This window comes from Leucoraja erinacea, chromosome 10 (assembly GCF_028641065.1).
Source record: "Leucoraja erinacea ecotype New England chromosome 10, Leri_hhj_1, whole genome shotgun sequence".
In the NCBI taxonomy this organism is placed as follows: Eukaryota; Metazoa; Chordata; class Chondrichthyes; order Rajiformes; family Rajidae; genus Leucoraja; species Leucoraja erinaceus.
The window spans coordinates 55,510,121-55,617,577 of NC_073386.1; the positions used below are offsets into that span (position 1 = coordinate 55,510,121).

General features: G+C 42.4%; 4 protein-coding genes and 1 pseudogene across 5 annotated transcripts; 2 read left to right on the top strand and 3 right to left on the bottom strand.

Moving 5' to 3' along the window:
• Positions 1 to 2,357: 2,357 nt before the first annotated feature.
• Positions 2,358 to 28,060, bottom strand: LOC129701244 (hippocampus abundant transcript 1 protein). The gene is made up of 12 exons (XM_055642378.1): positions 27,903 to 28,060; positions 27,052 to 27,147; positions 22,985 to 23,047; positions 21,266 to 21,393; positions 18,782 to 18,896; positions 17,637 to 17,855; positions 13,962 to 14,075; positions 11,344 to 11,415; positions 10,784 to 10,896; positions 9,189 to 9,286; positions 4,822 to 4,985; positions 2,358 to 3,776 (listed from the first exon to the last, which is right to left on the bottom strand). The coding sequence occupies exons 1-12, from the start codon at positions 27,984 to 27,986 to the stop codon at positions 3,570 to 3,572; spliced, it is 1,473 nt and encodes a 490-aa protein (XP_055498353.1). The 5' UTR covers positions 27,987 to 28,060; the 3' UTR covers positions 2,358 to 3,569.
• LOC129701245 (U5 small nuclear ribonucleoprotein 40 kDa protein-like) lies at positions 14,624 to 16,595 on the bottom strand (annotated as a pseudogene).
• Positions 28,061 to 29,144: 1,084 nt separating the features above from the next.
• LOC129701248 (E3 SUMO-protein ligase KIAA1586-like) lies at positions 29,145 to 31,682 on the top strand. The gene is made up of 2 exons (XM_055642379.1): positions 29,145 to 29,985; positions 30,199 to 31,682. Exon 2 carries the CDS (start codon positions 30,718 to 30,720, stop codon positions 31,435 to 31,437), a length of 720 nt encoding a protein of 239 aa, XP_055498354.1. The 5' UTR covers positions 29,145 to 29,985; positions 30,199 to 30,717; the 3' UTR covers positions 31,438 to 31,682.
• Positions 31,683 to 43,111: 11,429 nt separating this feature from the next.
• Positions 43,112 to 70,119, bottom strand: slc35a3a (solute carrier family 35 member A3a). 2 transcript variants are annotated; one of them, XM_055642381.1, is made up of 8 exons: positions 69,948 to 70,119; positions 65,775 to 65,979; positions 65,169 to 65,323; positions 63,089 to 63,211; positions 56,426 to 56,597; positions 52,449 to 52,567; positions 48,982 to 49,115; positions 43,112 to 44,857 (listed from the first exon to the last, which is right to left on the bottom strand). In XM_055642381.1, the coding sequence occupies exons 2-8, from the start codon at positions 65,959 to 65,961 to the stop codon at positions 44,767 to 44,769; spliced, it is 981 nt and encodes a 326-aa protein (XP_055498356.1). In that variant the 5' UTR covers positions 65,962 to 65,979; positions 69,948 to 70,119; the 3' UTR covers positions 43,112 to 44,766. The 2 variants fall into 2 exon arrangements, with proteins under 2 accessions (XP_055498356.1, XP_055498355.1); XM_055642380.1 differs by having other exon boundaries at positions 69,953 to 70,118.
• Positions 70,120 to 79,692: 9,573 nt separating this feature from the next.
• On the top strand, positions 79,693 to 98,519 carry prpf38b (pre-mRNA processing factor 38B). Its single transcript, XM_055642383.1, has 6 exons — positions 79,693 to 80,185; positions 86,599 to 86,667; positions 88,555 to 88,706; positions 89,692 to 89,752; positions 96,970 to 97,196; positions 97,285 to 98,519. Exons 1-6 carry the CDS (start codon positions 79,931 to 79,933, stop codon positions 98,180 to 98,182), a joined length of 1,662 nt encoding a protein of 553 aa, XP_055498358.1. The 5' UTR covers positions 79,693 to 79,930; the 3' UTR covers positions 98,183 to 98,519.
• Positions 98,520 to 107,457: the final 8,938 nt, after the last annotated feature.

The following is a 107,457-nucleotide window of genomic DNA, read 5'->3' on the forward strand; positions in this document are numbered from 1 at the left end:
GGAAGAGACAGTGACTTTAAGACTTTTGCCTCCATCACAATGAGGAGGTGCCTGGTGAACTCACTGTGGTGGATGTTAATTTGTGTTTATTGTGTGTTTTGTTGTTTATTATTATATGTATGACTGCAGGCAACGACATTTCGTTCAGATCGAAAGGTCTGAATGACAAATAAAGGAATCTAATCTAATCTAAAAAGAAGTTTAATTTGACACCTAATTCATTTTCATATCTTCAGTATTAAAAAAACTATGGCCATTTTCATACTCTGAAATTAGCATCTTGTTCCCTATTGCTTTTCCATTGACTTAACACAAAAGCTGTGATTGAGGACAGTCAAAAGTCCATAACTTTCTTAAAAATTAAGAGAACTGAAAGACATTTTCAGTTATTTTAGATTGAAGCATTCTGAAACAAAAATGAAACAATCTTACTTGGATGACCTGAAATTAAAGCATATAATTAGTTAGTTACCCAATTGTAGCTAATTACAAAATTCAATTACTAGATCTAAACGTCTATCCATTTCTTAAAGGTTAACATTTTTAAATAGCCTAAGGGTCCAAATAACATTCACAAGAATTCACAATATAACATGATTTTTAAATGTCATTGTCATGAATTTATAGGCCAAATGGAAGGAATTTAATGTTTAATTCCCGTAAATTAATGGGCATTTTAATCATCTTGCGAGTCGGTTTTTGTGGAACGCGATCGATTGGAACGTTGCGGTTGCAGCGAATTTGAACTCCATATCAGCAGGAAAAACACTTGCCGGTTCGTCTGGGGCCAAAATCACATTTTCGCCAATGAAACTTGGATTAAAGTCATCCTAAGAAGCAAGTTTATATGTAAAATAAATGACTTACCTTACGTTTTGTCCCCTACGTGAGATCCGTCCCGTTGTGGGCGTTGACGGCGTTAGAAGTAGCTTTTTATTTTACAGGGATTAAGCGTTAGAAGTAGCTTTTTATTTTAATCCAGGGATTAAATTGTCCCGCGATTTTTTTTAAACTTCCGAGAACGGAAGTCGGAATGATTTTTCTGCAGCAGCTGAACAGCCTGAGAAAGTTCGACTCCGCAGGCAGGAGAAAATGGCATTTTAATCTCCCTTCTCAAAGGCACCAAAGTCACGCACATGGCCATTGGCAGAACTGCAGCGTCGCTGAAGATGAGTATTGTAACATCGCTATTCTGTGGCAAAGAATTCCACAGATTCGCCACCCTCTAAAGAAATTCCTCATCTTCTTAAAGAAACATCCTTTAATTCTGAGGCTATGACTTCTTGTCTTTGACTCCCACTAATGGAAACATCCTCTCCGCATCCACGCTATCCAATCTTTTCACTATTCGGCACGTTTCAATGAGGTCCCCTCTTTTTCTCTGGAAATGTAATGCCACAATGCTGAAAGCTATATTCTGCACTCTGCTATTTTTCACTTTGTTCCACCTGTTGTATTTGATTATGACTTGATTGTATTCATGTCTTGGATTTGTGTAATTGGACAGCACACAAATCAAAGACTTTCACTGTATCTCTGTACACGTGACAATAATAAACCCATATCAAATACCAAGTAAAGTGGTTGTCGGGTTGTGAACAGAATGCACTGTCCCTTTGTAATGTTATCTGGGAGGAAAAGTTATTTGGTAGTAAAATCAAATCCAGCAGATTCTGGAAAATCTCAGACAAGTCAGGGAGCACCCATTGCTCTTTGAAAAATTACTATGGAATCTGATTTTACCTTAGTTATACAATCCTTTTAGTGTGTGGCAGAGTTGAGGAGTAGAACATTATCATTATTCCGTATTTGTTCTTTTGCAGTTTACTTTAAACATATGACCTTTGGATATTGACTCATTTGCCTGAGAAAATAGTTTCCCCTGCCTGCTTTGGTAAAATTTCTCATTTTCAGTGCTCTGTTTACTCTTTGCAAGTCCAAGGCCAACCCTCCCAATCCCTTCACAAAATCCAAGTTTCTCAACCCTGATATTACTGTGATAAACACTCCAAGGCTCTGGGCAAAACCTTCAAGGCTTTGACATCCTTCAGCTGAGATTTGACCCAATTATTTGTATTCAGCGTTGCTTTCTTATTTTGTATTTGGTGCCCCTTTTCTTTCCGTCGCTATGGCTCTTTCATCTTCCCATCTGTACCCCAGAGTTATCTATTGGGTTATGTACACTGCAATTGTTTATCAGTTGGCACTTCCTTATTTAATAATGATCACAATGAATGATTATTTCACTGCATGACAATTCATTGATTTAGTTTCCTGTAAAGTACTATAATTAATATTCAAATATAAACACGTTTTTTTGAAATTGGGTTCAAGTGATAAGACACTGGAGAATGAAATGTTTTCAGAAATTATTTTTGATGTATTGCTTCATTTAAAACATCGAACAATGTATTTTATTCAAAGAACAGGCAATGTAGCAAATTTGACATAGTGATTAATTCTATTTACCACAAAATGGATCATATTGCTAAAAAGGCCACTATAATGGAACAGTAATATACAAAATATAATTCTCAAGGCTGCAGGTCTGAAGGTTATGTTTTGTACCTGTTTGGAGTCAAATAGCACTCATTACAACAGCAATAAAAGCACAGAAAATAAAGGCAGGGAAACTGTGGCATTAAAAATATTAATTTAAATGGCAAAATCTGTCACATTAACAATACCCCAAGTAAACACACAAGCATTTAAGGCAAACTGTCTTTTAAGATAGCTTGCTGAAGCAAACTGAAGCGCACATTTCACTCAGTCCACAATGCAGGGAGTTCCAGCACTAATTCCAGGCTGAAAGATTCTCATGAACGTGATACTGATATGTAGCTGAATTAATTAGTTAAACTAAACGTTAATTTAAAAGTCTGCTAGATGTGAAATTTTCTGGGTATGTACAGGAATAAAAACGGATAAGACAGCAGGCAGTGCATTAATTTCCAAATAGCATGCTGCCTTGAATACTTGCAGATACATTGTCACAACCAGATTTTACTTTGTATTCAAGTGCTTCTACAACATTTAAGGCTCAAATATCTAACCACTCTTGCGCCCAAATTAAAATGAAGTACAAATTCATCCTGGATCAGTCTCATTGCGACATAAGCGTTAAGGTTAGATCCAAATCCAGCAGAGCACCTGAAGCGTTGGGGTATACGCTGACTACAATTTTAAGTCCAACGCAGTCATTAATATTCATCACATTTTGAAATAATACAGACCCACACTAACACATTGTGTTTAATGATTTTCTTTCACATGGCACAATTTACACTTCAGCCATGTCACGGGGAACTGGAGCAGCATCAGGTCAATATCCCCCAATAAAAGAAGCCTCCCAGGAAAATATGTCACCTGGCGGCTTTTAAAATATAACTGCATTCCTACAACACACTTGTCGTCTTGAAGGGATCAATACAATCCTGAGTTGCAATGCCCTAAAAAACTGTATTCAGAAAATACTGCATTGTTTCAGGTCCACAATAGTTTCTTAAAATATGTACTCAGTATATTTTCAGTGTTCATCTGAAGTAGCTAGGTATTGCAATAAACTAATGTCATACACTAGTATCCTGAAGTAGAGGTTCTTTAGCTTCAGAAGGGAGTTGTGGATTGTGTGCATGGCCATGGCTACCAGCATGTTTCTTCCAGCTGCTGGATCTTGCAGACACGTTTCTGTGCTCTGGGATGAAGAAGGCAACAAGTAAAGCCAGCAATACTGAGCATGCTCCAAATAAGAACGGTGGTCCAGGAATTATTGTATTCTGTTTAAAACAAAAATACTTTAGAATAGAAATTTCTATCAAAATCAATATAAACATCTCTACATAAATGCTACACAAACTATTGCAATGTTTTGTTTCCGTCCAACACTCAGGGAACATCTCGTGCAAACTTAACAAGGATAAAATCTAATTTTTCCGCAATTCTGCTTAGTGCACAACCTCATCATCAAATAACAAAATAGCGGCAGTTTCCCATTTTTCAGTTCTTAAAACATGTGATTGGTGTTCATGCAACAGCATGCAGAATTCATACCTACAGCAAAGCATAAAGGGAGGAGGGGGCAAAATAATCAAATTCCCTTTCATTTTCTTTTCTCATTCACCCAGTTTACCTTCTCACCAGATTGTCAAAGACTCAAAATCAATTTCATGGGCCCTCTTCAAATATTTGGCTCTCCTAACCTAAACTAGGCAACACAAAACCTCTGTAATATTCTAATTATTTAAAAAATATATAGAGGTAGCAGTCAGAAAACAACAATTAGGTAAGTACAGAAGTTGGATGTCTTCAGGAACCCAGTCATTAATGCTGAGTTCAAAAACTTTAAACATGAATTTGCCTACAGATTATCACTTTGCAACTGGAAATAATCAAGAAATACATGGCTTTCATTAACTGCAGACAAGAAGAGGATACTTCCATCAGCTGATCTTTGATACAGAATATAGAATGATTTGGCTTGTGGGAAAATGGGAGCCCCCTGTTTTGGGTAAGTAAACTTATCAGCAGCGGCGGGGAGAGTGAGATTGCCCATTCATTCTCAAGATGCTGCCAGTCCCGCTGAGTTACTCCAGCATTTTGTGTCTACCTTTGAGGTCTAAAAGAATATGTATCTCCTAACACAAAACATATTCCCCACAGTATATTAAAATAGTATTTGTGCATTGACTGTTTTATATAAAAATGACAATGGCTGACTGTAAACCATTAATAGATTATTAATCAAGGAAATCAAAGAGTGCAGATGATCATTATGTACATTAGCAATATAGATATTTGTCAAGTACATAATTGATACCTTACCTGCTGAGAATGAATTTCAGTTTTCTTATGGTCAGGTGAACCAGCGTCATTATCCAGTGATTCGTCTAGTTCAACGTGAAAAATATAGAATATAAATCCATAAAGTGCAGGCCCTAGGCCATTACACAAACCTCGAATCCCTGTGATCATTCCTTGAACGACTCCTGTAAACAATTGCAATGAAGGTGGATAAATCTCCGAGGTCAGATCAGACACATCTGAGGACGTGGGAAGCTAGAGAAGAAATTACAGGCTGAGATATATGAATCATCATTAGGTATGTTGCCAGAAAACAGGCTAATGCGCTTCAATTTAAGAAGGGTTGCAAGGAAAAGCCGAGAAACTATAGACCATAGGACCTAACGTCTGTGGTGGGCACATTACTGGAGGGTATTCTGAGGGATAAGATGCATTTGGATAGACGGGCTAATTAGGGAGAGTCGCCGCAGTTTTGTACGTGGGAGTTCGTGTCTCACAAATCTGAGTTTTTTGAATAGGTAACTAAAAAGGTTGATGAGGGCAAAGCCATAGACGTCGTCTATATTGACTTTAGCAAGACATTTGTTATGATTACGCATGGTAGGCTGCTCTGGAAGATTAGATAGCATGATATCCAGAGAGAGTTAGTCAACAGGATAGAAAATTGGCCAATGGAAAGAATCAGAAGATGATGGTGGAATATTATTTTTCAGGCTGGAGGCCTGTGACTAACGGTGTACCTCGGGGATCAATGCTGGGCTCATTGCTGTTCATGGTTTATGTCAACGGTTTGGATGAGAATGTACAAGGCATGATTAGTAAGTTTGCAGATGACATTTATGTGGGTGGCATCGTACCTAGTGAAGGTTATCAAAAATGCAGCAGGATCTTGATCAGTTGGCAGGTGGCTGAGGAAAGGTTAATGGAGCTTAATACAGATAAGCGCAAGGTGGTGTATTTTGGGAAGTCAAACCAGGGCAGGACCTTTATAGTGAATGGCAGGGCTCCGAGTAGAGTTGTAGTGCATACGGGTATAGGAGTAAAGGTACATAGTTCCTTGAAGGGGCATCACAGGTAGATAGGGTGGTCAAGAACGAGTTCAGCACATTTGTCTTCATCAGTCAGAGTATTGTTTAGTTTATTGTCACGTGTGCCGAGGCACAGAAAAAGCTTTTGTTGTGTGCTAATCAGTCAGCGGAAAGACTATACATGATTATAATCAAGCCATCCACAGTGTACAGATACATGATAAGGGGAATAACATTTAGTGCAAGATAAAGTCCAGTAAAGTCCACTTAAAGATAGCCCGAGGGTCTCCAATGAGGTAGATAGTAGCTAAGGACCACTCTCTAGTTGGTCATAGGATGGTTCAGTATTGAGTATAGAAGTTGGGAAGTTATGTTAGGGACATCTATTACAAACCCACCGACTCCCACAAATATCTCGACTACACTTGCTTCCTACAAGAACTTACTCCCAATTCCTCCGTCTACGCCGCATCTGCGCTGAAGATGACGTGTTCCATACCAGGACAACCGAGATGTCCTCATTCTTTAGGGATCAGATGTTCTCCTCTCCCATCATAGATGAGGCCCTCACATGTGTATCCTCTGTACCACGCAGCTCCGCCCTTGTTCCCCCTCAACCTAGTTGCATCAAGGACAAAGTCCTTACCTTTCACCCGATCAGCTGTCGCATACCACACATAATCCTCCGACATTTTCCTCCACCTCCAACGGGATCCCACCGCTAGACACATCTTCCCATCTCCACCCCTTTCCGCCTTCTGCAGAGACCATTCGCTCCGCAACTCTCTGGTGAACTTGTCCCTTCCCACCCACTCCCCAGGTACCTTTCCCTGCAACCGCAGAAGACGCAATGCCTGTCCCTATAACTCCTCCCTCGACTCTGTCCAGGGAACCCGACAGTCCTTTCAGGTTAGGCAGAGGTTCACTTGCACCTCCTCCAACCTCATCTACTTCTTCTTCTTCTTCTTGCTTATGGCGTGCACAGCCTAAAGTTGTAGGACAACTTGTTCTATTTGACCTCATCCACTGTATCCATTGTTCAAGATGTGGATTCTTATACATTAGCGAGAAAAAATGTAGACTGGGCGATCGTTTCAATAAACATCTTCGCTCAGTCCACCTGGACCTACCTGCTCTCCCGGTTGCCAATCACTTTAATTCCCCTTCCCACACTGACCTTTCTGTCCTCTGCCTCCTCTATTGTCAGTGAGGCTAAACCCAAATGGAGGAACACCTCATATTTCGCTAACTTCAAGTAACCCCTGCATACCCTCTCTCTCCACCCAAGTCGCAACAGCTTCTCGTTCTCACCTAGCAAACAGTTAACAGTGGCCCGTTTCCTTTATCATCATTACTTTTTTGCATATCTTCCATTCATTTGTTCCATATCTCTCTACATCACTGTCTATATCTCCTGTTTCCCTTTCCCCCGACTCCATTCTGAAGAAGGGTCTTGACCCGAAACGTCACCAATTCCTTCTCTCCAGGGATGCTGCCTGTCCCACTGAGTTACTCCAGCATTTTGTGTCTATCTTCAGTTTAAACCAGCATCTGCAGTTCCTTCCAGCAGGTTATACACAGTTGTACAAGACGTTGATGAGGCCACATTTGGAGTTATAGCAAATATGTTGTAAATCTAGAAAGGGTGGCAGGGAAGAGTTACGAGGATGTTGCCGGGACTGAAGGCCAGAGCTATAGGGAGAGGTTGAGCAGGCTAGGACTTCATTCCTTGAAGTGCAAGGGGGTAAGAGATGATCTTATATATAATATTATGATGGGATTAGATAGGTGACTACATAGAGCCTTTACCCAGAATAGTGGAATCAAGAACCAGAGCCCATTGATGTAATGTGAGGGTGTAAAGATTTAGTAAGAACCCAAGGAGCAACTTTTTTTTTTAAACACAAAGTGTGGCAGATATATGGAACAACTTTTTTCAGCGTGGGCAAGATAGACCTATGAACCTGGTTCCACATATGACTGTTTTCACTTTATGACTTTATGACTCTATAACTCTGAGTCAGGGTTCAAATTTGGTCGCTCAAAAGGAGATCTTGGTTTTAATTACATTTGACCAATTCCTACAACAGGAATCAATTACGCCTCAGCATTATTATTTTATAGCCAAGCTGTTCTCTGGAAGTGGATGAATACAAATATTTGAAATCCAATACATGCATTAATTGGAAATCATTAAAATACAATTCAGCACAAAGTGCTGGAGTGCTGAAACTCACTGGGCCGGTCAGCATTTTTGGAGGGAATGAGAAAGTGATGTTTCAGGTCGGGACCCTTGCTTTCCTTTTAAATGGTAAAATTAATAGTTTTAAGAAAAAGGCAGGTAACAAAATGGGTTCAAGTGAAAACAGCCTTTTCCAACCAAACTAAGGATCTGATAAAATATTCCTGATTTTTGCATGGCTTTTGAAACCAATTCAACAGTAAAGTTCTTGTTAAAAAGATTTTAGTTTTGCTTCTTCTTGGCATTGTGACAATCTATTGCTCAAGGTGTTTCAGTTTAAATGCGTTTTTCTTTATCTTCTCTTGATAGGAGCAGTTTGCATCAGCTATAAATTTTATCAAGCTATTTATAAAGCATTTACAATTCAGAATGTCAGCTTGTGTGCACAAAAAATACAATTTGAGTTTACAAGGGGAATTGATCTGATGAAGGGTATCGACCATCAGCATTGGCTGCCTTTCCTTATGGATGTTACCTTTTTTGTTTGGCAATTCCTTTTGATTGGATATATAACTGCACTTTCTAGGTTGATTTGAGAATAACGTTCATTTTCTCTAAACCAGAAAATGCGGAAGAAACAGGCAACTGTTTCAATGTAAAAAGTGGTCAAAATTTCATGCAAGTTAAATAATTATCATCGACTTGGGCACAAAATAAATAACTGGTCGTTACATGCATCTTTTGAGAATGACTGCATATTGTGAATTGGTAGCAAAATAAGATTCCTGTCACTGTGGCACCTACAAACTGCTGGGACAAAGTGAGGAAGCAGGAAGTCCTCTGACAAAAAGTATTTGGAAACAGAAACTGCAGAAAATTTGAAATTAAAAATAAGAGAAAATGGAAAATACTTGGTTGGCCAGGCAACATTTGAAGAGAAACAATCAATGCTTAAGGTTCATGCAAACACATTAGAACAGTTCCCAAAGGCAAACTCAATTTTAGATTTTTGTGCACTTTGAAAACTGGCATTCTAAATTTCAAAACATCTTATGAATGCTAGATGAATGGACTGTATAAGTTACTCAAGGAAAGATTCTTTAAAAACCTATATTAAAGTGAAACATCTAACACAAAGATTACCACAGTGTCTATTCCTACAGACAAAGAATCTTTACCTTGTTGATCTGACTCAGCATTCCGTGAAACCAATGCACTCACTGCTGGAAAAGTGATGCTGGACATTGCTGCCACTGCTCCTGCTGCCCACATCATCCTACAGTCAACACACAATGATGTTATACAGTTAAGCTCTGTAATAATAAATGAAAATGGATAAAAGAATACAGAAAAATAAATAGCATATGGGATTAGGACCATTCCTAATGGAGGATAAACATGGGCCTGATTAAAAATTCAATTTTTACGCTATACATTTTCTTTTGTTAAAAAATATACAATCCATTTCCAAGCAATTGTACAGTACAACATCTTACCATCTTAAACAATGTGTATTTTATGTTTATTTCCTCAGGACCAGACTGACTAAAAATGACAACGAAGTCTGAACAATGGTACAGGACATGGCAGAAAGAAAATACAATTTGCATTGGCACAAGTGAAAATAAATTACATATAAAAAAACGTTTGAAGCTCCAATAATCAATAAACAACCAATTTCCTTTGTGCAAAGTGTGCCTTGAGCCATTGAAATATTTTCCCCATGATGCCCATTGTCTAGTTTTATCAGAGCTCCTTGATGTCCCACACTGCCATATGCCACTTTATTGTCAAACATACTGTAGTCACTCTAACCCTACCTTTGGACCACGGTTGAACTGAGATCTAGAGCCAAGTGGTTCTGGTGAAACTCAAACATTGGTGTACAAGTAAATGGTGAGACGGGACTGCAGGATAGAATTATCACATTGCTGATCACCGAGAAAAGGTTAGGCAATAATTAACTGGTTTGCTGTCATTTTTATTAACACAATAGGGTTTTTCGGAGCCCCGCGCGATGTCGGGACCAGCTCCGCACAATTCCATACGGCGCCGGCGATCGAAGTGGGACCGGCCCCGCGAGGCCGTATGGCTCAAGCGACCACATTAGGTCGCGCTTGCCGCATGCAGTCGCATGCTCGTGGGACAGGCCCTTAACTTTCCACAATATTTAATTAAGGTACTGGAATTGCTTGGATAGAAGCAGTGAGCACGTTGGGGGTATTGCCTGGGCCCAGAGCCTTTGTCAATGCCAGTGCTCTCAGCCCTTTCTTGAATTAATGCGGAGTGAATTGAATTGACTTCTGTAGCTTCTGTGATGGTAGGAAACTCAGAATGAAGCCAAGATAGATCATCCACTGGACACTTCTGCCAAAGTATGGCTGCGAATGGTTCTGCAATGTCTGGCAATCACACACTGAGCCTGCCTTTACTGAAGGATAGGAATAAACTTGGCACTAATTGTCCTATCAGCTGTTTTTATCTACTACCACAGTAGTCACTGTGATGTAGTCACAGTATTGCAGAGTTTTGCTCTGATCCATTGGTGGAATTGTTTAATCCTTGACTATTGCATTTTTGTTTAGCACGTATGTAAACCAATGTTGTAGCTTAAACAGGTTGGCATGTAATTTTTTAGATATACTTGTGCTTTTCCCAACTGCAACATATTTCAAATTACAATTGTGATGCGAGAATAATGAGATATTCCAAACACTATTGAGAATCTTTTTAAATGTAACATTTTGGAAGAGAAAAGATTCAATTTACGTACCATGGTTCCGAGCCAAAGCCATACCAAGCCAACTGCAACATCTGGAATACTAACCCAAGCAGAATAGTGTTTTTGTTTCCAATAGATCTCATCAGCAAACTCAGAACTGCTGTCTGAAAAAAGTCAACAGTTTCAGCAAATGTTATTTCTTGAGTGCTCATAATATAAGAAATACAATTCAGAAGAAAGCATTGAAGGAAAATATTGAGAACTTCAGATTTCTAGGAATAAATATCATCACCAATTTGTCCTAGACCAAACACATTGAACCTGTGGCCCAAGAAAGCACACTAACATCTCCACTTCCTCAGGAGGATGATAAAGTTCGGCATGTCTCCAAATTCTACAATTGCACCATAGAAAGCATTCAATCAGAATGTATCGCAACTTTTTTGGAATGCACAAAGATGACTTTAAATCATGGGAGCCATGGCGTGCGCACATACTTTGCTTAATGTTATCTTCTTTTCATTGATATGGAGGCAAATTATATCAATTCTCGTAAGAAATTCTTAAAAGAGAGTAAGGGATGGGGAAAAAATTCTTAATTGGACACTCACTTGTGCGATAATGGAAAGGATTCCAAGGACAGCTATAAACACAGTGACATTTTCTGCTGAAAATCGCATGACCTAACAGAACAAGAAAATATTAATGTACTATTGAAATAAACACTATACGTTTCAATTTGATAACATTAAATGCTATTTTATTGTTTCATACAACTAAAAATGTTTAATATATCTTACAATTGAATAAAATCATTAATTAGTGGAATTGTGCAAAATGACCAAACATAAATAGATCTGATAACAAACTGAATGCAACAGACCAACAACAACCACCAACACTATGTGAAGATTACTCAAGTTTTATTTTAAAAGCAAGACATCGTGAATGCTGGAAATGTTTTAATAACATCTGTGGAGAGAAAGGGTTAGTGTTTAAAGTTGATGAACAAAGTTATGTAAAGACTCAATGTACAATACAGAGAAGGACAGAAACATTGGAACTAACAAAGAATATCCGAGGGCATATCACAGGAAAGATTAATTGACATAGGACATAACAGGGTGAGGGTTAATGAGGATGGTAAAGATAACTAAATGGTTTAGGCAGCATCTCTGGAGAAAAGGAATAGGTGACATTTCAGATAGAGACCCTTCTTCAGACTGAGAGTCAGGGGAGAGGGAAACGAGAAATATGAAAAGGTACATAGCAAAAATGAATGAAAAATATGCAAAAGGACAAATCAAAGCCAATAACGATGATCAAGCAAAAGTAGAGCTCACAATGGTCCATTGTCAGCTGTGGAGAAGAGATACAATCAGGGAAACTCAGCAGGATGACAGTGAAACTAGTACGATGACTAGGGTGGGAGAGAGACAGAGCGAGAGGGGATGCAAGGGTTACTTGATGGTAGAGAAATCAATATTCATACCGCTGGGTTACAAGCTGCCAAAACAAAATAGAAGGTGCTGTTCCTCCAATTTGCGTTTGGCCTCACTCTGACTTTGGAGGCGGCCCAGAACAGAAAGGTCAGCATGGAAATGGGAAGGTGAGTTAAAGTGGTTGGCAACCGGGAGATTGTGTAGACCAAGGAGGACTGAGCGAGGGTGCTTAGCGAAACGATCGCCCAATCAGCGCATGGTCCCACTGATATATAGGAGCCCACACCTAGAACAGCGGATGAGGTTGGAGGTGCAAGTGAACCTCTGCCTCACCTGAAAGGACTGTTGGGGTCCCTGGACAGAGTCGAGGAAGGAGGTATAGGGACAGGTGTTGCAGGGGAAAGTGCCTGGGGAGGTGGTGGTTTGGGTGGGAAGGGATTAGTTAACCCGGAGTTGCGGAGGGAACAGTCTCTGCAGAAAGGGGTGGAAATGGGAAGATATGACTAGTGGTGGGATCCCGTTGGAGGTAGTGAAAATGTTGGAGGATTATGTGCCATATGCGACGGCTGATGAGGTGAAAGGCGAGGACTAGGGGTCTCTGTCGCTAGAATTGTGAAATAAAGATTGAAACAACTCATTATCTGAAATTGAAGAAGACTATAAGGTGCCACACTGGAGGGAAAAGTGATGATCCTTCAACCTATGTTGAACTTCATTGCAAAAAAGATTAAAGACAGGGCTCAGTGTTGGATTGGGTTGCCAAATTAAGATGACAAGAGAAGTATTTTTGTCCAAATTTTGTCCCCGTGGCCTGCGTGCAGAGTAGTGTTAATGTGCAGGGATCGCTGGTCAATGCGGACTCAGTGGGCCGAAGGGCCTGTTTCCCCCACTATATCTCTAAACTTGGGACTGAACAGAAATGCTCCACAAAGTAGTCATCCAATGTGTCTGTGTGCTTTTCTGCAAGGGGGACACTCAAAAGCGATCAGTGAACGCGTCATGCTGCATTCTAGTTCATTGTAAAATACAATATGTTACATGCAACAAATGGCATTTAAGGAATCAATTGTTTTAAAAACTTAGCAGCAAGTTAGTACTTTGGTTAGGCCGCATTTGCCGTTCTGATCACTTCATTAGAGGAAGGATGTGGAGGCTGTGAAGAGGGTGCAGAAGAGGTTTACCGGAATGCTGCCTGGATTTGGAGGATATTAGTTGTAAGGAGAGGTTGGACTAACTTGGATTGTTTTCTCTGGAATGTCATATGCTAAGGGGAGACCTGATGGTAGTATATAAAATTATGAGAGGCATAGATTGGATAGACAGAATTTTCCCTCAGGGTAGACATATCAAAGACTATGGGAATATTGAATGGAGATGTTCGGGGTAATTTTTGTTTTCCAGGGCGATAGGTGCTTGGGACGCACTATCAGGGTTGGTGGTAGAAGCAGGTACTATAGTATCATTTAAGAAGCTTTTGAATAGGCACATGGATATGCAGGAAATGGAGGGATGTGGATCACGCGTGGGCAGAGATTAATTTAACTTTGCATCATGTTCAGCATGGACATTGTGGGCCACAGAGCCTGTTCCTGTGTTCTAAATTGTCTATATGACCAATTTGTTGGGAGTGAATTAGTTCTTTCTCATTGTATTGCAAGGTCCCAATGGACAGGAATTTGTGAAATACATAACAATGTTCAGAATAGCTTTAAAACATTATTATTAATGATCAGCAATTATTTCTGGAGTGTCTGCAGGCTACAATATTTCCAAAATATTATTCATACCTGTCTGAGGTAAAGAAAAAAACTGGAATACTGCCCCGCTTCTGGCAGATAGGAGAGGAAAACTGTAATGCAGATAAGAAGAACTGTTGAATCTTGGCCGACCTTCTTGAGCGACTAGTGTAAAAAAAAAAAATCACAGGCATTAGCTTCACCTTCACTGCAAAGCAGTTTTTTTAAAAATATGGGGGGGGGGGGTGTGGAGAGGGGGTGGGAGGGGAGGAGTGGGGGAGGAGGAGAGGGGGGGAGAGGGGGAGGGGGGGGGGAGGGGGGGAGGGGGGAGTGGGAGGGGGGCGGGGGAGGGGGGGGGAGGAGGAGGGGGGGAGAGCGACGGAAGAGAGGGGGGGAGGGGAGGGAGAGGGGGAGGGGGGGGAGGGGGGGGGGGGGGAAGAGGAGGAGGGGGGGAAGGGGAGGGGGGGGGGCCCCCCCCTCCAGCCCCCCTTCCTCTCTGCCCCCCTTCCTCACTGCCCCCCCCTACCCTTCTAGGGAGTGATGAATATTGGGACCTATGGGTGAGCGGTGGAGTATTGAGTTCAGGAACCAGCCCTCCCCTGTAACGCTGCCCACCCCGGCGCAGCGCTACAGGTTCTAAATAGAGCGCTACCGGCCGCAGCGCTATAGGCTTTAAATATAGAGCTACTGGCCACAGCACCATGGGGTCTAAATATAGAGCTACTGGCCACAGCACCATGGGCTTTAAATATAGCGCTACCGGCCGCTGCGCTATGGGCTTTAAATATAGCGCTAACGGCAGCAGCTCTATGGGTTCTAAATATAGCTCTACTGGCCACAGCACCATGGGCTTTAAATATAGCGCTACCGGCCGCAGCGTTATTGGTTCCAAATATAGCGCTACCGGCCCCAGCACTATGGATTTAAATATAGTGCTAACGGCCGCAGCTCTATGGGCTTTAAACATAGCGCGATGGCCACAGCACTATGGGCCACAGACTGTTTGGGAAAAAATCCCCTAAAACATTCCACCCCTCAAACAGTTACCCTCACATCCGGCCCGCTAGGCGGTATCTCATTGTATTCAGCTCACAGGGTGTAGTAAAGTCCACCCGGTCGTGATGCCAATCCGCACATACAACATCGTAATATTATGACCAACAAGATTGTTCCAATGTTCAGTCCCCAGTGCACCACTGTTGTCCACCAGCCTCCAAACATCCCGAAAGGCCACCATCCTCCCGAGGGATTGTAGTCGTGGTACTGTTCTCCGTCCCTTCGAATCTTCTCTATGGCTTCCTGGATGTGGTCAGCGAGGTTGGTGATGTTCTCTTTTACCCCACTCAGGGTCAAACCAGTCACCGAGTCTGTATGACCACGCATGGTACAAATTAACTTGTTTTGTCGGAGGTCTCAAACCTTAATGCCGTCATCAATACCACCAGAGATAATCTGATCGCTTATGTCATTAAACGTTGCTGCCAGTACTTGGTACGTGTTTTGAAACTTATGGATTACAGCCTTCTTCTGAATGTCCCATAGGTTCACTGTTTCTTAGTCGCTTCCTATACAGATTAACTGTGGTCCTCGTCGGGCTGGATAATATGCATTCACATTGTGTGACCTTTAAGCCTCTTGATCCTTTCACCCGTTTCACTGCCCCACACTGCTATAGTTTTGTCCCTTAATGCTGTAAAAAGCATGTTGCCATCTGTGTTATAATGTAATTCCACCACTGCTCCACTGTGACCTTCCAATGTAGCATAATTATCGCAGTCGCCATATACATTCCAAAACAATACGAGTCGATCAAATCCTGCAGATGTCAGTGTTGATCCATTCAAGTGAAATTTACAACAATAAACTTCTCTCTCGTGACCCATTAAAAGCATTAGAGGAGCTTGAAGACTCGAGCTTCTTGGCCCCATCTGCCCCACGGCCTGTTGCAGGCTCCCCTGCACCAAGGGCAGCAGCTCATTGCGAGGGCGCTTGGCCTGCACCAGCACCATCTCGTTTGCAATTTCTTTTTACCAAGCATTTTTTATTCTATTTGTCAGATCTTGCTGACTACGCCAATTGTTTCAAGGGGACAGGTTCAAGGATCTGACTAGCAGAACAGAAAAAGGCTCACTCGCCTTTTTCTCACTCAGTTTTATTGGCAAGAGAGAACGGAGGCAGAGAGGTGTGCTGTTGTGAAATGGACTCCGTACATACCAAGACAAGTATTGCTTTTGTTCTAGAACACATTTTCCATGTCCTATGTTCTAGAACAAAAATAATACTTGTCTTGGTATGTACGGGGTCCGTTTTACAACCTGCCTCCATCCTCAGCGCAGATTGCGAATCAGCCTGTTGGTGAACTCCTCTCGTACATGAACACATCAGATTTATTGGCAAGAGAGAGAACAAAAATAATACTTGTCTTGGTATGCGCAGGGTCCGATTTATAGCAGCACACCTCTCTCTCTCCCTCTCTCTCAGCCTCCGCCCGCGGCGCTGATCGCGACAGCACATCAGTGAACCCCTCTCGTACATGAACTAACTTATGGCTTACTGGCGCCTGCCTTTACACAGGTAAGAAATCAGCTGTTGATATAACCGCCGGTAGGTCGTGGCAAGTAGCGCTGGTTCAAAATTGAAACTATAACCAATGGCAAGGGACTGCATCCCAGCCAGCCTCCCCCCCCCCCCCCCCCCCCCCCCCCCCCCCCACCCCCCCCAAAACTGTTGTCACCGTAAAGTGTCGTCAACCGCAATAGACTGGCGTGGAAAGCAATATACAGCGCTACAGACTTGGTACGTAAAGGTACCAAGCTGTCGGCTTAGTGTGTGGGAATTTAAACAAAGTACTGCCGGCTGTACAAATGTAGTGCTACCAGCAATAGCACTATGGGCTTTAAATATAGCACTATGGGTTTTAAACATAGCGCTATGGGTCACAGACTATTCGAGCAAAATTCTCATTTAACAGCATGTCCGTGAGGATTCTCTCATACCTCTACAGATGCACTATAGAAAGTATTTTGACGGACGGATCTGGTATGGCAACTGCTTTGCACATGACCAATTGAATCTGCAGAGAAAGATAAGCACAGCCAAGTCTATTGCAGGCTCATCATTTCCTTACATCCAGTCCATCTTCATAGGGTGCTGCATCAGGAATGCTCCACGTATCATCAAGGATGCCACGCCATTCCCTTGTCTCTCTTCTACATTTTGGGAGAAGATGCAGGAGCTCGAAAACCAGGATATCACAACTTAAAAAAGCTTCTTCGCCACTGATATCAGACTCCTGAATCAATCACCTCTTCAACACCCCCTTCCCAGAGATTCTACTACATACTTACTCTTAATTTAACCTCATTTGGTTATTCCATTAATGTACCTTAATATTCTTTAGCCCTATTTAGATTTTGCATTACAATCTCGCAGGTCAACATGGAATTACATTGCTCCCTGGTGTGAATGACAGTAAACTATTTTAATCATTTATCAAATTAATACATTTTGATTGGATGTTCATCACTCGAGTCAGAATAGTATAAAAATATACAAATGATTCAATATGCAAATTGAAGTGGTTGAAAGTTGAATTTCAAACGGGATGAAATCAGAGAACCTATTAAGATTTTAAATTTGGGCAAGTTAAACTCTCAACATAAATGGTTTTTTCAAAATGTCTTTTGCAATTCTAACACCTGATACGAAGCATACTGTCCCACTTACCGCAAATGGATCAGCTTGCTCCCAGGAGATCGGTGCTCCCCAAGATGAAGGGCGCATTTTTTCAGGTAGAGATTCTGGCACCGCCACCAATATGAAGCAAATATCCAGCAAAGCAATTGCTGTGGCAAGAATAACCACTAGATTGTCCCCATAAATTCCACCAAGATATGCACCAATGGCTGGACTAGTAACCAAGCTTGCAGCAAATGTGGCTGAAACCTGGAAATAATAAAGATTAGAATATTTTGTGCAATTTAAAACACTAATTTATCTCAAGAGTAAGATGGCATGTTTGAGATCAAGTGAGCCATTCACCAATCTGGGGCTTTAAAAATCGTTAGTCTGATCATACAGTAATTCCAAGATCATTTGCATTATCTTTAATGAGTTATTCTGGATAACTAAAAAGGCACCGTTAATATTCATTTTTTGAAAACATTTCAAAGATTAAAATAAACAGGTTGCTAAACTTATGAACTATCTGAACCAGCATGACAGTGAGAATGGAAAGTGGAAGAGATTAAAGGAATAGACTATGGGAGTGGCAGAGATGCCATCAAAAGAGAAACTCTTCCTCCGATTAGATAAGGATGAACAGAATTAAACAAGAGAGCCCCAGAGTTAGACCATGTAACAATTTGATCAAAACAAAAGAGACTGCAGCATCTCTGGTCAACATGACAGATGACGTGTTCAAGAAGGAACTGCAGATGCTGGAAGATCGAAGGTACACAAAAATGCTGGAGAAACTCAGCGGGTGCAGCAGCATCTATGGAGCGAAGGAAATAGGCGACGTTTCGGGCCGAAACCCTTCTTCAGACTGACAGATGACGTTTCAGGTTGAGATCTGAATCGTTACCTGTATATGTTCTCCAGAAATGCTATCTGAACTGTTGAGTTACTCCAGCTTTGTGTCCATCTTTGGTATACACCAGCATCTGCAGTGTCTTTCTACACAATTTATAGCTATGGCCTGTGCTGCGCAATGAACAATTCAACTGGAAACATGGTGCCACATTATTGGAAGTCATTACCGAACATCTAATATTCTAAATAGAATTTTCCATTTTCTACCTAATATTAATCAATTTTCCTCTCGGTGTCATGAATTAAATTAGTTCTGCATAATAATTCATTTTATTTACCAGTCCATAGGCCATACTTCTTTCATGTTCCTGTGTTATGTCTGCCACATATGCAAATACCACAGAGAAGGTTACAGCAAATACTCCAGATACAGAGATAACTGCAAAATACCACCTAAGGAAATAAATACAATTAGACATAATAATTTCCCCCAAAATAATAAGAAATATTATTCACTGGCATGATTACTAATGTATAGAAAGTATAGTACAAATGGATGCGAGAGGGAAGACTAAAATTATTTCTGAAAAGGTGATTGGAGAGATACTTGGAAAGGACCTAGCAAATGGCAGTAGGATTAAAGTAGATTGCATGCGAGTCATACAGCATGGAAACAGGCCCTTCACCCCAACCTACTCATGTTGACCAAGATGTCCCATCTACACTAGTCCCAACTGCCTGTGTTTGACCCATATCCCACTAAACATTTCCTATCAAAATACTTGTCCAAATGTCTTTTAAATGCACCAGCCTCAACTACCTCCTCTGGAAGCTCGTTCCATATACCACCTCCCTCTGCAAGAAAAAGTTGTCCCTCAGGTTTCTATTAAATCTTCCATCCCTCACCTTAAACCTATGTCCTCTGGTTCTTGATTCCACAACTCGGGGCAAAAGGCTCTGTGCATATACCCTCTAGCTTTGCTGCTCAAGTCCTGGCAACATCCTTGTAAATCTTCACTGCATTCTTTCCAGATTAACAACATCTTTCCCATAGGAGGACCAAAACTGAGCACAATACTCCAAATGTGGCCTTCCCACTGTCTTGTACAACTGTAACATAACGTCCCAACTGTTATACTCAGTACCCTCACTGATGAAGGCCAATGCATCAGAAGGCTTTTCGACCACTCTCTCTACTTCCGGAAGCAGTTTCAAGGAACTATGTACCTGCACTCCTCAATTCCTCTGCAGCACTCTCAACTGGCTATGAAATCTAGCACTATCTAAATTGTCTAAACAGTCTAAACTACCTACCTAAAGGGAATTTAGGATTACCTTTGCCGGACAGGCTGCTGTAGCTTCTTATCACCATCTTGAACAATTGGGGTTGAGAAATAAATACCGAACTTCTGTTTCTAAAGCTCCTGCACACTCAACTGTAGTCATTTATCTTTGCTAAATAAAATTGGATCCCTTCATTTGTTTAGACGAGGTGTCTGGTGAACGAATGGGTCCATGAGATAATTTCTTAAAATCATAAAATTTAGCACTGGAAAAGAAAAGGAAGCCTTTCAGCCTCTGAGATCCTGTCGTTCACTGGCAGGTCCTGCCCTGGCATGACCTCCCAAAAAGCCACACCTCTCATTTACCTGCATTAAACTTCATTAACCATTCCTCAGCCCACTTGACCAACTGATTAAGATCCTGCTGCAATTTTTGATAACCATTTTCATTATCTGCAGCACCGTCCACATTAGCATCATCTGCAAATGTAGCAATTATGCCTTGTACATTCTCATCCAAATCGTTGAAATAAACCAAAAAAACAAACATTGGCCCAACACCAATCTCTGAGGCACACCACAAATCAAAGGCCTCCTGTCCAAATTACAATCTTCCACTATCACCATCTGCCTCCTTCCACCAAGTCAATTTTCTATCCAGTCAGCTTGCTCTCTCTTTGGATCCCAAGTGATTGAACCTTCCAGAGTAGCCTATCATGCAGAATCTTATCAATGATAGAGAAGGCACTGGCTCTCATAGGCTGAAACGCTTCCTTTCCATTTCCGGTGCTAAATTTTATGATTTTAAGAAATTATGTAATGGATCCATTCATTTCACTAGACATAGATTGTTCCCGATGTTAGGGAAGTCCAGGACAAGGGGTCACAGCTTAAGGATAAGGGGGAAATCCTTTAAAACCGAGATGAGAAGAACCTTTTTTCACACAGAGAGTGGTGAATCTCTGGAACTCTCTGCCACTGAGGGTAGTTGAGGCCAGTTCATTGGCTATATTTAAGAGGGAGTTAGATGTGGCCCTTGTGGCTAAGGGGATCAGGGGGTATGGAGAGAAGGCAGGTACGGGATACCGAGTTGGATGATCAGCCATGATCATATTGAATGGCGGTGCAGGCTCGAAAGGCCGAAAGGCCTACTCCTGCACCTAATTTCTATGTTTCTATCCCTTCTAAATAAATGAAGGGATCCAATTTTATTCAGCAGAGCTGAATTACTACAGTTGATTGTGCAGGAGCTTTCGAAACAGTAGTTCAGTATTTATTTCTCAACCCCAATTGTTCAAGATGGTGATAAGAAGCTACAGCAGCCGGTCTGGTAACACTAATCCTAAATTCCCTTTAGGTAGGTAGTTTAGACTGTTTAGATAATAGTTTAGACATTTTAGACAATGATAGATTTGACAGTCAGTTGAGAGTGCTGTTTATTGTGAACTTACAGGTACTTCTCATCCCATGGACGTTTTGTCTTTGCCCTTCAAGCAGGTTAAGTTTGCAACGTCAGCCTTTTACTTTCACCATACTTACCATGGACTAATTTTCATTAAAGGAATAGGAGCACAAGTGAAAAAGACGGTCAGCAACAGAAAAGATTTTCGACCCCAAACATCTGAAAGTGCACCTATCAAGGGTGCACTCAAAAACGACAGTAATCCCTGTAGAAAACAAACATAGACCTTTGTATCAATATGTTTTATTTTCTTTACATGGAAAATTAAAGAAATTACATTTGACCCCACCTTCGGGAACTGTACTGGAAAAGCTTTTCCCATTTAGTTTAGAGATAGTGTGGAAATAGGTCCTTCGGTCCACCAATTCCACCCCGACCATCGATCACCACTACACTAGCTCCATGTTATCCCACTTTTCACACCCTACACACTAGGGCTATTTAACAGAAGTAATTTAACCTACAAACCTGCATGTCTTTTGAATGAAAACTAGAGAAAACCTACGCGGTCACAGGGAGAAATACAAATTGCGCACAGGCAGCACCCGTGATCGATCAAATCCGGGTGTCTGGCACTGTAAGGCAGAAGATCAACCCTGCACCACTGTGCCGTATTCATGAAGTTATTGCAACAACAAATAATTCCAACCAACAATAACAAGTAAACTATATTTAAAGTTGCTACTTTGGTATAACCAAAAGATGAAAAGTAATTATTTACCACAACTCATTCCCCAGTTTATGAATGCCTGACTTATGTAGAGTCCAAACAAGCAATTGGGAGACCAGCAGGACAGATTTGCCAGCTGCTGCGGGCGACTGTTCTTGAAACCAGCTGACATTTTGCGCATGTTAACCAAAAAAAACATTTTGGTTTTCATGCGCGTCCATTTTACTATCTAGAGACACGCTGTCTGGGCCAACAGTAGTGTCCTTGTTGAAACCACCAATTGCATTTAAAAGCTAAACACAAAGAGCTGGAGTCATTCGGCAGGTCAGATTGCATTTGTGGAGCAAATGGATAGGCAACGATTGTGGCAGAACCCTTATTCAGATTGATTATGGTAGGGTGGAGAAAGCTGGAAAAAAGATGGGGGCAGAACAAAGCCTGGCAAGTGGTAGTAGGATACAGGTGAAGGGGGGTTTGAAAGGCTCGAGTTGAAAAGGAGACAAAAGGGTGTCAGATAAGGATTGAAGAGGAATGAAATATAAAGCCAGAGGGAGGGATGTAAGTGCAAGGGGACAGGATAGTGGGAGAAATGATGGGTGCACATTGGGTGGGGCTCACAGGAAAGAAAGAGGAGGGGGTGGTTCTTTCTCAGAGTTGGAGAATTCAATGTACATAACATTGAGTTGTAAGTTACCCAAGGAGAGTTAAAATGGTTAGCAACCGGGAGATCCAGCAGAACTTCTCGGATCTTTTATAGCATTTAAAACCTCAGCTGCAGTAAAATCTTAAAAATATATAGTAGCCCCAGAATGGCTCATGTTGAATTTGTTAAAAACACCCCTATAACGAAGAATGACAAAACAAAATTTAAAATGTGTCTATGGGCTATTTATTCCCAACTGTACGGGCATTTTCAGCAACGTGGGAACTTGGTTCGTGGCCACATTAGTTTGGGTTACAAACAGTTCTCAGGAATAGAACTCTGTGTAACCCAGGGAAGACCTGTGTGCAGTTTCATTCTTGTAATCAAAAAAATCAAGAACGCAACTCTTACATTTGCAATTATTTTTGCCTAAAAGGAACAATTTACCAAATTCCTGACAAATTTACAAAAATACAGTCTTACCTTTACACCCTGGATTAAGCCATTCATCAAGAATGTATGCTTGGGAAATGTCTCATGCAAGACCTAGGGAATAGGATAAATCGAGATACCATCACAATGTTAGCTTATTAGTATAAAAAATAGATTGACAAGCAACCTGACCTGCTCATCACCTTTGCATAAAATTCAAATTTTTATCCAGTTATTATAATAACAAAGTGAAAAGAATGTGTAATAAATTCAGAAATCTGCAGTAGATTAATGTTAGACCCACAGGTTTTAAGTACCACTTTTTAAACACATGAGGACCTTTATTCCTTCACTTTCCTTACTGGCTGAGTACATAAATATGTGGCATAAAAGTCCTGAGTTCAGTCACTTGCCGGTGCTGAATTAACAAGCCTAACTACAAGAAGAGAGAAACAAGGGACTGCAGATGCTGGAATCTTGAGCATAACACAAAGTGCTGGAGTAACTCGACAGGTCAGGCAGCATCTCTGGAGGAGACGTTTTGGGCCAGAACTCTACTTCAGACCGGTTGTAATGGGGAGGAGAAAGCTGGAAAGGGAGTGGAAGTGATCGGGGCAACAGATGAAAGGGGTTTTGATTGGCAGATGGGTGGACAAAGCTGGCCAGGGTGACGGTGATCAGGATCAGTGACCCAGGTGGACATTCGGTGTGCCCAGCCTGTGGGCAGTCAGGGAGGTGGTGACCAGTGTGGTGGGCCCAGTCCGTGGGCAGTCAGGTGGTGGTGACCAGCATGGTGGCCCGGCCTGTGGGTAGTCAGGGAGGTGGTGATTGGTGTTGTCAGTGGGCATGGCTTGCAGGCACCCATTTAGGTAGTGACCAACATCGGTGACCCCATCCAGGGAGACAGTATGCATTGGTGCCGGTGGGCATGTCTTCTGACAGCAATGACGTTGCAGGAGTTGTGACGGTCAAATGCACTGTCCCATTCAGCACTGGGGGGGGTCTGGCTTGAGAGCAGTTAGGAACGTGGCTGGGTCGAGGAGTATCGGTGGGGGGGCCTGGTCTGGATAGGGCAAGTTGTGATCGATCCTTGGTGGGGGTCAGGTAAGTGATGAACTGTTGATTGAAGGTCCATGCCATGTCTGGGTGAGTTCGACCCAGAGCCGGAGGAGCAACTGAACAAGGGCCAGAAGGTACCATCACATGGCAGAGAGGGTAGAAGGCGGTAGAGAGGGAGACCTGTTGCGAGAGTGGTGGATGGAGTGCAGATACTTTAGATCATGGTTGAGCATGAACTGGGAGGCCTGGAAGCTGGAAGCCGGAAGCCAGGTGGCACAGGCAATACCGAGGAAGAATGTGGTTGTGGTATTGAATCTCGGTCAGAGCGTAGTCAAAGAGCAGGAGTTACAGAGGAGAGCAGTGAGAGAGGGTCCCGCAGAACTTCCATCGGAGAGAGAACTTCTTCAAATGGGCTTTCTTGAGGAGATTTCGCTGTGGAGCAGTAAAATGGACACAATCCCAAGCTTCACAATTCGCTACTTCTCGACCTTCGAGCTTCACAATTTGCAATTCTTTATCCCTTTGCCTCACACCTGTCCTTTCATCTCTGGTCTATGTGCAACAATCTGCCTGACAAAAAAAACTTGTCTGTGTTCACCTATGACTGGTCATGTTTTGTCCTGTCCCTCCTCTCTTCCAGTTTTATAAGGTCATAAGGAACAGGAGTAGAATTAAGGCCAATCGGCCCATGAAGCCTACACTGCCATTCAATCGTGGCTGATCTATCTCTCCCTCCTAATCCCATTCCCCTGCCTTCTCCCCTCTCCCCACCACAATGGGGACACAATGACTCTTTGGCCCCCACCACAATTATGTAAATTATGTTGTGTCTTGGGATTTGTTTGTCTGATGGCTGCAGAAATGACCATTAAATGAAAATCTTGTTAATCTGCAGAAACCATTTCGTTTGGACCTCAATCACCAATCCATGAATCTTTCTTGAATTAGTCAGAGAGGTCTGACCCCTGACCCGCTGACTGACCCGCTGACTTACTGCTACATTTTGTGTCTCTCTTTGGTAAACAAGCATCTGCAGTTCCTTTAACTACAACTTGCAAGAATTGCTGGGATGGTGAACAAAACAAAGTGCTGGAGTAACAGGGCAAGCAGGATTTCTGGAGGAAATTGGATAGATATTGTAAGGGGCAAAAAAACAGATATGTTTTTGGTCGAAACTTTTCCTTCAGGTTGGAAGGAAGCTTGAAAAGAGGTGGGCGGGGGAGGAGAGGAGGGGGCGGAGCAGACAAAGCTAGGGAATGTAGGGAGGGGAGAAATCGGTGCAAGTCCAGGTGAGTATAGCGTAGAGGGGTTGGGGGTGTGTTTGGTAGTTATCTAACATTGGAGAATACAAAGTTCATACCATTGGGTTGTAAGCTACCCAATGCTGTTTCTACAGTTTACCTGGTGAACATGGTATTCTGGATATGGCCTCCTGTACATCGGCGAGATCAAACAACCGTTGCGCCCGAACACACATTCAGGTGATCAACTCGGACCAAACCTGTGCTGCGCTTGGCAGGGATACCATCGCCTACGTGCAGGACTCAGATGGGTGGACACCTGCTTCGACCAGAAAGCCTTAGACAGGATATCGCACACATATATGATGGACGTGTTCTCCAAAATGGGCTTTGGGGAGGACTTCACATCTAGGAGATGTATCCAACTGCTCTACACTGATATCTGTAGGGCAGTCCAAATCAATGAGTGGGAAATGGATGGTTTCCCCGTCGGGTCTGGAGTCAGGAAGGGTTGCCCACTCGCTCTTCAATTGTTTGTGCACGGCATAGAACCCTAGTTGAATCCATCACGAAGGATGCGAGCATAAGCAGAGTGACATTACCAGGCAGAGGGAACATTCATGGATGATGTTGCCATCTTTTGCTTGGATTCACGGTCAGCCCACAGATTGATCAGCATCTGCGACCAATTGGCATTGGGAACCAGAGTCAATCGCAAGAAGAGCGAGGCTATGCCCTTTGGCAACTGGCCCGACCGATCTTCCGTCCCCATCACCATCAGGTCTGACTACCTGAAGGTGCTTAGGATTTGGTTCGGAGGGGCGAAATCACCAGGTATTGGCTGAACAAGCGGTGACCAAAGTCGGGTCAAAACTGGGATTGTTGAAACACTGTTCTCTCTCGATAACTGGAAAAAAAATCTGGTCATCAGATGTAATGGTGTTCTTGGGGCTGCTGTACTTGTGGCTCGTCCACCACTCATCTGCCTCGGTGGTCACCCGGGCCATCCTCCAGTTCTTCTGGGTAGCAAAGATGGAGTGGCTCCGACGGGTCATGATGAACAAGTCGGCAGACAATGGGGGCAAAGGCGTGCCCATCATCACTTTCATTCTGATGACCGTCTTCGTGTGTGGCTGCATCAAGCTGTGAGTAGAGCCAAGTTCATCCCAAACAGCTCCGTAACAAAGGACTCTCCGAATTACAGCTGTTGGAAGATCATTAACTTGGTATAAAACACTCTTTCCAAAACTGCCCGAAACTCGTCCTCCCAGCAGAGTGAGATATCTGTCAAGTAATGTTGCCGAATGGTCCATTCCAGACTGCAGGAGTACGTGCTGATGGACTTGCTGACTTGGTGCAGCCAACAAAGCTGATCCCATTTGCCTATGCTTGGCTGATATGTCTCTAAAACTTTGCTCTGCAAGTAACTGTGCTGATGTCTTTTAAATGTTGTACCTGCCTCAATCAGTCCCTCTGGCAACACGTTATATGTACGTACCACTTCGTATGAAAACGTTGCACCTCAAGTTCCTATTAAAAATTTCCTCTCTCACCTTAAGCAACTCCCACAAGTTGTTGATTTCTGTTCTCTGTGAAAAAGACCATGCATTCATTTTATATTGTATTTGCCCTTATGATTTGACACACACAGGCTGCCCAACCTATACCTATAACTCAGGCCCTCGAGTGTTGGCAATATGTTCATAAATCTTTTCTGCATCCTTTCCAGCTTAATATAATCTTTCCTATAGCAGATTACCTATACTCCCAGTATAGCCTCAATCATTTTACTTCTCACAAAATATAATTGAAACTTACCACTAATGTCGGTGCTGTCAGAAGACCCCAAGCAAAGAACTCCAGAAATATTACTATCACCGCATGGTATATACTTGGTGCACCTATTCCTTGAGGCTATGAAAAAACATACAAATCATGTAGCATGTTGAATTAATCAAATCACTTACAAATTTGGAACAAATAGTGTGGTGCCACGTATGAACAAGCACTCCAAAGTACAGTACCTAGATAATATTCATACCAATTTGAATACGATAGGTTTTCTTATCAAGACACAAAGGCATTCGTCGTGGCTTATCCCAATTCACACTGACTTTGATGCTGGCGGGGGAACTCTCGACAAGACAGGACCCGGGAACCGTGTATTAAAAGACGCTGCAGCAACGAGTCTTCAGATGGGCGCAGGTCTGGAGTTACTGGACCGCAAATTAATGGGACACTTAGTAATCGCCAGGCTCAGCGAGCGGCACAGCGGTAGAGTTGCTGCCTTCCAGCTGCAGTGACCCGGGTTCAATGCTGATTACGAGTGCTGTCAGTACGGACTTTGTCCGTTCTCCCTGTGACCGCGTGTGTTTTCCCCGGGTGCTCCGGGTTCCTCCCACACTCTGAAGAAAGGGACAGGGTTGTAGGCTAATTCGCTTCTGTATAATTGTAAAGTGCCCCTAATGTGTGTAGGGGTAGCGTTAGTGTGCGGGGATGGCTGGTGTGTGCGGACTCGGTGGGCCGTATGTAGGGCCTGTTTCCGCGCTGTATCTCTAAACTCAATAAAGTGTCCGCCGCTTCACACCAGCGGCCGGCGCTCAGGAGCGAGGAGCCCGACGGCCAAACTCTCCCCTAACCATCCATCCCCACGCAGCTGCGCCGCTCACCGTGCCGCCGTCCTTGATGATGATCTTCTTGGCCAGCTTGATGCTTCGGTGGAGCCGCTGCTTTTGCTTCTTACCGGGCATCATAGCGCCGCCGCCATGGTGACCGCGTCACTCACCCCGCAACCGCCCCGCGTCACTCGCCCCGCACGCAGCGTAAAACGTCACCGCGCAACCGCCTCGCGTCACTCGCCCCGCACGCAGCGTAAAACGTCACCGCGCAGCCGCCCCGCCCACTAGCCCAGCAGCACGTGACCGACCGCCCGTCATTCACGCCCGTCAGAGCAAAGATACTGGAGCAAGAGACAGACCCAAAGCGCTGGAGTAACCCAGCGGGTCAGGCAGCATCTCTGGAGAACATGCATAGTGCTGGTAGACAAAAAAGGTGGAGAAACTCAGCGGTTGAGGCAGCATCTATGGAGCGAAGGAATAGGAGACGTTTCGGGTCGAGACCCTTCTTCAGACTGATGGAGTAACTCAGTGGGTCAAGCAACATCTCTGGAAAACATGCATAGTGCTGGAGTAACCCAGTGGTAACCCAGTGATTGGCCTCATCAGCAACAACGATGAGTCGGCCTACAGGGAGGAGGTCCAGCACTTAGCAGCATGGTGCGCTGACAACAACCTGGCCCTTAACTCCAAGAAGACCAAGGAGCTCATTGTAGACTTCAGGAAGTCCAGAGGCGGCACGCACACCCCCATCCACATTAACGGGACGGAGGTGGAACGTGTTTCTAGCTTCAGGTTCCTGGGAGTCAACATCTCCGATGACCTCTCTTGGACCCACAATACCTCTACTCTGATCAAGAAGGCTCATCAGCGTCTCTTCTTCCTGAGGAGACTGAAGAAGGTCCATCTGTCTCCTCACATCCTGGTGAACTTCTACCGCTGCACCACCGAGAGCATCCTTACCAACTGCATCACAGTATGGTATGGCAACTGCTCTGTCTCCGACCGGAAGGCATTGCAGAGGGTGGTGAAAATTGCCCAACGCATCACCGGTTCCACGCTCCCCTCCATTGAGTCTGTCCAAAGCAAGCGCTGTCTGCGGAGGGCGCTCAGCATCGCCAAGGACTGCTCTCACCCCAACCATGGACTGTTTACCCTCCTACCATCCGGGAGGCGCTACAGGTCTCTCCGTTGCCGAACCAGCAGGTCGAGGAACAGCTTCTTTCCGGCGGCTGTCACTCTACTCAACAACGTACCTCGGTGACTGCCAATCACCCCCCCCCCCCCCCACCCCGAACACTTATTATTTTTTATTCAAATCGTTGGCTATGTCGCTCTTCAAGGGAGATGCTAAATGCATTTTGTTGTCTCTGTACTGTACACTGACAATGACAATTAAAATTGAATCTGAATCTGGATCAGACAGCATATCTGGAGAACATGCATAGTGCTGGCGTAAGTCAATGGGTCAGGCAGCATCTCTGGCGAACATGCATAGTGCTGGAATACCCCAGCTGGTCAGGCAGCATGTCTGGAGAATATGCTTAGTGCTAGAGTATCCCAGCGGATCAGAGGTGTAGTCTACGTGATACGCAGGTATACGCCGTATACCCACTAAGAAAGCTCCAGCATTTCCGTATGCCCACTTAGAAATGCGCAATGACACGTATCAACTTCGATAGTGACAGAAGTTCTGTTTATTTTATGAATGAAAGTATGACGGTTCTGTCACAGAACCGTCATACTTTCATTCATAAATTCAACCTGTGCGCTGTGTCTCTGTCAGAGTCGCACTTTTCCTTGTCGGAAGTCGGAAAGTCCCGAGTACAATGGAACGCAGCATTATAATAGCCATACAGAGGCTTCCGTCCATGGCCCGTGCCCGTGACCGTGGTGACCGCCCGTGACCTAGACCTGACGTCACGTCACCTAGACGACAGCGATATCAACTCAGTCGGCGCCGAGGTGATGTCCAGCGGCTCAACAGTAAATATGAAGCGGAAGCAACAAACTACCCTTAGCCATTTAAAAAAACAAAACAAGCCTGCTGCTGCCTCGAACGACACTCTAGCAGTCACTAGGACGTTAGATGAAGAAGAGGGAACTACAGCGGAGCCTGATGCCAGCAGTGTATCGGGTAAGTGAAAGTCGTATACAAGTGAACTTTAGCAGATATTAGACTACTAGCTACTAGCTTATAAGAGATTTCCCAAACTGAATGAATACCACACATATATTCACTAAACTGCCTTGCTAGCTCAATCTTGTTGTAGTAAAGTAGTAAATAACGTAGTTATTACACATTTTACTGTGAGTGTGTGTGTGCTGAATATCTCCTTGTTCCTTCTAGATGATAACTCCTGGCCAGCCCTATGGACTGAGAGTCAGGCTAGGGAGTTTAAAAGCAGGCATTCTTGGTTAGAATGGAAGGACAGAAAGTTAGGTAAATATCAGCCAACTTGTAAAGCTGCTATAAACACATGAAGTCAACTTTATGCAAATGAGAGTATAGCTGGTTTATTTTCATCTTAAAGATACATTAATTTCACTGGTGTGGCAACCAGGCTGACTGCAAGGTACCCTAACCTCTTCACATGACACTGTATGAACCACCGTCTAGAACTGGCTGTAAATGATGCTGTGGATGAGGTTCAGGCAGTCAACCACTTCAAAGTTTTCATGGACAAACTCCACAATCTCTACAGTCAGTCCAATAAAAATTCACGGGAACTTATGGAAGCAGCACAAGAAGTGGGCTCACAAGTCCTGAAGATTGGCAGAGTTTTAAACACCCGATGGGTTGCCAGCAGTTTCCGTTCTGTAAAGGCTGTGTGGAGGTCATACGAAGCACTTAACAGACACTTTGAGAATGCTGCAGGAGATCAAACAAGAAACGGCAAAGAGAGGCAAACCTACAGAGGCCTGGCACGTCATATGCAAAGCAAGGAATTTCTTTGTGACCTTGGACATGTATGATGCACTATCTGAACTTTCAAACCTGTCCCAGCAATTACAGGCCCATTCAATCACACTTTTAAGAGCAGTACTGCTGTTGAAGCGCACCATCCGAGTGCTGGCATCATTTAAAGATTCTCCAGGAGAGAAATTGGAGGAAGCATTGAAAGCACAGGCTTTGGGACAGTTTGGATCAGTGTCCCTGGAGTCAAATGCTAAGCTCATGCCGATCAATACAAAGCAGTTCCTACAAAGTCTGATCAACAACATGGAGAAGCGGCTCTCATTTAAGGATGAAATTCTTCATGATCTCAGCATTCTGGATTCAAGCACCTGGCCATCAATACCTGGCATACGGCACGGTGAGTCACAGGTAAAACGACTGTGCAGGCGATTCAATCTTTGTCAAGAACAAGCTGTCAATGGAATGAGAGATTTCATTGAGCACCCAGAGAGTGAAACTGAATGCCTCAAACCACTCATCCACTGCATGCATACCATCCCTTGCAGCACTGCAGAGTGTGAAAGGGGCTTCAGTCTGATGAATATTGTGTACACAGACCAAAGATCTAGAATGTTGTTGTCTAGTGTCAGCAATTTGATGATGATCAGCATCAATAAGCATCCTTTTTGAGCCAAGCAAATATGTATCAACATGGTTACGAAGCCATCGCTCTGCCACGCAAGCAAGAAGGCAGAGCACACCTCACATGCCTGAGTACAAGCAAATTTGGAAAGTTTTGTAAACTAGCAGGCTACTACATTTAAAGTGAAAAACAATTGTTGACAAAATACCTTTTAGTGGAATACAAACACTTTCCCATACCTGCTACAGTAGCAAGTATGGAAAAATGTTTGTATTCCACTAAATATCCCTCATGTAACTGTGTATTCACCTTTGTTACTTTTTTACAATGAAGGGATTGTGGTGTTTGTTTTATTTTGCATGGGTCGTGCTCCCCCTCCGCTGGTCGTTTTTTGCGGATGTACTAGGTTTTTTCTTCTCTGTTAAACACTGAACAGATGTTATTTGCATATGACTTACTGTGATTAAAAACGTGTATTTTGTCACCTTTGTTTTGTTTACTTTTTTACAATGAAGGATTTGTGGGTTTGTTTTATTTTGCATTTGGGCGTGCGCCCTCCGGCTGGTCTTTTTTGCGGATGTACTGTTGTTTCTTCTCTGTTAACAAAACTGAACAGATGTTAATTTGCAGAGGAACTTGATGAAGTATGCCATTCTCCCTGTGTGATTGCTGTATTAAGTATGACAGTCTTAGAACAGTTGCTGATATGTTTTATTTATTTTAATTTATTATTTAAGTATTTTTGTATGGGAAACATAATTCTAAAGAACATGTTTTTATTTTGTATTTTTGCATTTATTGTTTCTTATATAGGGTATTTTATTTTATTGAGTTGTAATTGTTTCTGACAAATGACTAACTCTGTTTTTTCTTGTCTCAAAACTCTAAACTTGGATAGGCTGGGTGAGTGGGCAAATGTTTGGCAGATGCAGTATAATGTGGATAAATGTGAGGTTATCCATTTTGGTGGCAAAAACGGGAAAGCAGACTATTATCTAAATGGTGGCCGATTGGGAAAGGGGGAGATGCAGCGAGACCTAGGTGTCATGGTACACCAGTCATTGAAGGTAGGCATGCAGGTGCAGCAGGCAGTAAAGAAAGCGAATGGTATGTTAGCTTTCATTGCAAAAGGATTTGACTATAGGAGCAGGGAGGTTCTACTGCAGTTGTACAGAGTCTTGGTGAGACCACACCTGGAGTATTGCGTACAGTTTTGGTCTCCAAATCTGAGGAAGGACATTATTGCCATAGAGGGAGTGCAGAGACGGTTCACCAGACTGATTCCTGGGATGTCAGGACTGTCTTATGAAGAAAGACTGGATAGACTTGGTTTATACTCTCTAGAATTTAGGAGATTGAGAGGGGATCTTATAGAAACTTACAAAATTCTTAAGGGGTTGGACGGGCTAGATACAGGAAGACTGTTCCCGATGTTAGGGAAATCCAGGACAAGGGGTCACAGCTTAAGGATAAGGGGGAAATCCTTTAAAACCGAGATGAGAAGAACTTTTTTCACACAGAGAGTGGTGAATCTCTGGAACTCTCTGCCACAGAGGGTAGTTGAGGCCAGTTCATTGGCTATATTTAAGATTGGAGTTAGATGTGGCCCTTGTGGCTAAGGGGATCAGGGGGTATGGAGAGAAGGCAGGTACGGGATACTGAGTTGGATGATCAGCCATGATCATATTGAATGGCGGTGCAGGCTCGAAGGGCCGAATGGCCTACTCCTGCACCTAATTTCTATGTTTCTATTCTATGTTAAACAGAGCATGCAGCAGCAGCAGCAATAAATGTCCTGTGCAAAAGACTCAAGTATCCCATCGTCTCCTTAGCACATTAGTACTGAGGCCAGGCCGGTTACATATACAGTAGTACAGTGTTTATATAGCCAACAGTTATTTATTTATTGATGCTTTATAGTTTATTTGATGCTAGTGCCTAATGGTGATTTTAATTTGACTGTTTATTGTCCTAGAAACTGATGACAATATCGAGTGTTGAATAATCTCAATTACTTATGGTGGTTCAAGATTCAAGATTCAAGATTCAATTTAATTGTCATTTGGACCCCTTGAGGTCCAAACGAAATGCCGTTTCTGCAGCCATACATTACAAACAAATAGACCCCAGACACAACATAATTTACATAAACATCCATCACATCACTGTGATGGAAGGCCAAAAAAACTTATCTCTCCACCACTCCCCCCCCCCCCCCCCCCCCCGATGTCAGAGTCAAAGTCAAAGCCCCCGGCTGGTGATGGCGATTGTCCCGCGGCCATTAAAGCCACGCCGGGTGGTGCGAGGTCGCACACCGGGTCTTGGTGTTAGAGCCCCCGGCGTGCGCTCGCAGAGTCCCGCGGCCATTCCAAGCCGCGCGGGGCGGTGATGTCAGGCCCCGCTCCAGGAGCTCTTCAACCCCGCAACTCGGGCGGGAGAAGTCGCCGTTGCGAGAGCCCTGAAAAGCGGTCTCCCTCCAGGGACCCGCGGGCTCCCGGTGCCGCCGTCCGTCAGACCCGCAGTTGTAGCCTCCGAATCTCCGGAGGTCGGGCCACAGCAGCAGCAGCGCTCCACCACCGCTCCACCCGCTCCGGACTTGGCCAGCTCCGCGACGGTGAGGTAAGTCGTCGGCACCAGAATCCCCGGTCTTCCTACTGGAGGCCGCTCCTCGTTGCAGCCCCAACGACAACGGAGACACGACAAAGAAAAGGTCGGGGCTCCCGTGCAGGGAGAGATTAAAAGTTACCCCCTCCCTCCCACCCCACCCCCACACACACACCCCAACAAAAAATAACAAAAACTACATAGAAACATAGACAAAAAATAATAAAAACGCAGACGGGCTGCAGAGGCCGCTGCTGACGAGAGTCGCGCCGCCTACCGGATGGTTGTATGCTACTGTATGCGACAGTGAGTGTGGCGGTGTTTATAGGACGGGTGTGGAAGAGGCTAGGAGGGAATCATCACAGTATACCCACTACAAAAAACTAGACTACACCACTGCCGCGGATCAAGCAGCATCTCTGGAGAAGATGCATAGTGCTGGAGTAACCCAGTGGGTCAGGCAACATTCCTGGAGAACTTGCATAGGGGATATTTCAGGTCAGGACCCTTCAGGCTGAGTCAGGAGAGGGAATTGAGAGATATGAAAATGTTGGCTGAGGGGATGGTGACACGAGGCATACAATCAGTAATACCAGTAAATTTCCTCTCCCCGACACAGTCTGAAGAAGGGCATCGACCCGAAACGTCACCCATCCCTTCTCTCCAGAGATGCTGCCTGCCCTCCAGAATGCTGCCTGACTTAGACAGTCTCGGCTACAGGGAGAGGTTGGAAGGACGGATTGGTTTTCTCTGGAACGTCAGATGTTGAGGAGAGACTTGATCGAGGTGTATAAAATTCTGAGAGGCAGATGATTGTCAGAATTTTTTTTTTCCCAGGTTGGAAATGTCCAACACTAGAGGGCATAGCTATTAGGTGAGATGGGGAAAGTTTAATGGAAATGTACAGGGCAAGTTTCTTTTACGTAGAAAGTGGCGAGACCTGGAACGTATTGCAAGGGGTGGTGCAGGCAGATATGACAGTGACATTTTTAAAATTTAATTTTTTATTTGTATTTTTAGTAGAAGCAATGCACAGTAGTATAGACTGCGGCATGTGACAAAATACATTTAATGTACATCTTCTATTTTAAATTTAACAAGAGAGAAGTGGAACAAGAGAGAAAGAGTAGGAAAGAGAGAAAGTGAGAGAAATAGTGATGTGTAAACCCCTAGACTAGCAGATGGTGCAGTCCCGGAGTGAACGAGTAAAAGCCTATAGAAGAGTAAGAAGACAAAAAACAAAAATAATAAAGAAAAATAAAAAAAGAGACCCTTATGTGTTGATGTAGACAGTGACATTTAAGAGGCTTTATAGATGGGCACATGGCAGTGCAGAGAATTGAGGGATATGGATCATGTGCAGGCAGACGAGATCAGTTCAGCTCGGCATCCTGTTTGGCACAAACACTGTGGGTCAAAGGGCACGTTCCTGTGCTGTATTGTTCTATTTTACATGAGGTTGAGTCATCTTGCTGTTAAAGATTCCGTATGATGTTGGGAAGTTAAAAATTTAACATAGATGCCAGCACTGAAATGTTTCAAGTTTTATAATATATTGGTTATTGTATGATATGCATTTGGTCTGCTGAAAGTTGATCTGGACCCTATTCGAAGATGTAATCTGATTTAGTTTTACATATCCTATTTGCATCCAAACTATTATTCCTTTACACTACTTGGGAGGGTTATGTTTACCTGTTCATTTTAAAATTGGGTTATGTCCTTGCTCGTGCAAGTAAAATTAATTTATTTTGCTTCATAAAGCTTAATCATTTATTTAAAATTGAATGGCTATTTTATTTCCTACATGTTCACAAAATATTTGTACCTTTTCGATTTTGCTCCTTAAAAATTAGTTGATTATACATTAAGCATACTGACAATATCCTGAGTTCAATTTCCCCACAACGATCCATTGTTTGTTAAATTGGCAGTTTGATATCAAGTTTGGGTGTTTTTTGCAGGAAGCAGAAATGCAAGATGCTGAAAATGCTTGAAACTGCCCTCAGCAGCCTGGGGCTTGCTTGGAACACGGATTGCTCATAATAGCTAAAGTGCAGGCTGGATTTTGAAAATGACACCAAATCATCTTGCCTCTTGCAAGCAGTAACAGTCGACTACTTCTGTCCAATTTGCTAATTGGGAATGTGCTTAGGTATGGCAATGCTCTACTGGACTGTTCGTAAGAAAATAATTCACTGTGCGTTTGTACTTTGCACATGTGATGATAAAAGCACCATTGATATAAAAGGGGAATGGAGACTCGGGGATGGGAGGGGAAAGGAGCAGGGTGTCTGGGGTGGTGGGAGAAATGTATGCACAGCAGGGGTGGTGTGACCTTGGAGGTATTACTTGAAATTGGAGAACACAATGCTCGTACCATTGACAGACACAAAGGAGTAACTCAGCGGGTCAGGCCGCTTCACTGGAGAACATGGATGGGTGAATTTCCCCGAACCATAATGTCCTTTTTTATAAACCAGTATCTGTAGTTTCTTGTTTCTACTTGGAAATTGCTGACTTCACTCTTTATTTGTGAATTATTCTCAGCAACAATTCTTTAGTTTCATTTTGTTGACATCTCAGAACTTAATGTGGCATACAGTTTCAACATGAAAGATGGCACTTAAGGATAGTGTTCAGATCAGGAGGAGAGCAGGATTGTAAATGTGGGAGCAGGCAGAGCAGAGATAATCGATTGCAGGAATTATTCTGGCTGCACCAGGAAATAAACACCTGAACCATGGATTCAGAGTAACTCACAAGAAAACCACTGAAAAAAATGGTGCTAGAGGAACTTAGAGGGCCAAGCAGCATATGTAGGTGGAAATCGACTGATGACGTTTATGGTTGGGTCCTTCATCAATATCCTTTCTCACCTCTTCAAAAACTCAATCCAATGTGACATGACCCGTCATGTACAAAGCTGTGCTGGCTATCCTTAATGAACCCATTCTTATCTGAATGGGCGTAAATCTTGTCGAGTCGCAGAGTGATATAGTGCGGAAATAGACCCTTCAGCCCAACTTGCCTACACTGGCCAACATGTCCCAGCTACACTAGTCCTACCTGCCTGTGCTTGGTCCATATCCCTCCAAACCTGTCCTACTCATGCACCTGTCTAACTGTTTCTTGAATGTTGGGATAGGCCCATCCTCAACTACCTCTTCTAGCAGCTTGTTCCACACACCCATTTGTGTGAAAAAGTTACCCCTATTAAATCTTTCCCCTTCACCTTGAACCTATGTCCTCAGGTCCTCGATTCCCCTACTCCAGGCAAGAGACTGTGCATCAACCCGATCTATTCCCTTCATGATTTTTATATTTTTTATTAGAAGCAATTGTACAAAGATAAGGCATTTGGCATCTAAAATTATACAATTATTGTACAGCTTCATTTTTAACCATATAATCTGAAAATTAAAGAGAAGAAAGAGAGAACAAGAGAGGGAGAAAGTGAGAAGTGAAAAGATAGCTCGAAAAAGCACATAGAAAAGTCCCCTAGACTACCATAGTGTGGCCGAAAAGATTCATAACTCTCTGGATTAAAACGTTTTTCCTCATCTCAGTCTTAAATGGCCTACCCCTTATTCTTAAACAGTGACCCCTGATTCTGGACTCCCCCAACTCCGGGAATTTTGTTCCTACATTAACCGTCTCCAATCCTGTCAAGAATTTTACATGTTTCTTTAAGATGCCCTCTCATCCTTCTAAATTCCAGTGGATACAAGCCCAGTCGAATATGTGGATGGGGTAATGTAACTCCATTAAATCTTGATTAAATAAGTTAATATATTCTTTCAACATATTTTTTGCTTCTTCCTCATATTGCAGTTAGACATCTTAGTTTTCCATTAAGCTAGACAAAATCCCAAATATCCAAAGAACTTTATTTATAAAGTATACATCTAAAATTGTCAGGTTTACAGAAAATCTAAAATAGTGTAAGAAAAAAAGACTCCAAATCCAATGATTGAACGTGCCAAATAATCACGAGTACAACATTAACATGATTTAACAATAGAATTTTTGGACTTCGGACCCTATTTTCCAAAAGGTTCCCACTACCAACTGCTGTGAACTTTCTTTGTTGATTTAAGCATTTCAGTACATATTTAATACATATATGAAATGCGAATGAATTGTCATTTGAAGTTGCAAATAACAAACATCAACTCACAAGTTATTCATTTTATCTCTTCAAATATATTAGGTACCCAAAGCAAAATAATTTCATATAGTACCTATGAAGTAGTGGAAGGAGTGGGAAGCTGGAAAGAGTGCAGAGATCTATCTGTGACTCCACCTTCAGGGAGCTATGCACCTGTACTCCTAGATCCCTCTGCTCTACAACACTACCCAGAGGCCTACCATTTGTGTTGGTCCTGCCCTTGTTCGACGTCCCAAAATGAAACACTTCACACTTCTCTGTATTAAATTCCATCAACCATTCCTCTGCCCACCTGGCCAATTTGTCCAGATCCTACTGTAATCTTTCACAACCATCTTCACTATATGCAAAACCACTCACTTTTGTATCATCAGCAAACTTGCTAATCTTCTCCTGTATGTTCTCATCCAAATCATTAATGTAGATGACAAACATTAACAGGCCCAGCACCGAACCCTGAGGCACACCACTAGTCACAGGCCTCCAGTCCGAGAAGAAACCTTCCACCATCAGCCTCTGCTTCCTTCCATGGGGCCAATTTGCTATTAATTCAGCTATCGCTCCTTAGATCCCATGCAATCTAACCCTCCAGAGCAGCCTACCATGCCTTGTTGAAATCCATGTACACATCTACAGCTCTGTCCTCATCGACCTTTTTGGCCGTATCTTCAAAAAAATCAATCAGATTTGTGAGACATGACCTCCCTCGTACAAAACCATGCAGACTATCCCTAATCAGCCCTTGCCCATCCAAATGCCTGTCCAACTGATCCCTCAGAATACTCTCTGGTAACTTTCCAACGACAGATGTTAAGCTCACTGACCCATAGTTCCCAGCATTTTCCCTGCGGCATTTCTTGAAAAGAGGCACAACATTTGCCACCCTCCAGTCTTCCGGCACCTCTCTGTATTTAAGGACGACTCGTAAATTTCAACCAGGGCTCCTCTCGTTTCCCGCAATGTCCTCAGATATATATGATCAGGCCCTGGAGATTTGTCTACCTTCAACGACAGTATCTTCAGTACTTCTTCGAGGGTAACACTAACTGCTCTCAAGACACTTCCATTGACTGCCCCAAATTCCTCCATCATATTGTCTTTCTCCTTGGTAAATAGATAAATACTCATTGAGGACCTTGCCCATCTCATGTGGCTCCACACAGAGGTGACTGCTTTGATTCCTGAGATGTCCCACTCTCACTCTCTAGTTACCCCCCCCCCCCCCCTTATGTATTCATAAAATCTTTTGTGATTGTCCTGAATGCGACCCACCAGAGCTATCTCCTGGCCCTTCTAATTTCCTTTTTCAGTTTACTCCTTAGTTCCTGAAACTCCTCCAGGGACGCACATGATCCCAGCTGCCTATACCTGTCCCATGCACCCTTCTTGTTTTTGACCAATGCTTCAATTTCTCTCGTCAGCCAAGCTACCTTACGTTTGCCTGCTTTACCCTTCATTCTAACGGGGTTGTATATATCCTGAGCTTTCGTCAGCACACTTTTAAAAACATCCCACTTGGCCGATTTTCCTTTCCCCTAAAATAACCTGCTCCAGTCAACTTGAGCGAGACCTTCTCACACCCTCAAAGTTGTCCTTACCCCAGTTGAGCATTTTAACACATGGACCCTCTCTGTCCCTATCCATAACTATCTTAAGCCTAATCAAACTGTGATCACTGGCTCCAAAAGGCTCCTCCACAAATACTTCATTAACTTGCCCTTCCCAATATCCCAATACTAGATCCAGCATTACCCTCTCACGTGTGGGGGCCTCCACATACTGCTTAAGCAAACTCTCCTGAACACTTTTGAGGAATTGCATCCCATTTAAACTCTTCGCACTATGATATACCCAGTCTATATTAGGGAAGTTAAAATCCTCTACTACAACAACCTTATTTGACCTGCAGCTGTCTGCAATCTCCTGGCATATTTGTCCTTCTAATTCCCATTAACTAATTCGGAGGTCTGTAGTATACCCCAAGGAGATCATCCCCTTTTTGTTCCCCTATCTCTCCTGAAGCTCCTGTACCCTGGAACATTGAGCTGCCAGTCCTGCTCCTCCATAAAACAAGGTTTCAGTCTTGGCTACAACGTCCCAGGCGCTCGCACCTATCCATGCCCTATCTGCCTTACCCGTTAGGCCCCTTGCATTAAAATACGTGCAGTTTAACCCAACCCTCCTTCATCACTCTCCGCCTTTCACCTGCCTATTCTGTCCACTAACATTTCCCCACAGCATCCTCCATTCCAACTTCTAGCCTCTCACATGCTTCCGTCCTGCACGAGATCCCCCCCCACCCCCGCCAATCTAGTTTAAACCCTCCTGTGTAGCATTCGCAAACTTGTCCGTTAGGTTGTTGGTCCCCCTCCAGTTAAGGTGCAACCCGTCCCTTTTGTCCAGGTCGCCCAAGCCCCAGAAGAGATGCCAATGACCCAGAAATGCAAATCCCTGCACCAACTCCTCAGCCACACATTCATTTCCCCATATCTTCCTGTTCTTACCTTCACTAGCACGAGGTACTGGAAGCAATCCTGAGATCACTACCCTGCAGGTCCTGCTTTTCAGTCTTCAACCCAATTCCGTAAACTGGTGTTGCAGAACCTCCTTCCTCTTCCTATCTATATCGTTTGTGCCAACATGCACAACAACCTCCGGCTGCTCCCCCTCACTCTTGAGGATGCCGTACAGCCGCTCCGAGACGTCCTGGACCCTGGCACCAGGGAGGCAGGCAACACACCATCCTGGAGTCTCGCCTGCTGCCACAGAATCTCCTGTCTGCACCTCTGACTGTCGAGTCCACCACCACTATGGCTCTGCCTGACATCACTCTTCCTCGTTGAGCCTCAGCACCAGGGTTGGAGTCACAGCCCTGGCTGCCAGATAACCTTCTTGTGTTGTCCACTCCGACAGTTCCCAAGAGGATGTACCCGTTTTCAATAGGTAGAAAGCCAGCCGGGGTCTCCTGCACTCCATGTTTACTTCTCTTCCTCGTTGTCACCCACCTTCACTCTTCCTGTATCCTCGGTGTGACAAACTCACAGTGGGTCTTGTCCAGGAAACTCTCATTTTCCCGGATGGTCCCGAGGTCGTCCAGCTGCTGCTCCAGTTCCCGAACGCATTCATTCAGGAGCTGCACCTGGACACAATTTCTGCAGGCGTAGTTGTCAGAAGTACCAGCAGTGTCCCCGACTCCCCACATCCTGCAGGAGAGACACTGTAACAACTTGCCTGCCATTACTTCAATGGACAAAATCACAAATTACAAATGAGACACACTCAGAGTTGAGTGAAACCTATTCTCTTCTCTGCTGCCGAAAGCCTCCTTCTGCACTGCAATAAGTCACAACCAAGTTTAAAAAATTGGACACATGCAGAACCGATTGAAGGGTACCGTCCTCGCCGAAGACTCTTGAGTGACAGACACACACTTTACCTCAACAAGGCCGCTCCCAACAGGCCGCTCTCCTAGACCAAACCCTACTTTTATTTGCTGATCATTTAATGAACTTACCAATTAACTAATTTAGATTTTGCAGCCAATCCCCGCACTGGCTCCTTCAATTGCCGCTCCTCTGCCAACCTTGAAGGTATGTGTTGCAGGCTGGTTGCAGGCTGGTTTTTAAATGTCCCACACTAAAAAACAGTGACAAAACACCAAGGGTTTACATTTCTACACCCAATCCCACACTCGCTCCTTCAAATGCCCCATCTCTGCTGACCGTGAAGTGGTGGGGGGGGGGGAACGCTGCAGAAGAGAGGTGAGAGCGGGACAAAACCCGGCAAGTAATACGTGTGAGGGAGCTTTGATTAGCAATTGAGTGGAGCGAGTGAAAAAAGTACTGGAGATGATGAGGAGACAAAAGGGTGTCAGGTAAAGAGAGTGAATTGTAAAGCCAGAGTAAGGGGTATAGGCGGAAGGAGGTAGGCTGGGGAGAAGGAAGTGTTGGATAGTGAGAGAAATGAGAGCAAGGGGGTCACAAGGAGTGTCCAGACTAGGAAACAAAAAAAGTTGCAAGCCTGTGAATAAAATAATCACCACTTATGGAGCAGAGAGCATTCAAATAAAACTACTAGTTGGCATTGAATCAGCAGATTGCTTCTAGACCAATTCTAGTAGGATTACTAGACTAAGTGGGACCCGTTGGGTCCCAGCATCACACGGGAGGGCTGGTCACCAATGCAATATTCCACCTCTCCACCAATTCCAATACTGTTCGCCAGTGGGGGGGGGCTGTCTGTTGCGCTAGTATGTGTGTTGCGGACTGAAGGTACAGGTTTCCAGAGGACTAGTATAGACATTGTGGGCCGTATGGATGCTTGGGCGAGGCAAACAATTGGGCTGCAGACACCCGACAACCAAAATTCATTTTGTGAACACAGACTTGTTAAAAAAAGGCGAGGCAAACAATTGGGCTGCAGACACCCGACAACCAAAATTTATTTTGTGAACACAAACTTTTTAAAAAGGGCTGCAGCCACTTTACAGCCGCATCGAGGGGACTCACCGTCGAGTAGACGTACGTTCAGTGTTATTCGCAACTCAGAGAGCCGTGACCCACTCGCTTCCTGGTCTGGCAGAGACCGAGTGAGGCACGACACTTCCTGGTTTTATAGTCCCTCCCCCTGCCGCCAGCGGGGGCAGCAGAGAGAATGGGGAATTTTGTAAAAACTTTAATATCTCTCTCATTTTTCATCGACGGAAAAAATCCTCCGTACTCATACGGCGGATGTGGCCAAAAATGATGGTCGTAGGTGGCGGCGTTCTCTCGGAAATCGCAGCACAGTTGGCCAAAAGCGGTCAAGATCAGAGATTTAGTAATATAGATGATTGATCTCAGTGCTCAATTTCGGGCAATCGCCACTATAAAAAGTGCATGATTTTGAAGAGGTGAAAACCAAATGAAGGAGAATTTTAGTACCGTTCAAAAATAAGACCAATAAGGTTAAAGTAATCGCTGTATTAATTATTGACAAAGTACAAATTTCATTGAAAAATCTGGAAACATAACCAAGAAGCATTAAATTTAAATCCGATAATTTTTTTCTAGCTTTACGCATCTTTACTCATCACATTAATTATGTGAAACACCATATTTAATTTCTTAACCGCTTGCAATGAAAGCATTTCTCCTTTCCAGACCCAAAAAAATCTCAATATTTGATAAGACAATTCTGATAAATGTTATAATTTGCATTATGTAATAACATTTGAACAATGACGTCTTAGTTGTGGTGGTGGTGGGGCACTGGGTGTTCCAGAAATGTTTACTTCAACAAAATCCCTTTACACGTAATCTTCAACCTACAAACAATGAAAAGCAAATGCTAGAAATCTGATTTAAAAACAGAAAATGCTGGAGAAAAATCAACATGTCAAGAGGCATCTGTGGAAAGAGTTAACATTTCAGGTCAAAGATTTGAGGGCCAAATGATTGTTGTCCTCGAATATCCCTACTGAAATCCAACGTATCTGAATGAAATCCTAGTGCAATTCTTCGTCCCCTATTAAAATACATTAATCAAAGTCAAATATGATCCTTGCAATAGATAAATAAATTTTACATACAAAACACAAGACCAAACTAATACCAAGAAGAAAATCAATGCCACGTAAAGTATATAGTTTAAAGATTCCAGTTTTTTTTATAATATCAAAGAGCACTTGTTGGTGCCATTGCCTACTGAAAGTTGTCATCACACTTAATCAAGAAGTACTGGTCATTTCATAGCAAAAGATCACTGAAATTTTAAGGGTAAGATGCAACATTGTTTTTCTCCTTCACAACATTTAGATAGATTAACCATTTTCTGGTAGATACCATTATACAGACAAAATAAATTATTTTATCCACAACCATAAAACAATTTAAGACAATGCAATACTTATATACCTTATGATGATTAAATAAATCAATTTTGATTTATCATCCCACTTCTGGTATTTTTAAACAATGCCTTTGGGATTAGATTTTGTAGTTTGGTCCATTTAAATCTCCCATAACATAAATATGTTCAGCAGCAGAGATGGCCACGTTGCTTTAATTGAGAGGAAAACTCAGCTTGCTTGGGATTGTCTTGACCCAATTTATAATGGAATTGTAGATATTTAAAAGGTTTTAGTCTAAATTACTGTAGCTACGTGAATGCCAGATTATTGGACACCTATCCCATATGTACATATATTTTTAAAAGTTGTCTTATTTTAAATAATGATTCAAACAATCGCCTTCAATTTACTTTAAAACAGCTTGTCAAAAACATCCCCAATCACCAGCACACCTCTAATTAATAACCTTGATTGCACATTTCAGAGATTTATTACTGCCACCGAGTCCAAGTGTGATCTCTTTAGCTACTTATGTGTTTACTATGTAATGCTTTGTATTTAACCATCGATATTTCAAAAGTTGAAAGAGCCATTCATTATTCTACTCATTCATTATTTCCCACTTTTGTCCATTTAGTTATAATGGCCAGCAATTGACTTCATGCCAACTCCGAAAACACATGTAGGATAGTTAAGTGCTTCAAGTGCTAGCGTTTATAGACACTTGAGCAAGTTTTATACACGCAAATGAAGCTTTCTGCTGTCTCTGTATCATGCTCTGCTTAGATCTGTGGTGTCCTTGGGTTCATATCCATACAGAAACGTTGCAACTATCACCAAGAAGGTCCCGAAGAAAAAGACGCTAAAACAGAAAAACAGAAATCAGTTAAAAAGCAGCTTTCAATTGACAAACCTACAGCATATCAAATTAACAATGTAACAAATCAATTTAGACAAATTAACAATGGAAATTTACAATGCATTTCCTATTAATTAAATTATTAAATTATAAAATTTCATTATGAGATTTTGAATTGAGATCAGGAGATATTTTCCCATCGTTCATTGCATTTAACTTCTATGTGTAGGACAAATTTCTCACCAATTTAAATCACCCTTCAATATAGTCCATTTCAGAAATCAAGTTGCACTTAGAAATCGGATTTGAAATTTGAAGGAAAAAAATGTGGAATCAATATGTGGGACTCTGAAGGTTGTGGAAGTGGCTCTTTAAGGCATCAAAATTATTTGTAATTAAGAAATTCTTATTAAATAATTTCTTTGTTTTAGTGGGGACTGTCCCAGTATCTTATGTCTCTCTTGCTTTAGAAGAATTCCCATTGCCAGCATAGTTTTGTTGAACATAAGCAAAACATTTTGTTTTGCTTTAATCTACATTGTGCACTTGTGGGCTGGGTGGGAGATGCAAATGAAAGGATCCAACAAATGCTTTGAATGGAGTAAATATCTTGACCATTTCTAACACAAATTCTATTGGCTCTTTTGTGGCTTAAACTGTCTATACATAAGTGAAGTAGGCATTTAAACCCCAATACTCTCTAGTTTTCTTTTTAATTAAATAAATCCCCATAAAGGACAGAAAATGTTGGAGTGACTCAGCAAGTCAGATAGCATCTCTGGAGAACATGGATATGTAATGTTTCAGATCTCAACCTGAAACTTCATCTGTCATGTTCTCCAGAGATGCTGCCAACCTGCTAAGTTACTCCAGCACTATGTGTCATTTTGTGTATTAATCAGCATTTACAATTGTTTCTACAAATAAATCCCCATGCCTGATTTATGTTTCTGAAAATGTATCCAATTCAAATTCTATCTGCAGTTTGTCGAGCTTTTAGATGGCTATAAGTACCTAATTTCAACCATAGAAATCTTTGAAGGAATGTTTTGGACTGAAAATGTAATTGAGTACCTTGGTGTTGAATTTCTCTTCATTTTTGAAAATTATATCAACATAATACAGGAAAAATTGAGCAGTGGTGAAAAAGATCAGGTCGTTTTCAACTGCAAGTGAGCTACATCCAAAAAAAATCACCTGGTTTGCTAACACTCAAAAAAACTGAATTCATTTTCTAAAGTGCACAGAACCGTTCTCAATGTTAATTCAAATCAAAAATACTTGCTGGCAACTTCGACATTATGGCCATTAGGGCAATAAAAATTCACCCTAATGAAAGATCCAAATCGCTATCCAAAAATTTGAGATAAGGAATAAAATTTGCTCTTAGAGGATTAATCGGTGGCAAAAAAATTAAAACAGATTTTTATTTTTATGAAACCCCCCCTAAAATTGGAATATATTCCATTATTGGGAAGCAATAAGATTTGGCCATGAGATTTACACATTTTTGGGTGAGCAGTCACAACTGAGCTCCCCCTCTTCCATGCTTGCTCCAATTCAAGGACACGTGAACAGATATCTCAGAGTGCAGTGCTACCATGCTCTTCATCTCCGATGAATTTGCTCCGACAAGCTGTATTGTGAAGCGATACAGTAGCCAAGGCCAGGTCTTGATCGGGCTCCTTAAAGTATTCCCTCAGACTTTGCTGTACTTCTAAAAGTCAATGCACTTCAACCTATTGCTCCCTGAACTCCATCTGCACCACTTTTCCTCAATGAACCCTGATCCTTGAATCCCATCTTTTTCCCCTGATATCCCCATTTCCTAAACACTTTCCTAATCCACAAGTCTTAGTGCATCAGTTCTGTTTGTTGTAACATGTACTGAGGTACATGTTTCTACAAAAGCTTCTGGTCAGAGAAATTGATTGGCAGAATGAAGAGCACATTCTGAAAAGTCTGTTTGTAAGTCTACCGACTGGAGAGGGTGAGGCAAAGCCACTTAGCTGTGACTACCCACCCAAAGTACATTGTGATGTCATATCCAAAACTTATTGCCTTATAGTACTGAGTGAATACAAATAAAAATTGATAAATGTGTGTTTCTTTAGCACAAGACATCCATTCCCAAGTCTAATGTTGGCCTCAGATGTTAAATATCAGTGATGTGTCACTTTGCCATTGTCGACAAATGTCTTAATTTAAGGGCAGCACAGTGGCACAGAGATGCTGCCCAGGTTCGATCCTGACTACGGGTGCTGTCTCTACGGAGTTTCTACATTTTCCCTGTGACCGTGTGGGTTTTCTCCAGGTGCTCTGGTTTCCTCCCACACTCCAAAGGGGTACAGTTGGTTAATTGTCCCTGGTGTGTAGGATAGTGTTAATGTACGGGGTGATAGCTGGTCAGCATGGACTCGGTAGGTCGATAGGCCAGTTTCAGTGCTGAAAATCTAAAGTCTAAAGTAAAAAGAAGGAAAGCATTTTGCAGGAAAGCCTCTAGTTAACAGGACCTCTCTGGTTTATGTGTTTATGTGTTACATAAAAAGGTGGTAGTACAGTTTTCTACAAACACAACCTCTGTAACAGGGGGATTTACCTGTACTAAGAAACTTATTTGTGAAACATTAATTAAACCACTACATGGTTTGATATGTCTTTTTTTTCTTTACAGTAATTGTATATGATGGAGAATGAACAGACACCATTATTGAAAATGCTTATTTTGACAATAAACCTATTTGCTGGTCTTAATAGTTCCAATTTTGTTTTACACCCAGGAATATTTGAATGAAATGTGATATTTTAATGTAATGTTCCCTGATTATACTGGCTTCATTGTTGTACTGATAATGCTAGGAATTTTAGTGGAGCTTGAAGCTGAACTTAATCATTGTGTTTCGGGTTCAATTTCCTAAATGTAACCAAATCAAACACTTAAGTAATTTCTTGCATCTTCCAACAGTGCACTGTACAGCTTTATATCTCTTTATGTGGTTTGTTTCAGCCATGCAGGATACTTTTATAAACTGAATTACAATTGGTAGATATTTAAAAAAAATCTAAACTTTTCAATGTAGTCGTATTGCAGGTTATCTGAAAAGCTGCAAAATCTGACCAGTGACTTCTTCAACATAGAAGTATAGACTCAGCGTGGGATCAGGTTAATTAATGCCAGACAAGTGGATCTTAACACTGCATTTGACTTAAAACTTTAAAAACTATATAAAATGCAAGTTAACCAGTTAACTCAGACTGCTTTGATTTGCCTGAAGGCAACTGGCTGTGAATCAACTGAGCTGTCCTGAATACAGTAATTGTGAGCAAGGAATACAGTTCCCATTTGTAATTTGCGCATTAATTAAAAAGCCACTAACCTATAAAAGTGCTCTCTCCTTGCCTGGCAGACCACAGCTGCAGTATGCACCATATAAAGGACACCTAGTCCAGGATTCCACTCCCTACATTCCTTGATATTACCTTGTAAACCATCAACCATTGTTGGTTTTGCAAAATGGGGTTGGGGAGGGGGGGGGGGGGCAGCGAAACCAGAAGAACGCTGCAAGTTCCTGTCCAAAGAACGCATTGTCCTCAAATGGAAATATGTTTCTTTATCATAGTTACATTAACATTCCACAAGCCCTTGCCTTACTGCACTGAGGACTGCAGCAATCAAGCCTTCAGTTTGCCAACAATGCCAACATCCTAAGCATTAATAAAAAGTATTTTGAGGTTGGCAGGTCACCTTGTTGTGTTGGCTCATGTTAGTTACATTAGTCTATAGGATAAAATTGCTCTAAAAACATTGGTATAAAATCTTTACAATTAGATTGATATGTGCACAACTCAGGATACTTCTAATAAAAGTCTAAAAAAAAATTATAATTAACAAATATGATGGGAAATTGAGAGCAACTTCAAATATCGATCTTTGTAGTACCTCGGAAATAATATGCAGCTTTATCAAAGACTTAAACACAACTAAGTGGCACAAAGCATACTTTAAATTCAATACAGAATGTTACATTGAAATTTATATAAGTTATATGTTTTCTTTAAAATTGAAAAGTAAATGGATAAAAATGCCACACGAAATAGAAAGTATTTTTTTCCTTTTTTCACAGTACCTGGTGGGCACAAAGTCTTGTAACCAAAAGAAAGATATCAACGTTGAAAGAATAATGGATAACGATGTCGCAAATCCTTTCAAGATGTTGTCTGCATATTTGATGACCGCTGCAATTACTAGACCACCAAGAGCCTGATCAAAAAGTATAAAGAAATATTGAAGAGAGAAACATGAAAAAATAATTGTATTTTTAGGAATTACAGCAATCCTTGTTAAGCAAGTAACTTAATATAATGAATTACTTTGAAATTACTCCGTTTGAAGAAGGGTACCGACCCGAAACAATACTCAGATGCTGCTTGATCTGCCGAGTTACTCCACCATTGTGTCTATTTTTGCTATAAACTAGCATCTGCAGTTCCTTTTTATTGAAAGTAAATTACTCTCTCAATAAGCTCCAGCAGCACTACGAAACGCAAATAAATGAAAGCACGAAAGTAACATGTTCTAGCAACTCCATAATACCAGCAATTAATTTTCTTGAATTCAAATTTATTTGCCGTATGCAGCAAAACCTGTCCTTAAATGCCAGTTACCAGAGAACACTGGGTCTGTTATATACTTTAGCACTGCAGCAATTTTCAGAATTAGGCTGCTCCGAGGGGCCTCATAACAGTCCAGGAGCTTAAATGAATACAGCTTTCAGGGTAACTCACAGCCTCTTCTTGAACTGATGTCACTGTGGTAGCTGAAATGTAGGTTTCTGAGACAGAATGGAAGCAGGTCACTGGCAATGCAATGAATTTCTACGGGGCAGGTTTTGTTTCAAGATTGAGTGAAGGATGCCTAATTTGGCCTTGTGTAATATAATGGACAGTGTGTTCGCTGCAAGTAATGCAGGTCCCCTTCCTTCCTGCGCTCGGAGACATTTGGGGTCTTCGAGGCCCATGAGAAACTGGTAGTTCATTGGGTTATGCAACACAGAAGTAGGCTCTTTGGCCCACCTTGTACATGGCGAACATGTTGGCATTCCGCACTAGATCCATTTGCCTGCATTTATAGAGCCCATATCCCTCTAAACCCATAGTCCACATATCCATTAAAAAGTCTTTGGGAAGCAGTAATTGTATCCGTTTCTATGGCTTTTCCTGGCAGAAAATTCAATTTATGGAATGAGTGGGGAAAAAAATCACTTAATTCTCTCTTGAATCTCTCACCTCAGCCTATGCTCTCTAGTTTTTGAATTCTCTACACTGAGAAAAAGACTTTATCCGTGCCCCCCATGATTTTGTGCTTTAATAACTCCACTCTCAAGCCTCCTAAGCTCCAATGAAAAAAGTCCCAGCCTATCCAAATTCTCCCTAGAATTCAAGCCTGCAAATCCAGGTAACATCCCAATGAATCTTTTCTGCACCCTTTCCAACTTAATGGCATCCTTCCTATAGCTTGCCGACTAGAACTGCACACACTGACGACTTGTGCAGTTACATCATGATGTCCCAACTTTTGTACTCAATACTCTTCCCAATGAAGGCAAGTGTTCCAAATGCCCTCTTCACCAATCTATCCACCTGATGTACTACTTTAAGGGAACCATGTACCTGCACTCATAGATCTTTCTGGTCTACAATACTCTCCAGGGCTCGACCATTTATTGTGCAAGTCCTGCCCAGGTTTTACATGGCAAAGTGTAACTCCTCACACTGGTCAGAGATAAATTCCATTTGCCATTCCTTTACCCACATTCCTAACTGATTTAGACTATGTTGTAAACTTATATATCCTTCTTCACTGGCCCACTAAATTTATCACCAATTTTGGTGTAATCGACAATTTTACTAAAATCATTAACTACAATGTTATCTACATTAACAATTTGGTAACAGGCAACAGTGAATCCAGCATCAAATCCTGCTGTACACCGTTGGCCTCGGGCCTCTAATAGAAAAATAACCCTCCAAAGCTACCAGTAGACTCCTTCTTACAAGACGGTTGTCTAGCTCTCCTTGGATTCCATGTGATCTAACCTTCCAGGCTAGCAACCCATGGTAGCAGACCTTGTAAAAGGCCTTGCTAAAGCTCACATAGACAATGCCCACTGCCCTGCCCTCCATCAATCATCTTAGTGACCGCTTAAAAAAAGGTTAGATTCATGAGACACAATTTTCCACGTTCAATGCCATACTGACTATCAGTCCTTGCATAGCCAAATGCTGGCGTATCCTATTCCTCAGAATGCTCTCCAACAGTTTTTCCACCACTGACTACAAGCCGGTGAGTCAATGCAAATATCTGCAAGAGCCTCTGTAATTTCCTCCCTAGCTTCATACGAGGTCCAAGGATGCACTTGGTCATGCCCTGTTGATTTAGCCACCTTCATGTGTTTTAAATCTCCCAATACCTCCTTTTTGGCAATTCATAAATGATCCAAGACATCGCAACTCCTATGGCTCAATTCCTTCATTTCCATATTATTCTCCTCATAAAAACTGGTGAGAAATATTAATTAAATATCTCCCTCGTGTCTCGTGGCTATACACAAAAACAACCCTGATGAACATTCAGGAGACCTTTTCTTTCCTTTGCAACCCTTTTACTCATAATATACCCGTAATAATTGAGGATTTTCTTTATCTTGCCTTCCAGGTCAATTCCTGCCTTCTTTTAGTTCTGATTGTCTTCTTAAGTTTACTCTTACACTTCTTGTACTTAAAGGAGTTTGCTTGATCCAGATTTCCTAAATATGATGTGCACTTCCTTTTTCTTGACTAGAGCCTTAACATCACTTGTCAACCAGGGTTCCCTAAACTTGCCCGCCTTGTCCTTCACTCCGACAGGAACATGCTGCCCCTTTACTCTTGCCATCTCACTGCTGAAAGCCTCACACCTGCCCGCCGTTCACTTACCTGCAAGCAGACTCTCCCGATCAACCTACAAGTTCCTGCTTAATGCTTCTAAAATTGATCTTGCAAATGTTTAGGACCAGAACTTGTGGGTCTGTCCTACCCTTCTCCATAGTTACATTAAAACAAATGGAATTATTTTCACTGAACCCAAACTGCTCCCCAAATGACACTTCACACAAGGCCCAAATTCATTGTCAAGAAGCACTAATTAAATAAAGAAGAAATAGCACTGAATGGCAAGGCTCCTCCACACGGTAGAAATTGGTTTACTTCTACTGTATCCCTGTGTTTAGATTTGTACTAAAAAAATCAAAGGCAATTAAGTTTAATTCGCTCCATGTTTATCAACCATCATATCCACTGAGGAGCGGAACCAAGAAGGTGCATGTGCATGCATTGGTGCTCTGGGTAACAATTGAGGGAGGGATGGTAACTGGATTGGTATTGGTATTGGATACCGAGGCAAAACATTATTGCAATTGTTCCATATTAAACGTAGGAGAAACCAAAATATAGTGCGTACCTTTGAAATACGGGTCCATGGCACACCAAGCTATCACGGCATTATATAAATACTGAAAACGTTGTAGATTTTTACATTCCCATCTTTACTTCCTACCTGCAGAATAACAACGATCCAAGTGAATTTGTTGTAGCCTTGGAAAACTCCGTGATCTGCTACTCGCTGCCCATCATATACATATACACCCATCATTCCAAAAACGCTTCCAAACAAACCTGGAGATAAAATTTCTGCTTAGTTACTTTTCTGCTGTTATTTAAGTATTTTTATATTTTTTCCGCTGATTTTACATAGGATATAAAACAGCACAGTAAAATAACTTTTGAATTTGAAATCATTCAATAGTGATCAAGATTCAAGAATAACTTCTTCCCAACCATCAGACTCTTGAACGCTACACAACACTGACTGATGAACTATGGACTATCTCGGGTTGCACTACAGACTTCAGGCATTTTTTTTTACACAGGTTTTGGGATTATTAATTTATTGTATTTGTTTTGTTTGTAATATATTATCTACGTGCACTGTGTTCCAGATCTGAAAAGTTGCTGCAGGTAAAAATGTCATTGTTCTGCTATCGTGGAAATGACAATTGAATACACTTGACTTGACTTGAAATTTGAAAGCTTACATCAATTAAAAACTTGATGAAAGATCAACATACTGTATTAAAAAAGAATATCCAACTTTGTAAACCGTATAAACTAGAATATTACATAGGATGCAGGATATGGAAATATGCCATCCATTCCAACCAGTCCACACTGGCTTTTTGTCCCATCCATGCATCCACGTTTTTCTTAATCTAAATCTCTCAGAATAAATGTCTAACCCCTTCCTTCTCCCTCGATTGTCTAGCTTCATCTGTTCACTTAAACAATTTCCCAGTGGTAACACGCTGATAATTCACACCACTCTTCGAGAAGGTTCTTCCAATTTCCACTGGAATTCTCATTAGATTGAAATAGAACATAGCACAGTACAGCTATGTTCTGTACAAGGACATAATGTTTGTGCTGAACATGATGCCTAGACCATCAGTTATCTACCTACACACGGCCCATCCCCTTCCATATCCATATGCCTCTCCAAAAGTCTTTTAAATCCCAGTTTTAAATGTAAGTTTCATCAAGGATACCTGTCACCCTGGCCATTTCCTTTACTCTCTTCTACCTTCTGGGTGAAGATACAGGAGCTTGAAAGCTCAAATGTCCAGGTTTAAGAATGGCATCTTCCCCATTGCTATCAGACTCCAGAACAAATCACCTCTTTCACACACCTTTTCCCTGATATTTTTGCACTGGTCTTGTATTTATCATTACTAAACACTATATACACTGAGCTGTGTGCGAGCAGGAATTTCATAGCACCCTGGTGTATATGCTAATAACCTAATCTCTCTGATGCGTTGTATGTGCATTGCCACATAGCCAGTACTTGCATGTGTGTATATTTCAGTACTATATCCATTTTTTTAAAATAACAAACCATTTTGCAACCTTTTCTGCAGCAAAGTGAGGGAAATGTTAATATCATAGCTTAACTTACTGATTTCTATTAAAAGCGATGAGCCAATTTTTATTAATTTAATTGCTAAAAGGTGGAAAATTTTGATAATTTTGAAAATTACACAGAGTACTTTGGGTGATCTGAAAAGTACTGGGTACATTTTTATCATTTCTTGTGACATGGTCTCAATTGCTTTGGCAACAATTTTATTTATTTTTGTTGGTAGTAGAAGAATGAGTCTATTCATAATCAAGATGTTCAGCTACTTGGACTATCACCAACTATGAATGTCTCATTGCACTAAAATATTTGGAAGCAAATCTTATATCACAGAATTTTTATTCTGGTGGTTTTCTTTTTAACAGTGGATTCATCTTCTTTGGAATCTTTTGTTGGTTTGTGAATGTTCATTCCAAAATTAACAGAGTTGGTTATCAAGCATATATTTTTTAAGCATGCTGTGCTCAAATTGGCTACTTTTTTTTCTGTATTACAACTGTGGATTTACTTCAAAATGACCTTGTTACCAATAATATTTTTTTGTAGCAGAGATTAAAATGGGATACATGACAAGTCTGAAATTTGTTTGGTTACTTTTCGCTTTACAGAGGAATGCCAGATTTTTACACACTAAATTGGCATGACCTATTATTCAGATTGTGACATTACATTTTTGCTGCTATGGTGTAGTTGAATATCAACAAAATGTCACACACTTGCCCTACCCCTAATTCCTCCAAATAAACTTGTTAAGCTCTCGCACCTACTTTCTATGTTAGGGAAGTCCAGGACAAGGTGTCACAGCTTAAGGATAAGGGGGAAATCCTTTAAAACCGAGATGTGAAGAACTTTTTTCACACAGAGAGTGGTGAATCTCTGGAACTCTCTGCCACAGAGGGTAATTGAGGCCAGTTCATTGGCTATATTTAAGAGGGAGTTAGATGTGGCCCTTGTGGCTAAGGGGATCAGGGGGTATGGAGAGAAGGCAGGTACGGGATACTGAGTTGGATGATCAGCCATGATCATATTGAATGGCGGTGCAGGCTCGAAGGGCCGAATGGCCTACTCCTGCACCTAATTTCTATGTTTCTATGTTTATCATGGAGTTAAGTGGTGAACCCATTTCCAAACAATCCTTGTGTAATGTGCCTGAACAAACTTCATCATGAAAAAGTTTTATCATTTGTCAAATCCTTCTTGTTTTCTTGAATGAATTGAAGTCTTAGTGCGACCCAACATTACAAACATGTAATAAATAACAGAATCATATTACTAGCTTTTGGCTAAGATGACCAACTATAGTTAATTTTATAACTTTGCACCTCCAAGTTCAACTTCACTACATTAAAGGAGTATGTCACCTATGACGTATATTTTATCTTTTTTGATTAGTCATGTTCTAGGGTCCTTAATGTACTGTAAAAGGTCATTGCATCAGTACTAGCTCTCCAGATGAGCTATCCCATCAATGCCCTAGACAATGTGCAATTATTTAATCTACACTCCCCTAGAAAATGTGCAGGGGCGCTCTCTGTAGAGAGTTTGTACATTATCCCCATGACCTGCGTGGGTTTTCTCCAGTTTTACCCCCACATTCCAAGACGTACAGCTTTTGCAGGTTAAACATGTAAGGGGAATGAAATAAATAGTAGGGACATGACTAGTACACAAAGTAAAGACAGAATACAATTCAAAACACAATATGAGGCAATTAATGCACAGATGAAAAGGGAGGGGGACGTGGGGCTAAGGATAGGCAGAGGTGAAGAGATGGGTCTTGAGGCGGGACTGGAAGATGGTGAGGGACACGGAATTGCAGATCAGTTGGGGGAGGGAGTTCCAGAGCCTGGGAGCTGCCCTGAAGAAGGCTATCCCCAAAACTGTGGAAGTTGGACTTGTGGATGGAGAGGAGACCGGCTGATGTGGATCTGAGGGACCGTGAGGGTTGGGGGGGGGGAGAGGAGGTCAGTGAGATATGGGGGGGCAGATGGTGGAGGGCTTTGTAGGTGAGGATCAGGATTTTGTAGGTGATCCAGTGGGAGATGGGAAGCCAGTGAAGTTGTTTGAGGACTGGAGTGATGTGATGCCAGGATTTGGTGTGGGTGATGAGTCGGGCGGCTGCGTTCTGGACCAGTTGAAGTCGGTTGATGTAGGTGGAGCTGATGCCCAGGAGAAGTGAGTTGCAATAGTCCAGTCGGGGGGAGATGAAGGCATGGATGAGTCTTTCAGCAGCGGCAGATAGCAGGCAGAGGGGAGGTGCATATCCATAGGAACAACATCACACCGATTAAAGACAGCCTGGGGTTTAGTTTTAGGACCAGGATGCAATTCTACTTGGTGCATTTTCTCTGCAGAGCAAAATAATATTTAATTGATAGTAAATAGACAGGCACCAATGTTCACCTTCACGAAGGCATGCCAAACACCACTGATAGAACCAGTCTGCTATTTAGATGATCGTGCATTGATATATCGGGAACATCCTCTAATGGCACAATTATCACTTAACATTTCATAATTGGAATTACCGGTGAGAATATAATAAGAATAATTTTACTCACCTAATTGAATGTTTCTAATCCAAACTGATTGTTTTGTCCCTTTCAAGATTTTCTCAAAGTAAACTCCTGCAAACCCACTGGAAAAACAAGCACTGAGCACCGCTATCAAGCCTATAAATTGAGAACCTGCAGATATCTCTTTTTTCGGATCCTCTGGCGTGTCCGTTGGCCACTAAAACAAAATAGGCATTTTTAAGCATGTTAATGTAATTCAGTATTGTTAAAAGATGATTATGCCCAAATATATACTACAGCAAATAAGATTTTAAAAGGTTGAGCCTGGTTCTGCTGCACTCTAGCACAATATAGTAGCAGGTTCATGCCCTTATATGCAACCCAAGAATAATCAAGTCGAGCACTTCCATAAAATACTTGACGAAGGCTGAATGGCTGTAGGCTGTGGAATGGATTACAGCTGGTCGCCAGGTTATGGCAGGGTTCTGTTCCTGAGAATAAGTCATGACACAAACCACTTGCAAGTTGAAAATGTGGGCATGATCCAAATTCCCACATGGCAGAAGATGCCTGCAGCAGATAGCAAATCAATACTGTTGGTCTTCTAAATACTCACTCATGTACACAGGCTGTACGTAAAGCAGGCGCTCGTTAGATAGGAGGACCAGTAGTTGTGGCGCCAGCAATGGCTGCCTCGCCAACAGTCTGTCTGCCCATCCCTTCTCTGTTGTTTTAGAGTATGTGTTAAATGTATGTTTTAGTGTTCGTTAGCTTGTTTTACATGGGGGGGTGGGGGGTTGGTGGAAACTTTTTTTTAATCTCTTACCTCGACGGAGATGTGATTTTTTCCTGTATCGTATCTCCGTCCACACTGCCGCCTAACATTGTTGAGCTGGCGATCCCTTTGCCAGGGATCGACCTCTGAGCCTGCGGACTTAACATCGTGGAGCTCGCAGTCATTGGTTAGAGACCGACTTCGGGAGCTCCACTCCGCAGGAGCTTCGACCGCCCCAAAGCGGGAGCTTCGATAGCCCCTACTGCGGATGGTTCGACTGCCCCGACCACGGGAGAAAAATGAGGGAAGAAGATTAGATTATATTGCCTTCCATCACAGTGAGGAATGTGGGGAATCCGCTGCTGTGGATGTTTATGCTAACTTTTATGTAGTTGTTGTTGCTTTTTTAAAATATGGCTGTATGATAATACGAATGTCACTGTACCTTAATTGGTACACATGACAATAACAGACCTGTGAAACTTTATAAATGTTAAAGAATGATAAGGAGCTAATTAATGTTCTCATATCCTAAACAATCTTTTTGCCTCAAGCTTGTTTTTGCTGCATTTGGTTAGTCATGCTTCTGTTTAAAGAAATTTCCTGTTAATATAAATCTTCACATTTTGTTACCACAGTGATCATGCGACATATTTTAGTTGTAAACTCAGTTGGGAGATCCTGAGATAAGGAAGCAAATTCTTTACATATTGGACTGCTTAAAAATTACAGTTGGAATCAGATATTACAAAAATGTACTTATAGTTACACATTTACATCCTGACCCGAGAAGAAAAAAGACTAAGCTCCACAAATGACGGAGTACGTGCAGAAGGAAAAGGATGTATTTTAAAATACCAGATTCGGGTAACTTACACTCAAGGCTCTGCAAGACAATTAAAAAAAAAAAAAATCTTTTAAAAACATTTTTTATTTTTTTTTATTTTTTTTAAAAGAGTCCTGTAATTAGGACAAATATTTGTTTAGAAATCAGAAAGTCTGTAGAGCTAATCAAATGTTTATGATCTTTCACGAGCACCAACCGAATAAAAATATTTAAACAATTTTGAGAATTTTAGTGTGTAAGAAGGAACTGCAGATGCTGGTTTAAACCAAAGATAGACAGAAAAAGCTGGAGTAACTCAACGGGACATGCAGGATCTCTGGGGAGAAGGAATGGACGACGTTTCGGGTCGAGACCCTTCGTCAATCATAATGCTCTACCCACCAATTCCACTGCACACTCAAAGGAATGTACAAGAAGGATACAATCAGATTCCATAGTAATTTTCAAAGAGCAATGGTTTGGGAACAGCAATAAGGGTTGTACTATCTAACAGTTCTTTAAAGAGCTGACAGAGACACAAGTAGTTTAATAATTCTAATTTTAAACTAAACGATGGTAACAATACAGCCATGTTTGATGATATTCAGCAATTTGCAGGGTTTTTGAAGATTTCCACTCAACTATTCCAAATTATTATTGGACCTGCTCTTATTCCCTCTTTTCACCAGAACAAGGATTTGGATCATACTTGTCCTTACTTTCCAGACCATTGAATACATTAGAAAAAAATGGAGCGGAAGATCAGTGCCTGTGAACAGGCTGTGATCTCACCTTCCTTGCTCTCGGAAATGCTCAAAGATTTGTGATCAGCTACGGGAAGCAGGCCCTGGACACATGGAAGCAGGAGGCGTGAAGTGGAAAGTCTAAAGGGCCTGTCCCACAAGCATGCGGCTAGTGCGACGTAACGTGGTCGCTTTAGCCGTACGGCCTCGTGGGGCCGGTCCAACTTTGATCGCCGGTGCCGTATGGAGTTGTGTGGAGCTGGTCCCGACATCGCCGAAAAACTGACACTGTCCAAAAATTCCGCGCTGCAACGGCCTGCTGGCCCGCAGCCGCATTGATGCCGTACGCACCGCCTCGACGGGCGTGCGCAGCTTCTCAACGCTGTATGCAGCGTCTTGACGCCGGACGTCACGCGCGGACTTCCTGCGAACTTCCTGCGGACTTCACGTCAAATTGTACACGATCACTCGACCTCTGCACAGCCCCCACTTCCGGTTTGGTCGTGCTTGCCGCAGGCAGTCGCATGCTCGTGGGACAGGGCCTTTAGTGTTGGCGCTGGAGGCTCTAGAGAAGACAGGGGATTGCAATGATCAAATGCCATTGGAGGTCCCACAGAAGATGAAGTGCAGATTGGGCATGGGCTGCAGCATGGCCTGTCTCAACATTGTTTAGGGTCCGGCCCACCACAATGGTGTAATCTGCAAACTTGTAGATGGAGTTGCAGCAGAATTTGGCTGCACATTCGTGACTATATACAAAATGAGAACGAATCAATGTAGGGCAGCAGTACTGAGAATTATTGTGGAGAATGCAATGTCACCTATCCTCACTGATTGTAGTCTATGGGTCAGAAGGTCGAGGATCCAGTGGCAGAGAGAGGTGCTAGCTCCTCGGCCCAGGAGTTTGGATGGACTTATGGTATTGAAGGCAGAGCTCTAACCATTAAATAGAAGATGTAAGGAATGGTAGATGCTGGAATCATGATCAACAAAAAGTGCTGGAGTAGCTCAGCGGGTCAGGCAGCACCTATGGAGGGAATGGACAGACAACGTTTGGCATCGGTTCCTTCTTTACAAAGGTGCTGTAATATTGATCATATCCCCCTCACCCTCATCTACCTATAATTTGTCAGGTTTTGTCCACCCCCACCTCTTTCAGCTTTCTTCCCCCCTCCTGAAGGGTCCCAACCTGAAAAGTTGCCTATCCATTCCCTCCACAAATGCTGCCTGACCCGCTGAGTTCAGCACATTGTGCGTCAATAAATAGGATTCTGACGTAGGTGTCTTATTATCGAGATGTTCCAGGGATGAGTGTATGGTCAGGGAGATGGTGTTTGCTATGCACCCGTTGCGATGGTTAGCACAATGTAGTGATTCAAGGTTGTCTGGAAGGTTGGAGATAATGTACACCATCACAAGTCTCTTGAAGCGCCTAATGATAGTGAATGTCAGAGTTACCGGAAAGCAGTCATTAATATCTTGTTTTATTTTGGCATCAGGGTGGTAATGGTCCTCCAGGGGACCTCAGAAAACTACAAGATATATGATAGAGAACATACCGACTGGTTCAGCAACTCAAATGCTCAAGAACAAATGAGATGACAGAGTGGTAGACACTGCCTGGTCTATCAGATACTGATCTCCTCACCATCAAAGGGATCTTTAGGAGGTGATGCCTCAAAAAGGCAGCCAATATCATCAAAATACCCACACCACCATGGTCACACTCACATTTAGCCCCAACCACCAGGAAGAAGGTGCAGGAGCCTGAAAACCATCACTACCGGATTCAAGAACAGCTTCTTAGCAGCAACTATCAGGTTCCTGAAAACCACATAACACTGAGCTCAGCAACTACCACTTTCTGTCATTGTTCCTGAGCATTCGAATTGCTGAACCGGATGGTGATGCAACCTGTCAGTATATACCTGTAGAAGTTTGTCGACATATCAATTCTCCTCAATCTTCTAAGGAAGTAGAGCACTGATGAGCTTTCTTTTTGATTACATCAATGTGCAGGGATCTGAACGTATCTACAGAGATATATTCAGGAACTTGAACCAGACGATTCTCTCCACCGTCATCCTATCAATGCAGTCAGGTTTGTAAATCCTTGGCTTTCCCCTCCTGAAGTCAACAATCAGCTCCTTGGTCTTGCTGACATTGAGAGCAAGATTATTGTTCTGGCACCATTCAATCATATTTTTAATCTCCCTCCCATTTGCTGATTCATCATTAGCCATTATTCATGCAACAACAGTGGCATCGATGGTGAATTTAAACGTGGCATTGGAATAATGTCTGGCTACACAGAAATGGGTATAGAGAGTGTAGGAGTTAAGAGACACGGCACATAACCTTGAAGTTCTACTGTGCTGATGGTTAGCGAGGAAGAAGTACTGTTGCCAATTAATTGCGATTGTAGTCTGCCGGTGAGAAAGTCAAAGATCCAATTGCTAAGCTGAGCAGAAACAGAGTTCCCCGAATTTGATAATAAGTTTGGAAGGGATGATGGTGTTGAACATCGAAGAACAGCCTTATATACATGTCCCTTATTGTCTAAGTGATCCAGTGCAGAGTGCAGAGCCAGCGAGATTGCTGATCTATTGTGATGATAGGCAAATTATAATGGATCCAGACCTCTCAACTAAGATTGGAGATGATACCAATCTCTCATAGTACTTCATCACCACAGACATTAGCGCCACGGGTCTGTAGTCATTGAAGCATGCCACCTCATCCTTCGTGGGCACCATTACTATAAAGCTTTAAAGCAAGTGGGAACATTGGAACATAGCAATGAGAGGTGGAATATGTACCTCTACCAAGGGACATCCTTGACCGTATGATAATATCTACAGAACACTTACCTCTAGAACTGGTAAGTAAAATGTACAAATCAAAGCAAGAATTCTTGTCCTAACAGCTCATTTTACTCTGGCATTTCATCAGTCTATACAATCTCACCCATGCCCATTGAATGGGCTCGTGATCTTGATGTACAACTTTAACTTTCTGCTCAAACAGCTACAGTGCCCTCCATAATGTTTGGGACAAAGACCCGTCATTTATTTATTTATCCGGAAGTGGCGGCGCTGCCCTGGCAGCAGCGGCTCGCCTGCAGTCCGTTTGTTTTTACTTTTTTGTGTTGGTTTTTTTTCGTTTTGTCTAGTTAAGTTTTTGGTTTTTAGGTTGTGTTTATGTGGGGGGGGGTTGAAACGGGGCTTGCTGTCTCTCCCTTCGGGGGAATGCGACTTTTTTGTCGTATCCCCCTTCTCTCCCTCCGTCTGCGCTGAGGCCTCGAGACTCCGGAGGCAGCCAGTCAGGACTTGCCCTGGGCTCGCTCCCGTGAGGGCGGTCCGGCTCGGGGCTGGAACGGCGCTCCCGTGAGGGGCTGTGACGCTCCCGTGAGGGCGGCCTGGCGCGGGGCTGAGACTCTCCCTTGAGGGGCTGTGACGCTCCCGTCGGGCTGGAACGGTGCTGGAACGGTGCTCCGCTGGAATGGAGGGCGGCAGCTTCGACCACCCCGGGCCGCGGTGTTTGAGCCGGCCCGTTTGCGGGGATCGGTGAGCCGCAGGACTGTTTGTACCATCGCCCGGTGGGGTATCGCCGCAGCGCAGAGGGAGAAGAGGAGGGAAGAGACTGCAGCCCTAAGATTTTTGCCTCCACCACAGTGAGGAGGTGCTTGGAGGACTCACTGTGGTGGATGTTAATTTGTGTTTATTGTTGTTTATTATTGTATTATTGTATGTATGACTGCAGGCACGAAATTTTGTTCAGACCGTAAGGTCTGAATGACAATAAAGGTAATTCTAATTCTAATTCTATTTGCCTCTGTACTCCACAATTTGAGATTTGTATTAGAAAAAAAAAAATCACATGTGGTTAAAGTGCATTGTCAGATTTTAATAAAGGCCATTTTTACACATTTTGGTTCAGTCTTTCCATCACATTTTTTCCAAAGGTGATGGAAAGACTGGAGGAAAGACTAGGTGCTGAGAGCTCTCTTACACCTGCATTAAGGAGGCAATTAAACACACCTGAGCGATTACAAGCATTATAGAGGGCACTGTATACACGTTTGTGTTTTGTCGTAAACTAGACCAAATAAGAGTAAGCTTGAAATTAAGGTTGCAGCTCTTCATAAAATTGGCATTTCCATACTACATATGGTTTTAGAACAAATTCAGTAAACTTTAAATCTGCATGTCTTTTAAAATTAATATTCAAAATCTAGTGGAAAACATTAGAGAAAAATTACATCCTTAGAACATCAATTGTTGCTAAAAATCCATGGTTCCAAATTAAAATTTTAGAATTAGTTACAAACTTTCTTCAAAACCCTTTGATCTCATTACTCATACCTGTACAAGTGCAACTCCGGCCATTAACGTCAAGAGGGAGAGCCATTGATAAACACCAAGGTTTTTTCCAAGCATAGTCACAGAAAACAAAGCTGTTGTGAGCACCTTAAGCTGGTAAGTAACCTATACGAGAGAAAAACATGTAACAGTGGATATATTTCCAGTATTTACAAATACAATCTACACTCGCATTCATTATTCAAACATCGTCTATGGCTCCACCCATATTACAATAAATAAAGCTGTATATACATGGATAATTGAATTAATTTTAATAAATCATTTTACTAATCATTCCTTAATCCCCAATTCCCTATAAAGCCTAAATAGTACCATGCTTCTTTAAAAGCTTCATTTGGGGTTGCACTTTGTACAGAAAATCTACTAAAATTCTGCAGAATTCCACGATTTCTGACAACTCTTACATTTAAAAATTATCTTCTTTGTAACTTCTCATAACTGTGGCTTCTTCACCACTCAACTTCCTCCAACCATACAAACTTCATTTTTCTACATGCTTGGTTTTAAAGTACAGGTGCACAACCTTTTATCCGAAAGCCTTGGGACCAGACACTTGTCGGATTTTGGACATTTTCGGATTTCCGAATGGAAGATTTTTAGCGTAGATTAGGAAGGTAGCGCGGGCGGCTTGAAAAGTCTGGAGCGGCTGCCTCCTCCCCGGAGATCGGGGAATCATTGTAAATCATTGCATAAATGTTAGTCAGTTAGTTTGGAGGGATTTTATGTGGTGGTGGGGTGGGGGAAACTTTGATTCTTAGTCCCCTACCTGGTCGGCGACTCCCAACATCGCGGAGCTGGGGGCTCCGTCCGGCCGTGGGCGGCGCCGGTTGGAGCTCCGACCCCGGCAACTCTACCCCTGGCTGCGAAGCGCTCCAAAGCCCGCAGCCCCAGCTCCGCGAATGTTGGGAGTCGGCGGCTCCAGCGCTGCGGAGCTTACCGCACGGCGACCCGGTAAGGCATTGCCCGCTCCCCGCTGGTATCCCAGCGCTGCGACGCCGCCGACTCCCAACATTCGCGGAGCTGGGGCTGCGGGCGTCCGGCCGCGGGCGGCGGTGGATTTGGAGCGCCTCGCAGCCAGGGGTAGAGTTGCCGGGGTCGGAGCTACAACCGGCGCCGCCCGCGGCCGGACACCCGCAGCCCCAGCTGGGAGTTGGGAGGCGGCGGCCACAGCGCTGCGGAGCTTACTGCACGACGACCCAGTAAGGCATTGACCGCTCCCCGCCTCTCCGACCAGGTAGGGGACTAAGAATTAAAGTTTACCTCTTCACCCCCCCCTTCACATAAAAGCCCTCCAAACTAACTGACTAACATTTAAGCAATGATTTACAGATGTTTAAGTGTCTCCCCGGTCTCCGGGGAGGAGGCAGCCGCTACAGTAGTACAGACCTGGGTTGATCGTGGGTCATTTCGGGTCAAGTTTGGCGCCAAACGCGAGCTTTGGTGTGCAGACGACATCCTGGAAAAATGGCCGGTTTTCGGAGTTTTTCGGTTTCCGGAACACCGGATAAAAGGTTGTGCACCTGTACTTAATTATAGTTGCCCAAGGTCTTACCTGTAGAATTCCTTCCATAAATCTGTCTCTCGCTCACCCCTCATTCTCTCCGCCCCCTCTCTCTTTCTCTCCACCCTCCCCTTCTTGGGAGGCCATCCAGAGAATTACCTTGATTCGTTCATATTATCTTCTGTGGCGACACTAACATTTGTTTCTTTTTGCTATTAATTACCTTGCAATGGTTTACTAGCATAAAATTATTGTACAAATACTAGACGTTGTTGCTGAATACTTTTTACAACTCCTATATATATAACACACCTTGAAAGTTCCATTGCTTACCATCACTCGCTCCAATTATTTCATTTGCTTTCAATTCAAATTTGAATCGCATAAGCTAATTTGTTATAATTTATTTATTTTTGAAAGATGCATCCCCATAGGATTTTATCAAATGTCATTAAGAAAAACAATACAAAATATTTTCATTCACAAGACATGCTTTCATATACCTCCAACAGTGCACAGTGCAGGATCACAAGAGTAGAAAAGGAGCTAATATTGTACCTGATACGTTGCTGCATCTAAATTAGATAATGCTACATAAAGGAGGTTGTTCTGAAGGGTGTAGATTCCAGAAGGAATGGCAAGTTTTAATGTCTCCATTGGTTTGTTAATAATTTCATCTTGTAATACTCTATTTAATTCCTTAAGACTATAACCTAAAAGTGAGAAAACAGCACAAAATTAGTCTTGTTTATACTATGACATAGAGACACAATTATTGTTTAAACAATTTATAAAACTGAAGTTAATGATTATGGTAATGTTGAAATTCTAGAAGCAGTAAAAAGTAGTAAAACAGAAACAAAAATAATGAATTTCTATTTACTTATTAAAAGATAGTGAATGAAGTGGAGAAAGTGTTGCAAGTGAAGGGTACAGGAAAACAGTTCACGTTTCACTGCTCAACACATTTCATATGAAACTCAGCTTTTCTACTCACCGATCTCCAAAAGCTCTATATTGGGATAGGTGACACTCACCGAAAACCCGAAGGCATCCATCAAAGGTACATCAGCATTTACCGATGAGATTCCATTGTTTCATCTCATGTCCAATGCTTCATGAAATACAGCAAATTTAAACAAGTATACTAAATAGTGTACGTACTAGAATCCTTATAAACTAATAGTAGACATGCTACAATCTTCATCATCTCAGCAATGACAACTGCAGTTGATGCCAGATAACGGGGTCCTTCTTCTTTGAAAGTACGTGAGTAACGCATGGTTAAAACGAGACTGGTCGTCTGAAATACTAAAATTCCTAGCGAAATGTATTTCAAATTGGACTCCATACTTTAACGCTCACTTTCCTGCAAAGTTAAAGGGAAACATTAATTCAAACAGTAATTATGTTTAACTTTGGACAAGAATAATTTTTAAAAGCCTTCTAAACTGTTAGATGCCTCTATTAAGAGGTCTCAAATTAGACTGGGGAGAGCAAATTTTTCAATAATGTTAGTTCTGCTAAGGAAGGGTATTTAGTCAATTACATTCCTAAATTATGTCTTCAAATTCATTGCAGGTAGAGCTAGGTGCATGGTTTGATATTTGGCCGCAGGCAGAAACAATGGGTGTGGTGGGGGTAACCTGGTTAAAAGAGAGGGAAAGGGAAGACCCATCACGACTTGGGTTCCCTGAGGTAGGTAGGAGGGAGGGGGGGAGGGGGGGAGGGGGGGGAGGGGTGGGAGGAAAAGCAGTTGGACCCAGCAGAGTCAGGCCACGTGGTGTTGGAGTCTGCAGTGGAGGCTGTGGGTCTGGTGCTGAGCCTGGAACTCAGGTGAGGCGATGGCTCCCGCCCGCTGGTTGGCGGTGGAGAGGGGAGGCGAGGCGGAGTTGCTGGTGACATTTCGCATCAATTACCCGTCATCAGGACTGGAAAAGCAAGTAAAGAGGTTTTCAATTACAAACAAAGTACATGGGTGTGGAGAATAATTATTGTGTGTATAACAGGGTGGGAACTAAGATTTGATCAGATAACAATTGCTTTCAGTACTTTCAAAAAGAGGAAATAAATGCTAGTTGGACACGCCACCCCCCCCCCCCCCCCCCCCCCCCCCCCCCCCCGCATCCTTCACCAGCCGGTTATGCAGGCGGGGGACAGGGCAAGCGGGGGGGGAGCACTGTCTGAGTGAAATTCACACAGTGCAAAGCCAATGTGATACAGACACACACCACGATGAACAGGAAGGTTGGCGCTGTAATTAAGACAGTGAAAGCACAGTGTATGGGAAGGGTCACTTGAGTCCTTTAAAAGAGGGGGGGGGGGGGGGGGGGTGGAAGAGGGGGTGGGGCGAAGGAGTGGAGACGACTTTTAAGAAGCCAGAGATACACGGCTGTGAAGCTCGGCGGACATTAACGTAACCGGTCGGTTATCCTTGCTTCTGAAAACTACGGTTTACGTTTTTCCCCCCCCAATGAGCCAATGAAATTCACCGGTCAGCACCGGCTACAACTTACGAGAACCTACGACAACCTTCGACCTCCTGGCGACCCACTAACACAGCACCTACGGCACGAGAATTCTCGTTATTCTCCATGGCGGCTTCATTCTGGACCAGAATGAGGCCGCGACTAATTCCGAGAACGCAGGAACTATTCACGACCATGAAGGCGACTCCCCGGCACCACCTACGCACATGTGGCAACCGCATAGTCTCCCGTAGTCGCCTAAAAAAATCGCCTAAGTGAAACAGGCCCATTACAGCGCCAGAGACCCGGCTTCAATCCTGACTACGAGTGCGGTCTGTATGGAGTTTGTATGTTCTCCCTATGACGGGCTGGGTTTCCCCCGGGTGCTCCGGTTTCCTCCCACACTCCAAATACGTATAGGTTTGCAGGTTAATTGGTGGGAAGGGACACCCAAACCACCCCCCTCCCCAGGTACTTTCCCCTGCAACCGCATGTCCCTAATCCTCCTCTCACGACTCTGTCCAAGGACCCCAACAGTCTTTTCAGGTGAGGCAGAGGTTCACTTGCACCTCCTCCAACCTCATCTACTGTATCCACTGTTCCAGGTGTGGAATCCTATATATCAGCGAGACCAAGCGCAGGCTCGTCGATCGATTTGCTGAACACCTCCGCTCAGTCCGCCTAATCCTACCTGATTTCCCAGTTATAAACACTAACTCCCTCTCTCAATCCCACTCTGACCTTTCTGTTCTGGGCCCCCTCCATTGACAGAGTGAGGCCCAGTGCAAATTGGTGGAACAGCACCTCATACCTAGCTTGGGCAGCTTACACCCGAGCGGAATGAATATCGACTTCTCCAACTTCAAGTAACCGTTGCTCTCCTTCTCTCTCCATCGTTCCCCCTTCCTGGTTCTCCGACCAGTCTGACTGTCCCCGATTACATTCTCAATATTTATTGTTATATGAACAAAGATTTCCATTAACAGATAGAAGAATGCCGCAAAATTATTGAAATTTAAAACTTCTACCAATAACTTTTAAACACGACTTTCCAACCAATTGTAGCATAAAGTGCTCCATAGTTATCTCACATATGACAAAGTAACAACGGAATTTAGGTTAATTGCCTTGTTAATTGACAATAAATGCAGGCGAGACATTAAAATGTAACAACAAAATCATCAATGCGATTTATGTTTCACAGCTAATTCTTATTGCATCACATTTAATTTAGGACATTTAATATGTACAAAGAATAAACATATGATAATTTCCAAGTACTCAAACAGGATACGGTATCCTATTCAATTACGACAACAAAATAAATTCACTATATTATCAAAATAGCCACGCAATCAAAGAAAAACGCCTATAGTGAACCCCAAATCCTCTTGTTCTACAGGTTATAATCCAATTGATCCGTAACTGTTTTCACTCGATGCAGCAGCCTATTTATTGTCCTCTCCAGACCTCTGATGGCTCCAGATTACATGCGATGTTCACTGCACCACTATATTGTAAACTCTGGCTCTTCTACCCAAATCTACAATGTACCGATTCGATCTCCAGAAATCAGAGGACAAAAATCTACCAATAACTCTTGTGCACTATAAACGCAATGCTACACTGGCAGAGATTCGAGAAAATAACACAAACAAAGCCACCATCTGAAGGGCAGGAATATTATCCCAAGTGCATTGGCCAATCAATGTTAAAAAAACATTTGATCGATTTGTTATCAATGCTTGCAAGACCTTGCTGCACACAAGTAAGGTTGTCATGTTTCCCTACTCTATAGAGATTAGGATATTATCAACTGTAATGGCATTTGTGATGCCTTAGGTAATGAAATGGATTGAGGTTCTCCAATGCAAGAGGCTCTGGAGAGAAGATTTATAAGAATGAAACCAGAATATACATTGTACATGACATTATTGAGGCAGCATTTCAAGTATTGCGTTCAGTTTGGTCACCCTGTGATACGAAGGATGTTGTTAAACTGGATAGAGTGCCGAGAGGATTTACAAGATTGTTGCCACGACTTGAGAGCCTGTGCTATATGGAAAGGTTAGGTATACAAGGGCTTTTATTCCTTGGAGTGCAGGAGGCTGAGGGGTGATTTTATAGTGGTGTATGAAATCATCAAGAGGATGGATAAGTTGAATGCACAGTATTTTATCCGGGGCAGGGGAATCAAGGACCCGGGGACATAAGTTTACAGTGAGAGGGAAAAATAGGGATCCTAAGGGCAGCTTTTTCACTCAGAGGGTGGTATTTGGAATGAGCTGTCAGCAGGTACTCTAACAACATTCGTCAGGTGAATGGAGAGGTAGATTTAGAGGGTTATGGGATAAACGCAGGCAGTGGGACTAGCGTAGATGGGGCATCTTGGTTGGCATGGGCAAGTTAGGTCGAAGGGCTCTCTCTTTCTCTCCGTCTGCCCACAATAGGATGAACAGAACAGGGTTTTTTTGTCTTCTCATACAGGCTAAAAGATGACTTCTTAGGATGTCTTCGAAATTATGAAGAGTTGGTAAAGTGAGAATATTTCCAATTGTGGGGAACATATAAAACATAATCACCAAGAAACGGAATAAAGAATTGAGAAAATTAACAGTAGAAAAAGACTTAAGTGAGCAATATCCCAATACACTGAAGGTGCCGCAGACCAAGTGGGAGAGGGAAGAGAGGGGGACGAGAAACAGAGGGAATACGCTGGAGACAGTAGGAAAGGATCAGAGACGCCAGTGTAACTTGGTAGATCTTTCTGTGATGATGCATTTTGTAGTGCTGTTGTGGCTCAGCAACATTTTGTTCGCTTAATAATACAACCGAGAGACAGAAAGATTGACGGTGAACGCAGGAGTACTTTACGTGAAGAAGCGAGGTCGGCCTGCTGGGATCACACTGAAGACAGATACTAAACGCTGGAATAACTCGGCGGGACAGGCAGCATCTCTGGAGAGAAGGAATAGGTGCGATTTCGGGACGAGAACCTTCCCTAGACTGATCGCACCTCCATTGGGGTTTGCAGCGCGACACACACCTAGCCTGCAGGGCCGGGTCGGGCCACCGCGCATGCGCACCCCCCCCCCCCCCGCACAGTACCATGGGGATTGTAGTTGTCGTGGTCGAATGCGAGTTCAAGGCGCATGCGCTTCCACCGCAAGGTACCATGGGGATTGTAGTTGTCGTGGCCGAGGGAGAGTTCAAGGCCGATGCGCATGCGCATCCACCGCAAAGTACCATGGGGATTGTCGTCGTCTTCGCCGGAAGAGACACGGGACACTGCGCATGGGCACTCCATCGCAATGCACGATGGGGATTGTAGTCGTCCGTTGCGGAAAGAGTTTCGAGTTGCGCCCGCAAACTCTCCCGGTCTTCCCGGGCTGTACAGGTGGGAATATCCGCGTCCATATGGAAACCTGACCTTACCTCCCCCCCCCCTCACAACAATGGCCGCGGGCCTGCTGCAGCGCGTCTCGCGAGAACCTTCAGCAGCCGCGCCCTGAGCAGCAAAGATCTTTGATCTCAGAGCTGAGCAGCGCAGTCCCCAGCAAAGAGCATAGAAAGCTCTAGTATCTTTGGTCCCCAGGAGGGAACAACTCAGTGCCTCGAGGGCTCGACCCATTCCTTCTTGCAACACATGCCGTATGTCCCACTCAGTTACTCTAGCATTTTGTGTCTATCTTCTGTGTAAATCAGCATAGAAACATAGAAATTAGGTGCAGGAGTAGGCCATTCGGCCCTTGGAGCCTGCACCGCCATTCAATATGATCATGGCTGATCATCCAACTCGGTATCCCGTACCTGCCTTCTCTCCATACCCTCTGACCCCCTTAGCCACAAGGGCCACATCTAACTCCCTCTTAAATATAGCCAATGAACTGGCCTCGACTACCCTGTGGCAGAGAGTTCCAGAGATTCACCACTCTCTGTGTGAAAAAAGTTCTTCTCATCTCGGTTTTAAAGGATTTCCCCCTTATCCTTAGCTGTGACCCCTTGTCCTGGACTCCTAGCGTCTGCGGTTCATTCCTACAACATTCTATGTCCATCTTCCGTGTAAATCAGTATCTGCAGTTCCTTCCTATGGCATTCAGTGTAAATCAGTATCTGCAGTTCCTTTCTTTTCTGCAGCATTTTGTGTCGATCTTCTGTGTAAATCATTATCTGCAGTTTTTTTCCTAGAGCATTTTGCGCCCATCTTCTGTGTAAATCAGCATCTGCAGGTCCTTCCCACACGGTGCTTTTGCACATTTCCATTAGGTAATTAATGTTACATCTTTTTTACCAAACAAAAACAAATCAAATTTAGAAATTTAAAAAAAGTTCAAGGCGTGAAGCTTATTTGCCCTTGGAAAAGAATGAGATAATTTGATGCAGTAAGCATAGCTTTGTCTGAGTCAGGAGGTCATGTCTTACGACCTTGTTCTATCTCGGACTTGCGATATTATCTGTCGAGAAAGCTGTTGATGCTGGTTTACAGTGGAGACAGACATAATATGCTGGAGTAACTGAGCAGGACATCAGCAGCAGCAGCATCTCTGCAGAGAAAGAATGGATAATGTTTCGGGTCTGAAGAAGGGTCTCAACCCAAAATGTCACCCATTCCCTCTAAAGATGCTGCCTGTCCCACAGAGTTACTCAAGCATTTTAGGAACAGAAAATAGGTGCAGGAGTAGGCCATTATTCCAAAGAGCTTTGTCTAACTCTCTTTCAAGAGAGTGAATTGGCCCCCACTGCCTTCTGTGGCAGAGAATTCTACAGATTCACAACTTCCTGGGTGAAAACGTTAATCCTCATCTTGGTCTTAAATGGCCTACCCCTTATTCTTAAATGGTGACCCCTGGTTCTGGACTCCCCCAACATCAGGAACTTTATTTCAGCATCTTGCCTGTCCAATCCCTTAGAATTGCATATGATTCTATAAGATCTCCACTCATCCTTCTAAATTCCAGTTGATCAATTCTTTAATTTAATGTCAGTCCCACCATCCCGGGAATTAACCTGGTGAACCTATGCTGCACTCCCTCATTAGCTAGAATGTCCTTCCTCAAAATAGGAGACCAAAACTGCACACAATACTCCAGGTGTGATCTCACCAGGGCCCTGTACAACCACAGTAGGACCTCCTTACTCCTATACTCAAATCTTCTCGCTATGAAGGACAACATGCCATTTGCTTTCTTCACTGCCTGCTGTATCTGCATTTTTAAGAAGGGAGGGAGAGAGAAAATGGGGAATTACAGACCAGTTAGTCTAACATCGGTAGTGGGGAAACTGCTAGAGTCAGTTATTAAAGATGGGATAGCAGCACATTTGGAAAGTGGTGAAATCATTGCACAAAGTTAGCATGGATTTACGAAAGGTAAATCATGTCTGACGAATCTTATAGAATTTTTCGAGGATGTAACTAGTAGTGTGGATAGGGGAGAACCAGTGGATGTGGTGTATCTGGACTTCCAGAAGGCTTTCGACAAGGTCCCACATAAGAGATTAGTATACAAACTTAAAGCACACGGCATTGGGGGTTCAGTATTGATGTGGATAGAGAACTGCCTAGCAAACAGGAAGCAAAGAGTAGGAGCCAACGGGTCCTTTTCACAATGGCAGGCAGTGACTAGTGGGGTACCGCAAGGCTCAGTGCTGGGACCCCAGCTATTTACAATATATATTAATGATCTGGATGAGGGAATTGAAGGCAATATCTCCAAGTTTGCGTATGACACTAAGCTGGGGGGCAGTGTTAGCTGTGAGGAGGATGCTAGGAGACTGCAAGGTGACTTGGATAGGCTGGGTGAGTGGGCAAATGTTTGGCAGATGCAGTATAATGTGGATAAATGTGAGGTTATCCATTTTGGTGGCAAAAACGGGAAAGCAGACTATTATCTAAATGGTGGCCGATTGGGAAAGGGGGAGATGCAGCGAGACCTGGGTGTCATGGTACACCAGTCATTGAAGGTAGGCATGCAGGTGCAGCAGGCAGTAAAGAAAGCAAATGGTATGTTGGCTTTCATAGCAAGAGGATTTGAGTATAGGAGCAGGGAGGTTCTACTACAGTTGTACAGGGTCTTGGTGAGACCACACCTGGAGTATTGCGTACAGTTTTGGTCTCCAAATCTGAGGAAGGACATTATTGCCATAGAGGGAGTGCAGAGAGACGGTTCACCAGACTGATTCCTGGGATGTCAGGACTGTCTTATGAAGAAAGACTGGATAGACTTGGTTTATACTCTCTAGAATTTAGGAGATTGAGAGGGGATCTTATAGAAACTTACAAAATTCTTAAGGGGGTTGGACAGGCTAGATGCAGGAAGATTGTTCCCGATGTTAGGGAAGTCCAGGACAAGGGGTCACAGCTTAAGGATAAGGGGGAAATCCTTAAAAACCGAGATGAGAAGAACCTTTTTCACACAGAGAGTGGTGAATCTCTGCAACTCTCTGCCGCAGAGGGTAGTCGAGGCCAGTTCATTGGCTATATTTAAGAGGGAGTTAGATGTGTCCCTTGTGGCTAAGGGGATCAGGGGGTATGGAGAGAAGGCAGGTACGGGATACTGAGTTGGATGATCAGCCATGATCATATTGAATGGCGGTGCAGGCTCGAAGGGCCGAATGGCCTACTCCTGCACCTAATTTCTATGTTTCTATGCTTACTTTCAGTGACTGATGTACAAGAGCACCCAGGTCACATTGCACCTCCCCTTTTCCTAATCTGACAGCATTCAGATAATAGTCTGCATTCTTGTTCTTGCCACTAAAGTGGATAACCTCACATTTATCCACATTATACTGCATCTTCTATGCCTCTGCCCACTCACCCAACCTGTCCAAGTCACCATACATCCTCATAGCATCCTCCTCGCAGCTCACTACCACCCAGCATTGTGTCATCCGCAAACTTGGAGATGTTACATTTACTTCCTTCGTCTAAATCTTTTTCCATCCCTGGCCACCATACATTTGCATGGAGATTTTGTTTAGTTCCAACAACTCCTAAATGTCCTTCATGAGCCAACTGTTTCCTTTCAGCACACACCTTCCAGTTGTGCATTGTTTATCGCTGATAGCTGTATATGTCCTGTGTGGACATTTCTCCCAGTCACCTCTTTGGATCCGCTCTAACATCTTGTGGTGCTAGATCCTTGTCCGACTTCTTCAATTACTCTTATTCACATTGCTCTTGTTGTAGAATGTACTGCAACAAATCATTCAAATGATTCTGCCTCTGTCTCCAGCGTAGACCCTTGCGGCTTGTCTACGTTCAGCAATGTGGATAATGAATCAGCTATATTGTTCCTTCCAGCCATGTGGATCACTCTGTATATGTACTGTTGGAGTCTAAACATCAGTCTTTCAATCTGGGCACATGGTTTGGATTGAGGGGAGTAGATTGGCCCCAGCAGTTGGTGGTCTGTCCACAACTTCTCCTTGTAGCTAATACCCCCTAATCCAGGCTTCAGACTGGTCAAATTTGTCTGCGTCCTTTCCAATGTCTCCACTTCCTTCCTGGAATGGGGAGACTAGGCCTGCACTCAATACTGCAAATGTGGCTGAACAAATCTCTTATTTGTTCTTCGTCTTGTTTGTGTGTGTGTGAATCTGGTTAATTCCTATTTTCTTCCAAACGCTAGGCTGTTGATTTTAGTCCTTATAATAACAGTGGCCTTACACCAAGATAAGGATATATAGAATTTATTGGCTACAAAGCAATACAACTTCCCTCTTTAAGTTCCACTTTAAACTAAAGGAATGCAGCAAACCGCGATGCTGACAGACTAGTGGGCGTAACTACAAAAGCATGACTCATAACATGAGTCACTAATCTACATAGGCCACAGCCTTCCCATTTCCACAAATCCTACTCACATTTTCCCCGTGGTGGTGATAAACATCTTCCCGTCGTATTTCTACCTATATTTTCAAAGTATTGATCCTTGAAACAGCCCAAACTCACCCACTTTGGGAAAAAAAAATCCGAGTGACATCACAATGCCCTCACAAGGCAGGACGGGACACTCCGGGAGGGACGGGCTCTCCAGCGCTCGCGGTGTACGAGGAGTGGCGGCGGCTGCCTGCACCCGGCGAGGAAGGTAGTGCCGCGGGCCGAGCCCGGGGACTGGGCCTGGGCTGGAGCCGATCTTGGTGCTGGAGTGGGGGCCGGAGCTTGGGACGGTGCCATGACTGGGGCCGAGAAAGAAGTCGTCGCTGGAACCAAAGACGAGCCCGGGTCCGGGGTCAGGGATGAACCCGGAGATGAAGTCGGGGCCTGGACTGGAGCCCAGGTGGTGGCCGATCTGACGGCTGCAGTCTACAGTCAGGGCCGGCCCGAGGACGAGAACCAGGCCGAGTTCCAGGCCCTGCCACTGCTCCTCGACCTGGATGATGCTGGGGCAGGGAATGGGAGGAGGGGAGGAGGGTGAGGGAATTGAGGAGGAGGGAGAGAGGAGAGTAGTTGCCACGTCCCCCCCACTCCGTCTCTGCCCCTCTCCGTCTCTGCCCCTCTCCGTCTCTGCCCCTCTCCCTCTCTACCCCCCTCCCTCTTTAGGGATTGAAGAGGAGGAGGAGGAGGGAGTGCTGGGGCATGAGGAGAAATGAGCCGCGCCTGCGCAGTTTGGGGCTATGTGTGAGTGGTGCAATATAGCATTGGGAGAACAGGTTGCGTTGGGGGAATGGGTGAGTGGTGGAATCTTGTATTGGGGGAGCAGACCCAACGGGTCCGCACTTGGTCCATTAACCTCTAAAGCTGCATTATGATGTCCTGACACTTATACTCAATGCCTCTACCTATGAAAGCAAGCATACCATATGCCTTCGTTGTCTATCTATGTTGCCACATTCAGGAGGTTATGGACAGACACCATGATCCCTCTGTACATAAATGCTGTTACGGCTCATGCCATTAATCATATATTTTCCCCTTACATTTGACCTCCCAAAGTGCAACTCCCAACACTTGCTCGAATCAAACTCTATATGCCATTGCTGATCTTTAAGAGGATCTATTATTTTCCTAGCCATTGAAAATTGAGCTACCAGTTCTGTCCTGCTCTTAGCCATGTTTCTGTTATGGCTGTAATATCCCAGGCCTCCGATCCAATCCACACCTTGAGCACTTCCACCTTACCTGTTAAGCTTCTAGCATTGAAATAAATACCTTTTAAATCACCAGTATTTCCTCTCTTTGCCATGCACCTCCCTGTCTCTTCTGCTAATCTTGCTCTTTTAGATTTCAGTATTTTCCTCCAGCTGATCTAATTAAACCCAACCAAGATATTGGTGGTCCTCCTGTTCAGGTGTCTTTTATATAGGTCACCTCTGCCTCACAAGAGATCCCAATGATCCAAAAACCTGAATCCCTGCCTCATTGTTGAAAGGAAAAGTGAACAAATATAAAGAAAAGGAAGTAGCATTTTATATCATGTTCTGATGATCCTTTTACAGTGTAGGGAGGAACTGGTTTAAATTGAATATACACAAAAAGCTTGGGTAAATCAGCGGGTCAGGCAGGATCTCTGGAGAAAAGAAATAGGTGACATTTTACGGTATTGCACCCGAAATTCCTATTCAAATTTCTAGCAGTAGCCTAAATTAACAAAAATATTCCAACCTTCTTTCAAAACTTTATACATAAGATGAACGATGTGAAGAACATGTATGGTCGAGACCAAGCACAGGCTCGGCGATCATTTTGCTGAACACCTCCGCTCAGTCGGCCTAGGCCGAGGCGATCTCCCGGTTGCTAAACATTTAAACTCCCCCTCTCATTCTGACCTTTTTGTCCTGAGCCTTCACTGTCAGATTGAAGCCAAACGCAAATCGGAGAAACAACACCTCATATCTCACTTGGGCAGCTTACAACCCAGCGGTATTAATAGTTCCAGGCGTACACTGCCCCGAACTCTACCCCCGCTATTTGATGACTGCAAGTCAGAACTCACTGACTTCATTAAGACTACTAATTTCCATCCTGCACTCAGATTCACTTGGATCATCTCCCTACATTTTCTTGATCTTACCGTCTCCATCACAGGAGACAATCAACTGACATCTATTATATACCCACAGCTATCTAGACTACACTTCTTCCCACCCTGCTTCCCGTAAAGACTCTATCCCCTACTCTCCATTCCTCCGTCTACGCCGTATCTGCGACCAAGATGAGGTGTACCATTCCACGATGTCCTCATTCTTTAGGGAATGGGTGTTCTCCTCTTTCATCATAGATGAGGCCCTCCTCGATATCCCGCACCCCCTCCCCCCAGTCGTAACAGGGACAGTCCCCCTGGTCCCTGCCTTGCACCCCATCAGCTGTCGCATACAGCACATAATCCTCCAACATTTTTGCCACCTTCAGCGGGATCCCACCACTAGCCACATCTTCCCATTTCCACCCCTTTCCGCAGAGACCGTTCCCTCCACAACTCCCTGGTCAACTCGTCCCTTCCCACCCAAAGCATCCCCTCCCCAGGTACTTTCCTCTGCAACCACAGGAGATGCACCACCTGACCCTATACGTCCCTCCCCTCGACACCAGCCAAAGACCCCGACAATCTTTTCTGGTGAGGCAGAGGTTCATTTGCACCCCCTCCAACCTCATGTACTGTATCTGCTGTTCCAGGTGTGGACCTGTATATCAGCGAGACTAAGTGCAAGTTTGACGATCATTTTGCTGAACACCTCCGCTCAGTCCGCCTGCCTGATGTAAACGCCTATCTCACCAGGGACTAACTCTACTGAACGTTTTTCCTTCCATTATTTATTATGTAAAAGAATATGTGTGTTTATGATTGTGTTTATAGTTTGTTTGGTTGTTTGTCTTTTTGCACAAACGTCCGCGAGCATTGCCACTTTCATTTCACTGCACATCTTGTATGTGTATGTGACAAATAAACTTGACTTGACTTGATTTCCCAGTTGTTAAAGAATTTAACTCCCCTTCCATTCCCAGAATTACTTTTCTGTCCTGGGTCTCCTCCATTGTCCAGCGCAAATTGGAGGAACAGCACTTCATATTTTGCTTACATCCCAGCACTATTAATATTGACCTCTCTAACCTCAAGAAACCATTGCCTTCCCCCTCTCTCCATCCCTCCCCTTTCTCCGTTCTTCGATCTAGGTAGGCGGCGCGACTCTGGTCAGCAGCGGCCTCTGCAGCCCGTCCGCGTTTTTATTATTTTTTTGTCTATGTTTCTATGTAGTTTTTTTTGTTTTTTTTGGGGTGTGTGTGTGGGGGGGGGTGGGGGTGGGGTGGGAGGGAGGGGGTAACTTTTAAATCTCTCCCTGCACTGGAGACCCGACCTTTTCTTGTCGGGTCTCCGTTGTCGTTGGGGCTGCAATGAGGAGCGGCCTCCAACAGAAGAAGCCGGGGACTCTGGTGCCGACTCACCTCACCGTCGCGGAGCTGGCCGAGTCCGGAGCGGGTGGAGCGGTGGTGGAGCGCTGCTGCTGCTGCTGCTGCTGATGCGGAGGCTGCAACTGCGGATCTGCGGACGGCGGCACCGGGAGCCCGCGGGTCCCTGGAGGGAGATCGCTTTTCAGGGCTCCTGCAACGGCGACTTCTCCCGCCCGAGTTGCAGGGTCGAAGAGCTCCTGGAGCAGGGCCTAACACCACTGCCCCGCGCGGCTTGGAATGGCCGCGGGACTCTGCGAGCGCACACCGGGGGCTCCAACACCAAGACCCAGTGTGCGACCTCGCACCACCCGGCGTGGCTTAAATGGCCGCGTTGACTCTGTCATCGGGGGGGGGGGGGGGGGGGAGAGTGTGCAGTGGAGAGATAAGTTTTTTTTGGCCTTCCATCACAGCAATGTGATGGATGTTTATGTAAAATGTAAATTATGTTGTGTCTAGGGTCTATTTGTTTGTAATGTATGGCTGCAGAAACGGCATTTCGTTTGGACCTCAAGGGGTCCAAATGACAATTAAATTGACTATTGATCAGTCACAGTCACTATCTGTTTGTTATGTTGTTACCTTCTCCCAGCTAACAATGATCTATTCTACATGTTCCTTGATCTCCATTCCCGTTGTCCTATTTTAACACCTTACACTTCCTTATCTATGTATCCCCCTCTCCCCTGACATCAGTCAACAGAAGGGTATCGACACGAAACGTCACCCATTCCTTCCCTCTAGGGATGCTGCCCGTCCCGCTGAGGCACTCCAGCAATCTGTGTCTACCTTCGGTACGAATATTGACTTCTCCAACTTGGTAACCCTTGGTTTCCCTCTCTCCCTCTAACCCTAGTTCTCCAACTAATTTCACTATCCTGATTAATTTTACTGTTTGTGTGCCTCCTTGTCACCTCAGGCATCAATGAACCACTGTACAGAAAACCATCTGTGGTTTTCACATCTCCCCTGACTCTCAGCCTGAAGAAGGGTCTCACCTATTCCTTCTCTCTAGAGAAGATGCCTGTCCCGCTGAGTTACTCCAGCATTTTGTCTCTCTGCGGGTTGGGCCGGCTCGTTGCCCCCCAAGACCTCCGTCAGCGCCCCCTACCGGTGACCTTTGGTCTCCGCCCTTCCAATTGGTCACCACCCCGTTGTCCCCGCCCCCTCACGCTGTTCATTGGCCGCTTACACTGCCTGTCATGTGACGTAACCTGGCTTCCGTCAACCGGAAAGAAGTCGAGACGCCATTTTGTGTATTTTATATAAGTTAGAGTCGCCGTGCGGAATAGTTTATTTTTAAATAGATAAATACGTTTTAATCAATATCTCAGCCGGATGTCCAGTTATGCGTGATTAGTGGTTACGAGGCGTTTTGCAAGTTCGTGGTTCACATCGTCGGCGACCGGCACGCATTGATGTGGAGATCGCTTCTTGTGTGAGCGGGAGTGAGCAACAGCGAGATGGCTAACAAAACGGCCATTGGAAACCACCAGCAGCAGCCGCAGCAACAGCAGCCGCCGCCGCAGCAAGCCGGTGGAAGCGCCAAACCGGCCTCCACCATCAAACAAGGCAACGTGCTGCCCTTGTGGGGCAACGAGAAGACCATGAACCTGAACCCGCTTATCCTCACCAACATCCTTTCCTCGCCCTACTTCAAAGTGCAACTGTATGAACTGAAGACTTACCACGAGGTCGTGGACGAGATCTATTTCAAGGTAAGAGGCCGCCCGGGCATTTGTAGGCCTCGCAGTGCGTTTGCGGTAGTGTTTCTGTTGGAAACTTCGCCTCATTGCAGTGATATTTGTTTCGTTCTTCCATCGGGCCCACAATATGTTCGTTAGCCTTGCACAAGGCCTAGGAACTCTGGGAATTCCCCCATCCCATATAATTTTATTATTCATCTATTTTTGGGGCTTTTTCAGTATAACCCATGGCATCCAGACACGGGTCAAATCATTTTCGATTTTTTTTTTCAGTGGCCTTTCCTGCCGGATGTAATTTGGGACGAGTTTGTTTCTGTTGGATATTTTATGGTTTTGTAGACGAGTTAGGCAAATAAGAAAAGTGCATTACATATTATTGTACTGTTTATTAGTCTATTTAAAAAAAAAAACTTATTTCATTCCGGTATGATCCTAGCCAAAAAATGTGTTTAATTGTTTATGGGGCGAAATTTTAGTGATTGCAGTAATTTCTATTTTTAAAGTAACAATTTAGTTCCGGTTTCACGGTAGAATATGGTAAAATACATGATTGACAAAGGATACTTGGACTGCTTTAATAAATTCTTGGTTCCTTTTTGGTGAAAATAAATTTAACAGGTTGTCATGTACAGATTGACCTTGAGTTAGAATAATGATTGTCTAAATATAAGATTGCCAACAGTTATTCTAAGTATGGATGTACAATTGCTGAACAATATGTTCTTAACATTGAAAGAATGCAATTGGGCAAGAAAAAATGTCCACGTTTTTGGGTTACCTCCAGAGATTCATTTGAGCTTGGGCTAAAAAGTTAATTATTTATTGACAGCAAATTGTTTGCCAATGAATTTGTAGGGAAATGGAAGACTGAGCATCTAATATGAGGGTGATTTCTCCAAAAAAATTGGGGTGCATGGAATTGAGCTGGTTTAAAAAATGAGTGTAATTTCCATCATCTATTATTTACTGTGTATGCACTTGTCTGGAACTATTTTTTAACTCTGGGTATGGCAGTATTACTAAATTGAGCTCATGAAGGCATTCCCAGCGAAAATTGCAGTATCTACTATAAATGAACAATGATTACATTTTATTTTCATTATGGTACTGATTTAACATAGCAAAAGTATAAACCTTTCTCACTTGCAACCTAGGTTTTAAAAATCACATTGAGATTTGATGAAATTCTTAATTTAAAGTACATGGTTTTGAACACTTGAGCTAGTTCAGTGAAGTGCTTTGGTTTGCTCATTACTGCTACATGTTGGGCTTTTACAATGCTCAGGTGAGGGACCACATTGTACCCAATGTCTGGCAAAGTTAGAAGTAATTTGCATTCAATGTGATTTATACACAGTGATTTAGAAAAATAGATTAGATTCATTTACAGGATTCCTTCAGTCAAGATTCTGACTGAAGAACCAATGATTTTTCATGACTTAAAATTTGAGATCTGAGAAGCTTACTTTGCTGTTCCCTTTCGTCCCATCTCCTAGTTCTTGGTGCCAACCTTCCTCTGAAGAATCCATTTTTGTGCATCATAATCATCTTCCTTGACCCTACTTGCACATTTGTAACACAGTAGGAAATGGATTCCTAGTCCTGTTTGGCCCATATGCCTCCACCTTTTTATCCCTTTAACTGCCCAAGTGTATTTTAAATGCTGTTATGCTACCTGCCTCAACTACCTCCTCTGGCAGTTTGTTCCATTTACCCCCCACTATCCGAATAAAAAAAGTTGCCCCTCAGGTTTGTATTGAATCTATTTCTCACCGCTTAAACATATGTTCCCTTATTTTTGATTCCCTTACTTTGGGTAAAAGACTGTGTATTCACCCTATCTGTTCCCTTCACCATTGTTCTTTTTCTCCCTACATCATTGTGTATATCCCTCGTTTCCCTTTCTATGACTAGTCTGAAGAAGGATCTCGACCTGAAACATCACCCATTCCGTCTCCAGAGATGCTGCCAGTCCTATTGAGTTACTTCAGTTTTTAGTGTCGACCACTTCACACTTGCTGGGATTAGATTCCATCTGCCATTGCTCCACCCAACTTTTAACCAATTGTGCTGTTGCCCAAGACGATTCTCCTTACTCTCTGCCTCATCATAAATGTTCACGTAATCTGCAAAATTACTATTTGCATCACCTACATTCAAATCTAAGTTGCTCGTGCATTAGAAACATCAAAGGCTCCAGCACCAATCTTCATTGTACACCATGGGTCACCAATTTCTAATCAGAAAAGCAACATTGCCTCCAATTACCAAGAACATTTGGGATTTGATTTGTCAACTTCCATTGGATCCCATGTACTCTAATCCTGTGGATCAGCCTACCATGTGGAACCTTGTTAAAGAACTTCTAGAGGCCATGTGGGCAACATCTATAGCCCTAGTATCATCAAAAAAACATCACTCAAATGAATGTAACATGATCTCTTCCCAATACCTTGGATTACTTTTATACTTCAACCAAGGAATCACATTTGCTACCCGTCATCTAGTACCTGGCAGTTAGTGAAGATACAAAAATGAATATCAGGATCCCACAATCTCTTCTTTTGTCTCCCATTACAGCCGAGGGTGCACTTCATCATAAAATGTGCTGAGTGTTTCTGACACACCAGGCCTTCCACATAGTGAGTTCCAGATCCCTAATATCCTCTGGGGGAATTTTCTTTCCTCCTCACCAGTATTTTTTTTATCATTTGTGTTGAGCAATCTACTATCTAGTTCTTGCTTCAATTACATCTCCAATGAGTTTTCTTTATTCTTTATGTAAAAAATGCAATCTCAATTTGTTCAGTCTTTTCTCATTGTGAGAAGTATCCAGTCCTTGCATTGTGTTCGTAAATCTCCTGCAAATGTGTAATTTCAAGCTGTGACCTAGCCTGTGTTCTTTACAGTTACACTGTATCTTCATGTTCTTATATTCTACACTTCATTTGCTAAGGGGACACATCCATTTCATTCTTTTTAACCACCTTTTGACCAGTCAAGTTATCTTTTAAGAATCTGAAAATACATTCCAAGGTCCTTTTCAGCTGAAACACTGAACTATATATTAATTTTGTTCTTAACCAACTGCGTCACTTCTGGATTAAATCTGCCCCATTGTTATGCCCACCCGTATCTTCCTGCAGACTGAAGTTTTTTCCTTTGCCGACCTCTAAAAATGTCTTAATCATATTTAAGTAAAAATCAGTTAGTAAAACCAAGTGCTTTTACTTGCAAGAAGCAGGATAAATAAGTGGGGGGAGGTTGATGGGCAGGTGGTTGGACAAAGCCCCCTTGCCTGGGTTCACCTATTACCAGCCACACTTTGTCCTGGCCCTCATTTCATCTAGATTTCTTCCTCCCTCTCCCACAATCAACCTAATTGCCACCTGTCTGTGATCTCCAGGCAAGCTGTCTGACTCGCTGTGTTATTCTCGCACTTTATCTTTTCTCTCTTTTTATAAGCCAGCATCTACAGTTCCTTGCTCCTACATTCCTGCTCGTAAACCATGTAGACTATTTTTTACCATATTTGCTCATTGCTACCTTCTCAAAGAATTTAGTCACTCGCCATGACATACCCATACCCGTATTAATGATTTGGATAAGAACATACAAGGAATGGTTAGCAAGTTTGTAGGTGATACTAAAGTGAGTTATTGTAGATAGTTGTCAAAAATTGTAGTCCATTCTGTCTTTATCCATAACTAATTTAGTTAATGAAACTTTAGTCGTTGGACCCCGTTGCTTGCCTACTGACACTTCAATCAGAGTAGCTTTGCCTTTTCCCTTGTAGGCCCTCTTCATATTGCTCGAGGAAAATTCCGGAACGCAATTGACAAATTCTACCCAGCCTAAGCTCTGGGCACTATTACAGCACTAGTCCACATTGTTATTGTTAAATTCCCCTTTGGGGATTTAAGGTAACTATCTGCAATCCATTTCTCAGCTTCACCATGTAGCCTCACTGGATGAATCACTAGTAATGTCATCTCAGACATCTGCTGTGACACACTCCTTAATCAATAAAGCAACCCCCCCCCCCTCCTCTTACCCCTGCCTCTAACTTGCCCATGGCACCTGTGCCCTGGAAGATTAAGCTGCCAGCCCTGTCCCTATAGCCAGCTACATCCCAGTCACACGTACCCTTTCATGCCCTGAGTTTATGTGCCTTATGTCTTTCCTTGCTCCCTGCCATTCTCCCTATCTTGTCTGCTGAACTTGCTTTCATCACCATCCATACCAACTTCCAGCCTCTCACCTGCTTCAGTCCTGCAGTGGATCCTGTCCTCCTGCTACTCAAGCATCTGAGTCGCACCAGTAAACCTGCCTGCCAGGTTATTAATGACCCCCCCGGATCAGGTTCAACCCGTTCCTCTTTGCAGAAGAGATCCTAGTTGTTCAGCAATCTCATTCCCTGCACCAAATTCTCAGCCATGCATTCACCTGATCTACCTTCCTGTTCCTACCCTCAAGAGAACCTGACATTGGGAGTCCCACTGGGATCACTACCCTGTCTTGTGGATTACTGTGAACATCTGGCAGGGATGGACTGCACAACCTGTAGGGATGGCCAGTGGTTGCAGTCGGATTACTGTTCATGCCAGAAAGGATGTGAAACATAGCTTTTTATCAAATAATTGACCTTCATGTTGGTGTTAAGAAGTGATTTTTGGTTGGAAATATAATTAATGAAAGAATAAACAGTTACAATAAAATATATTTTGGTCACAAAGTTCCTCTGTTCAGAAAAATATCTGATTAGACTATATTTTGATACTAGTAAATTAAGAGCTGGTGTTGCAGCTAACTTTTGTCTGGGTCTGACTCTTGCCTACTCGTTCGAAAGGCTGCATTTATTTGTTTGGTAATTTTTTTTATGCTATTAGTAAATTGGGTGATATTTCTAATATAAAAATGATGTGGTTGAGGATAAATATGCCGATTTTTGCAGGATTTGTAAAGCTTTAAGCTAAAAATAATAGTAGGTCTATTTGCAGTAGAGGTATGTTGAAATTATAATCCCTATGAAGAAAAGGTAGTGTAGACATTTTGCATCTCCAAGATTAGATGGAGCACTCCTTGGAACCAAAACGACAAGAACAAAGTTTAGTCGAGGTTTGTAATTCAAATATGAATGTTTCGTAGATATTAGCTACTGAGTTATTGGTCAGTATAGAAACAAGCTGGAGCTTTGCTCGTTACTTTATACTGAAGTATTCCACATTAACTGATCAACCAACTTGCACTCAAAAGTTTAATTTTAACAATGTATCTAAGACATGCACACAAACATAATGTCAAAAGTCATAGATCTATTAATTGCATTCTACTGCATACACCTTTCTTAATTTTCTCTGAATTGATATTTGTAAAATGTTGCTGCACTATTTTGTTGCCAAGCCACTTTCCTTCCTGCAATAAAAGTGATGGAACAAAGTTTATTTTAAATTGTGCAAAAATAGTCATGAAGCCATATAGCACGGAACCAGTCCCTTCGGCCCACCTTGCCCACGCTGACCATGATACCCCAAATACACATCTCACCTACCTGTGTTTAGCCTATATCCTTCTAAACCATTCATATCCTTATACCTGTAGAAATATATTTTAAATGCTGCTTCAACTACCTCCTCTGACAGCTTGTTCCATATACTCATCACGCTTTGTACGAAAAGGTTGTCCCTCGGGTTCCTATTAAATCATTCCCCTCTCACCTTAAATCAATGTCCTCCGGTTCTTGATTCCCGTATGCTGTGTAAAAGACTGTGCACACGCCCTATCTATTCCTCTCATGATCTTATGCTTCCTCAGTTCAACCCTCATCCTCCTGCGCTCGATGGAATAAAATCCTAGCTTGCTCAACCTCTCTCAATAGCTCAGGCTCTCGAGTCCAGGCAACATCCTCGTAAATCTTCTCTGCATCCTTTCCAGCTTAAAAACATCTTTCCAATAACAGTATGACCAAATAGAACACACTAATAAAATGATTTGAGAGGAACTGCCAATGCTGGCTTATATCAAAGATAGACACACAATTTTGGAGTAACTCAGTGAGTCATGCAGCATATCTGGTGAAAATGGATAGGTGACATTTCACGAGAACGGTCCCACTATTCGTTTTCACCAGAGATGTTGCCTGACCCCGAGTTACTCTAGCATTTTATGTCTATCCCAAGTTAAATACTGTACTCTGAAGGTCAATGAGTTAAAAACCTTATGGACCACCCTATCTACCTGTGATGCCAATTTTAAGAAACTATTTAGGTGTACTCTTAGATTCCTCTGCTCCACAACATTCCCTAGACCTTGCCATTCACTGTGAAGGTCCGGCCCTGGTTTGAAAATAGGAAAATATTTTTATTTCAAGTGCAGATTCAAATAATTTATTTAGGCTGAATCTGTTTCCAATGATTTCATTACAGGTTACTCACATTGAGCCATGGGAAAAAGGGAGCAGGAAGACTGCAGGCCAGACAGGAATGTGCGGAGGGGTAAGTAGAAGTACGTGATTTATTTTCTTAATCTCTCTTTGTAATTCTGTTTGTAAAAAAAAATCAGAATATGTATATCAATGGATGTGAAAAATGAGAGATTAAATAATTTGTAAAACAAGGAACTGCAGATGTTAGATCAAAGATGGACAAAAAATGCTGGATTCCTGAAGAACATGGATAGGTGACATTTTGGGTCAGAACCCTTCTTCAGACTAATTGTAGGGGGGCCTGAAAGAGATCTGGGAGAGAGGTTGGCTTGTGACAGCATGGCTGGTAAAAGGTAAACTCGGGCAAAGGGATTATTTGAGGCAGATTGTTGGACAAAGTGTATCCACTGTAAATGGTACGTGGAGGGGGAGAGAAGATACTGGTGTGAAATGAGCCATGTTTCAGGGGAGGGGGGAAGGAGGAAGCTGTTGTGGATTAATTATTTCAAATTTGAGAAATCGATGTTGGTATAGTTGGGTTGTAAGCTACCCAAGTAGAATATGAGGGGCTGTCCTTCAGTTTGTGTGTGGCCTCCTTCTGCAATGGGCATGGCGCAGGGCAGGAACGTCAGTATGGGAATGTGATGGGGAGTTTAAATGGTTAGCAACCGGGAGATACTGTAGGCTTTGACGGACTGAGTGCAAGTCTTTGTTTGGTCTAGCCTATGTACAGGAACCTACATTGGGAATATCGATGAAGCAGATTGTTTGAGCAATAGGGAAGCAAGAACCTTTCAAACCCGATGTATTAGTAACTTTGTCCAGTTATTGTTTTAATGTAATTTACACAGAGCATTGACTTTTTCTCTCTTCGTGGAGGTTGCCTGATCTGAATGAATCTGCATTTAATCAATATCCAGTTTTATCCTCTATCTTTGGATGTGTTCTAATTTTCCACCCCACCCAAACATCAGCGGAGCTCCAAGATCATGACCGTAAAGGTCTAACCTCGTCAATATATTTCTAATGTCTTTGTTGCTTGAGGCAATTAGTTTTGTACTGGTAAGCACAGCTCACAATCTTGTAATACAGGAGTGCTAAAGATTGATTATATTCAGGAGCATAATTATGACAAAGTGTAGGTGACTTTACTGATCTCTGCCACTCTTCCTACACATGATCTGATAAATTATCTGATTAGAATCTCTTTAGTCCCACCTTTTTTCCGATTTCCTTTTTAAAATGATATTTGTTAACTTTGTTGTGTTTTGGAACAAAAGTTCTATTGTGTTTATAACTTAGTTGACCTTTCCATCAGATGACTAGAGTTCTCCTTTTCAATCTGACTGCTATTTGCACCCATCCTCGTCATTCACAGTAATTGAAGGCAGGTCAATGAAGGTGGTCTGTTCATAACACGCTTTTCATTTTAAATAGCACATTCTCTTAAGATTAACCATATTTATTTATTGGCCCTTAAATTTAAAGTTGTAAATGTACATGGGAAATCATACATTTACTGGTTCTAAGTGTATTTAGTATTTGTTTCTATTCAGTCTATTCCCGATGTGCCAAAATTACCATATTTACATTCTCATTTTTGGACATCTCAATGGAGGGTAAAATGAATAAGAGGGAAAGTAATCGCCTCAAATGGCGATCCTGCCTCTATCTACTGGCACACAGAGGAAAAATTTGGGTATCTTGGTCAGCATGTGCTTGTTTCCACTTTGACGCAATAGGTTGTTTATTAGACAATAGATTTTTTTTTTCCAACGCTTGTTCTGTGTAGCAGCAAACTGAATCAAAAAACTTGCAGAAAGGCAAAGTCTGTGTTGAATTTAAAACTACAAATAAAAATTGTACGCTAGTAATCAACATTATATGGTCTCTAAGGTTAATCAATACAACAAACCTTTGCAAGTACATGTATAATTTGTTTTAATTTATATTTCAGGTTCGTGGTGTTGGAACAGGAGGTATTGTTTCAACTGCCTTTTGTCTACTGTACAAACTGTTTACCCTGAAGTTAACTCGCAAACAAGTGATGGGTCTTATAACACACACTGACTCTCCATACATCCGCGGTTTAGGATTCATGTATATTCGGTATGTCTGTAAATTATTTATATTGTGTAGATTGTTTTAAAGTCACATTGCTTTAATCGGCCATACAAATATTACTTTTGACTAATCTATTAATTCTAGACATCTGTTGCATTTGAAATGCATAGCTTTTTTTGGTGCATGTTTAAATGATCATGAAAATAATGCCTTAGCATCAAGGAATGCTGATGCCCTTAATCCTTGTACAGGGACCCTTGATGAGCACAAATCCAATATTTTTCGATAACCATTTTAAATTACATTTGCATTAAGATCTTCGGCTGAATGAATTACAGTCTCAGTTGACTGCAAAACAAAAGCAGCACAATCTGTTAACTGGCACCATAAATGTATTTTGAAGAATTTTGCCATAAATATCATTTGTGTGTATGATTTCCTTATGACTATAAATGAGGGATCAGTTCACCAGGCATAAGAAAAGTTGGATCTAGAAATTGAGTACATTAATTTGGGGTATTTTGACCTGGTCCTGTCAGATTCTTGGCAACTCTCGTGTAGGCTGGTCTGTGCTATGGATTCAATTGGCTGTTAGAGAACAATAGGTTTATGAAGGTATTATAATTGTGCCTGATATTTTTGGGGATCAGAAACAATATGTTGGTACATAGTTCATTTTAGTGCTTGGATTACAAAATTACAAAAGGAAGTGTGATTTGAAGTAAGCAGTTTTGCTTTTGCACAGGAAAAAGCGTAGCAATTAAAACACGTCACCCCTCCACTGTATTCTGCATGAATAAAAATAGATATATTCAATTTTATAATTTCTTGCAGAAAACAGCAAATTTGTCAGCTATGCTGGTGGAGTTGTAAAGAAATTGCAAAGGTTGGCTGTAAACTGGAGAACTTTGTTAAGACCAACATAATACCATTACAGAGAACAAAATTACAACGTGAAGCATGTAATAAATGCAAATGATCTGTACATCTGTGTATTTATAATGTGGGTATTTGTCATTTTATTTTGAAGGTACACACAACCTCCAGCTGACTTGTGGGATTGGTATGAACCCTTTTTAGATGATGAAGAGGTATGTTGGGGGAGGATTGTGTTTATTGATGCTGTGGCACTGTAGAGGAAGTATTATTAACTTGATTTTTTAATTTATTTTAGAAAGACAATTTAAAAAGAAACCAAATCAACTTTTGTAAGTGTGTTTTTGAGGAATGGTGTGTTAAATCGATTTTATTGCTGTATTTTGCAGAATAGCTTCATTTTGTTCATATCTCATTAGATGCCATGTCCATGTTTGTTTTGTTTTTTTTGTTAAACTGGCTAGTTCCATTTTTCTTCAGTTCCCGGACTATTCTTGCATTTGCCCAATCTACTATCCTGAGATACAAACTTGAGCCGCAATACTGTTGACTGACATCTGAAGTACATTAGAAACCAAGTTGCTCCCTCCACTTTAAATTTCACGGAGTTATGAATTTTAGGTTATCTCTAAATATTTTTGATTTTCTAAATATTGTGGATAAATTTAGTAGTGATTATTGGTCTTATCGCTAGACTAATTATGGTGTTATGTAGCAACCACCTTTTTTTTTTAATGTAACGTATATCGTTTGAAAAAAGTGACAAGTAAAGACCAGTTGGTCTTTTATGTCCATCCTGGCATGTTATTCTGTCATCCTTTTTCTTCTCTGGCATTCACTCAGACCTGGTAATCACAATGACTGATAATCTAGCTGTGAGTTGTATTTAATAATGTTTATATCTAAAGAACCCCAGTCAACACTTTAGATTACTCGGAGCAAATCTGCGCTCATTCCACGTGCTAAATTATTTATTCAGTGGTTGATGACTGGGATTAATACTTTGAGAAGCAGCCATGACATAGTAGTAGTACTCGTACCATGAAGTCAAATAAATGAAAGATTCTATTCTCTTTCAAAAATTGCAAGATGCCACCTTTATTCTGGGAGTACTGAGGGATGTGCATCCCTTTGAACAAAGTGAAGCTGGGAATCTCTTTAATTTTGGGTGGGTGTAAAATATCCTGTGATACTTTATAAAGAGCAAGGGCAATCTCTGAGGTTTCCTGGTCAAAGATAATTCCTCACTCACAATGCCCTCCATAATGTTTGGGACAAAGACCCGTCATTTATTTATTTGCCTCTTGTACTCCACAATTTGAGATTTGGAATAGAAAAAAAAATCAAATGTGGTTAAAGTGCACATTGTCAGATTTTAATAAAGGCCATTTTGGTTTCACCATGTATAAATTACAGCTGCCATTTATACATATTCCCCACATTTCAGGGCATCATAATGTTTGCGACACATGGCTTCACAGGTGTTTGTAATTGCTCAGGTGTGTTTAATTACCTCCTTCATGCAGATTAAGAGAGCTCTCAGCACCTTTCCTCCAGACTTCCATCACCTTTAGAAACTTATTGCTGTTTATCAACGTGAGGACCAAAGTTGTGCCAATGAAAGTCAAAGAAGCCATTATGAGACTGTCCAAAAGCTTGCTGGATAGAATAAAACTGTTAGAGACATCAGCCAAACCTGAGGCTTATCAAATCAACTGTTTGGAACATCATTAAGAAGAAAGAGAGCACTGGTGAGCTTACTAATCGCAAAGGGACTGGCAGGCCAAGGAAGACCTCCACAGCTGATGGCAGGAGAATTCTCTCTCTAATAAAGAAAAATCCCCAAACACATGTCCGACAGATCAGAAACACTCTTCAGGAGTTGGGTGTGGATTTGTCAATGGCCACTGTCCACAGAAGACATCATGAACAGAAATACAGAGGCTACACTGCAAGGTACAAACCACTAGTTAGCTGCAAAAATAGGATGGCCAAGTTACAGTTTGCCAAGAAGTACTTAAAAGAGCGACCATAGTTCTGGAAAAAGATCTTGTGGACAGATGAGAAGAAGATTAACATATCAGAGTGATGGCAAGAGCAAAGTATGGATGAGAGAAGGAACTGCCCAAGATCCAAAGCATACCACCTCATCTGTGAAACATGGTGGTGGGGGTGTTAGGGCCTGGGCATGTATGGTTGCTGAAGGTACTGGCTCACTTATCTTCATTGATCATACAACTGCTGATGGTACTAACGTAATTAATTCTGAAGTGTATAGACGCATTCTATCTGCTCAAGTTCAAACAAATGCCTCAAAACATTGGCTGGCTGTTTATTCTACAGCAAAACAATGATCCCAAACATACTGCTAACGCAATAAAGGAGTTTTTCAAAGCTAAAAAATGGTAAATTCTTTGGAGGCCGTCAATCACCCGATCTGAACCCAATTGAGCATGATATTTATATGCTGAAGAGAAAACTGAAGGAGACTAGCGCTCAAAACAAGCATAGGCTAAAGATGGCTGCAATACAGGTCTGGCAGAGCTTCAACAGAGAAGACACCCAGCAACTGGTGATGCCCATGAATTTCAGATTTCAAGCAGTCATTGAATGCATAAGGATATGTAACAAATTACTAAACATGACTATCATTTACATGACACTGCTGTGTCCCAAACATTATGGTGCCCTGAAATGGGTGGACTATGTGTAAACACTGATGTAATTTCTACATGGTGAAACCAAAATGTATAAAAATTGCCTTTATTAAAATCTGACAATGTGCACTTTAACCACAAGTGATTGTTTTTTCTATTACAAATCTCAAATTATGGAGTACAAAGCAAATAAATGACGGGTCTTTGTCCCAAACATTATGGAGGGCACTGTATATTAGTTATTAGATCATGATTTGTGGGTCTTTGCTCAATTTGTTATTATTTGTACTTTCCTACTTTTTAACAATACCGTTGCAAGTATTAACTCTAAGACTGGGATAGGCTGTGGACATCTGTGAGCCATATTCAATAGTCAATAGTGGTTTATTTTTCACATATGCAATTGCACAGTGAAATTATTTTTGTTTACATTACACATGCAAGTGCCGCCGTTTTTGGCACTATTCTTCAAAGTACGATCGGCCCGCATGCGGTGTGTGCTGGAACAGCTCCTGCGAACCGACATCCTCCTCCCTGCATAGCCATCTTTGTATCCCCAGGGGGCGCCTCCTGCAGCCAACCTTGTAGGTGCTGCAAGCATTACCCCGGTTCACCCTCCTACCGGCCCCTTGTCTCCAGCTCCTTCCTGGTTATACCATCCAGCAAGCTTTTGGACAGGCCCCCTCTGAGCCTTCTGGCGGGTAACTGGTCCCGCCGAGCCTCCGGGTGGCTTACCGGACCTGCCTTGCCTACTGGCAGGCCCCAACCAGCAATAATTTGAGAACAAGTTGCTCCCATGGATTGATTAATTAATCCATTGAAAGTCCTTAAGACTGCTGCATGCGTTTATGTCTTTCTTAACTCACCTAGCTTTTTAGTTTATCCATCTGACCAGAATCAATTCCTTCATTAAATCTGTCCATCATATCTTGAATTTTAAACTTTGCCTGTGTAAAAGTAGTAGCTTCTTGGGCCCATCAAAAATGGGTTAATGGTGCTTAGTTTATCATTTCTTGAATCATCCTGAGCCTTTTGCGAGTGGCTCTGTCCTCACCATGCGAGAGGGAAGAATCAAATACTGATTGGAGAAGGCAAGCTTTCCAACTTGAAAGAATGGGAACGCATGACGTATTTGTTGATCTTCAAAGGTACTTGGCACAATAATCTTTCTTGTATTCAGGATCTTCTGCAATTTATATTTACCTAAGACTTGTATGTATCACCTATAAATAGTTCCTCTGATTTACTTATTCAAAATGTTGATATAGATGGTGGATATCATATTTAAATAAGTTCTTGCCAAATACCACCAATAACTGATACTTAATTCCACATTTACTTCAGAACTTCTGGCAATTTGCATATTCTTTCTGAATGTCTAGTTATAATTAATGGTTGAGAAAGGATTATTCATGGAGTAAATTTTGAATGTGGCAGGGTGTTACTATAGAATAACCTGCTGCCAGACAGAATCTAGGGGAAATTGTGTTCAGTACAAAGTGTGTTAATCAATTTACGTTTTACAAGTACTTTTGTATAAACTTGATTGACAGCAGATGAGTGCAGATTATCTAATCCACCAATGCTAAGCATTGTTCCAAGGCCTGAAAAAATGAAATTGTTAACATTTTTCAAACGTATCTTCTTGAAGAGTGATCATCATGGTAGGGATATTGCGGCAATGATTTCAACTTATTTCCCAACCATTCAAATAAAAACTGCAAGTGAAACAATATTAAGATAAGTACAGGCAATCCCTGTGCAATGGCTATTCGGTAACAGAAATTCACCTTTACCAAATTCACACATTGCTACCCAAAACGTTGAGATATGCAATTAAAGTCACTTATCCAACTTGTATGGGGGGGGAAATATACAAAATGTGAAAATAATAGATTTTGTTAATTTCAACATTTAATCAATCAAAATGGATATGATATCACGTGGATTAACACATATCATGGATGTTACATGGATATGGTGTCACTTGGTTGGCAGGCACATCTGAGTATCCCCTTCACCTTGCCCTCTTCAATATGCTCTTCATCTGTAACGCTCTTCATCTGTACGACTTTTTTACTGACATGCTGCATTGTGGATAGCCGCAGTAACCATGGCCATCTTTTACATCGACGCCTCAAAACAATCTATTGGTTATTACTCCTAATGGGTCTAGAAAGCATCACAGCTAAGTTTTGTTACAGCTTTGTCCAAGAATTGTGGAGTTGTGGCTAGTCCAGCACAGTACACCAGCCTTTTACCCCCTTCCCCTCCCCCCATTCAACTCTATCTGCACTTCCATGAGAAAGCAACCAAGGATTATTTTATTCCCCCCCCCCCCCCCCCCCAGCCATTCCATCTTCTCCTGTCTACTGTTGGAAGTGGGTGCAATAGCTTGAAAGCAAAAACCACCAGATTTAGGAACAGCTTCTTCCATGTTATCAGACTGCTGAATGGTTCTCTCATAAGCTAAGGGCGCAGTGCTGATCTCCCAGCCTACCTTATTGAAGTACTTGTACTTTTTTTTCAATCAGCACGTAGTGTGTTGCAGTAATGTCACGACATTCTATTCTGCTGTTATTTTTCTCTTTGCACTACCTTGATTGTACTCGTGTGTAGTATGATTTCACTGAGATAGCACGCAAACACCTACTTCACTATCTTGATACGTGACAGTAACCAACGTTCACTAAATTACAGTGCTTTAACCTGTTACCCACCATGACCACTTCCTATGCCATCTTTCACCTCTGAACCCCAATCTTTGAATCCAATCCTTTCCTCGATATCCCTGCTTTCTAAACCCATTCCTAATCTAAAGACCTTGCATGTCAAAAATACCAGGCAAATGAACAACTTGGCAGCACAGCACTCAAATGTCTGTTCACATGTCCTGAGGCATTCAATAAAGGGACTAACCTGTAATTGTCAATCCAATCAATGTGGTGGTTGGGTTAAATCTGTATCCATATCTTATTGCCTTGCTATAGTGAATGGCTAAAAATAAAAGTTGACAAAATTATTGTTTTGTTCATAAGAGTCCTCTTCCCCTAATGTTTACGTCAGCTGTTAAATCCCTTTGTCATCACCGATAAAATTATTTAATATGAAAGAGAAACATCCCATCAAACGGCAACTCTCCTTGTAACATGGGATTCAATGGGAAAAGGAGGCCACAGAAAATCATCACATGAATGATATTTTAGGAATGTAACCCCTCTGTAACTTGGGAGTCATCTGTACAGGAACAGTTCTTTACATTAGATGTTCTTTATATTAGATATTGAATGTGGAATATTTAAGATTTGCACCAAAACGATTCCTAGTTGTGTGGTCAAAACTGCTTGCCAGCAGCAGCTGTCCCTCTGGCCCCATTTAATGCTATGAACTTTAAGATCCTAGTTTAATTTATTTCTGTGTGATTAGTGTGTTTGTAAAAAATATTCTTCTTTTATGAATGCAAATTACACCCATGTTGCTAATGTATCTATATAATTTATATGATCACATTCTTAAATCCAGGTTTCTTTCTGTGTGATGGTGGGGGAGCGGGGGGGGGGAAAGAGTGAGGAAGGAAGGGAAATAAAAAGTAGTACTGGAATGGCTGTTCATTTTCTACTGCTGTTTTTTTAAACTTGCTGATGAAGGATATTGGCTTATCAAAATTTAATGCAATTTTCCTGTCCCTAGCATAGACACTTTAAAGCTCATCCATTTGTATTAAAATACATTAATAAAAATATATTAAAAGATTTTTGTTGGAATAAAAGAATAACTTCCCCGTGCGCAATGAATTTATAGTTTTGGGTAAACCATCAGAACAGTAGCCTTGGTTAGCCTGTGATTTCACTTCATCAAAATTTTCGATTTGAGCCTGAGTTTAATGAAGCTCTGAGACTGCTGGCATTTAAGCTAATTGCCCTGTTTTTCTTCTTTAGATCTTCATTGGGCAGCAGGTGAATTTGGAAATGTAGCTGAACAGCACTATTGATTAATGTGTGTGAGTGCAAGCGCTTATTTTATGTTTAGAATGTCTTTTTTGTTTTTCTAGCCTAATGAAATCTGATTTTCCTGTGTGCTTGCACTGTAGGTTGGAAACTGACAATAGCTGACTAACATGTCCTGAGCTGTGAGAGGGCATGGAAAGGAAGCAATCATGCGGTAATGACCCTTTTCCAAAGACAATGGTCATTGTGGACTATACAGTTTCAAAATATATTATATTGAATGTTAATTGATACCTCACTGCTTCATGGCAGTTGGTTTGCTATTGCTTCAAAATTAATTTAAATGCAATGAAGATCACAACATGCAAGACAAAGCATTGCGGCTTGCCAACAGCTTTCAAATTTAACTATAAACTTTGTTGCTACAAAGTGTGTAGATCAATTTGCATTGCTGGAATACAAAGTAATTTTGTTTAGAAAGATTTAGCTGTGGATGGTTGTTCCAATCCGGACAATTAAAATACAGCTTTACATCACATTGAGGGGTTGGTTTCCAGAAGAAATTACACATTTTTATTTTGTTATATACAAAACATTTACATAAAGTGTAGTGGTATTACAATATCCAATCTAATATTTCAACTATTTTATTACAGGCCTCGACATAAATTTTAGGATAGGCTTGACATTTTTGCAGTTAGAACCTCATTTGAAGTTTCAACACTGTATTTAACACTGGGGTACCTTGAATATTTCACATATGAATGCAAGTGTGAATGGTGAGAAAGATCAGCTTTACCAATGCTTTGTTTTTATTGTGTTTTTCAGGAGCTAGATGTAAAGGCCGGAGGAGGGTGTGTCATGACTATAGGAGAAATGATTCGTTCGTTCCTTACTAAACTGGAATGGTTCTCTACTTTATTCCCAAGAATTCCAGTTCCAGTTCAAAAGAATCTGGATCAATATCTCAAAACTCGCCCCAGGAAAATTGGCAAAAAAGACGGGAAAGATGCAGTAGAAGACATTGAACGTGTCTCAGAACGTAGACATTCAAGGTATGAATTGAGAATTACTTGTAAGCCCCAATCTATATTCAAGTTAGCACTTTGCCTTTAAAATGTTATTTTTGCCTTTGTCTTTCAGGTCACCACGAAGATCGCTAAGTCCTCGTAAATCTCCCAGGCGGTCTCGAAGCAGAAGTCGTCATAGAGAAGGCCATGGTTCCTTTGGTTTTGATAAGGAATTGGAAAGGGAGCGAGAGCGGCAGAAAAGGGAACGAGAACAGGTTAAAGACAGAGAGAGGAGTGAGAAGGATAGACACAAGTCGAGAAGCACAGACAGGGGCATAGACCGCAGGCGAAGCAGAAGCAGAGATCGTCACAGAAGTCGAAGCAGAGAGAAAAGGAATGATAAAAAAGATAGAGATAAAGAGCGGGAGAAGGAAAATGAAAGAAGCAGAAGGAGGGACAAGGATTATGACAAAGATAAAGAAAGGGTAAGTGATAGAGATAGGGAGCGAATTGTTGAAAAAGAACTGGAGAGATCTAGGGACCGAGATAAACGTAGCCGATCAAAGACCGAAGACAGAAAACGTAAGGAAGAGAGGAGAGAAAAGGATGAAAGAAAACATAAAGATGATAAAAAGGATTCGAGAAAAGATAAAAAGCATAGCAGAAGTAGGAGCAGAGAGAAAAGGCATCGGAGTATTAGTCCTGGGAAGGGTCATGTCAGCAAACGCAGCAGGAGCAAAAGCAAAGAAAAATCGAAACATCGAAATGAACATAAAGAGAAATCAAACAAAAGAAGCATTAGCAGAGAAAGGACTGATGAGAATGACAGTGAACAACTAAAGAAACAGTGTAGCCATGGTAAAGAGAGAGCTCACAAACGCAGTCGAAGCAAAGAACGATCTCACAAACAAAGTCACGGTGATGGTAAGGACCAAACAGGCAAACCAAGTCACAGAAGTCTCAGTACAGAAAGAGAGGACAAATCCAATGCAGAAGGGTGGTTACAAGGCAGTACCACTGATGATGAATGAAAGTAAATCGCTAATTGTACAGTGATTAAATTGTTTTGCTTTTGAATATTTTTTTTAAATTATGCTATGGCTAGGATAAACATGTCTTTGAATTCCTGTAGCCTGCAGATGATATTTCCTGTGTGTAGGAAGTGCCTTTGGTAACCAGCTGTTCAATTTACCATTGTAATTCAAGACCAATTTTATTCTGTATAATGTAGATGATACAGGATTTGTTTTTGGTTGAAATAATGTTTTTGCAAGTATACAATGTACATATGTTGAGAGTTTTAATCATTGGCACAACTGCCATGTTGGTTCATTTTGTATGATGGGCAATAAACTGCCAGTACTTAAACTTGTGTTAATACACTGATAGCATTTGTGTCTGAAATATCCAACCCTTGAAGTAGATTTTTCCAAACTCTTATCAAATTGTACCGGTTTTCTATTTATTTACCACGCAACATTACACATCTTTGAAAAAGGTGTGTTATGCCATCTTTATTAGAGGGGAAATTACATTTGATTTGCCTTGCATTTATGGAGATGACCTATAAGGATGGCCGAGCGCAAAATAAACTTAAATCCAGAGGTAGCAATTTTAATATACCAGATTTCAGCGTGTGAGTTAAGAAGCAATTAAGTCTAGTGTTTCATTTAATTGAAAATCTTTGTAACACAAAAGAAAAATTTGAACTTTATGTTTTTTTTAGGTTTTGCATTAAAAGTAGTATTTTAAATTTCAAAATACAATTAAAAAAAAAAAATAGAGACAGTGTACATTTCAGTTATTGGAGGAATACTTCAATGCATTTTTAAAAATTAGATATGCTATAAGTAGTAGGGAGTTTAACTGCCCCTTGAATTAATCTGGATCGTGTAAATTTATAGGTGCATTTAAAAAAAAAAAGTTAAAAATTGGCAAACTGTTTTAAATGTTAAATATGGAGTTTTGACTCAATTTTGTGCTTCTAATGTACCAAAACAATGAATGTTAATGTAACAATCACACGCAGGGCCTCAACCTATTCTAGTTCAGGATTTTAAAGACACCCTAAGCTAATTTTAGTGCCAATATTTTGTCTACTGTAAAGTTAACTTTTAAGGAATCTTATGTGAATAATTAATTACACTATAAAATAATTAATGATCCACTTTATCTAGCCTAATGCCTTTTCTGATTTTAGAGGGAGATATTGATGACCAATGAATGTGTTTCATTCAAAAATGTAATAATTTCAGAAAATATAAGCACAATATTTTAATGTAAAAAGTATTCCAAACATTTAGATGAAGAAATGGATATCCCAGGCCATGCCTTTGGTCATTTGAGAACAAGGTAGCTCAGTCCATTACACTACAGCTAGCAGTGAAGTGTATTCTACAACTGATACAGAAAACACCATAGATAGATAAAATGCTGGAATAACTTAGCGCGACAGGTAAGGAATGGGTGACGTTTAGGGTCGAGACCCTTCTTCAGACCTGGTCTGAAGTTACTCCAGCATTTTGTGTCTAGTTTAAACTAGCACCTGCAGTTCCTTCCTACCATATTGTCTGCTCCAGGAGTAGTTGAGGTGGTGGTATTGTGTTCAGTTTTGGTCTTCCTTCCATAAGATGGATGTCATGACAATGGAAAGGGTACAGTGTAAATTTATGAAAATGTCAGGACTCGAGAACCTGGACTACAAGGAGAGGTTGGACAGGCTAGGGCATTCCTTGAAGTGCAAGAGGTTTTGTAGTCTTTTCAAGGTTTATGAAATAGAAGAGGAATAGATATGGCAAATCCACCCTGCCTTAACGTAGGAGATTCAAAAACAAGAAGGTAAAGGTTGATGGTGAGATGGGAAAAGTTTAATGGGAACCTGAAGGGCAACATTTTCAGTCGTGGGTATAACAAATGAGCTGCCAGAGAAAGTAGTTGAAAGTATGATGACACCTGGGCAGGTACATAGATAGGAAAGAGTTAGGGGATATATATGGGTCAAATGTGGTCAGGTGGTTCAAGCTTAGATGGGGTATCTTGGTTGGCATGGGGGAGTTAAATTGAAGGGCCTATTCCTATACTGTATGCCCATACAGTTGAATAAAATGTTGAAATCTTTACAAACTAATTTTGTCAAATTTAATGCACTGGATGTTTTCATTTCCAGGCAGTAACTTCTTGCTGAATAAATAGTGTACAAGTTCATTAGCCAGGTACATATGGAGCTATGAAACTGCCAGGCGTCAACTAATTCATATTTCCCCTTCAGTACAGAATGCTTGCATAAGATCTATATTTCTCCTTATTTGTGTGCTTCAAATGCCACTCTAATTTCTGACTCCACCACCACCCATGGTAGTGCGTTCCAAGCACACAATACTCTACACATAATTTAAAAAAAAAAAGCTTGCCCTGTAAATCTCCATTAGACTCTCCACCCCCACCCCCCCCCCCCACTGACTTCAAAGCTATGCCCTTAATTCTTTGCAATTTCATCCTAGGGGGAAAAAAAAGATTTCTGACTGTCTACCCTGTCTAATTTCATAGACTTCTATTAGGTCATCCTTCGGCCTCCAGCAACATGCATACTAAGCTGTTGTTCATTGATCACAGCTCAACGTTCAACACCTTTATCATTGGAGGATGGTTATCGAATCATCCTCCAATGATTCGATAACCATCAGCACAGGCGCATCTGAGGGTTGCGTGCTCAATCCCCTCCTCGTCTCTCTGTCCCCAAGATAGCCACAAAGTGCTGGAGTAACTTAGTGGGTTTTTCATTATTTCGGAGAAAAAGGGCGGGTGACGTTTTGGTCTGGGACCCTTCAGACTGAAAGTAGAGGGTGGGGTGATGATCAGGTGAGAAAAGACCAGGACCAATTGGCCACCCTCTGATGACCTCGGGTAGGATGGAGCTTGGTAAGCCCATTGTTGGCTAGGGAAGGTATGAGCTCAAGCGGGTATTAATGTGGAGAACTGGATCGACACGAAATGCTGGAGTAATTCAGCGGGACAGGCAGCATCTCTGGATATAAGGCATAGGTGACATTTCGGGTTGAGACCCTTTTTCAGACTGAGGTGTAACTGAAATTGGTAAAACGACTAGGGTGGAGGAAGTGAGGAATGGAGTAGGTAGAAGTGAATTAAAATTAGAGAATTCAATCTTCATACCACTGAAGGTAAAGTACTGATGTGAAATATGAGGTGCTGTTCACCCAATTTGCATGTGGCTTCACTCTGGCAATGGAGGAGGCCCAGGCCAGAAAGTCTGTATAGCAATGGGAAGGGGAGTTGAAATGGTTGGCAACCAGCATCTGCAGTTCCTTCCTTCTACATTCACTACATGCATGTCTGTAACCAGACACAGTTCCAACATGGTCTTTAAAATCCCTGACATCACCACCGTTAGATGAATCACGGGTAATGATGTATCAGAGTATAGGAGAATTAAAATCTGATTGACTGGTGCCAGAAAAAGAAACTTTTTCTCAACAATCAGCATGACCAAGGACCTGATTGTTGACTCCAGAAGTGGAATGTCAAGGGTCCATAAACTTGTCTTGATCCATGAAATCAAAGGGTTGGCAGTGCAGAGAGTTCCTGTGCATGAATATCTATCAGTCCTGGCCCCCAGCATTTTGAAAGCCCTTCAATGCCTCTACTGATTGAGAACATTGAAGAAATTCAGTACATTGTCAAATACTCTGGAATTTCTTCAGGTGTACAGTGGAGAGTATACTGACTGATTAGATCATAGCCTGAGTTAGCAACTTGAACACCCAGGAATGGAGATTAGGAAGAGTGGTAAACACTGTGTAGTCTATGTTTAAGAAGGAACTGCAGAGGCTGGAAAATCAAAGGTAGACAAAATATTTCACTCCTGCCATCTTCTTTCGTGTCCATCTTCCATGTTTCAACTGTTGACATCGCTGTCATCCGTCCTGAAAAGGGCGCAAGCTTCCGGCGAGTCAGTGCGAGCCATCATTTGTTGCAATAGATAATGATGGTAATGGAATTTGCTCTGGAAACTGGAAGTACCACTGACTTACTGCACTAGTATTCATGGTGATGAAGTGCTTATCAGCTCTTACTTCAGCAAGAAATTGGACCCACTACAATTTATTTACATCGCAATAGATCAATGAGCAGTGCAATTTCGCTGGTTCTCCACTGCACTGGGAGTTCAAACACTCCGGGATGAAGGAGATTACAAGTGGTGAACACTATGGTCCATCACGTGTACTGATCTTCCCACCACCTATAGGAGGTGCTGTCTCAGTAAGGCAGCCAGCATCATCAAGGACCCGCACCACCCTGGCTACTCTCTTTTCACTCTTGCCATCAAGATGAAGGTATAAGAGTCTGAAAACGGTAAGATTTAGGTTCAGGATCAGCTTCTTCCCGATTACAATCAGGCTATTGAACACTATGAACTGCCTTGGTTGCACTAGGGCAGGGTTCGGCAACCTACGGCCCAAGGGCCGGAGTCGGCCTGTAATGTAAAATCATCTGGCCGGCAGGCGTTTTTTACCCCATCATCTACATTTCTTTACAAAAAATCGGAACTGATATAATCCCCCAAACTGGGCAAAAGGTTAGTTGGATTGGTGGACGCGGTTCCACTGATGTAAAAGTGCAGCGGCTGCGGTGCCTGGTGCTTAGCGCACCCCGGAACCATCCATCCCCGAGTTTAGGGCAGTGAGGGATGAGGGTAGTTTCAATATGTTGTGAGGCAAATGAAACTTTTACGCTACTCGTGCTTTAAGCAACTCGTTTGCGTAATACATAACTTCAAAGCGTCTGGAAAATATCGCTGATTCCGCAGGCCTCACCGACCCGAGACCCGGCACATGCACCCACTCTGGAAAGGGCCCGCACATACGCACACTTCATTCTCCCCTCCTATTTATAAGTTGAGACGGTCAATAGGTTTAATATGTCTTGATGACCATCGCAGCACTGGAGCATCAGGAGATAATGATGTTTCAATAGCTGGTGGTACATGTATTGCTTGGTCATCAACTTCACTCATATTGTTATTTAGATTTACAATTTTAGAATTACTTATAGAAGTTTCCATAGGGGATGATGAGAATGTTGAAGGAAGTTGTCGAATAATATTATCAAGGAGTGATGGAGCTGATGGAGAAGATGGACATGGTGCAAGGTCACAAAGTGAGACAGTTGACTGACGTCCATCCTGATACTTGATAGTTGCTGAAGCAGGATTAACATCAGTCAGTTCAACGTCATCAACAAAAGGTTCATTCTTATTTGATCGGACATACCGACGAAGCAACATAGGCCCATGGCTATTCAACCATGGCAGAGATGTACCATGAGAAGAATGCCGTTTGAAGTTAAAGAACTGCTCGTGTGGAGTAGTATTGGTAGCAGTTGACAGTAGAGATCTGAGTGTAATGCATCTGGTAGAACACATTCCCAATGCCGGTCTGGTATATCATTTGACTTTAAAGCCAGTTTCACTGCTTTCCAAATGATTTCCATTATACCTCTCAACCTGACCATTTTGAATAGGATGATATGGTGTTGTTTTACTTGTTGCAATTCCTCTATTAGAAAGGTAGCCTTTTAAATCATTTGACATGAATGAGGTGCCCCTATCAGAATGTATGTAACTTGGAAATCCACAGAATTAAAACAGTTGATCTAAACATTTGATAATCATAGCAGCTGAAATATTTGGACAAGGAAAGGCAAATGGAAACCTTGAATATTCAACAACTATGGTAAGTATATAAACATTTCGATAGGAGGATGGTAAAGGTCCTTTGAAGTCAATACTCAAACGTTCCATAGGTTGAGTAGCTTTGATCAATCTTCCTTCTACAGGACGGAAGAACCTTGGTTTTAATTCAGCACTGATTCTACATGAAACGCTGTAGAGAAAGGTACGTTTTTGGAACGAACATAGTGTAACAAACGAGTGACTCCAGGATGACACAGCCCATTGTGAAGATCAGTGAGTGTAGAAGAATGAACAGAGGCACAAAATGCTTGGGTTAATGTATCTGGAGCAACATTATCCTTACCAGGGCAGTACTCAATTGAATAACTATATGCGGATAATTCAATTCATGAATTTTACTGTTTTTAATCATCTTTCGTTTCTGATTATCCAGCATAAAAGCTACTGAACGCTGAACTGTTATCAAAGTGAAGTGCTGGAGAGCAAGGAAATGACTCAATTTTCTATCTGCTTCAATAATTGCTGTAGCTTCCTTTTCGACGGGTGGGTAGTGCAATTCACTAACTTGGAGAGTACGAGACATGAAAGCCACTGGTCGCCCTCCTTGATTTAATGTCGCTGATACTGCTAAATCAGGGGCATCACAATACAATACAATTTATTTGTCATTTGGTCAGTTGAGGTCTAAACGAAATGTTGTTTCTGCAGCCATATATTACAAAACGAAAAAGACCCGAGACACAACACAATTTACACAAACATCCATCATATCGCTGTGATGGAAGGCAAAACAAACTTATCTCTCCACTGCCCTCCCCCCCCCTCCCCCCCCCACCCCCTGATGTCAGAGTCAAAGTCAAAGCCCCCGGCGAGCAATGGTGATTGTCCCGCGGCCATTAAAGCCACGCCGGGTGATGCAAGGTCGCGCACCGGGTCTTGGTGTTAGAGCCCCGGCGGGCGCTCGCAAAGTCCCGCGGCCATTCCAAGCCGCGCGGGGCGGCGATGTAAGGCCACATTCAACAACAAAGGGGAGATCCTCATCGATGGCGTGCAATGTCGCAGATTCTAATTGTTTCTTTAAAGAAGTAAAGGCACCAATTGCTGTAGAGTCAAGGGGGGAAGATTTTGCTCTAATCAAAGGTTGAATTTTGTCAGAAAAATTTTGTGTCCATTTAGCATAATATGCAAACATACAAAGAACCCTTCGTAGAGAGTTTAATGTAGCTGGAACAGGTATCTCTTGGAGTGGGTGGAGTCTTTCTGGATCAGGCTTGATTATATCATTTCCAACCCAATAACCAAGAATTTATGACATTGATGTTATTGACAGCCTCATTTAATGTTAGATTTTTAGAATGTACAACTTCGAAAAACCATTGTACATTTTCATCATGTTCAGCTTGGTCTTTTCCTGTGATAGTTATGTTATCAAGATAAGGGAAAGTATCTTTAAGGTTTTCTTGTTCAACAAGTTTGTCCATCTCTCTCTGAAAAACAGCCACACCATCAGTTACACCAAAAGGGTCTGCAGTAGTGATATAATTTCCCATTTGCTTCAAACGCAGTGTGTTTCTTCTCTGATTCTTTCAAAGGAATTTGGTAGTAAAGTAAGCACATTTTAGGTCAAAAGTAGAGAATATCTTATACTTAGCTAATGTATTGATAATCTCTTGTATAAATCAAGAGATTACCATTTTGGTGGCAAAAACGGGAAAGCAGACTATTATCTAAATGGTGGCCGATTGGGAAAGGGGGAGATGCAGCGAGACCTGGGTATCATGGTACACCAGTCATTGAAGGTAGGCATGCAGGTGCAGCAGGCAGTAAAGAAAGCGAATGGTATGTTAGCTTTCATTGCAAAAGGATTTGAGTATAGGAGCAGGGAGGTTCTACTGCAGTTGTACAGGGTCTTGGTGAGACCACACCTGGAGTATTGCGTACAGTTTTGGTCTCCAAATCTGAGGAAGGACATTATTGCCATAGAGGGAGTGCAGAGACGGTTCACCAGACTGATTCCTGGGATGTCAGGACTGTCTTATGAAGAAAGACTGATAGACTTGGTTTTATACTCTCTAGAATTTAGGAGATTGAGAGGGGATCTTATAGAAACTTACAAAAATTCTTAAGGGGTTGGACAGGCTAGATGCAGGAAGATTGTTCCCGATGTTAGGGAACTCCAGGACAAGGGGTCAAAGCTTAAGGATAAGGGGGAAATCCTTTAAAACCGAGATGAGAAGAACTTTTTTCACACAGAGAGTGGTGAATCTCTGGAACTCTCTGCCACAGAGGGTAGTTGACGCCAGTTCATTGGCTATATTTAAGAGGGAGTTAGATGTGGCCCTTGTGGCTAAGGGGATCAGTGGGTATGGAGAGAAGGCAGGTACGGGATACTGAGTTTGGATGATCAGCCATGATCATATTGAATGGCGGTGCAGGCTCGAAGGGCCGAATGGCCTACTCCTGCACCTAATTTCTATGTTTCTATGTTTCTAAGAGGTAATGGATATGCATCAAGCTCTGAACTGGTTTATAGTTTGAGAGTAATCAATGCAGAGTCTCTTTCTATGTTTCATCAAGGGGTCCGTAACCACGACAACTTGGGCCCTCCAAGGGGAAGAGCTGGGTTCTATGATGCCTTCTCGTAAAAGATTAGTTACTTCTGTGTTAAAGTTTCTATCATCTTTACTAAAATGTCTTGATTTTGTAGGAATTGGCTTGCATTTAGGGGATAAATTAGTGAATAATGAAGGACATTCAACAGATGCAGCAGAACAAACCACACAATACTGGTGGCTTTGACAATACAAGATCAGGCATAGTTCCTTCATTCATTATTTAAAGTAATCTGCTCTTTCTGAAAATCCTGACCTAGTCAAAATACCAAGACATACAGATTTATAACTAATTTTGTTCAGAATAAAGTCTACAATACAAGATCCAATAATTTGAGTATTGAGAGGTGTCAGAGCTGAGATTTCTCTATTTGAAGGAATTATATTTAGATTTAGTCGAGACACAACTTGTTCATTATAAAACTTTCTGAACTGCCAGAATCAAGTAGTACATTAAGTGTATGGCCATTGATGAATACCGTTGTAGCTGCATGAGACAAGCTCTGAGGAAATGCAGCTGTAATTGCACATAAAGAGGGCATATATAGTACATGGCAGCAGTCACACTTTTAGTAGTTGCTTTGGACTTGCATACTCTAGAATAATGTCCCTTCTTGCCACAACTATTACATTGCCTCTCGAGCAGGACATATTATGAATATTACCCCCGCAAAAGTAACACTTCCTTTTCGAATAAGTATATGCTGCAGCAAGGGCACATTTATCAGTAGAAATTGTTTCAGCTTGCTCCATATTAGTACTTGGGTGAGATTCTTTTGTAGTAGTTGCAGCAGAATACACATTAGATGAGCCATAAGCATCTGAATTTTTCTGAGCCAAGTCTAATGAGTAAGCTTGATTGTAAGCTGACTGTAAATCCAAGGTTTTGTTTTCTAATAGTCTCTGTCGTATTAAAGGCGATGCCAAACCATTGATAAAAGAGTCTCGAATAACTTCCTGTCGATATTGATCAGCTGTAACTGCT

Excerpts from the sequence above, each read along its gene's own strand:
- LOC129701244 (XM_055642378.1), bottom strand. The coding sequence starts at position 27,986 with ATGATGCCCGGTAAGAAGCAAAAGCAGCGGCTCCACCGAAGCATCAAG. Across the intron at positions 18,897-21,265 it reads TTAATGAAAATTAGTCCATG|GTGGTATTTTGCAGTTATCT; the intron begins GTAAGTATGGTG and ends TTATTTCCTTAG. Across the intron at positions 17,856-18,781 it reads GAAGTATGGCCTATGGACTG|GTTTCAGCCACATTTGCTGC; the intron begins GTAAATAAAATG and ends TATTATTTCCAG.
- LOC129701248 (XM_055642379.1), top strand. The coding sequence starts at position 30,718 with ATGCTGCAGGAGATCAAACAAGAAACGGCAAAGAGAGGCAAACCTACA.
- slc35a3a (XM_055642381.1), bottom strand. The coding sequence starts at position 65,961 with ATGGAGTCCAATTTGAAATACATTTCGCTAGGAATTTTAGTATTTCAG. Across the intron at positions 56,598-63,088 it reads CCGGAGTTGCACTTGTACAG|TGGCCAACGGACACGCCAGA; the intron begins GTATGAGTAATG and ends ATTTTGTTTTAG. Across the intron at positions 52,568-56,425 it reads GATTAGAAACATTCAATTAG|GTTTGTTTGGAAGCGTTTTT; the intron begins GTGAGTAAAATT and ends TTTTATCTCCAG.
- prpf38b (XM_055642383.1), top strand. The coding sequence starts at position 79,931 with ATGGCTAACAAAACGGCCATTGGAAACCACCAGCAGCAGCCGCAGCAA. Across the intron at positions 88,707-89,691 it reads TTAGGATTCATGTATATTCG|GTACACACAACCTCCAGCTG; the intron begins GTATGTCTGTAA and ends TTTATTTTGAAG. Across the intron at positions 97,197-97,284 it reads TCAGAACGTAGACATTCAAG|GTCACCACGAAGATCGCTAA; the intron begins GTATGAATTGAG and ends TTTGTCTTTCAG.